The sequence below is a fragment of the Rhinoderma darwinii genome, chromosome 4 (genome assembly GCF_050947455.1).
Source record: "Rhinoderma darwinii isolate aRhiDar2 chromosome 4, aRhiDar2.hap1, whole genome shotgun sequence".
Taxonomy (NCBI): domain Eukaryota; kingdom Metazoa; phylum Chordata; class Amphibia; order Anura; family Rhinodermatidae; genus Rhinoderma; species Rhinoderma darwinii.
Window position 1 is genome coordinate 137019037 of NC_134690.1, and position 125615 is coordinate 137144651.

General features: G+C 42.8%; 1 protein-coding gene across 2 annotated transcripts; it reads left to right on the forward strand.

Moving 5' to 3' along the window:
- Window positions 1-645: 645 nt before the first annotated feature.
- Window positions 646-106950, forward strand: SAMD7 (sterile alpha motif domain containing 7). Of its 2 annotated transcripts, XM_075864041.1 has the most exons (8): window positions 646-721; window positions 10911-11037; window positions 37186-37316; window positions 37495-37576; window positions 47540-48204; window positions 50159-50280; window positions 90040-90150; window positions 106322-106950. In XM_075864041.1, the coding sequence occupies exons 1-8, from the start codon at window positions 646-648 to the stop codon at window positions 106589-106591; spliced, it is 1584 nt and encodes a 527-aa protein (XP_075720156.1). In that variant the 3' UTR covers window positions 106592-106950. The 2 variants fall into 2 exon arrangements, 1 of the variants encoding a protein (XP_075720156.1); XR_012883431.1 differs by lacking the exons at window positions 646-721; window positions 10911-11037; window positions 37186-37316; ... (2 more) ...; window positions 50159-50280; window positions 90040-90150 and adding an exon at window positions 105762-105958 and having other exon boundaries at window positions 106322-106410.
- The last annotated feature ends 18665 nt before the right edge of the window (window positions 106951-125615 follow it).

Sequence of the window (125615 nt, forward strand, 5' to 3'; positions counted from 1 at the left end):
TATTATAAATTAAATATTTAGTATAATGTTATATACGTTTTGTTAAATAGAAGAATTATTTGTGAATTATAAAGAAATTCTTAAATGTAGGCTAAGCTGATCTATTACTTTCAAAGTTTTGGGTGCAGCACTAGAGGAGCCTGAAGGCAAGAATGGTCTGTTGTAGGCAAGCAGGACAATAGCTGTTGGGCACACAAGGGTAACTCACTTAGTTGTACTTAGATATGTATTCTACAAAAATGTGTGCACTTGTGCATCAGAAGATTGTTGTAGGGTCCTATAGGTCCTTCTATGAACATTTACAGTAGGCCATGTTCAAATGCAGAACACATTTCCGTTGCAGAACTCGCTGACAAATCCACAACAAAATATTTTGTTGCATATTTTGTCATTGATTTCACCCTCTGCAATGGCAAGGGGTGACATCTGGAACAAGTCAAGTCAACACATGTGAATGAGGTTTTGTAAAAACCCACAGCAATTTACAATTTTGCTTGTATCACTTATATCAATTTGACACTTAGCTTCTTCCATCTTATACACTACAATGCAATTTAACTCTACAAGCGTAATATTTGGCCCACTTCTCATTACAATGCAGTTAATAGTGTTATTCATTCTCTTCTTATAGACATATTTGAAGAAATGTCGATGATCAGTGACCAGGCTAATTTGGAGGGGAAACATCTCTATCAGCTCACAGGCTGCATTCCCACAGCAGGTAAGCAATGTACTAATGCACTTTAAGAAGGATCTGTCAGCTCTGCAGACGTGTCTGTTTTAGTAAATGGTTGTATTCAACATAAAATTCTGGAGCACCTTTTCTTATAACTCTTTATTGTGCCATTCCTCTGGTAGTCCCCGTATGAATAAATGTTCAATTTTTTGTTACTATCCCTTTAGTCAGTAGATTGAGTCTGACACTGAATAAGAACTATCATTAATTTGTCAGATATGTTGGATTATGTACACTCTAAAAAGCTCCAGTGATGGAGGCAGTTCTCCTAATATGATGATTTTCAGTTCTAGACTCATTGCACCCATACATGCGATGTCTATGTTGGTCACATGGATTAAAGTGGTTGCCTCACGACAGACATTTATTGCAAATCCACAGGACGTGGAATATCCAAATAGGTTTGTGTATTCACACGTGCTAACTTGGGGTGGGTTCCAACTAGATCCACCATAGAAGTCCAATAAGCAAGAAAGGTCCAAGGCACCGCCAGCTACATTTTTTTGTGCTTTATTGTGGAGCACAAATGCACGTAACAGCTGTTATGGGCTTTTGTGCTACACAATAAAGCAATAAAAACATGATGTAGCTGGCAGTGCCTTGGACCTTCCTTGCTTATCAACAGGATATGCCATACATTTTTGATAGATGCGGGTCCCACCTCTGAGACTTGAAACTATCTCAAGAATGGGGGTATCTGCCATACCTGCATTGCTCCCCCGATTCCAGCACCGCTTATTTCATATTTGGAGATGCCTTCGTTCCTTTGCAATCTGCCTCCATTCCCCCACAATCATCTCGTTCATGTCCGTGGCTGATATGCTAAATTATGAATAAAGCTGGGAAGTCTTCACTGTCAAGTGCCAACGGGGCGTGAATCTAAGCAGCTCTGATAGTGAGGCTTAGGTTCATGTCCCGTTGACAACTGGGCAGTGGAGACCGCCCAGTTGTCAATTTATTCATAAATTAGCATATCAGCCGCCGACATAAACGAGCTGATTTTGGGGGAATGGAGGCAGATTGCAGAGGAACGAAGGCACCTACAAATATGAAATAAGCGGCGCTGGAATCGGGGGAGCAATGCAGGTATGGCAGCAGATTAACATTTCTTGGGACAAGACAGGTCCTCTTTAAGTATCTGGACATGTATGACCATTCTTAAAAACATTTCCACCCCTTATGACAGAAGATGAGATGGTTAAGCTTACTTTGATAAGCATTCTTTACAAGGCATCTGTTACTCTTGTATTTCTGTGCTTGACTAAAGGACGAAATGGTTGTCACTGTTGCCTGGCAGCATCCTAGATAAAATCGAATCAAAAGTAACACCTGCATAGAGTTTTTATTGTCTCCCTATGTTTGTTTAAATTCCCACAGGTACTCTGGTTTCCTCCCTTAAACCGGCCATACACACACGACAATGATCGACCGCAATGCTTCCGATCAATCGTCCATGGTATTGTTCATACGAACGATCCCTCCAGCAACAGTAGAGACTACACTGGAAGATCAGGGAGTCAGTTAAAAAAATAAAAATTAAGATTAAAGAGGCTCTGTCACCACATTATAAGTGCCCTATCTCCTATATAAGGAGATGGTCGCTGTAATGTAGGTGACAGCAGTGCTTTTTATTTAAAAAAACGATGTATATTTACCACTTTATTAGCAATTTTAGATTTATGCTAATGAGTTGCTTAATGCCCAAGTGGGCGTATTTTTACTTTAGACCAAGTGGGCGTTGTACAGGGGAGTGTACAATGCTGACCAATCAGCATCATGCACTCCTCTCCATTCATTTACTCAGAGCATAGGGATCCTGCTAGATCCTTATGTGCTGTCTTATACTAACACATTAACAATACTGAAGTGTTTAGACAGTGAATAGACATTCCACGGGATGTCTATTCACAATCTCTGCACTTTGTTACTCTGTCTGTGGTAGTTACAGCAGAGGAAGCGTAATCTTGCGAGATCTCGCTGTAAATTACAGGTTACAACGAGATCACGCTTCCTCTGCTGTAACCACCATAGAAACAGTAACGAAGTGCAGAGATTGTGAATAGACATCCCGTGGAATGTCTATTCACTGTCTAAACACTTCAGTATTGTTAATGTGTTAGTATAAGACAGCACATAGCAATCTAAAAGGATCCCTATGCACTGCCTAAATGAATGGAGAGGAGTCCATGATGCTGATTGGTCAGCGTCATACACTCCTCTGTACAACGCCCACTTGGTCTAAAGTAAAAATACGCCCACTTGGGCATTAAGCAACTCATTAGCATAAAACTAAAATCGCTAATAAAGTGGTGAAAATAGATTGTTTTATTAAATAAAAGCATTGCTGTCACCTACATTATAGCGCCCATCTCCTTATGTGGTGACAGAGCCTCTTTAAATCTCTGGGGCCGGCGCAAAGTGGCAAGTTCAAGCCAATTATGCCATACACATGTAGTTTCGGATTCCAACCTTGCCGATCACATTTTCGGCCGACAAAAGTTTGCTATCGCCCTTTGAGTTATTTTCTTAAATGATGGTCTGCCGAAATGGCCAAAATCAGCCATTTTTATTTTGCAGCTTTACCAAAATACTGACAGGTTTTATAAAATTGACCTTGGTGTGTCTGTGTGTGATTAGGTATTTTCTATTAGATAGTAATCATACAACACAATAAAGAACCAACCACTAGCTAAGAGTTAAATAATTCAATCATATAATATATATAAATTAGCCTTTATTCAATCCTATTAAAAGGTATATATTTCTTTAGGTCAATTTATTATAGGTAACGTGCTCTTAATTATATATTATCTTGGACTATCTGCTTACATCAATTCTTAGTATCTACCAGATACATAATCCCTCCTCAATGGATAAATTGCTGCAGAACACGGCAGATGATAAGCTGGGCTCATAGCCCTTAAGATCCTATTACACGGCCCGACAAGGGCAGTGTATACGAGCACCGAGACAGCCAGTTGATCAATCACTCATCCCCATACATTGTTATCATGTCGGCAGCGCATGCAGACTACAATAATATTTTATGCTGCCTAAACCATACAATCAGCCGATGAACGAGCTCGCTTTTCCCGCACTGCTAGTACGCTGTATATAAACTCTTACTTCACAAGCAGAAGTCTAACATGATTTTGTGATTTAAAATGTGCATTCACGTTCCAGCCTCCCCACATGTTTCAGTGCATACAGCAGCGTCTTCGGGGGACAGATGGTTAGTAAAAATATGTGTGATCATAGGAAAGTAGATTGTGAGCCCTATTGGGGTCAGGGACTGGTGTGATGACAATCTCTGTATGGTGCTGTGGAACATGTGGCCGCTAAATAATCAACAGGAAATAGTAGATGGAGGAGGCTAAATCGGGGACAACTACTTCTATAGCAAATATCATTTCAGTGCTTTGTTGAATGATGCCATGGCCTCAAATTGTATATATGAAAGAATTGCCCCTTATACATTGAATTGGACATCACCAATGTAAAAATTACCAAGGATTAAAATTGAATAAAGGTGGGACTTTACAAATGCTGACATTAGAAAATGCTTTTGTAATGGCGGGGTAGGGAGACAGACAGGTGAGCCCTAATCTATCCGCCACTCAGTCCCTGCCTACTTGCAACGGCCCGTCCTAAGCGATGGCGTACAACTGGGCGACGGTCCCTACGCTCACTAAGTGCACGACAGACAAACAGACAAGGGTACACAGAAGCCAAGGGAAATGGGGCTGTTGCCCACGGCAACCCCGTGAGCAACAAGAATAGTGAACGAGCCAAGTAAAACCAGGAGTGGACGAGGTACAAAACGCAGAGCAGGAGAATAGTCAGTCAAGCCAGGGTCAATATGAAGCAGAAGACAGCAGCAGCAAGGCCAGGGAACAGACTGGAAGAATCACAGGCAAAGGAGGAGCAGGAAGTGCAGGTATAAATAGACAGAGGGCAGGAGCTAGCTCCGTCTGGCCAGGCTGTGATAGGCTCTCCCACTCCTCAGCCTCCCAGGCTGATTGGTGGAAGAAGGGGTCACTCGACCAGACTTAGGAGCAGGTGCAGAGTGAGTAACCACGGGCGTCGACACAGAAGCTGTGCCTGGCAGATCCCTTACAGTACCCCCCCTTTTATGAGGGGCCACTGGACCCTTTCTAGGTCGACCTGGCTTATAGGGGAACCGAAGATGGAACCTCCTGAGCAATACTGCAGCGTGAACATCCCGGGCGGGTACCCAAGTCCTCTCCTCAGGCCCGTATCCTCTCCAACGGACCAGGTACTGGAGAGAGCCTTGGACCATCCTGCTGTCCACAATCTTGGCCAGCTCGAATTCTACCCCTTCAGGGGTGAGAACAGGGACTGGAGGTTTCCTTGAGGGAGCCAAGGACGGGGAGCAGCGTTTCAGGAGGGAGACATGAAACACGTCGTGTATTCAAAAAGATGGGGGTAACTTCAGTCGGAAGGAGAGAGGGTTAAGGACTTCAATGACCTTGTATGGCCCTATATATCTGGGAGCAAATTTTTGGGACGGGACTTTAAGGCGCAAATTTCTTGAAGACAGCCACACCAGATCCCCGACCGCAAACAAGGGGTTAGCAAAACATCTTCTATCTGTCTGGGTCTTTTGTATGCTCTGGGACACCTCTAGGTTCTTCTGAACCTGGGCCCAGACTATGCACAGTTCCCGATGAACGACATCTACCTCAGGATTGTTGAAACGGAGGAGAACCGTGGATTGAACCCAAAATGACAGAAAAAGGGGGAGACCCCTGACGAGTTACTGACCCAGTTATTAAGGGAAAATTCAGCGAGGGAAATGAAGGAGACCCAATCATATTGACAGTCAGAGATAATACACCTTAAATATTGTTCTAGAGACTGATTAGTCCTCTCAGTTTGGCCATTAGTTTCAGGATGGAAGGCCGAGGAGAAGGACAGATCAATCTCCAACTTTTTACTGAAGGCTCTCCAAAACAATGAAACAAATTGTACCCCTCTGTCAGAAACAATATTGACAGGAACCCCATGGAGACGCAGGATGTGTTTGACAAACAAGGTAGCTAACGTCTTAGCATTGGGTAGTTTCTTGAGGGGCACAAAGTGGCACATCTTACTGAAGCGGTCCACTACCACCCATACCACCGACTTGCCTTGAGATGGAGGCAGATCGGTGATAAAATCCATGGAGATATGGGTCCAAGGTCTCTGGGGAATGGGCAAAGAACATAGTAAGCCCGCTGGTCGGGACCTGGGAGTCTTGGACCTAGCACAAATTTCACAAGCGGCGACGTAGGCCTTAACGTCTTTAAGCAACTCAAGCCACCAATAGTCTCTGGCAATGAGGTGCTTGGTACCCAGGATGCCTGGATGGCCAGATAGTGCGGAGTCATGATTTTCCCTGAGTACCCTTAGCCGGAATTGCAGGGGAACAAACAGCTTGTTCTCAGGAAGGTTCCCAGGAGCTGAACCTTGATCAGCCGCAATTTCAGAGACTAAGTCAGAATCAACAGAGGAAATGATTATACCTGGGGGCAAAACACAAGCAGGATCTTCCTCCGAAGGAGGGCTGGCCATGAAGCTACGCGACAGTGCATCAGCCTTAATATTTTTAGACCCAGCCCTATAAGTGACCAAAAAGTTGAATCTAGTAAAAAATAACGCCCATCGAGCTTGTCTCGGGTTTAGCCTCCGGGCAGATTCTAGGAAAACCAGATTCTTGTGGTCGGTAAGGACCGTAACCTGGTGCCTAGCCCCCTCCAGGAAGTGGCGCCACTCTTCAAATGCCAATTAGATGGCTAAGAGTTCGTGGTTGCCAATGTCGTAGTTACTCTCAGTGGGTGAGAACTTCCTGGAGAAGTAGGCACAGGGACGGAGATGGGTGAGGGAACTGGTACCCTGGGACAAGACAGCACCCACTCCCACCTCGGAGGCGTCAACCTCCACGATAAATGGATCCATTTGGTTAGGCTGAATCAGCACTGGGGCCGAGATAAAGCACTTCTTAAGGATCTCAAAAGCCTGGACCGCCTCTGGAGGCCAATGGAGGAGATCAGCACCTTTGCGAGTGAGATCCGTAAGAGGCTTAGCGATGACCGAGAAGTTAGCAATAAATCTCCTGTAATAATTAGCAAACCCCAGGAAGCACTGTAACACCTTCAGGGAGGCAGGTTGGACCCATTCCGCCACAGCCTGCACCTTGGCAGGGTCCATGCGGAATTCATGAGGAGTGAGGATTTGACCCAAAAATTGTATCTCCTGCACCCCAAACACACATTTTTCGGTTATAGCAAACAGTTTCTTTTCCCGAAGGGCCTGGAGCACCTTCCTGACATGCTCAATGTGGGAGGACCAGTCCTTGGAAAACACTAGGATGTCATCAAGGTACACTACAAGAAATACCCCCAGGTAGTCTCTTAAATCTCATTTATGAAATTCTGGAAGACCGCGGGAGCATTACACAACCCAAAGGGCATGACGAGGTATTCGAAATGACCTTCGGGCGTGTTAAGCGCAGTCTTCCACTCATCCCCCTCTTTGATGCGGATAAGGTCATAAGCCCCCCGTAGATCAAACTTAGAGAACCATTGGGCCCCCTGAACCTGATTGAAGAGATCAGGAATCAAAGGAAGGGGATACTGGTTCCTTACAGTGACCGTATTCAAGTTTCGGTAATCAATGCACGGCCTAAGACCACCATCCTTCTCCCCTACGAAGAAGAAGTCAGCACCTACCGGTGCAGTTGAGGGGCGAATGTAACCCTTGGCCAGGCATTCCTGGATATACTCTCTCATGGCTTCACGTTCGGGACAAGAGAGATTAAATATCCTACCCTTAGGGAGCTTAGCTCCTGGTACCAAATCGATTGCACAATCGTATTCTCTATGAGGAGGTAACGCTTCAGAGGCCTTTTTAGAAAAACCATCAGTGAAATCCTGAATAAACTCATGTAGAGTGTTCGCCTCCTCAGGGAGAGAAATAAAATTAACAGAAAAACATGACGTCATGCATTCATTACCCCATTTGGTAAGATCCCCAGTATTCCAGTTAAACGTGGGATTATGCAACTGCAACCAGGGAAGGCCTAAAACCAAATCGGATGATAATCCCTGCATAACCAGTGCAGAGCACTGCTCCAAATGCATGGAGCCAACAAGGATGTTCAAAAACAGGGGTATGCTGTGTAAAATAACCATTAGCAAGAGGAGTGGAGTCGATACCCACTACCGGGACAGGTTTAGGCAAATCAATCAATGGCATAGCTAGAGACATAGCAAATTCCACAGACATAATATTAGCAGAAGACCCTGAATCCACGAAGGCACTGCCGGTAGCAGACCTACCACCAAAAGAGACCTGAAAGGGAAGCAAGATCTTATTAGGTTTCATATTTACGGGAAATACCTGTGCGCCCAAGTGACCTCCCCGATGATCACTTAGGCGCGGAAGTTCTTCTGGCTGCTTATTCTTACGCCTAGGACAGTTGTTCACTTGATGCTTGTCCTCCGCAAAGTAGAAGCAGAGACCATTCTTCCTGCGGAAGTCTCTACGTTGTTGGGGAGACACGGAGGCCCCGAGTTGCATTGGTTCATCCGAGTTTTCCGTGGAAGAACGAAGCAACGGAACTTCGGGAGCCATCATGGGGGAGCCAGAGGAGAAGGCACAAAAATTTTCAAGTCGTCGTTCCCTGAGACGTCGGTCAAGTCGTACCGCTAAAACCATAACCTGATCAAGAGAGTCAGAAGAGGGGTAGCTAACTAACAGGTCCTTCAGGGCGTTCGACAGACCCAATCTAAACTGGCACCTCAAGGCAGGGTCATTCCACCGAGAAGCTACAGACCACTTCCTAAAGTCCGAACAGTACTCCTCAACGGGTCTCTTACCCTGATGTAAGGTCACCAGCTGACTCTCAGCAAAGGCAGTCTTGTCAGTCTCGTCATATATGAGCCCGAGAGCAGGGAAAAAAAAGGTCAACAGAGGAAAGTTCAGGGGCGTCGGGAGCCAAGGAGAAGGCACATTCTTGGGGCCCGTCCTGGAGCCGGGACATAATTATACCCACTCGCTGGCTCTCGGAACCTGAGGAGTGGGGCTTTAGATGGAAATAGAGCCTACCACTCTCCCGAAAGGAGAAAAAAGTTTTCCGGTCCCCTGAGAACCGGTCAGGCAACTTGAGGTGGGGTTCAAGAGGTGAGGTGGGGGGCACTACCAGGGTAGCATCTTGCTGGTTGCCGCTCTGAGCCAGGGCTTGGACCTGTAGGGAGAGGCCCTGCATTTGCTGAGCCAGGGTCTCAAGGGGGTCCATAGTTGTGACAGGGACCAGGGTAGAAAAGGCATATGGGCCTGTAATTATGTAATGGCGGGGTAGGGAGACAGACAGGTGAGCCCTAATCTACCCGCCACTCAGTCCCTGCCTACTTGCAACGGCCCGTCCTAAGCGACGGCGTACAACTGGGCGACGGTCCCTACGCTCACTAAGTGAACGACAGACAAACAGACAAGGGTACACAGAAGCTAAGGGAAATGGGGCTTTTGCCCACGGCAACCCCGTGAGCAACAAGAATAGTGAACGAGCCGAGTAAAACCAGGAGTGGACGAGGTACAAAACGAAGAGCAGGGGAATAGTCAGTCAAGCCACGGTCAATATGAAGCAGAAGACAAGTAGTAACCAGCAGCAGCAAGGCCAGGAAACAGACTGGAAGAATCACAGGCAAAGGAGGAGCAGGAAGTGCAGGTATAAATAGACAAAGGGCGGGAGCTAGCTCCATCTGGCCAGGCTGTGATAGGCTCTCCCACTCCTCAGCCTCCCAGGCTGATTGGTGGAAGAAGGGGTCACTCGACCAGACTTAGGAGCAGGTGCAGAGTGAGTAACCACGGGCGTCGACACAGAAGCTGTGCCTCGCAGATCCCTTACAGCTTTTAAACACAATCTCAGTTCACAGAGCAAATAAAATACTAAATTCATGGGGATGCAATTGTTTATTGACTTGTAATGTAATATGAATTGTGTCCTCACTGTAGGAATACAGAACTTTAATTTAACACAGTAATAAAGTAAAACAATATTATAAATACTCCTAAAAAAAATAAGTTATTCCTTTTCGAGAATGATTTATACTCAATGATTGCTAAAAGCTATGGTAAAACCCCAGTATTATACTGTATAGCTGCAATATGTTTATGCAAACTGGTAAAAACATGATACTTGGGTTTGTGATGGGTGTTTATGACCAATAACCATAACCTACAGATGTCTACAAAAGAGAGAGAAGCTGCATATATAACAGCTGGTTGATGTCAAGATGCGCATCCGCCGTTCCCACACAGACGGCGTACACTATAGTGAATGGAACGACTCCCGTACGCATTCTCTATGGGGATGTATGCGCCGTATTCAATCTCTGTATGTGTCATTAATCGACACATACAGAGATGAAAAAAAAATGGCAGCCCCCATAGAGAAGTAAAAGAAATAAAAAATAAAAAAGTACAACACAAAAACACAAATAAATAAAATTTATTTTAATGACATAATAAAAGCAATAACATATAAAAAAATATTTTGTGACACCTTCGCTTTAAGACCAATGGATTCGTATTGACATGGCAGCTCTGTGGCCGACAGCCGTGCCGGCATCCTGTTTGGTGCAATTGTCAAATTGCTTGTAAATTGTGGTGCATTGCTGTGAGTAAACCCTGTTCAGCGGGCGGTCAACAAATTGCTTGTAAATGGTCGCGCATTGTTGTGGATATACTGCTGTTTAACAGCTGTTTTAACCGTAAAAAATGCACTGCCAGTAACAAGCAATTTGACAATCGTGCCGAACAGGGTACCGGCATGGCTGTCAGCCATGTTGCTGCCGCTTCAATGCTGCTTCGTGGGGCCTAATCCTTAAAAATAGGGAATATTAGGAAAGGGTACGGGGACAAAGTGTGTGGTTATATAATAGACACAAAAAAAATTACTTTTATTATATATAGTAAAACAAACCAAATGGTTTGGTAACCCTAAAAAGACAATTCAGAGCTGTATCTGAAACTGACAAATAGAAAGGGAAGATTAGGTGTGACTTTACATCTACTCCATTATGAACCATTGAGTATATAAATCATGTGACATTTTTATACACATAGTTTTAAATAATGTTTGCATTTTTTCCCCCTTTCACGCTCTATATAGAACTACGGCAAAAGCAAGAGATTATGATGAGAAATCAGATGATGTCTGTCAACCCTCAAGTCGTGGTGCCAATCCAGCAAAGGATGCCAGTTATTCCAACACAGTTTGACTCGAGACTGTTAGACAGGTGCCAGCTTTCATTTGTTTAGTGAGCTGCATATACTGAATATCTTTCTAAAGCTGGATTAATGCTGCAGAAATTCCAAGGATTAGGTTCTATAATTGATCAGAAGTACACATGTTACATGTTTAATAAATGCTAAAAGTGATATAAAGACTAAATGACGCATCTCTATAACTATATTAGTACCACACTGAACGCTGTCCATCAATCCAAAGAAAAGCGATCATCCTCCCTCACCCTTTGTCTATGGACATTTTATGAGCAAATATAAAAATAATTTTTATGCAGGTTAGTGAGTTGTCGCTTTTTCTTTTACGCTTTTCTTTGGATTGATGGATAGGTGGATACCTACCCTTCAGCTGAGCACCACTGTGACCTGTTATATAAACACCTCCCCCCCCTGGAGACATACCCGCTCCTAGGATAAAGTGAGGACTGTGAGTAGTACCGACCTATTGACTTTCTCTTGTTTTACACTGAAAGCTGTGCCCACATTAATTTAACTATAAACCTGATTGTACGGTGTAAGTCATATTCTTCAAAATGCACAACTTTTTAGAAGACATGATCCACCCAAAACAAAGAATAGAATCACTCTACTTTCTGTTTCCATCCACCACACACCATATCAGAACATGTCCCTTATAGTCTTGCATGAAAACATTATACTGTTATGGATAATTCATCGTCAAACATTTGCTCCAGATTCATGTATATTTATTTTCTTAAGAAAAGGGTTCACAGGGAAGTGACGTATGGATGTCACTTTGCATGTGATGGCAAATGCTCTTCTCCATACAATATGAGGGAGTTTATATAGTATTGTTAGGCTGGACGTTTACTACTTCAGCTACAATATTTTCTCTTGAGTTTTCAGAAACCAAAAATAAGATTACATTCACAATTTTTCTTGGCATTGCAATATTTTCTATCAATTCATTATCTAGGACTTATTTTATGTTAGTAGTCACCTCTCCTTTATCATCTTCTGTCTTCTGTGGAGGGTCCTCTGCTGTTTCCCTTAGGCTCTATTCACACGACAGGGTTAGGGTGTCGCCCAATGTAAACGGCCATTTTGCATCTGTTTCCGTTCCGGACCGTGTTTCCGTTTTTAATGGCCGATTGTGACCCGATTTGCATCCGTGCATCCACTGTCTATTTTAAAAACGGATGAATTTCAGTTGTCAATTTTTTTTGGTCCCAACCCACTAAACACCCACAGGAAGGTCACATCATCGCCCGGTCACCATTTTCTCTTGCTTTCAGAGCATAGAGAGCTTTGTCTGATCCCTCAGCTTCTTTGCATTGGTTTCTGGCTTTCTCTCTGCTATTTTTTCATTGCTACATGTCCTCACAATCATTGAACCGTGTACTGCAGCTTTGGCTGATTTCTCGGCAATTCGTACAGCAATCACAGATGTTGATGCCCTCTGTAGATAGTGCCACAGTGCCCCCTGTAGATAGTGCCACAGTGCCCTCTGTAGATAGTGCCACAGTGCCCCTGTAGATAGTGCCCCATAGCCCCCTTGTTAGTAGTGCCACACAGCCCCCTTGTAGGTAGTGCCATACAGCCCCCTTGTAGGTAGTGCCACACAGGCCCTTGTAGGTAGTGCCACACAGCCCCCTTGTAGGTAGTGCCACACAACCCCCTTGCAGGTAGTGCCACACAGCCCCCTGTAGGTAGTGCCATATAGCCCCATTGTAGGTAGTGCCGCACAGCCACCTTTTAGGTAGTACCCCTCAGTCCCCTTGTAGGTAGTGCCACACAGCCCCCTTGTAGGTAATGCCACACAGCCACCTGTTGGTAGTGCCACACAGCCCCCTGTAGGTAATTCCACACAGCCCCCTGTAGATAGTGCCACACAGCCCGCTGTAGGTAGTGCCACACAGCCCCCTGTAGGTAGCGCCATCGTAGTTTCTTGTAGGAGTGGAATCCCTCTGGCCGGGGATTCCGCTTCAGGTGTTGCCCCTGATGTCACTGTCCATATAAGGATAGTGACATTAGGGGCTTCTCTTGCACAGCAATCCCAGCCAGAGCATCGGCAACGCTCTGGCCAGAGATTCCGCCTCAGGAGTTGCCCCTGATGTCACTATCCATATATGGATAGTGACGTCAGGGGCTCTATCTAGGACCTACAGTGGCGCCATCTACATGGGGGTGCCATCTAAGGGAGGTGCTATCTACAAGGGGGCTGTGGCACTACATACAGCAAAACACGTCCTCCTCACATGCACTTCGCACTGTGAGCAGGATTAGGAGAAGGGAGCAAGCGGCAGAAAGCACAGCCGTCACTCGGATCACACGGCCCCATAGACTTCTATGGTAGCCGTGTGGCCATGGGAACGGTGCAAAATAGGGCATGTTTCATTTTTTGACGGCCCGGTTTACCTGTGTGAATAGCCCCATTTGGGATCTATTGTTTTTACTGTGTCGTTGGACGGACGTTAGATAATCGGCTGTCGCACGGCTGACTATCCCTGCTGTGTGAATAAGGCCTTAGTCACAATAAATCTTATCATCTTCTGTCTTCTGTGGAGGGGGTGTTGTCTTGAGTCTTCTGCTTTTTCCCTTAGTCAGAATAAGTGTCTTGTAAAGTTGTCAAGTCAACTCTTTTGTTATCCAGCAAATATTCTCTTACACACTGCAAAAACACATTAATACATTCTCTAAGCATTAGTTTGATATATTATCACCCTTTTTATAATATCAATAGCACACACACATGTGTATATATATATGTATATATATATATATCTATATATATATATAGATATAGATATATATAGATATACATCTATATCAATTCAAAAACTTGGCACTCAAGTTTAGTGGTGAAATGAATTTTTTTATTTTGCAATCCACTTATAAAGTATTATGAAAGTTTTCGGCCACAGTGGGCCTCCATCATGTAATTCTATATGAAACTGAATAGAAAGACACATTTAACATCATCTTTATTTCACATTGTACAGAAAAAAAAAATGAGTACAGCGTTATTCGAAACGACTATGCAATAATATGTACTAGGCAAAAAATAAGGTATAACGTCACCCTCGTGATATATTTTATTAATAAAGTTTTGTTAATAATAAATGTTATCGATCATATAATAGTATTAATTATGACATACAAACCCACTATTTCACATTTTAATAGCCAAAAAATTACAAATAGCTTGCTTGGTTATCATACAGTGTTAGAACAAACTAGTCCACATACTATGATCTATATCTAGAGTATCAATGTCATGGAGCTATAATCTGGGAGGATGCCCCAAATTATACTACAAGCAAGAAGCAAAGTCATTTTACCGTATTGCTCGGGAACGAAATGTAAGTAATAGATCTTCAAGACTCGGTACAACACTCGACTACGCAACCTCCGTTGCTCTAATAAATGGCGCCAAGTCAATCTGAATACAGCGTGCATTTAAAGAGGCTCTGTCACCACATTATAAGTGCCCAATCTCCTATATAAGGAGATCGGCGCTATAATGTAGGTGACAGTAATGTTTTTTATTTAGAAAACGATCTATTTTAAACCACTTTATGAGCGATTTTTAGCTTTATGCTAATGAGTTTCTTAATGCCCAAGTGGGCGTGTTTTACTTTAGACCAATCAGCGTCATGCACTTCTCTCCATTCATTTACACTGCACTAGCGATATAGTTATATCGCTATCTGCAGCCACATACACAAACACTAACAATACTGTAGTGTCCTGATAATGAATATACATCACTACCAGCCTGGACGTGATGTTTATTCAGAATCCTGACACTTCCGAATCTTTTCTGTGAGATTCCAGCAAGGCAAGCGTAATCTCGCGAGTTTACGATGTAACCTGTCATTTCAAACGAGATTACACTTGCCTTGCTGGAATCTCACAGAAAAAATTCAGAAGTGTCAGGATTCTGAATAAACATCACGTCCAGTCTAGTAGTGATGTATATTCATTATCAGGACACTACAGTAATGTTAGTGTTTGTGTATGTAGCTGCACATAACGATATAAGTATATCGCTAGTGCAGTGTAAATGAATGGAGAGAAGTGCATGACGCTGATTGGTCAGCATCATACATTCCTCTGTACAACGCCCACTTGGTCGAAATCGCTCATAAAGTGGTTTAAAATAGATAGTTTTTCTAAATAAAAAGCATTACTGTCACCTACATTACAGTGCCGATTTTCTTATATAGGAGATAGGGCACTTATAATGTGGTGACAGAGCCTCTTTAAGGATCTCTCACTCTTGACGTTGCTGACACGTAGCGTCATGACGTATACCTATCATGTGATCTTCCAGAGTGAGGCTTGGCTGTGTAACTACGATACCTATACCTGTTGGATCACATGATGTAAACCTAGTAAAAATGTCCATGAAAAATGACAATACGCTGGATGAGATAATTAGAAGTATTTGGCGTTCCTAACAATCCAGCAAGATGACGGGGACATCTTGCTGGATCTTTAGGAATTAAATCCTTAGCATGCCTGTCAGATATAAAGAAAGTCATATTATAGTTCAAATATTTTACTATATTAATAGAATATAGGATAGCGTCCAATAAATTTATTAAATTAAGAAATCTAGGAGTAAAACAATAGTCAGGAGCCGCAGCTCACAGCACAAAAATGATCCCACTCAAATGAAGCTATGTAGATCATACTCTCTATTTAAACCTTTAGGTTTCAACGACTGCATCGTATTAATCCAAAAGGCTTCTCTCAATTTTAGTTTCCTCCTATAATCGCCACCTTTCCTAGGAACTGACACTTGTTCCAAAACTTGGAACATCAATTGGGATACATTATAACCCAATTTCTGAGAATGATAGGGCAACGTTAGTATAAAATTTTTACATCTAATGGTCGACTTATGTTGCGAAATGCGGTCCCGTGTATGCTGGGAGGTCTCCCCAACCTACACGAGACCGCACGGACACTTCACAACATAGACAACATATGAAGAATAACACGTAAAATAGCCCTTAATGGGAAATTCTTTCCCTGATAATGGATGAAAGACCTTATCTCCTTTTGCGACATTGGTGCATTGTGCGCAATGTAAACATGGGAAAGTACCCATTTTCTTAGTTTTCAGAAATTGTTGACGAGAGACTACAGATTTTGAACCCTCATCTGCACGTACTAATTTGTCACGTAAATTCTGAGGACGGCGGAAACACAGTAAAAAAGGTTGTTTGAAAGCTTCTACTGTGGGGAAGCCCTTTCCTAAAATTGGCCAATGTTTGCGAATCATTTTGTGTATTTTGTAAGCAAAGGGATGAAAAGAGTGGAAAAAAGGTATCCTAGCATTGAGGTTGCATAGGAGAGCGTTGTACTGAGTCTTGAAGATCTACTACTTTCATTTAGTTCCCAAGCAATAGTATAATTTGGGGGCATCCTCCCAGATTATAGTTCCATGACATTGATGCTCTAGATATAGATCATACTATGTGGACTAGTTTGTTCTAAGACTGTATGATAACCAAGTAAGCTATTTGGAATTTTTGGCTATTAAAATTTGAAATAGTGAGTCTGTATGCCATAATTAATACTTTTTTTCACAAAAATAATTTCTTTACAATGTGACATAAAGATGATGTTAAATGTTTCTCTTTGTTCTGTTTCATATAGAATTATCTGATGAAGGCCTACTGTGGCCGAAAACGTTCATAATACTTTATAAGTGGGTTGCAAAATTAAAAAAAATATATTTCACCACTAAACTTGAGTGCCGAGTTCTTGAATTGATAATATTAACCCCTTAAGGACACAGCTTGTTTTAATCTGACATGTGTCACTCTAAGTGATAATAACTTTGGAATGCTTTTATTTTTTCAAGCGATTCTGATATTATTTTCTCGTGACACATTGTACTTTAAGTTAGTGGTAAAATTTGCAAAAATTTGCATTTTTCTAGATTTAAATTTATCAACTTGAAAACCAGATAGTAATACCACACACACAAAATAGTTACTAGTTAACATTTACCATATGTATACTTTATGTTGGCATTGTTTTTTGAACATTCTTCTTTTTTTCCAAAACTTTACAAGGCTTAGAACTTTAGCAGCAATCTCTCACATTTTCAAAAAAAATTCAAAAGGCTATTTTTTCAGGGACCAGTACAGTTCTGAAGTGGCTTTGAGGGCATTATATATTAACCCCTTAAGGACGCAGCCTTGTTTTAGCCTTAAGGCTCAGAGGCAATTTTTCAAATCTGACATATTTCACTTTATGTGGTAATAAAGTCGGAATGCTTAAACCTATCCAAGCGATTCTGAGATTGTTTTCTGGTGACACATTGGGCTTTATGTTAGTAGTAAAATTTGGACGATATATTCAGTGTTTATTGGGGAAAAATTGCAAAATGTAGAGAAAATTTATAAAAAATAGCATTTTTCAGAATTTAAATGCATCTGCTTGTAAAACAGACGGTTATACCACCCAAAATAGTTACTAGTTCACATTTCCCATATGTCTACTTTAGATTGGCATCGTTGTTTGAACATTCTTTTATTTTTCTTGGATGTTACAATGCTTAGAACATAAACAGCAATTTCTGATATTTTTAAGAAAATTTCAAAAGCCTTTTTTTTTAGGTACCTGTTCAGTTCCGAAGTGGCTTTGAGGGGCCTATGTATTAGAAACCCCCACAAAACACCCCATTTTGAAAACTAGATCCCTCAAAGTATTCAAAACAGCATTTAGAAAGTTTATTTAACCCTTCAGGCATTTCACAGAAATTAAAGCAAAGTAGAGGTGAAATTTGCAAATTTTATTTTTCTTGCTGAATTTCAATTGTATTCAATTTTTTTCTGTAACACAGAAGGTTTTACCAGAGAAACTTTACTAAATATGTATTGTCCAGATTCTGCAGTTTTTAGAAATGTCCCACATGTGTCTCTAGTGTGCTCGTGAACTCAAACACAAGCCCCAGAAGCAAAGAAGCACCTAGTGCACCTAGTGCATTTTGAGGCCTCTTTTTTATTAGAATATATTTTAGGCAGCATGCCAGGTTTGAAGAGGTGTTGAGGTGCCAAAACAATAGGAATCCCCCAAAAGTGACCCTATTTCTGAAACTACACCCCTCAAGGAATTCATTTATGGTTGTTGTTACCATTTTGATCCCACAGTTTTTACACAGCATGTATTTGAATTGGGCTGTGAAATTAAAAAAATGTAATTTTTTCCAATAAGATGTCATTTTTTATCAAAATTTCTTATTTTCGCAGGGAACAAAATACCCAATTTTGTTGCCCAACTTCTCCTGGAAAGTGTTGCCCTGGTACGATGCGTGTGGCCCCGCTTCCAGAAGTACTGGGTGCCCCCCCCTTCTTGGTCCCTAAAAATTAGTTTCTTGATAACCACCTCTTGAAATTCCAGGAAAGTTCTGTATGATGTGCACAGCCAGCTTCTTATACCACACCGCATGGCGCTGTAGGGCTTCAGGACTTGATCTGCCAAGTCCACCCCTCCCATGTACCTATTGTAGTCCAGGATGCAGTCTGGTTTGGGGGTCTCTGTACTGGTATCTCGTACAGGTACATGGGTACTGGTGTGGCATCTCTCTTGTCTTGTACTTGACACACAATATGTTACAGCTAGATTGTGCCCTGCTCTCATCCCTTCTGAGTGTTTGCCCAAGAGGAGTCTTAGGGAGGCCTCTCAGATTTCTTCTAGCAGTGCCGCATGCTGCAGGACTTCTGGAAGCGAGGCAGTTGAAGAGTGGGACGCTGGTATAAAAATTATCCAGGTAGAGGTGGTAACCCTGGTCCAGCAGTGGGTGCACCAAATCCCACACAATTTTTGCATTAACTCCCAGTAAGGGGGGGGGGCATTCTGGGGGCTGAGCACTGGTGTCCTTCCCTTCATATATCCTAAATTTGTAGGTATACCCTGATGCACTCGCACAGCTTATACATCTTCACGCCATACCTTGCCCTCTTACACGGCAGGTACTGGCGGAATTGAAGCCTTCCTTTAAAATGTACCAAGGACTCATCAATAGAAAAACACGTCTTGGTGGTGTATGCTTGGGAAAACCGGGCACTGAAACGGTCTAATAGGGGTCTCCGTTTATACATACGGTCAAAACTGGGGTATTGCCTCATTTTTATTTATTTTTTAGGTTCCAGTTCAGTTCTGAAGTTGCTTTGAGGAGCCTATATATTAGACACCCCTATGAAACACCCCTTTTTAGAAACTAGACCCCTCAAAGTATTCACAACAGCATTTAGAAAGTTTATGAACTCTTTAGGTGTTTCACAGGAATTTAGAGCAAAGTAGAGGTGAAATTTACATATTTATTTTTGTCAGAAAATCCATTTTATACCATTTTTTTCTATAACACAAAAGGTTTTACCAGAGAGACGCAACTTAATACTTATTGCCCAGATTCTGCAGTTTTGAGAAATATCCCACATGTGGCCCTAGTGCGGTTATGGGCTGAAGCACCGGCCTCTGAAGCAAAGGAGCACCCAGTGGATTTTGAGGCCTCTTTTTTATTAGGCACCATGTCCGGTTTGAAGAGGTCTTGTGGTGCCAAAACAGTAGAAACCCCCCAAAAGTGACCCTATTTTGGAAACTAGACCCCTTGAGGAATTCATTGTAGTTTTCTTGGGGTGCATGCGACTTTTTGATCAGTTTTTATTCTATTTTTAGGTGGCGTGGTGACTAAAAAACAGCAATTCTACTATTGTTTATTTATTCTATTTTTTTTACAGCGTTCACCGTGCGCTATAAATGACATATTCACTTTATTCTGCGGAGCGATACGATTACGGTGATACCAGATGTTTATAGTTTTTTTTATGTCTTATGGCGTTTGCACAATAAAATACGTTTTGTAAAAAATCATTCACTTTTTGTGTTACCTTATTCTAAGAGCCAGAACTTTTTTATTTTTCCATCAAGAAAGCCGTGCGAGGACTTATTTTTTGCGTAACGAATTGTAGTTTCAATCATTACCATTTAGGTAAATGCGACGTTTTGATCTCTTTTTATTCCATTTTTTGGGAGGTGAAGTGACCAAACAATTGTGATTGTGGTACGGTTTATTATTATTTTCTTTTACGGCGTTCACCGTGCGGGATAAATAACAAAATTATTTTGTCGTTCAGGCCGTTACGGACGCGGCGATACCAATTATGTATAGTTTATTTGTTTATTTATCTATTTTTATTAATAATAAAGGACTGATAAGAGAAAAAGGGGGATTTTTACTTTTATTACTTTTAAAACTTTTATTTTCTTATTTTTACACATCTTTTTTTAACTTTTTTTTTACTTTATTACTTTGTCCCACTAGGGGACTTGAGGGCAGGAGGCCCTGATCGCTATTCTAATACACTGCACTACGTGCGTAGTGCAGTGTATTAGAGCTGTCAGCTACTCACTGACAGCAAGCATAGTGGGTCCTGACTTCGTCAGGACCCACTAGGCTTCCGTCGATGGCATAGCCGGACGCCATTGTTTGGTGTCCGGTTGCCATAGTTACAATCGCCGGCCGCTATCGTGTAGCAGGCCGGCGATTGTAGCTTAACCCCTAAAAAGCCGTGATCCCTATTGAACGCGGCTTTTAAGGGGTTAATCAGCGGGGACACAGCGATCGGTCCCCGCTGTAGGAGCTGCGGCAGCTGCTGTACGAGACAGCAGCAGTCACAGCTCTTGTATGTGTCGGGAGGAGGCCGTTATTCCCGTGACGTGTTATTAGGTCATGGAGCGCTAACGATACAGCTACCATGACCTAATAGTACGTCCAGGAGTGGGAAGGGGTTAAAAAAAACATATAAAACACCCCATTTTAAAAACTGCACCCCTCAAAGTATTCGGAGCAGCATTTCGAAAGTTTCTTAACCATTTTGGTGTTTCACAGGAATTAAAGCAATGTGAAGGTGAAATTTACAAATTTATTTTTTTTTGCAGAAAATTTGTTTTAATTTTTAACACAGAAGCTTTTACCAGAAAAACACAACTCCATATTTATTGCCCAGATTCTGCAATTTTTAGAAATATCCCACCTGTGGCCCTAGTACACTACTGGCCTGAAGCATCGGCCTCAGAAGCAAAGGAAAACCTAGTGGATTTTGCAGCCTCCATTTTATTAGAATATATTTTAGGCACCATGTCAGGTTGAAGAGGTCTTGTGGTGCCAAAACAGTGGAAACCCCCCAAAAAGACATCATTTGGCAATCTACACTCCTGAAGGAATTTATCAAGGGGTATAGTGAGCATTTTAACCCAGCAGGTTTTTTGCTGAATTTAGTGGTATTAGGATGTAAAAATGAAAATCTAAAACTTCAATATTGACAAGGCATAAACGACAAAAAACACCACAACATTTGAAAAGCAATTTCTCCTGATTACGGCAATACCCCATATGTGGTAATAATCTGCTGTTTGGACCCATGGCAGGGCTCAGAAGGGAAGAAGCACCATTTGGCTTTTGGAACTCAAGTTTTGCTGGAATGGGTGCCATGTCGCATTTGCAAAGTCCCTGAGGCACCAAATCAGTAGAAACCACCCAAAAATGACCCCATTTGGGAAACTACACCCCTGAAGGTATTTTTTGAGGAGTAAAGTGAGCATTTTGACCTCACAGGTTTTTTGCTGAATTTAGTGTAATTAGGCCGTGAAAATTAAAATCTACTTTACTAAATGTAGATTTAGCTCAGATTCTTCCATTTTCACAATAGATAAAGGAGAAAAAAGTACCCTAACATTTGTAAATCAAACTCTTCTGAGCACGGCAATACCCCATATGTGGTGATAAACTGCTGTTTGGACCGACGGCAGGGCTTAGAAGGAAAGGAGAACCATTTGGCTTTTGGAGCTCAAAATTTGCTAAAATTTTCCAAATCAGTGGAAATCACCCAAAAGTAACCCCATTTGGGAAACTACACCCCTGAAGGAAATTATCGACGGGTAAAGAGAGCATTTTGACCCCACAGTTTTTTTGCTGAATTTAGTGGAATTATACTGTGAAATTTAAAATTACTTTTCTTCTGATAAAACATGGAAATTTTCAATTTTTACAAGGAATAAAGGATTAAAAGCATTTGAAAAGCAATTTCTCCCGATTACGGCAATACCCCATATGGGGTAATAAACTGCTGATTGGACACACAGAAGGGCTCAGAAAGGCAGGAGCGCTATTAGGCATGCAGATTTTGCTGGCTTGGTTTTTGGGCGCCATGTTGCATTTGCAAAACCCTAAGGTACCAGAGTACAGTGGTAGCCCCCAAGAAGTGACCCCATTTTAGAAACTACACCCCTCAAGGCATTTGTCATTTGCCTGGACATATGACAGGGCTCAGAAGTGAAGGGCACCATGCGCATTTGAGGTCTATTTTGGTGATTTTCACACCATTGGTCCACAATTTCAGGGCTCTGGGGTCAAATAGTAAAACAAACCCCCAAGTAATGACCCCTATTTTGGAAACTACACCACTTACGGCATTTTAAGGGGTGTAGTGAGCATTTTGACCCCAGAGGTGTTTTTTCATGAGAAATTAATGTGCAGCAGATGGTGCAAAGTAAAAATTGCAATTTTCCGCTGATATGCCATTTTAGTGCACAATATGTTGTACCCAGTTTGTGCCACCGAAGCCAAATACCTCAAAAAATTTTAAGCGGGTTCTCCCGGGTATGGCGATGCCATATATGTGGACATAAACTGCTGTTTGGGCACGCTGTGGGGTTCAGAAGTGAGGGAGCGGCATTTGGCTTTTGGAGCACAGATTTAGCTTGGTAGTAGTTCTGTTTGGGGTATTGCTGATATTTCAGTTTATAATGTGGGGGCATATGTAAACTGTGAGGGGTACATCAGGGTATAATAAGAGGGTATAATAATGTTGTAAATAAATAATAATCTGCAGATAGGTGGCCAGTGTTGCACTGATAAATGGTGCCCGATCTTATCCGCTTTTGGAACACTCTGCACCTTTTGTGTCGCTAGATTCTGAGAGGCAGAACTTTGTTATTTTTTCTCCACCGGAGCTATGTGAGGGCTTGTTTGTTGCGGAACAATCTGTAGTTTTCAATGGTACCATTTTGGGGTACACGCAATTTTCCGATCACATTTTATTCCATTTTTTGCCAATCAAGGTGCCCAAAAACCAGCAATTCTGACAGTGTTTTTTGTTCTTTTTTTTTTACGGCGTTTGCGACCGGGCCCCGAAGCCATGGGGGCCCACAGCCCCCCCCCCCCCGCACCACATCAATAAAAAGTTACTATAGTAACTCGGGCCGCGGGCCCCTGTTACTATAGTAACAGACTTTACTTACCTTCCTGGTTCCGGATCGCAGCGGAGGTCCTGACATCAAGCGCTGTGCGCATCGCATGACGTCACAGCGCTATGCGCCGCGCACAGCATCGAGACGACAGAACTACCGCCGCGGCTGCAGAGGAAGGTAAGATTAGCCTTGACTGGCGGGGTCCGACTCCCGGGACCCGCCAATCAGCTGTTTTATAGGGGCTGCAGCACTCGTACGAGAGCTGCTCCCCTTCATTCCGGTCACTTCATTCCGGTCACACTGTGAATCGGTGTCGGCGATTCACAGTGTGAGCGAGTAGTGAAATTAAGGGGAAGCAGCTCTCGTACGAGATTACTGTCTGCTGGACCCTGTATCTAAGCCTACGTTGTGGTAGGCTTAGATACAGGGTCCCACAGACAGTATCACACATGGGCCCTGTATCAAAGCCTAACACATGTGTTACTAATCGTTTTTCTTGTGTGTTTTCTTACAGGTTCGGTCGTTGGACTACGGCGGATTCCAGGACTACTTCGATGACGGCTTTTTTTTTTATTATCAATAAAATGGTTAATGAGGGTTGTGTGGGTTTTTTTTTTATTTCAATAAAATATTTTTTCTATGTCTTTGTGGTTTTTTTTAAACTATATTACTACCGCCTTAGTAATGGCTGATTGACAGTATCCATTGCTAAGGCGGGGCTTAGTGTTAGCCGGTGCAGAGGCTAACACTAACCCCCATTATTACCCCGGTACCCACCGCCACCAGTGGTGCTGGGAAGAGCCGGGTACGATCCAGTACCTGACCATCTGTAGTGATGGTCGGCCACTGGGGTGACCGCAGGTTGGTATTATTAGGAGGGGAAAGGCCAGATACAGTGGTCCTTCCCACCCTGGTAATGCTAGGCTGCTGCTGCTTTATTGTATCTGGCTGGTTATGAAAAATGGGGGGGACCCCACGTCATTTAAAAAAAAAAAATAATAATTGGAAAGAACGATGTGGGGTCCCCCCCAATTTTCATAACCAGCCAGATACAACACAGCAGCAGCAGGCAGCATTACCAGGGTGGTAGGGGCCACTGTTTTTGGCCTTCCCCAGTCTAATACTACCAGCCTGCGGCCACCCGGTGCCTGCCCGTCACTACAAATGGATGGGTACTGGTTCGTACCCGGCTCTTCCCAGCACCCCTGGTGGTGTTGGCCTCTGCATTAAGCCCCGCCTTAGTAATGGAGGTTGCCAATCAGCCAGCGGCCATTACTAAGGCGGTGATAATAAAGTTTAAAAAGATACAAGCACATAGAAAAAATATTTTATTGAAATAAAAAAACACAACCCTCATTAACCATTTTATTGAGAATAAAAAAACGCTGTCATTGAAATCCTCGTATCCGAAGTCCAACAACCGAACCTGTAAAAAACCACAAACACACAAAAATAATCAGTAACACATAAAGAAGCAAAATTATTATTCTTACCTTTCCTGGGTCCAGCGCTGGAGCCGCAATGTCAGCGAGCTGAGTCCTGTATCTAATCCAATCATGTGTGATACTGTCTGCTGAGCCACTGTATCTAATCCTATCATGTGTAATACTGTCTGCTGGGCCCTATATCTAATCCAATCATGTGTGATACTGTCTGCTGGGCCCTATATGTAATCCTATCATGTGTAATACTGTCTGCTGAGTCACTGTATCTAATCCTATCATGTGTGATACTGTCTGCTGGGCCCTATATCTAATCCAATCATGTGTGATACTGTCTGCTGGGCCCTATCTCTAATCCTGTCTGCTGAGCCGCTGTTAGGGATCTGCCAGGTACTACGTCTAGGTATACTCCTGGGATTAATCAATCCACACCTGAGGCCAGACCTCTTAGACTGACACCGGCTCCCACCAACCAGGGTGGCAGGCTCAGGAGTGGGAGAGCCTATCGCGGCCTGGTCAGTCAGAGTTAGCTCCGCCCCCTGTCCATTATTACCTGCCGTGTTCTCTTCCTCAGTACTTGTAATTCTTCTGGATTCCTGGCCCCACTGCTGCTTGCTCCAGCCTGTTTCTGCCGTGCTTCTGCCTTGCTGCAGTTCCCCTTAACCTGCTTCGCTTTGCCCCTGGCTTGCTTCCTTCTCCGTGCTCACGTTGGTATACTCCACTTCATCCTGGTCCTGACTACTCATTCACCGCTCCGTTTCCTCGCGGCGTTCCGTGGGCTACTGCCCCTTCCCTTGCGTGTTCCCTGTTTGTTCTCCCGTGCACTTAGACAGCGTAGGGACCGCCGCCCAGTTGTACCCCGTCGCCTAGGGCGGGTCGTTGCAAGTAGGCAGGGACAGGGCGGTGGGTAGATTAGGGCTCACTTTCCCTTCACCTCCTTCCTGCCATTACATAATTACAAGCCCATACCTAGTCTACCATTTCTCCTATGCTGACGCTATCATGGACCCCCTTGAGACCCTGACCCAGCAGATGCAGGGCCTCTCCCTACAGGTCCAGGCCCTGGCCCAAAGGGTCAACCAGGGTGACGCTGCCTTAGTAGTACCCCTCACCTCACCTCTAGAACCCGACCTCAAGTTACCTGACCGGTTCTCAGGGGACCGTAAGACGTTTCTCTCCTTCCGGGAGAGTTGCAGACTGTATTTCCGCCTAAAACCCCACTCCTCAGGTTCCGAGAACCAGCGGGTGGGTATCATCATATCCCGACTCCAGGAAGGGCCCCAAGAGTGGGCTTTCTCCTTGGCTCCTGACGCCCCTGAACTTTCCTCTGTTGATCGTTTTTTCTCTGCCCTCGGACTCATTTACGACGAGACTGACAGGACGGCTTTAGCCGAGAGTCAGCTGGTGACCTTACGTCAGGGTAGGAGACCAGTTGAGGAATACTGTTCTGATTTTAGAAAGTGGTGCGTAGCTTCTCGGTGGAACGATCCGGCCCTAAGGTGCCAGTTTAGGTTAGGATTATCTGACGCCCTCAAGGATCTGCTGGTTAGCTACCCCTCTTCTGACTCCCTTGACCAGGTTATGGCCCTAGCAGTACGACTTGACCGACGTCTCAGGGAACGTCAGCTTGAACGTTTCAATGTGCTCCCCTCTGACTTTTCTGCGATCCCCCCCGAGGTCCCGTCTCCTCGCCCCTCCACGGAGGACTCGGAGGTACCTATGCAACTCGGGGCCTCCATGTCCCCTCGACAACGTAGGGAGTTTCGCAGAATGAATGGTCTCTGCTTCTACTGTGGGGACGACAAGCATCTGCTGAACACCTGTCCCAGGCGCAAGAATAAAAAGCCGGAAAACTTCCGCGCCTAAGTGATCATCGGGGAGATCACTTGGGCGCACAGGTATTTCCCGTTAATGTGAAACGCAATAAAATTTTGCTTCCCTTTCAGGTCTCGTTTGCTGGCCGGTCTGCCATGGGCAGTGCTTTCGTGGATTCTGGCTCATCTGCTAATATCATGTCTGTGGAATTTGCTATGTCTCTAAAAATGCCTTTAATTGATTTACCTTATCCTATCCCTGTAGTAGGTATCGACTCAACTCCCCTTGCTAATGGTTATTTTACTCAGCATACTCCTGTTTTTGAACTCCTGGTTGGCTCCATGCATTTGGAGCAGTGCTCTGTACTGGTGATGCAGGGATTATCGTCTGATCTGGTATTAGGTCTTCCCTGGTTGCAGTTGCATAATCCCACGTTTGATTGGAATACTGGGGATCTCACCAAATGGGGTAGTGAATGTCTTATGTCATGTCTTTCTGTTAACTCTATTTCTCCCCGGGAGGAGGTAAACACGCTTCCTGAGTTTGTTCAGGACTTCGCCGATGTGTTTTCTAAGGAGGCCTCCGAGGTGTTGCCCCCCATAGAGATTACGATTGCGCCATCGATTTGGTGCCTGGTGCCAAGCTTCCTAAGGGTAGGATATTTAATCTTTCATGTCCTGAACGTGAAGCTATGAGGGTGTATATCCAAGAATGCCTGGCCAAGGGTTTCATTCGCCCCTCGACTTCTCCTGTAGGTGCTGGCTTCTTCTTCGTGGGGAAGAAGGATGGTGGTCTTAGGCCGTGCATTGATTATCGTAACCTGAATAAGGTCACCGTAAGGAACCAGTACCCACTTCCTTTGATTCCGGATCTTTTTAATCAGGTTCAGGGAGCCCAATGGTTTTCTAAGTTCGATCTACGGGGGGCATATAACCTTATCCGCATCAAAGAGGGGGATGAGTGGAAAACTGCGTTCAACACACCCGAGGGTCATTTCGAATACCTGGTCATGCCCTTTGGGTTGTGTAATGCCCCTGCTGTCTTCCAGAATTTTATTAATGAAATCCTGAGAGATTACCTGGGTAATTTTCTTGTTGTGTACCTTGATGACATACTGGTGTTTTCCAAGGACTGGTCCTCCCACGTGGAGCATGTCAGGAAGGTGCTCCAGGTCCTTCGGGAGAATAATCTGTTGCTAAGACTGAAAAATGTGTCTTTGGGGTACAGGAGATACCATTTTTAGGGCAAATCCTCACTCCTCATGAATTCCGCATGGACCCTGCCAAGGTTCAGGCTGTGGCGGAATGGGTCCAACCTGCCTCCCTTAAGGCGTTACAGTGTTTTTTAGGGTTCGCCAACTATTACAGGAGATTTATTGCCAACTTATCGGTCGTCGCTAAGCCTCTTACGGACCTTACTCGCAAGGGTGCTGATGTCCTCCATTGGCCCCCTGAGGCCGTCCAGGCCTTTGAGACCCTCAAGAAGTGCTTTATCTCGGCCCCCGTGCTGATTCAGCCCAACCAAGAGGAGCCATTTATTGTGGAGGTTGACGCATCAGAGGTGGGAGTGGGGGCCGTCTTGTCCCAGGGTACCAGCTCCCTCACCCATCTCCGCCCCTGTGCTTACTTCTCTAGGAAGTTTTCGCCCACGGAGAGTAACTATGACATAGGCAACTGCGAACTTCTAGCCATTAAATGGGCTTTTGAAGAGTGGCGGCACTTCCTGGAGGGGGCCAGACACCAGGTAACGGTCCTTACGGATCACAAGAATCTGGTTTTCCTAGAATCGGCCAGGAGGCTTAATCCTAGACAAGCTCGGTGGGCACTATTCTTTACCAGATTTAATTTCTTGGTTACCTATAGGGCTGGGTCCAAGAATATTAAGGCTGATGCTCTGTCACGTAGTTTCATGGCCAATCCTCCTTCCGAGAAGGATCCTGCTTGTATTTTACCCCCTGGTATAATCGTTTCTGCCACAGATTCTGATTTAGCTTCTGATATCGCGGCTGATCAGGGTTCAGCTCCCGGGAACGTCCCTGGGGACAAACTGTTTGTTCCCCTGCAATACCGGCTAAGGGTACTCAGGGAAAACCATGACCCCGCTCTATCTGGGCACCAAACACCTCATTACCAGAAACTATTGGTGGCCTGGGTTGCCTAAAGACGTTAGGGCTTACGTCGCCGCTTGTGAGGTTTGCGCCAGGTCCAAATCCCCTAAGTCCCGACCTGCGGGCCTACTACGTTCCTTGCCCATTCCCCAGAGACCTTGGACCCATATCTCCATGGATTTTATCACTGATTTGCCCCCATCTCAGGGCAAGTCGGTGGTGTGGGTGGTAGTAGACCGCTTCAGCAAGATGTGCCACTTTGTGCCCCTTAAGAAGCTACCTAACGCCAAGACGTTAGCTTCTTTGTTTGTGAAACACATCCTGCGTCTCCATGGGGCCCCAGTCAATATCGTTTCTGACAGAGGGGTACAATTTGTTTCCTTATTTTGGAGAGCTTTTTGTAAAAAGTTGGAGATTGATCTGTCCTTCTCCTCCGCCTTCCATCCCGAAACTAATGGCCAAACGGAAAGGACTAACCAATCCCTGGAACAATATTTAAGGTGTTTCATCTCTGACTGTCAATTCGATTGGGTCTCATTCCTTCCCCTTGCTGAATTTTCCCTGAATAACCGGGTCAGTAACTCGTCGGGGGTCTCCCCGTTTTTCTGTAATTTCGGGTTTAACCCAAGGTTCTCCTCCGTTTCCCCTGGTTGTTCCAATAATCCTGAGGTAGAGGATGTTCATCGGGAACTGTGCACAGTCTGGGCCCAGGTTCAGAAGAACCTAGAGGCGTCCCAGAGCGCACAAAAGATTCAGGCTGATAGTAGACGTTCTGCTAACCCCCGGTTTGTCGTCGGGGTTTGGTCTGGTTGTCGTCCAGGAACTTGCGCCTTAAGGTCCCGTCCAGGAAGTTTGCTCCCCGATTTATTGGACCTTATAAGATCATTGAAGTCCTCAACCCTGTATCCTTCCGTCTGGAGCTGCCCCCATCCTTTCGCATACATGACGTCTTCCATGCCTCCCTCCTTAAACGCTGCTCCCCATCCTGGTCCCCCTCGAGGAAACCTCCTGTTCCCGTTCTCACCCCTGAGGGGGTGGAATTCGAGGTGGCCAAGATTATGGACAGTAGGATGGTCCAGGGCTCCCTCCAGTACCTGGTCCATTGGAGAGGATACGGGCCGGAGGAGAGGACTTGGGTACCTGCTCGTGATGTTCACGCTGGGGTATTGATCAGGAGGTTCCACCTTCTCTTCCCTACTAAACCGGGTCCTCTTAGTAAGGGTCCGGTGGCCCCTCATAAAAGGAGGAGTACTGTTAGGGATCTGCCAGGTACTACGTCTAGGTATACTCCTGGGATTAATCAATCCACACCTGAGGCCAGACCTCTTAGACTGACACCGGCTCCCGCCAACCAGGGTGGCAGGCTCAGGAGTGGGAGAGCCTATCGCGGCCTGGTCAGTCGGAGTTAGCTTCGCCCCCTGTCCATTATTACCTGCCGTGTTCTCTTCCTCAGTGCTTGTAATTCTTCTGGATTCCTGGCCCCACTGCTGCTTGCTCCAGCCTGTTTCTGCCGTGCTTCTGCCTTGCTGCAGTTCCCCTTAACCTGCTTCGCTTTGCCCCTGGCTTGCTTCCTTCTCCGTGCTCACGTTGGTATACTCCACTTCATCCTGGTCCTGACTACTCATTCACCGCCCCGTTTCCTCGCGGCGTTCCGTGGGCTACTGCCCCTTCCCTTACGTGTTCCCTGTTTGTTCTCCCGTGCACTTAGACAGCGTAGGGACCGCCGCCCAGTTGTACCCCGTCGCCTAGGGTGGGTCGTTGCAAGTAGGCAGGGACAGGGCGGTGGGTAGATTAGGGCTCACTTTCCCTTCACCTCCTTCCTGCCATTACAGCCGCTGTATCTAATCCTATCATGTGTGATACTGTCTGCTCAGCCACTGTATCTAATCCTATCATGTGTGATACTGTCTGCTCAGCCACTGTATCTAATCCTATCATGTGTGATACTGTCTGCTCAGCCACTGCATCTAATCCTATCATGTGTGATACTGTCTGCTCAGCCACTGCATCTAATCCTATCATGTGTGATACTGTCTGCTCAGCCACTGTATCTAATCCTATCATGTGTGATACTGTCTGCTCAGCCATTGTATCTAATCCTATCATGTGTGATACTGTCTGCTCAGCCAATGTATCTAATCCTATCCATAGTTTATAGGGTCGTAGTGCTATAGATATGCTATGCTGTCTCCTATACACACATTTTTTTTTTGGGCGGACACATATGTATTGGGGCTATTTCCCCTGACATTTTAAGCTCTGAGGGTATGTTCACACGGCAGCGTCCGTTACGGCTGAAATTACGGGGCTGTTTTCAGGAGAAAACAGCTCCGGAATTTCAGACATAATGGCATGTGCAGGCATTTTTTGCTGCGTCCATTACGGACGTAATTGGAGCTGTTTTTCCATGGAGTTCATGGAAAACGGCTCCATTTACGTCTGAAGAAGTGACAGGCACTTCTTTGACGCGGGCGTCTTTTTTACGCGCCGCCTTTTGACAGCGGCGCGTAAAAAAAATGACCGTCGGCACAGAACATCGTAAAACCCATTCAAATGAACGGGCAGATGTTTGCCAACGCATTTGAGCCGCATTTTCGGACGTAATTTAATGCTAAAACGCCCGAATTACGTCCATAAATAGGGTGTGTGAACCCAGCCTTAGTGACGCCCCGGCTGCTAGTGCTGCATTGTTGGGTCACTTAGGAGACCCAGCGATGCAGCTGAAAGCTGCGGACCGTCGGCCATGAGGAGTTTGCGGGGGGGCCCAATAAGAACTTTTGCATCGGGGCCCATGAGCCTTTAGCTACGCCCCTGAGTCTGTGTATATATATTTACAGTCTTTCCTTCTGCCAGTTTACATGCCTTGATCAGGGCAAGCAACTCTGCACTGTGGGCAGAATGTATGCCAAGATCAAGGATTTCAAAGTACAAAACAGAGGTGTCATCTGTTACGGCAAAACCTGCAGCAAACCCTCCCTCTGGTTTTTGTTGTCTGAAACCATCCACATAGCGGGTCATTTCAGCATTTGGGATGGTCTCATCCAGCACAGGACTGGGTGAGTGTAGAAAAGTTCCACCACCTTCTCACAATCGTGCTCTGGATTCTGTCCATTCTCAGTAGTCTAGAGTGGTAAGAGGGTAGCAGGATTTAGTACCTTACACCTGGGTATGGTGATGTTAGATGGTGCTAGCAGGGAGATTTCATATTTGGTTAATCTGGCTGCAGAGAGGTGTCTGGTGGTTAGGCTGTGAAGGACTGCTTGTACAGCACGTGGAACCATAAGAAATAATTGATTTCCCATAATAATATCAGCTGTCTTTTCAACTAGGAGGGCTCCCACAGCTACTGATTTGACACATGCAGCTTCTGCTGAGATGACAAAATCAAGTTTGACACTAAAGTAGCCCACTGGTTTCTGTTTCCCTCCATACTTCTGAGTAAGCACCCCTGAAGCCTGTCCCACCTGTTCATGGCAAAACAGGTAGTATGGCTTGGTATAGTTTGGTAGTGCTAGTGAAGGGGCACTAAGTATGGCAGCTTTCAAATGATCTACAGCCTGTTTTTCCTCTGCAGACAACTCTATGTGACCAGCCTAAGTTATCAGAGCATAAAGGGGAGCAGAATGCTGAGACGTATTTGATAACCATTGTCTACAGTTCCCAAGAAGTCCCAAAAAGGCTCTGATTTGCTTGGCACTCGGTGGGTATGGTGCCCTCTGGATCACAGAGACTCTACCAGTAGTGATATGTTTATAGCCCTGCGAAATACAGTGGCCCAAGAAGGTAACTTTTTCGTGGCAAAACTGTAGCTTACTAGGAGATTCTTTGCATCCCTCAGCACTCAGGTAGGACAATAGAGAAGCAGTTGCGCTAATGCACAGCTCCCTTGTGGGGGCTGTTAGCAAGAGATCGTCAACATACTGCACATTAATGACCTCTGGTGGCAATTGCCACCTATCCAGGACCTATTTCATAATTTGACCAAATTCAGATGGTAAAGAAACCATTCCCTGTGGCAACCTTGTCCAAGCATACTGTTGTCCCTCAAAGGTTAAGACAAATAGATACTGTGAGTCTGGGTACAAAGGAACACAGAGGAACGATCAACTAGATCTATCACACTAAACCAGGAGGCATATGGTGGGATCTCTCCCTGAATATTGTGAGGATTTGGGACAAGTGGGGAGTCTTCATGGATAATTTTGTTTACTGCCTGTAGGTCATGGATCAAACGGAACTGGCCTTGTTTTCCAGGCCGAGCCACTGGATACATGGGCATATTTACCGGGGATGTTATGCGAACCAGGATGCCCTGATTCACAAAAGATTCAATTTGGTCTCTTGCAACATTAATTTGTTTCATAGTGAGGGGATATTGAGGGACTCTGGGTAAGTTAGCTCGAGGTCTAAGCTTGATGAGCTTGTTTTATCAGGCCCACTGGTCCTCCTTTTATACCCAAGATATCCTGGGGGACTTCTTCCATATCAGGAGGGATATCCTGCTCTGGAAGACTGCAGACCACCATCAGAGGAATCAGACTTTCCAGGGTGCTATGGTTCTCTGATCCCACCGATGAAGTCACAATAGGTCCATTCTCTGTGTACTGGATGTTAGCTTTCAAATTCATCAGTGCATCTCTCCCCAGCAAACTGCAGGGAACAGATTCACTAATGACAAAAGAAAGGGAGGTGCTAATTGGACCTATATTAACAGGGGTCGCTACAGTTTCCTTCAATGTAATGAGTTTACCCCCGAGTCCTACAGCATCTATAAACCTGGTAGTTTTTAAATTTGGGGCTTCCGATCTTTTGAGACTACTGCGGGCTGCTCCAGTGTCCTCCAGGCACTCCACTGTATAATAACACATTTCAGAGAGGGTCAAATGGACAAAGGCATCGCCCCCCTGCTCTCAGAGATAACTGGTAACACTGGAACCCTTCTTGTTGATTACTCTCCTATCTCCCTTCCTTGAGGCCCTGCAATCCCGTAAAAAGTGACCCATTTTCCCACAGTTGTAGCATCTGGATTTGCTACGATCCCATCTATTTCCTCCCCAGGTTTTACCCCCTTCTATCTGTCTCTCAGGTACATTTACCATCATTATCTTTTGAACTCTTTTTTTCCTGTAACTTTTGTATATTCCTCTGGATTGACCTAGCTAGGCTCATTAGTGTTGAGACTGATTTATCATGCCAATCGGCATGGGCAGAGATCAATTTATTATGAATATTCTTATTCAGTCCAGACACTAAGCTGGCAGTCAGCATGTTTTCCATTCCTTGGTCATCTAAATTCCCACCTGCCTCTTCTGCAACCTGTCTAAACCTTTCAAAATAATCCTCCACTGGTTCTTTAACCTTTTATTGAATATTAGTAACCCTTATTCAGGACTGTGGAGGAAAGACATCTACAATCTTGTTCTTGATCTCGGTGACATACTGTAATGCCATTTGAGGAGTGTATTCACGTTTTGATGGATTTTGTGGTAGGGTGAGCCTGGTGTAGATGGCTGGTGCATCTATTTGACCAGCTGTGGCCTTTATTATCTGCAACTGGTGTCACGGTCACAGGGTATGTGGACCCACTAGGCCGCTCCGCCGTAGCGGAGAGGCAGCTGACCTGGTGTCAGTCTATAAAAAAGTCTATAGCAGTTCGTAACACTCGGGTACCTGAACTAGTCCAGACAGTGGCTGTGGCTTAAGCACGGGACGTGGCAGAAGACACTGGACATGGCAGAAGACACTGCATGTGGCAGGTGCAGTAGGACACGACTCCAACACTAGTAGGCGCAGGAACAAGAACACAGCATGGGATACAGGAACAGGTAACAGGGCACGGGTAACAACTGGAACGGGAAACACTAAGGGACCATTTGCAAGACAGACTTGGGATATACTAACAATGCTCAGGCAAGGATCAGAAGGGCTGGGGCATTCTTATAGAGCAGGAAATCATGTGGGTTAATGATTATTGTTTTCATGTGCGCGCGCTGGCCCTTTAAGAGCGGGCACGAGCATGCTCACGCACCCTACGAGACACAGCGGACCATAGCGGAAGTGAGCGCTGGCGTCTCCTAGGAAGGAGATGGGGACCAGCGCTCACAGATCCAATGGCTGCGGGCGTCGGGAGGTGAGTAAACCCGACGGCCCGCGACCATGGATGCTACAACAGGTCCATCCAAGTAGGATTGTAACTCACTTCAATATTGTACAGTTCATTTACAAATTCATTTGGATTGTTCCGTGGTTTAGGGATTGATGAGGGGAATCCTCTAATTTCCCCACGGGACATGTTGAGTGATCCTTCTATCTATCTGGCCATTTGTACCCTGTATTAGTTGTTGCCTGACAGGGAAGGCTGAGGCCAGAGGTGACAGTTGTTCCTCAGTAAACCTGTCTACTTCCTTTTGGTTAATTTTAGGGATGATCAGGAGCTCCCCCTGTACTCCGCACAAAACTTTTCCCCTCCCTGGGGCAGATACTTCCTCTAATAGGGTGGGGGTAGAATGAGGAGACATAAATTAAGGGGCAGTGGCTCTGAACCGGGGCTCAATATACACTGGGGGTGGGGAGCAATATATAAGCGACAACTCTGCAGTGGGGTACACCTCAGCCGAACTAGTGGGCACTTGAAGTGGGCTTTTAATCTAGCCCCTGTGTCCATTGTAGTATCCTAGGTGCTCGAGTCAGGGACCTCTAGGTCCGCTGTGGTGGGTTCCACTAGAAACATTGTTACTTGTTCTATGTTGGAAATTAATTCTCCCTCTTCCTCATCTTCAGGCTGCTTATCTTCACCTGACTGACTAGTCCCTGTTCTAATGCCTACTGTGAATAAAACAGACCCAGCGGGCCAGTTCATATGTGCCTGTCTTTGGAATACCTGAATTCAATCCCCTAGTAAGCTTACACCATTTTAACAGGTGCCTGCTCACCCATGTGCCATACCTCATATTCATCTCCTCCTGTGAGGATGAGGAGACTGTGGACGTCCTCTACTCTGATTTGGTGATCGGCCAGATCCTCATTTGCCGTGACTGTTGCCCCAAGCCCTGATATGATGGAGGGGACTCACACCCTTCTCTCTCAGTTTTTATTTTCACTGACAAATCTCTATTGCTATTGGCTGTTAGGGAAAGTGCCACACTACGTATCCCCTACGTATCCGTATACACTCATTATACACTAAACACATCTTTCAACAGAATCAAATGACAAACAACAAAACAATAATCTCACAAAGGATCTGCCCTCTATATCATCTATGTCAAACAATCTAAGAAAGGTAATTTCTAAGCATTATGATTTTTCATGAGGGAGACAAGCCAGGTGTAGCTTCAGGACACGGGCCCTTGAATGTACCTAGATGCAGAACCAACACCAGCATGACACAAGGCTGTCAAGCAACAGGCCAAGAGGTGATCAGAGATCGGTTCGCTCTCATTCCCTGGGAATAGCCCTACACCCAATAGCAACAGTGGACTGAAGCTGAATTTAATCAACGATGTCCAAAGGCTGAGTGCAGGGGGTACCCAAAGGACCTGTACTGACAAACCAAGGTAGACCAGTACAGAAACTACACCCAAATACACTTAACCTTCAATTTTACTTTTGTCCTTTTGCTTCTCAGGCAGTGATTAATGACAATTTACTTGACAAACAAAGAAAAATAGAAAAAACACTCGTGCACTGCACTGCCCCACCATGCTTTCTCCGTAGAGGTGCATCTTGAGGCAGTTTCAATCACTCTGCCGTAAGGGCCTCTTTCACTCTGATGTGGCATGCACCAACATCCTCATTTATTCATTCACATACATATCAAAAAGAGGTTAGTACATTTAACAACTGTTTGAGGTTCTGGGGGACAGTAGGACAGAGAACAGAGGGACTGGACACTAAAGGAGGAGAGCGAATGAAAAAAAAGTTTCTCACCTGTTTGATGGCACCAGTTCGGTCTCCTGTCCTTGGTACCCGGGTTTCGGCACCATAATTGTGGCGGACAATTCAATGTCAAACATTTGCTCCATGTATATTTATTTTCTTAAGAAAAAGGTTCACAGAGAAGTGACGTATGGATGTGACTTTGCATGTGATGGCAAATGCTCTTCTCCATACAATATGAGGGAGTTTATATAGTATTCTTAGGCTGGACTTTTACTACATCAGCTACAATATTTTCTCTTGAGCTTGCACAAACCAAAAATAAGATTACATGTAGAATTTTTCTTCGCATTGCAATATTTTCTATCAATTCATTATCTAGGATTAATTTTATTTTAGTAGTCATCTCTCCTTTATCATCTTCTGTGAAAGGCGTTGTCTTGAGTCCTCTGCTTTTTCCCTTAGAATAAGAGTCTTGTAAATTTCTCAAGTCAACGCTTTTGTTATCCAGCAAAGATTCTCGTACACACAGCAAAAACCCATTAATACATTCTCTAAGCATCGATTTTATATTGAAGTAAAAATGGAAGTATAGAATATAAGACAAAATGGTGGAGTTAGTAAATTTCACATTTCAAAAACTAATGCTATTTTTTTCTTATTAGAGGAGAATTATTACCATCAAATGATCTAATTATTCCCAATGACACACGACAAATGCATTTGGCCTCACACTTTGGATCATCAGTTCCTGGTCATTCAAGTGTCATGTCCAACAGAGTTTTCTCTACCCCAGGTAATGCTATGATTACATTTAGAACGGATCTTCATCGCATATTCTTATTCTGCAATATACAGTATATCTATTGACTTAAACAATAGTATATTATCTTTTATTTCTGGAAAAAATAAATTATCATGATTGTTTGAATCTAATGAATATACTTTAAATAGCCTCTCTACTTTACCTATAGGTTACAGCAACTTCTTACACACGGAGCCTTTGGATTTTGTGGCTAGGAGACAGGAACTATTACAGAAACAAAATATGACCAGGTATATTAGAGGTTTCAGCAATGAAAAATATAATCCTTGAATATGCTAAGAAAAATGATACAATTTGTAAGTGTATTTGAAGCGTGTCTATTGTTAGAACTTTATTTTGCAAAAACTAGTAGCAAATGTGAATATATAAAACTTTGTAATATATCTTATCAGGGATGAGGGGCATTTTCATCATCTTCTAGCAGCCTTTTCCTTATTGCAGCCTCTCCATAAATGTTCAGAAAACCTCCTTAGCCACCATGCACACGGCCGTTTGCGGGTACGGCCGGTTGTTGGCTGCCGCCTGCACTTTCGAGCTGTGCTCCCATACAAAGTATGGGAGCACGGCCCGTAAAATGCAAAAGAACGGACATGTTCCATAATTTTCTGAACATTTCTACGGCACAGATGCCCATCCGTAGCAATACGGAAAGGTGTCCGCAGCCAATAGAACTGAATAGGTCCGTAATTGCAGACCGTATTACAGTCCGCAATTACGGACCTATTTTACGGTCGTGTGTATGGGGCCTTAGTCACAAAAAAAATCTATCCAGTATGAAACAGTAAATAGTATACAGGGAGAAGGGAGATGCAGCTCTCTCTGCATCAGTGTTTTAGTAAGACAGCATGAGGACAGGGGTGGGGGAGCAGCGGGGGAGGGGTTATCTGATTGGCTCAGAGGACACAGTACAGCTATTGCATCTTCAGAAAGAGCCGCCCTCTCAGCAAGCATGGCGAGAGAATATATGTATTTACAGAAACCAGATGAGGAAGACCCAACATATGCAGGTTACATTTCTGGCTACAATACATGTAATATATCTAATGTACATCTTAGGCTTCGTTAACATCTGCGTTGGGGTCCCATTCACACGTTCCGTATGAGCTTTCCATCAGAACGGGACCCTGAACAGACACAAACTGACACAAACGGAAACCAGAGGTTTCAGTTTCCATCATCATTGATTTTAATGGTGACGGATCCGGTGCCCATTGTTTCCGTTTGTCTCTGTTGTGCACCGGACCCGTTGTTTTGCCGGAAGCAATAGCGTAATCGACTACCTCTGGTTTGCATTTGTGTTAGTTTGTGTCTGTTCAGGGTCCCGTTCTGATGGAAAGCTCAGATGGAACGTCAGAACGGGACACCAATGCAGATGTGAACGAAGCCTAAAGCAGCAAAATGTTTTTTTATTTAGTCTAAAATATAGTTATGCTTTAAGTCTCCCAAAGGTTGAGAATATCTTTTTAAATGAGATCATCAGTTTACTGTAGAATCACCAGTATCCAGGGGTGGGATTAAAATTTTCAACAACAGATTCTCTGTTTTGCCGACAAAGACATACGCGTCAAATCCAGACCTCCATGACGACTCCTCCTGTCCACGACCCATTTCTGTGGAGTTTGCCACTCAAATGTCTTCGGCTGCTCCCTTTTTCAACATTTCCGAAACCTATAAACGAAGATAAAAAACCCATGGTGCCAAACACTACGCCCCTAAATATAATAGCACCATAAACTATGCCCCTGAATATAATCGTATAATAAACTGTTCCCCTGAATATAGTAGCACCATAAATTGTGCCCCTGAATATAATAGTACCATACACTGTGCCCATTAATAAAATTATGTCTAACACTGTAAAGTAAAGCACCACACACACACTGTAGATAGTGCCACTCAAAATGCCCCCTGTAGCTCGTGCCACTCATAGAGCCCCCTGTAGATAGTGCCCCATATAGAGCCATCTGTAGATAGTGGTCTCTATAGAGCCTCCTGTAGATAGTGCTCTCTATAGAGCCCCCTGTAGATAGTGCCCCCATAGTGTTCCATGTAAATAATTCCCCCATAAAGTACCCTGTATATAGTGCCCTTGTATATAGTGCTCCCTGTAGAGTCCCCAGTAGATAGTATCCCCTGTAGATATTGCCCCCTGTAGATAGTGCCCCTTGTAGATAGGGCCCCTTGTAGATAGTGCCCCCAGTAGTGTCCCCTGTAGATAGAGCCCCCTGTAGATAGTGCCCCCTGTAGAGTTCCCTGTAGATTGTGCCCCATGTAGAGTCCCCTGTAAATAGTGCACCCTGTAGAAAGTGTCCCTTGTAGATAGGGTTCCCTGTAGATAGTGTCACTTGTAGATAGGGCCACCTGTATGTAGGGCCCCCTGTAGAGTCCCCTGTAGATAGTGCCCCCTGTAGAGTCCCCTGTAGATAGTGCCCCCTGTAGAGTCCCCTGTAGATAGGGCCCCCTGCAGATAGGGCCCCCTGTAGAATCACCAGTATCCAGGGGTGGGATTAAAATTTTCAACAACAGATTCTCTGTTTTGCCGACAAAGACATACGCGTCAAATCCAGACCTCCATGACGACTCCTCCTGTCCACGACCCATTTCTGTGGAGTTTGCCACTCAAATGTCTTCGGCTGCTCCCTTTTTCAACATTTCCGAAACCTATAAACGAAGATAAAAAACCCATGGTGCCAAACACTACGCCCCTAAATATAATAGCACCATAAACTATGCCCCTGAATATAATCGTATAATAAACTGTTCCCCTGAATATAGTAGCACCATAAATTGTGCCCCTGAATATAATAGTACCATACACTGTGCCCATGAATAAAATTATGTCTAACACTGTAAAGTAAAGCACCACACACACACTGTAGATAGTGCCACTCAAAATGCCCCCTGTAGCTCGTGCCACTCATAGAGCCCCCTGTAGATAGTGCCCCATATAGAGCCATCTGTAGATAGTGGTCTCTATAGAGCCTCCTGTAGATAGTGCTCTCTATAGAGCCCCCTGTAGATAGTGCCCCCATAGTGTTCCATGTAAATAATTCCCCCATAAAGTACCCTGTATATAGTGCCCTTGTATATAGTGCTCCCTGTAGAGTCCCCAGTAGATAGTATCCCCTGTAGATATTGCCCCCTGTAGATAGTGCCCCTTGTAGATAGGGCCCCTTGTAGATAGTGCCCCCAGTAGTGTCCCCTGTAGATAGAGCCCCCTGTAGATAGTGCCCCCTGTAGAGTTCCCTGTAGATTGTGCCCCATGTAGAGTCCCCTGTAAATAGTGCACCCTGTAGAAAGTGTCCCTTGTAGATAGGGTTCCCTGTAGATAGTGTCACTTGTAGATAGGGCCACCTGTATGTAGGGCCCCCTGTAGAGTCCCCTGTAGATAGTGCCCCCTGTAGAGTCCCCTGTAGATAGTGCCCCCTGTAGAGTCCCCTGTAGATAGGGCCCCCTGCAGATAGGGCCCCCTGTAGATGGTACCCCCTGTAGAGTCTCATGTAGAGTAGAGTCCCCTGTAGATAGTGCCCCTTGTAGATAGGGCCCCCTGTACATAGGGCCCCATGTAGTAATCTATGGACAACAGATGGAGAGCTACATTATTATTGTATTTCATCACCTGCTCCAGGACGCCACCATTTTAGTGCTGATTGCTGCATTATCATTTCATTATAAGGACATGTTCAAACATGTCAGATTTGCAGTGGACAGGCCGCAGTGGAAATCCGCAGCAGCCTTTTCATTCTTTGGTTTCTATGGCTTTTTAGTTTACTTAGTGCAGACATTGCAGAAAACAACGGTGCGGAAAATAGCTGGCAGTGCGGAATTTACATTCCGCAGCATGCTCAGTCTGTTGCAAAGAAGCAGCAGATTTTCATTGTGTATTTCAGATTTTGCAATGCAAAGGCTGATACCTGAGGCAAGACCGCTGCGAAATCCGCCGTATCTGGATAAACCCTCACATATGCCAATTTTGCCGCTGATTTGTTGCGTAATTGCCACGAATTTAAGGCAAAATCTGCAGTGGTAAATTTCCACCACGTATGAACAATTCTTTAAAAAGTTTCCCACTGGCTTAGGTTTTTAGCCTATTCCACTCTTCTGCCATCATGCATGTTTATTTTTCTTAACCCCTTCAGGACCCAGCCTGTTTTGGCCTTCTGGACACAGACGATTTTTTTCAAATCTGACATGTGTTCCTTTATGTAGTAATAACTCCGAAATGCTTTTACCTATCCAAGCGATTTTGAGATTGTTTTCTCGTGGCATGTTGTACTTTATGTTAGTTAAAAAATTTGGTCAATAAATTTGGTATTTATTTCTGAAAAACACCAAAAATTAGCGAAAATGTGCAAAAATTAGAATTTTTCTAAATTTAAACGTAACTGCTTGTAAGGGCTTATTCAGACGAACGTATAATACGTCCGTGCTATGCATGTGATTTTAACGCGCGTCGCACGGACCTATGTTAGTCTATGGGGCCGTTCAGACTGTCAGTGATTTTCACGCTGCGTATGGCCGCTGCGTAAAAGTCACAACATGTCCTATCTTTGGCCGTTTTTCGCGCATTACGCACCCATTGAAGTAAATGGGTGCGTGAAAATTTTCACGCAGCACACGGAAGCACTTCCATGTGACGCGCGAGATTCACGTAACAACGGTATGAACTATGAATGAAAATAGAAAAGCACGACGTGTGTCGACATGACAGAGTGTCATAATGATGGCGGCTGCGCGAAAATCACGCAGTCACGCATCATATGCTGATGACACACGGCGCTTTTATGGTGCTTTTGCGCGCGCAAAACGCAGCGTTTTTTTCACCCGCAAAATGCACACGCTCGTGTGAATTCGGCCTAAGACAGATAGTAATACCACACAAAATAGTTACTAATTAACATTTCCCATATGTCTACTTTATATTTGCATCGTTTTTTGAACATCCTTTTATTTTTCTAGGACGTTACAAGACTTAGAACTTTAGCAGCAATTTCTCATATTTTAAAGAAAATTTCAAAAGGCCATTTTTTCAAGGACCAGTTCAGTTCTGAAGTGGCTTTGAGGGCCTTATATATTAGAAAGTCCCCATAAATCACCCATTTTGAAAACTGCACCCATCAAGGTATTAGAATCAGCATTCACAACATTCACAAAGTGTTTATACCCTTTAGGCGTTTCACAGGAATTAAAGCAAAGTAGAGGTCAAATTTTACTTTTTTTGCCAAAATTAATTTCTAATAAAAATTTTTTTGTAACACAGAGGGTTTTACCAGAGAAATGCAACTCAATATTTTACTGCCCAGATTCTGCAGTTTTTAGAAATATCCCACATGTGGTTCTGATGCGCAAATGGACTGAAACACCGGCCTCAGAAGCAAAGAAGCACCTAGTGGATTTTGGGCCTCCTTTTTGTTAGAATATACTTTAGGCACCTTGTCAGGTTTGAAGAGGTCTTGTGGTGCCAAAACAGTGGAAACACCCCAAAAGTTACCCCATTTTGGAAACTACACCTCTCAAGGAATTTATCTAAGGGTATAGTTAGCACTTTGACCCCACAGGTTTTTCACTAAATATATTGGAATTAGTCTGTAAAAATTATAGACATTTTTTATTTTTACAAGGAATAAAGGAAAAAAAGAATCACATCATTTGTAAAGCATTTTCTCCTGAATACGGCAATACCCCATATGTGGTAATAAACTGCTGATTGGTCCCATGGCAGCGCTCATAATGGAAGGAGCGCCATTTGGAGTTTGGGGCACGGATTTTGCAAGATTGGTTTTCGGTGCCATGTTGCGTTTGCAACACCCTGGAGGGACCAACACAGTGGAAACCCCCCAAAAGTGACACCATTTTGGAAACGACAGCCCTCAAGGAATTTTTCTAGGGGTATAGTTAGCATTTTGAGCACACAGGTTTTATTAGAATTAGGCCGCAAAAATGAACATCACAATTTTTTCCACTAAAATGTTGAATTTTCTCATTTTCACAAGGGATAAAGGAGAAAAAAAAAACAACAATTTTTGTAAAGCAATTTTTCCCGGGTACGGAAATAACCCACATGTGGTCATACATTTTTTCATTAGAAATGAATTAACCCTTTCAGGACTGATCAATTTTTTGCTTTCTTATTTTCGTTTTTTCACTCCCCGCCTTCCAAGAGCCATAACTGTTTTATTTTTCCATCAATAGAGTGGTCTGAGGGCTTATTTCTTGCGGGAGGAGTTGTAATTTCTATGGACACCATTTAAAGTACCATAAAATGTAGTGGGAAACTGAAAAAAAATTATTTGCGGGCTGAAATTGGAAAAATATCTTGGGGGTTTCGCCGTGAGGTAAAAATGAAAACTTTACTTTATTCTGCGGCTCAATACAATTACGGTGATACCAAATTTATATAGTTTTTTTTATATTTACTACATTTACAAAGAAAAATCTAATTGTTAAAATAAAAATTGTTTTGTTTCACCACATCCTGAGAGACGTAACTTTTTTATTTTTCGGTTGATTGAGCGGTGGGAGGTCTTATTTTTTGTGGGACGAGCTGTAGTTTTTATTGGTACTATTTTTTGCTACATAAAAAGTGATCAAAAAGTTGTATTACTTTTTTTTTTGAGAGCTAAGGTGACAAAAAAATTTGATTTTGGCAGTTTAAATTATTTACGTTTTTTATGGTCTTCACCGTGCGAGTTAAATAATGGTATATTGTAATAGTTCGGACTATTACGGACGTAGCGATACAAATTTTGTTTATTTTTTTACATTACTTTAGAAGAAAAATGGGAAAAGGTTTTCTTTTTTAACTTAACTTTTTTTTTTTCTCGCTACTAAAAACTTTAATTCTTCTACACATTTTATTAGTCCCCTTAGGAGACTTGAACAAGCGATCATTGAATCGTTGCTACAATATACTGCAATACTAATGTATTGCAGTATATTGTTATTTTTACAGGCTTCTGTAACAGCACGATCGCTGTTCCTGTCCATTAGTCCCGGGTGTCAGCTGTAATACACAGCTGACACCCGCAGCGCATGGAGCGGGCTCAGTACGTGAGCCCGCTCCATACATCAACCCCTGCAACAGGAAGTGCCATTTAGTCATAGTGCGCAAAGGGGTTAATGCACAGCGGATGGTTCAAAGTGAATAATGCAATTTTCCACTGATATGCCATTTTAGTGCATAATATGTTGTGCCCAGTTTGTGCCACTGAAGACAAATACCTCATAAAACGATAAGCGGGTTCTCCCGGGTATGGCGATGCCATATATGTGGACCTAAACTGCTGTTTGAGCACGCTGTAGGGGTCAGAAGGGAGGGAGCGCCATTTTGCTTTTGGAGCGCAAATTTTGCTTGGTAGTATTTTTTTTTTTGTTTGGAGTTTTACTGGTATTTCAGTTTATAATTTGGGGTCATATGTAATCTGTGCGGAGTACATCAGGGCATAATAAGAGGGTATAATAATGCGGTAAATAAATAATAATTCATAGATATGTGGCCGGTGTCGACCTGATAAATGGCGCCCGAACTTATCCGATTTTGGAACACTCTGCACATTTTGCATCGCCATGTTCTGAGAGACAGAACATCTTTATTTTTTCTCCACCGGAGCCGTGTGGGGGCTTATTTGTTGCGGGACAATCTGTAGCTTTCATTGGTACCATTTTGGGGTACATGCGATTTTTTGATCACTTTTTATTCCATATTTTTGCAAGCAAGGTGACCAAAAACCAGCAATTATGACAATCTTTTTTAGTTAATTTTTTAGCGGCGTTTACCGTGCGCTATAAATGACAATTTTACTTTATTTGCAGGTCGATACGATTACGGCGATACCATATGTATATAGGTTTCTTTATGTTTTGCAGCGTTTGTGCAATAAAATCACTTTTTTATAAAATAATTTATTTTCTATGTCACCATATTCTGAGAGCTATAACTTTTTTTATTTTTTAGTCAAAAAAGCTGTGTAAGTGCTTGTTTTTTGCGGGACGGGTTGTAGTTTTTATTGGTACTATTTTCGGGTACATGCGACTTTTTGATCACTTTTTATTCTCTATTTTGCGAGGGATGGTGACCAAAAAATAGCGATTCTCGTGTAGTTTTTTATTGATTTTTTTTGGGGTGTTCATCGTGCGGGAAAAATAACATTATAGTTTTATAGTTGGGGTCGTTACGAACGCGGTGATATCAGATATGTGTACTTTTTTTTAACGTGTTCATTTTTTTCCTATAATGAAAGTCTTATTATAGGAAAAAATTCATTTTTTGTTTATATAACTTATATTTTGACACTTTTTTTAAAACATTATTATTACCTTTTTTTTTACTTGTCCCACTAGGGGACATTTAGACTTGCAGCTTCGATCACTGCTAGAACACATTACACTACCTACGTAGTGTAATGTATTCTAACTGTCATTGTGACATGACAGTCACAGTGACAGGAAGCCTAGGAGGACCGGCCGGAGGCTGCTCCTCCGAGGCTTCCGTACATGGCAACCCGGAGGCCATTGTCTGGCCTCCGATTGCCACAACAATCATCGGCAGCCCCCACTTAGTGGGGGCCGCCGATGTGCTTCAAATTCCTTAAATGAGGCGTTCGCAATCGGTCGGCGCATTTATGGGGTTAATTGCCGAAATCATCGGCGATGATCCGCTGACCGGCAAGAGTGCCATTGTTGGGGACAGCTGACCTCCCGGTTCCCGGACACTGTCTGTTAAGACAGTGTGCGCCGGGAACCGCTCCGCAACTGTACGTCCTGGTGCGGGAAGAAAACCCTCTCCAGGAAGTACAGTTGCGGAAGTACGTTTTAGTCAATTGGCTTTACACACATATTTTAATTTAAGACATTAAAGCAAAAATCGTTCCTACATACAATGATTTTATAATTAGAAACTTAAAGGGGATGTCTCATCTCAACAAACCCTGTCTATATACCCTATTAGGGTATATGGACATCATAGGTCTTCTCTTTGTGACCCCCCGTCAATGAGCTAGAATGGAGAGCCAATATCAAGCAGTGCCTCTCTTTCTAGTAGATCCGATCCATCCATGGCCGCATGTAACACTATATTTCCCCTGGACGGCTGACGTCAATTTCCCTCAGCAAAATCAGCTATTGCCAAGAGCTGGACCCGCAGATATTATATTAAAGGGGTTGCGTTTGATGAGACAACCCCTCTTTTTTATTTTTACTAATCAAAATATATACTGAAACATAATTTTTTTTTAGTTCTTTTTATTTTCTGATTATTTATGTATATATACAGTACTTTGCAAAAGTTTTAGGCTGTTGTGGGAAAATGCTGCAAAGTAAGAATGCTTTCTAAAATAGAAGTGTTAATAGTTTTTTTTAATTAACAAAATGCAAAGTGAATGAACTGAAGAGAAATCTAAATCAAATCAATATTTGGTGTTACCACCCTTTCCCTTCAAAGCAGCATCAATTCTCCTAGGTACACTTGCACACCGTTTTTTAAGGAACTTGGCCGGGAGGTTGTTCCAAACATCTCGGAGAACTAATCACAGATCTTCTGTGGATGTAGGCTTCCTCAAATCCTTCTATCTCTTCATGTAATCCCAGACAGACTCGATGATGTTGAGATAAGGGCTCTGTGGGGGCCATTTCATCACTTCCAGGGCTCCTTGTTCTTAATGACATCGGCTGTATGTTTGGGGACGTCGTATTTATGTTTTATCTGGCAGTCATCTTGTCTGAGCTGCTGCAACATAAAACACTATGGGATAGTGTGGTGGGCATGCCATGTAACATGTGCCGAGAGGGGGAGGAGGAGAGCTATTCCCATCTGGTTGTCAATTATATAAATAAAAAAATGAGCAGCACTCAGTTGGTCAAATGAACAAGTGTATTTAATCCGGACATGCGACGTTTCAGCTTAAACACTTCTTAAACATAACTACGTATTGTCAACTATGTCATTCTGTATTATTTGCCTCCAGCTTTACAATAGAGGTGTAACCTTTCATTGTAACTATGCCTTTGATGATAATGAGATGGCTGCTGAGTGATATGGAACTTTTTTTATTTTATTTTTTTTTAAATTAAAAAAAGATGTTTAACATGAAAACTTGATTTAAAAAAATAGTAATTTAATTTTCTAATAATAGATTCCCTTTAATGACCACCTTTTTTCTTTACTTTAAATTGCTCCTATTTATTTTGCTGCTCAGGATGGACATGGAAATGAATGCAATGTATCACCAAAGAGAGATGGACAAGTCCCATAGGAAAGGTTTCGTTGATATGGATACACCATTTCTCTACCATGGGATGCCATCTAACCCAGTAGCCTTCAGAGGCAGGCAGATGTGTGCAGAAGGCCAGCTCCCTTCAGAATTGTTTGTCCATCGCAATGCCCTGGACATCCTTCATGGCAGCACAATACTAAAGACCAGTCCATATACTCCCATAAATAGCTTGCAAAGAGAAAGAGCACGCAGACCAGGCAGAAGAGCTGGCAATCAAAAAATTGCAGAAAGCAACATCAGTGTACCCAAAATCCCAGCAGAAAATAAACCCCAGTCTTCACCTTCTGCTACTGAAGAGGAAAAAGAGGAGAAAAAAGAAGAGGATACAGAGGCATTTAACAGATGTGACCAAGGAAAAGTAAATACAGATTCTGCAGCAGACAGGACTGCTATGGAAATCCAAGACAACCAGGAGAAGACAAGTAATCCGATTCCTTCCATGTCCAACAGAATCAGGGCTGGGGGTGACAAAGAACTCACTAATTCAGGGCCAACATTTGAGGACAGATATCTTTACCAGTCTCCAGTTCATCTTTCAACAAGTCCATTCAGTTTTCCAGTAACCATGAATCCTTCGCTTCTTCCAGGTGAGCACATCTCTTGTTCAATAACGTTTCCAATGTATCCAGTACTGTACTATAGGTACTGCATGTTTTTGTCATGGTACATCTTAGTTTTCATGCAAATAATACTTCTAGTCTTTAGAACTTACATTATTATTATTAATATAGACCTGCCATGCTCTGTACCTAACTACAATCAACAATGTACCTTCTGAAAAGACCATGCTCACCAAAGCTGTGAAGCTGAGGGATAGAGCTCGATACAACATAGATACAATAGCTTGCTTTGGAAGTAGGGCCAGCCACAGTGGATTGCAGTAACAAAACCTCTGTTACGCACTGTTCACACTGGCATCAAGTGTTCTGTTTCTGACAAATCCTTGACAGATATATTTTGAATGGATCAAAGCAGAAGCCTAACTGACCCTACTGACTTTAATGGGATCCGTCAAAGTTTCTGTTTGCCAAAAACAATGGAAATATGACAGACTCGAACCATACTGATGTTAACTAATGGCACATATATCCCATTAAAATCAATGGGGCTGTTCGTGGAAACTGATCTCTAAATTTGTCTTTAATGGGTCTCCCAATATAAAAATTAGTTATGCAGGGGATATTAGGGAGCCAACATGTAATGTGGAGAAAGAATAAATGAGAGTGTTGAGTAAAAACGCTTAAACCTGCAAGTTATATTTATCATACGGACACAAAGAGATGTATGGTGACTTCATGGAAAGTTGTACTACATAATATTCTATGAAAGCATGCTACATGATGCAAGACGATTGAATTTTCAGGTTTGCACTTAGCTTGTTGCCTCTCTGGGCAAACATTGGATGTTGCACTAGTGACTAGTTACCTTAGTAGAAAATAATAGGTCGGTTAGTTACATGCAACTCGGAAACACTTCAGGTAAAACCACAAGGCTGCTACAAAATATTGTTGTATGTTGTAATTTTGTAAGACTATCGTTTTTCACTGTGACAAAATAGCATAAACGTTTGGGGTTTATCAACTTTTACACTAGAATGTGCTTGCATAGAGGCAGCCAACTAGTATATAGTTTATACAGGCTCAGTCTACAATGAATGAGCAGGACTTTCTCACCACCATGTAACATTTCTTTCTTTGGTGTATATGTTGTTTTTTCCTTAAAGGGATATTCCCACCTTAGACATGTATGGCATATCTATAAGATTTGTTATAAATGCCTGATAGGTGAGGGACCCTGAATCAAAGCGACCATCAGCTGATGTTTTTACCATTAACGTCAATGAAGAGGTGGTCAGGCTTGAGGTAGGCTTTCTATTGAAGTATATGGGAGTTATGGAAGAGCTGAGCAAGCAGCATTTGGTGTGTTCCATAACTCCTGTAGACTTCAATGGAGAGAACTGTGTGCCCGATAGGTGAGGGTGCAAGAGGTGGGACCTTCACCTATCAGGCATTTATGGCATATGCTGTGGATATGCTATAAATGCTTTAGAGGGGAGTACCCCTTTTAAGCTAGCTTTACACATTAGATAAAAAGCATCCATCACTCAGCCAATCAGCCATACATTAGACCATTCATACGAATGATCACCCTAGAAACATGCCACACTGAACTGGCCATTCAGTCAATGTACCACTTTTTCAGGCAGTTACCTACCAATGTAAGAAAAAAAAAATGCTCAAAGTATCAAGTGATAGGAGGTGCTCGACTGTCGATGCTATATACATACAATTGTAGGCAATGAATGACCAAATATAAAATCAAATATAACTGACCACCTTTTACCACCAATGTCTGATGGTGCTAGCCGTCACAAATGATCACCATCTGATGTATATGACCAGCTTTGCTGTGTACTGTTATTGAGAATCAGTAAATGCTTTTCATACTTTTCAGGTAATGATCATTTCTATATTTTGTGTATGGAAAGGAAATTGTTAATTTTTTATTATACCTTTTATATGTTTTCTTGTGTTTTAAAAGGAGCACATAGCCTTTTCTTGAATAGAGAAGACATCCCCAATCTTCAGGATATACGTAAATGGTCTTCTCAGGATGTCTACAACTTTGTGTCCAGCCTGCCAGGCTGTTCTACTTATGCACAGGTGAATATTTTGGTATTTGTATCATCTGTTGCCTTTTCACAAGAGATGAGCTATTGTGTTGGTTGAAACAGACAGTGCTTGTTACTGAGATGGCAGCCTATAAAGCATAAGTAACTCATTACTGAGGTAGAACATTTACTAGTAAAACAAATTAAGATCATTAGGAAAAAATTGAAGACAAATTTGCTGTTCTCTTAAAATAACTGGGAATTACATCAAATGTCCTATAACAATAAATAGTGACCAGGGATCTGGAGAAAAACTTCTCACATATATTTCTCTCCTCTCTATGGTATATGAACTAATCAGCAGATCTCATTGCGGTCGCATGACACACTTCCCTTTGCTATTTTCTTTTATTTGCTATCCACATTACATAGAAATACAAAATAATACGACAGTCATATACACCGATCAGACATAACATTACAACAACCTGCCTAACATTATGCAGGTCCCCCTCAAGCTGCCAAAACTGCTCTGACCGTCGAGGCATGGATTCTTACAAGTCCTCTGAAGTTGTCCTGTGAAATCTGGCACCAAGACGTTAGCAGAAGATCCTTTAGTCCTTTAAGTTGCTTGGTGTGGCCCCCATGTATTGGATCTGTTTTCCAGCACATCTCACAGATGCTCGATCGGATTGATATCTGGGGAAGTTGAAGGCCAAGTAAACACCTTTCTGTCATGTTCCTCAAAGCATCTCTGAAAATTGGATGCACTATCCTGCTCATAGACACCACTGCCATTAGTGAATATTGTTGCCATGAAGGGGTGTACTTGGTCTGCAACAATGATTAGGTTGGTGGTATGTGTCGAAGTAACATTCACGTGAATGCCGTGACCCAAGGTTTCCAGTAGAACATTGCCCAGAGCATCACACTGCCTCAGCCAGCTTGTCTCTTTTTCCCATAGCGCATCCTGATATCATCTCTTTCTCAGGTAAGTGACACACATGCACCCAGCCATCCACATAATGTAAAAGAAAACGTGAATCAACAGACCAGGCCATCTTCTTCTATTGCTCCATGGTCCTGTTCGGTCACTCACGACCTCATTGCAGGCACTTTTACCGGTGGACAAGGGTCCGCAAGGGCACTCTGACTGGTCTGTGCTACGCTGCTCTGCACTGTGTGTTCTGACACCTTTCTATCAGAGCCAATATTAACTTATTCTGCAACTTGTGCTACAGTAGCTCAGGATTTTATTTTTACACACCAGTTTTAGAGGAAATAAGAGAAGAAACATTAAGAATTAAGAAGGGTATTGGTAGCAATGAACATAGGTCTGTGCCAGCTAGGGTCTGATGGGAAAGTATAACTAGCATGTGGTTTAGTGGAAGAGATAGAATAAAGTGTGTGAGTAGTAGATAGATTCTTTTGAAATACCCACAAACACAGGGGAGAGGAAGAAGTACCCACAAGGGAGTTGGGCAGCATTGCATATGGCTAAAGTAATGTATTTCAATGAACCCTCCACCTTTAGGTGCTTAGGTCATGAAAATGAATCAGATTTGTTGAAAGGAATTGTTGCATTGGGACCACCTAATCCTCTGGCCTTCACACACATATGGACCCTCTAGTTTCAGAACAGGAACAGTTTTGTTTATTGAGAATCAGAAGAGAAGAGTCTGAAAGCCTGTTTAAGTTATCTGATGTATGGTGTGGATGGTTGGTTGGTTGGTTGGTTGGTTGGTTAAATGCCTGGTATCCAGTAAAGAGATGGTTGATCACCAGTGAAACAAAGGGATAGGTAGTTATTTGGTCCCGTTTTCCTGAGATAATATTCCTAGGTGGATTGGGGGCCCCATTGCCTGTCTTGGACTGATAATATCTTCATGCCAGAGCTGTCCAGCTGGCAGGCAAGACATTAATCTAATCTGCAGAAGTCATTTAAGTACTCATGCTGGCTGTCGGTGATGTGGTAAGTTATATGCTCTACTTTTATCTATAGAAAGAAGTGCACATCTTACTGCAATTTCTTTGTTGGAGGGCCACTTCACTCTTGGGTTCATTTATTGTGTATCCACATCTACATACGTTTGCTTGTTCGCTGCCTATCTATATAATGTTCAGCCCTTCTGCCTTTATCTACCTGCTTCCCCTGCGTCCCAGAACTAAGCTAGGTTAGCTCTTTTAATCTAAAAGCAATAGCACTACGCAGGTATAACATACATAAAAGTCTAAGGCTACATTCACCCGAGCGTATCAGATTCAAATGCATCAAAAACGCGCGTAAATCTGGTCCGTGTGTGCTGCGTTATGCATCAGCGTGCTTTGTGAGAGGCATGCGTTTTTCACGCACTTGCAAAGCACATCTTATTTTGTCAAACTAAGTGATGCGCAAAGCATTGATGTGCATCCGTGTGCAGTGCGTGGTTTTCATGCACCCATCGACTTCAATGGGCGAGAATATAGGACCTGCAGTGAGTTACACGCAAAAGACACACGCTGCCTGAAAACTACTGCATGTGTGAATAGGCCCATTGAGATCAATGGGTCAGTGTGCTGTGCGTGTTTTTCACGCACAGCACATGGGCGTGTTTTAGGCTAGTCTGAATGAGCCCTAAGTTACTGAAAATATAGCAAATGGACTACACAAAAATGTAAAACAAGTCACACGAGAATTTAACAATACATGCAAACATACAATATATTCCATACATTTTATACCTCAAAAAGATGCCAGGAGCCTGTACTACGGGGGGCCGCACCGCCAAGCCTCTAACATTTATGGGCCGGGCGACATGGGCCCCCTCATGCCCAGGGGCGTCGCTAGCACCGGAGGGGGCCCAGTGTTAGCGACAGCCACCCCGTCTTGCAGTAACTGTACATGCGTCTATTGTACGCAGGTACAAATACATGCATTAGTGCTGAATGGCCGGGCATGTTCCGACCATTCAACGCCTTACAATGACGCTGATTGGCGGGGCAAATCAGCGCCTTTCAACAACGCTAGCATCGCGATGACGTCATCGCGCCGCTTCCGTGCTTGAAAAGCTCTCATTGACGGGACAAGTCATTCTGCACCGCCAATCAGCGCCTTTGAACGACGCGTCGTTCAGCTACAGCAGACCTGCTTAGAAGAGAGCAGATCTGCATTGCCACCCGATGGGATCATGTGAGTATGTAAAGTTTTATTTTTTTCTCTACTAAAACTCTGAGTGGCATTATCTACAGTGGGGGCTCTATCTACAGGGGGGGTCGTCTATATGTAAGGATGTGGGCCTCCGTATACAGGGGGGGTCTATATGGGGATCTGGGCCACTATATACAGGGGGGTCTATATGGGGATGTGGGGCACTATATACAGGGGGGTCTATATGGGGATGTGGGGCACTATGTACAGGGGGGTATATATGTGGGCCTCTATATACAGGGGGGGTCTATATGTGGGGATGTGGGGCACTATCTACAGGGGGGGTCTATATGTGGGGCACTATATACAGGGGGATCTATATGTGGGGCACTATCTACAGAGGGCTCTATATATGGGGATGTGGGGCACTATATACAGGGGGAGCTATATGTGGGGATGTGGGGAACTATATACAGGGGGAGCTATATGTGGGACACTATATACAGGGGGAGCTATATGTGAGGTACTATCTACAGACACAGTGTATTGTACTATTATAATCAGGGACACAGTGTATGGCGCCATTATATTTAGAGGTTTTGAGAATTTTAACTTTGTTTATAGGTGCAGAAATGTTTTAAAATTGAGAAGCTGAAGACATCTGAGCGGAAAACTGCAGAAATGGGTCATGGCCGGAAGAAGTCCATCATAGAGGTCTGGACCGGAGGGAGAAGAAAAGAACTAGAATCTGAGACGTCACCGGTGAGTCACTTAATGTAAATGTTTATACTGCCTATAGTCAGTAATGTAGTCACTGTGTAATCTGCAGCGAGATGGTGGGTGGTATGATTTTTTTTTTTAAACAGCATCTCCCAGCATATCCTTACCATTGTTCGGTCCATGCAGGGGTTGCACTAAATTGAGCTGTATTTGTTCTGGTGCTGCATTTATGTACCGAGCTTGGTTCTGGTGTTTTATATATGTACTGAGGTTTGTTCTAATGCTGTATATATACAGTATGTACTGAGCTTGGTTCTGGTGTTGTATTCATGTATGAGCTTGGATCTAGTGCTGTGTATATATATGTATGAATTTTGTTATGGTGCTGTATAAATGTCAAAGCTTGGTTCTAGTACTGTAGCTTGGTTGTGGTACAATATATATATATATATATATATATATACACTGCCTTCCAAATTATTATGCAAATGTTATTTTTCGTTGATTTTCCTAAATAGTCGATGCAAATGACAGTGAGTATAATCTTCAAGCCATCAACCGTTGGAGTATAATGCGAATTTTATTGAACAAATCTCCTAATGTAACAGGTTTTTTTTTAGAAGTAAAAAACTCAAAATGCACTGTTTCAAATTATTATGCACAACAGAGATCAAAATATTTTAAAGGTTGTAAAGAGAACTAAAATGGTAATTTGTTGAATTTGCAGCATCAGGAGGTCATATTTACAGAAATCAAAAGCTCTTTCAATCCAAAAAAAATTAACAGGCCAAGTTACATGTTAACATAGGACCCCTTCTTTGATATTACCTTCACAATTCTTGCATCCATTGAATTTGTGAGTATTTGGACAGTTTCTGCTTGAATATCTTTGCAGGATGTCAGAATAGCCTCCCAGAGCTTCTGTTTTGATGTGAACTGCCTCCCACCTCATAGATATTTTGCTTGAGGATGCTCCAAAGGTTCTCAATAGGGTTGAGGTCAGGGGAACATGGGGGCCACACCATGAGTTTCTCTCCTTTTATGCCCATAGCAGCCAATGACACCGAGGTATTCTTTGCAGCATGAGATGGTGCATTGTCATGCATGAAGATAATTTTTCTATGGAAGGCACAGTTCTTCTTTTTGTACCACGGAAGAAAGTGGTCAGTCATAAACGCTACGTTCTTTGCAGAGGTCATTTTTACACTATCAGGGACCCTAAAGGGGCCTACCAGCTCTGTCCCCATGATTCCAGTCCAAAACATGACTCCGCCACCTCCTTGCTGACGTTGCAGACTTGTTGGGACATGGTGGCCATTCACCAACCATCCACTACTCCATCCATCTGGACCATCCCGGGTTGCACGGCACTCATCAGTAAACAACACGGTTTGAAAATTAGTCTTCATGTATTTCTGAGCCCACTGCAACCATTTCTGCTTGTGAGCATTGTTTAGGGGTGGCCGAATAATAGCTTTATGCACACTTGCAAACCTCTGGAGGATCCTACACCTTGAGGTTCGCGGGACTCCAGAGGCACCAGCGGCTTCAAATACCTGTTTGCTGCTTTGCAATGGCATTTTAGCAGCTGCTCTCCTAATCCTATTAATTTGTCTGGCAGAAACCTTCCTCATTATGCCTTTATCTGAACGAACCCGTCTGTGCTCTGAATCAGCCACAAATCTTTTCACAGTACGATGATCACGCTTAAGTTCTTGAAATATCCAATGTTTTTATACCTTGTCCAAGGTATTGCACTATTTCACGCTTTTTGGCAGCAGAGAGATCCTTTTTCCTTCCCATATTGCTTGAAACCTGTGGCCGCCTTAATAATGTGGAACGTCCTTCTTAAGTAGTTTTTCTTTGATTGGGCACACCTGGCAAACTAATTATCACAGGTGTCTGAGATTGATTACAATGATCCAAAGAGCCCTAATACACAATACCATCCATGAGTTTAATTGAAAAACGAATAATTAAATGTTTGTGACACTTAAATCCAATGTGCATAATAATTTGGAACACGGTATATATATATATATATATATATATATATATATATATATATATGAGCTTGGTTGTGGTACTGTATATATGTATGAGCTCGGTTCTGGAGATGTAATTATATGATATATCTATAATAACAAAATTGCGGGGCAGATCGAATTAACCCCTTGAACCGCCACAATGCAGTAATACATGACCTGACAATATTTCCCCTGCATGTTTTTTCTCAGATGCAACAAAATCTTTAAAATCCACTTTTAAAACGGTGCACACTATATGCTAATTACTCATTAAAGGGTCATTGGGCGGTGCCGCTATCCTGAAGAGTCACATAGTCTTGCCTCCAAACCCAACTTTCCATGTTTGATTGACATCCCCTGGCTGATTCAATTTTCTCAGATGCGCCATTGCCTTGTGGCACTATAGACAAAGGGGGCTGCGTGGCACTATATACAAGGGGAGCTGTGTGGCACTGTACACATGGGGAGCTGTGTGGCACTATATACAAGGGGCCGTGGGGCACTACTAGGGGGGGGGCTGTGTGGCACTATTTACAAGGTGGAGGGCTGTGGCTCTATCTACAGGGGGCTGTGTGTGGCGCAAACTACAGGGGTCTGTGTGTGGCACTGTCTACTAGGGGGGGCTGTGCAGCACTATATACAAGGGAGGGGGGGCTGTGTGGCACTATATACAGTGGGAGCTGTATATCGCTATATACCAGGGGCACTGGCGTAGCTATAGGGGTCGCAGCGGTCGCAATTGCGACCAGGCCCCGAAGCCAGGGGGCCCACGGCCCCCCGCACCACATCAATAAAAAGTTACAATAGTAACTCGGGACGCGGGCCCCTGTTACTATAGTAACAGACTTTACTTACCTTCCTGGTTCCGGATCGCAGCGGAAGTCCTGACGTCACAGCGCTGTGCACAGCGCATGACGTCACAGCGCTGTGCGCCGCGCACAGCATCGAGACGACAGAACTACCGCCGCGGCTGAAGAGGAAGGTAAGATTAGCCCTGACTGGCGGGGTCCGACTCCCGGGACCCGCCAATCAGCTGTTTTGAAGGGGCCGCAGCAATCGTACGAGACCTGCTCCCCTTCATTCCGGTCACACTGTGAATCGGTGTCGGCGATTCACAGTGTGAGCGAGTAGTGAAATGAAGGGGAAGCAGCTCTCGTACGAGTTTTGTGGCCCCTTCAAAACAGCTGATTTGCGGGTCCCGGGAGACACATCAGCTATTGATGGCCTATCCTGTGGATAGGCCATCAATGTTTAGGGACTGCACAACCCCTAAGCCTACGATGTAGCAGGCTTAGGGGGCCCATGAGACAGGATCACAGATTGTGTGATCCTGTCTGATGGGCCCTGTATATAAGCCAATCACATGGTAGGTTTAGATACAGGGTCCAGCACACAGTAATCTTATACGGTATAAGATTACTGCCTGCTGGACCCTGTATCTAAGCCTACGTTGTGGTAGGCTTAGATACAGGGTCCCACAGACAGTATCACACATGGGCCCTGTATCTAAGCTTAACACATGTGTTACTAATCGTTTTTCTTGTGTGTTTTCTTACAGGTTCGGCTTTTTTTTTATTATCAATAAAATGGTTAATGAGGGTTGTGTGTTTTTTTTTTTATTTCAATAAAATATTTTTTCTATGTCTTTGTGTTTTTTTTAAACTATATTACTACCGCCTTAGTAATGGCCGCCGGCTGATTGACAGTATCCATTACTAAGGCGGGGCTTAGTGTTAGCCGGTGCAGAGGCAAACACTAACCCCCTTTATTACCACGGTACCCACCGCCACCAGGGGTGCTGGGAAGAGCCGGGTACCATCCAGTACCTGACCATCTGTAGTGATGGTCGGCCACTGGGGTGGCCGCAGGCTGGTATTATCAGGAGAGGAAAGGCCAGATACAGTGGCCCTTCCCGCCCTGGTAATGCTAGGCTGCTGCTGCTTTATTGTATCTGGCTGGTTATGAAAAATGGGGGGGACCCCACGTAATTTAAAAAAAAATAAAAAATTATTGGAAAGAACGATGTGGGGTCCCCCCCAATTTTCATAACCAGCCAGATACCACACAGCAGCAGCAGCAGGCAGCATTACCAGGGTGGTAGGGGCCACTGTTTTTGGCATTCCCCAGCCTAATACTACCAGCCTGCGGCCACCCCCAGTGCCTGCCCGTCACTACAGATGGTCGGGTACTGGTTCGTACCCGGCTCTTCCCAGTACTCCTGGTGGCGGTGGGTACCGGGGTAATAATGGGGGTTAGTGTAGCCTCTGCACCGGCTAACATTAAGCCTCGCCTTAGTAATGGAGGTTGTCAATCAGCCAGCGGCCATTACTAAGGCGGTGATAATAAAGTTTAAAAAGATACAAGCACATAGAAAAAATATTTTATTGAAATAAAAAAACACAACCCTTATTAATCATTTTATTGAGAATAAAAAAAACGCCATCATTGAAGTCCTCGAATCCGAAGTCCAACAACCGAACCTGTAAAAAAACACAAACACACAAAAATAATCAGTAACACATAAAGAAGCAAAATTATTATTCTTACCTATCCTGGGTCCAGCGCTGGAGCCGCAATGTCAGCGAGCTGAGTCCTGTATCTAATCCAATCATGTGTGATACTGTCTGCTGAGCTGTGTATCTAATCCAATCATGTGTGATACTGTCTGCTGGGCCCTGTATCTAATGGTATCTTGTGTGATACTGTCTGCTGGGCCCTATATCTAATCCGAGCATGTGTGATACTGTCTGCTGATCCACTGTATCTAATCCTATCATGTGTGATACTGTCTGCTGGGCCCTATATCTAATCCGATCATGTGTGATACTGTCTGCTGAGCCACTGTATCTAATCCTATCATGTGTGGTACTGTCTGCTGAGCCACTGTATCTAATCCTATCATGTGTGATACTGCCTTCTGAGCCACTGTATCTAATCCTATCATGTGTGATACTGTCTGCTGAGCCACTGTATCTAATCCTATCATGTGTGATACTGCCTTCTGAGCCACTGTATCTAATCCTATCATGTGTGATACTGTCTGCTGAGCCACTGTATCTAATCCTATCCATAGTTTATAGGGTCGTAGTGCTATAGATATGCTATGCTGTCTCATATACACACTTTTTTTTGGGCGGACACATATGTATTGGGGCTATTTCTCCTGACATTTTAAGCCCTGAGGGTATGTTCACACGGCAGCGTCCGTTACGGCTGAAATTACGGTGCTGTTTTCAGGAGAAAATAGCACCGTAATGGCATGTGCAGGCGTCTTTCGCTGCGTCCATTACGGACGTAATTGGAGCTGTTTTTCTATGGAGTCCATGGAAAACGGCTCCATTTACGTCTGAAGAAGTGACATGCACTTCTTTGACGCGGGTGTCTTTTTTACGCGCCACCTTTTGACAGCGGCGCGTAAAAAAAAATGACCGTCGGCACAGAACATCGTAAGACCCATTCAAATGAATGGGCAGGTGTTTGCCAACGCTTTTGAGCTGCATTTTTGGACGTAATTCAATGCTAAAACGCCCGAATTACGTCCATAAATAGGGTGTGTGAACCCAGCCTTAGTGACGCCCCCGGCTGCTAGTGCTGCATTGTTGGGTCACTTAGGAGACCCAGCGATGCAGCTGAAAGCTGCGGATCGTCGGCCCAGTAAGAATTTTTGCATCGGGGCCCATGAGCCTTTAGCTACGCCCCTGGAAGGCACATTACATGTTACCAAAACATGTAGATTTCAATGTTGCTTTAAAGAGTAGTCCCAGTGTCCAGCTACTTTATATTAATTCTGAGAGCAGAATCACCAGGCTGAATTTAGTCATGAGCATTTCTGTCTGTGAATCAGCAATCTGCTTCCCTCAGCTCACAATCTGGTGGCGTACAAGATGTACTTCCAGCATTAGTTAATATGTCTAAGAGACTTCATTGACCACAGAGGACTACATCTGCTGAATACTGTCTAACAAGCAGCTATTATATATTCCACAGGTGCCATTTATTCTTACACACACAACAGAAAGTAGCACTTCTCAATCTGAATCTGAAGCTATGGAGGCATTATACTGTATGGGGCCGCTATGGGGGCATTATACTTTATGGGGGGCATTATATTGTGTGGGGGCAGCTATGAGGGGCATTATACTGTATGGGGCTGCTATGGGGGAATTATACTGTATGGGGCTGCTATGGGGCATTATACTGTATGGGGGAATTTATGAGGGGCATTATACTGTATGGGGTCTGCTATGGAGGGCATTATACTGTATTGGGGCATTATACTGTGTGCGGGGTAGATATGGGAGCATTATAGTGTGTGGGGGGCAGCTACGGGGAGCATTATACTGTATAGGGGCAGTTATGGGGAGCATTATACTGTATGGGGGCAGTTACAGGGAGCATTATACTGTATGGGAGCAGCTACGGGGAGCATTATACTGTATGGGGCAGCTACGGGGGCATTATACTGTGTGGGGGCGGCTATAGGGGGAAGTATACTGGGGGGGGCTGTTGGGCAAGGCGGCTGGCCATAGGCGTGGCAGGGGTCTTGTGGTGTTGGGGAAGGGTAGGGGGGGGGGCCAAGCTGAATTCTTGCACCAGGGCCCATGAGCCTTTAGCTACGCCCCTGGATATGGAAAAGTGTTTGATGTGTAAAGAAAAAATTAATATTAAAAATATTATAATACAAGACTAAATAAATCAGAAAAATCTAAATGACTTTTAGGTAGCAGAGGGTAAAAACAGTTACAAGAATGGTATAAAGACAGAAAAAACAACTGAAACATACAGACGATATTGAGGCTGGGTTCACACTACCTATTTTCAGGCGTAAACGAGGCATATTATGCCTCGATTTACGCCTGAAAATAAGGCTACAATACGTCGGCAAACATCTGGCCATTCATTTGAATGGGTTTGCCGACGTACTGTGCAGACGACCTGTAATTTACGCGTCGTCGTTTGACAGTTGTCAAACGACGACGCATAAATTGACTGCCTCGGCAAAGAAGTGCAGGGCACTTCTTTGCAACGTAATTTGAGCCGTTCTTCATTGAAGTCAATGAAGAGCAGCTCAAGATTTACGAGCGTCACAGACGCCTCGCATAATGCGAGGAGTAGCTTTTACGTCTGAAACGAGGCAGCTGTTTTCTCCTAAAAACAGTCTGTCTTTTCAGGCGTAAAACACACTTATCGTGTGCACATACCCGGAAAGTAATGTTGACAGTAATCTAGAAAGTCTAAAAATAAGGACAATGCTGTTTTGCTGTCCTGGAGCGCCACTTTTTTTTGCCATACAGGAAGAAGAAGTCACATGTGAGCAGGAGCTAATTGTCACTATAATGAATGCATTGTAATTGATACAGTCATGAGAGCACTTTAGCTTGCTTTTATGGGTACCCGTGGACACTACCAGATAGAAATCGTCTGTCTGAAGTCTCTAACATCATGTCCTCTTTCTATCTATGTTAGGAAACGTCCATCCCTTTAACCCCTTAACGACATCCAATGTACTAGTACGTTGTTGTCTTTAAGGACTTAACGCAACACAACGTACTGATACGTTGTGTTGCTGATGTGGGCTCAGACGCTGAGCCCGCAACCAGTGTCAGGTGTATATTACAGCACTCAAAAGCGACCGCTGCATCTATGATGTTTCCTAGCAGATCGGAACCCCGCAATGCCAATCGCAGGGTACCGATGGCTGTTCTGGCCTCCTGTCTCCTGTCTGCCAAGTACGGAAGCCTGCTAGGTCCCGCCCAGAAGCGGGGCCTAAAAGTCTTCTGGACGCAAGAGAAAGATGGCGCAGGCTCAGAAGTTGAGCCTGTGACATCTGCCGCCGGTGTCAGTTGAGCTGACACCATGCTGTAACGTCAGGGAACGCACCTAGTTCCAACCATAAACCCCGTAGATGCCGCGATCAAAAGTGTTATGGTTTGTAGCGATTGGCATCGACACGATGTGATCGTGAGGATGAAAATCGTTACTATGGCAACATGATGCCTAACAATGGCCTCCTGGTCTGCCACATAGATAGACTATTAGGCCCCATCCAGAGACGGGACCTAACAGGCTTGCTGTCAGTGAATGACTGACAGCTCTAATGCATGCACTACGTGGGTAGTGAAATACATTAGAGTAAAGATCAGAGGTGCAGAGTCAAGTCCCCTAGTGGGACAAAAAAAAGTAGAAAAAAGTTAATAAAAAAGTTGAATAAAAGTGTAAAAATAATTTCAAGTTAATAGAAGCAAACACTGCCTTTTTTCCTATAATAAGTCTTTTATTATAGAAAAAAAATGAAACCGTTAAAAAAGTACACATATTTGGTATCGCCGCTTCTATAATGACCCAAACTATAAAACTATAATGTTTTTTTTTCCACAAGGTAAACACCACAAAAAAATGAATAAAAATTAATGCCAGAATCGCTATTTTTTTTATCACCATCCCAAAACACTGAACACTGTAAAAAAAAAGAATAAAAACCTTTGTCAGACTTGATGATTTTTGGTCACCTTGCTTGCCAAAAAAATGGAATAAAAAGTGATCAAAAAATTGCGTGTACACCAAAATGGTACCAATGAAAACTACAGATTGTCCCGCAACAAATAAGCCCTCACACAGCTCTGCTGAAGAAAAAACAAAAAAGTTCTGGCTCTCGGAATATGTCAATACAAACTGTGCAGATAGTTCCAAAAGCAGATAGGATTGGGCACTATTCATCAGAGCGACACTGGCCTCACATCTGCGGATTAATATTTATTTACTGCATTATTATACCCTCTTATTATACCCTAATGTACCCCTCACAGATTACATATGACCCCAAATTATAAACTGAAATATCAGCGAGAACCCAAACAGAACTACTACCAAGCAAAATCTGTGCTCCAAATGCCAAATGGCGCTCCCTCCCTTCTGAACCCTACAGCGTGCTGAAACAGCAGTTTACGTCCACATATATGGCATCGCCATGCCTGGGAGAACCCGTTTAACATTTAATTAAGTATTTGTCTTCGGTGGCACAAACTGGGCACAACATATTGTGCACTAAAATGGCATATCAGTGGAAAATTGCAATTTTCACTTTGCACCATCTGCTGCGCGCTAATTTCTAATAAAAAAAAACACCTGTGGAGTCAAAGTGCTCAGTACACCCCTTAAAATTCCTTAAGGGATGTAGTTTCCAAAATGGTTGTCACTACTTGGGGGTTTGTTTTACTATTTGACCTCAGAGCCCTGCAATTGTTGGCCAATGCTGTGAAAATCACCAAAATATACCTCAAATGCGCAATGTGCTCTTCAGTTCTGAGCTCTGTCATATGTCCAGGCAAATGATAATTGCCTTGAGGGGTGAAGTTTCCAAAATGGGGTCACTTCTTTGGGGCTTCCACTATACTCTGGTACCTCAGCGTTTTGAAATGCAACATGGTGCCCAGAAAACAAAGCCAGCAAAATCTGCATGCCAAATAGTGCTCCTGACTTTCTGAGCCCTGTGTCCAAACAGCAGTTTATGTCCCCCCATATGGGGTATTGCCGTAATCAGAAGAAAATGCTTTTCAAATGTTGGTGCACTTTATCTCCTTTATTCCTTGTAAAAATTGAAAATTTGCAAATTTTGCCAGAAAATGTGCAAATTTTTTTAAATTTCACAGCATAATGCAACTAAATTCAGCAAAAAGCCAGTGGGGTCAAAATGCTCACCATACCCCTTGATAATGTCCCTTAGGGGTGTCGTTTCTCAAATGGGGTCACTTTTGGGGGGTTTCCATTGATTTGGTCCGGCAGGGGTTTTGCAAATGCGACATGGCACCCAAAAACCATTCCAGTAAAATCTGCATGCCAGGTAGCACTCCTGCCTTTCTGAGCCCTGCCATGTATCCAAACAGTAGTTTATTACCACATATGGGGTATTTCAGTACTCGGGAGAGAGTGCTTTACAAATGTTGGGGTGCTTTTTCTCCTTTAACCCTTGTAGAATTTAAAAATGTCAACATTTTAGTGGAAAAAATGCTGATATTCATTATCAAGGCCTAATTCCACAAAAAACCTGTGGCATCTAAATGCTCACTATACCCTTCGATAATTCCTTGAGGGCTTTAGTTTCCCAAATGAGGTCACTTTTGGGGGGTTTCCACTGTTTTGGTCCCTCAGGGGCTTTGCAAATGCGACATGGCTCCCGAAAACCATTTCAGCAAAACCTGAGCTACGAAAGCCAAATGGTGCTTCTTCCCTTCTGAGCCCTGCTGTGGTTCCAAACAGCAGTTTGTTACCACATATGGGATATTGCTGTAATCGGGAGAAATTGCTTTAAAAATGTTGGGGTGATTTTTCTCCCTTTTTCCTTGTAAAAATTTAAAATTTCCACGTTTTATCAGAAAAAAATAAATTTTCAATTTCACAGCATAATTCCACTAACTTCAGTAAAAACACTGTGGGGTCAAAATGCTTACTATACACCTCGATAAATTCCTTCAGGTGTGTAGTTTCCCAAATGGGGTAACTTTTGTGTGGTTTCCACTGATTTGGTCCTGCAGGGGCTTTGCAAATGTGACACCCGAAAACCATTCCAGTAAAACTTGAGCTCCAAAAGCCAAATGGTGCTTCTTCCTTTCTGAGCCGTGCCGTGGGTACCAACAGCAGTTTATCACCACATATGGGGTATTGCCTTTAATCGGGAGAAATTGCATTTCAAATGTTCGGGTGGTTTTTCTCCTTTATGCCTTGTAAATATTGAAAATTTCTACATTTTATTGGAAAAAATTTAGATTTTCATTTTTACATCCTAATTCCACTAAATTCAGCAAAAAAACCTGTGGGGTTAAAATGCTCACTATACATAGTTACATAGTTACATAGTTACATAGTTACATAGTTAGTACGGCTGAAAAAAGACACATGTCCATCAAGTTCAACCAAGGGAAGGGAAAAGGGAAGGAAAAATTTCTACACATAGGAGCTAATATTTTTTTGTTCTAGGAAATTATCTAACCCTTTTTTAAAGCCATCTACTGTCCCTGCTGTGACCAGCTCCTGCGGTAGGCTATTCCATAAATTCACCGTTCTTACTGTAAAGAAGCCTTGTCGCCTCTGCAGCTTGAACCTTTTTTTCTCCAGACGGAGGGAGTGCCCCCTTGTTTTTTGAGCGGGTTTTACAAGGAACAGGATATCACCATATTTTTTGTATGTGCCATTAATATATTTATATAAGTTAATCATGTCCCCCCTTAGTCGTCTTTTTTCAAGGCTAAATAGGTTTAATTCTTTCAATCTTTCCTCATAACTCAAATTCTCCATGCCCCTTATTAGCTTCGTTGCTCTTCTTTGTATTTTTTCAAACTCCAGGGCATCCTTTCTATGAACTGGAGCCCAGAACTGAACTGCATATTCTAGATGAGGCCTCACTAATGCTTTGTAAAGTGGCATTATTACATCCCTGTCCCGCGAGTCCATGCCTCTTTTAATACACGACAATATCCTGCTGGCCTTTGAAGCAGCTGATTGACACTGCATGCTGTTATTGAGTTTATGATTTACAAGTACACCCAGATCCTTCTCAACAAGTGAATCCGCCAGTGTAGCGCCCCCTAGGACATATGATGCATGCAGGTTGTTGGTACCCAGATGCATAACTTTACATTTATCTACATTAAACTTCATTTGCCAAGTGGACGCCCAAACACTTAGTTTGTTTAAATCTGCCTGTAATTCATGAACATCTTCCATAGTCTGAACTATATTACATAGCTTGGTGTCATCTGCAAAAATAGAAATAGTGCTATTAATCCCTTCCTCTATATCATTAATAAATAAGTAGAATAATAGTGGTCCCAGCACTGAACCCTGGGGTACACCACTTATAACCGGTGACCATTCAGAGAAGGAATCATTGACCACAACTCTCTGGATACGGTCCTTGAGCCAATTCTCAATCCAATTACAAACTATATTTTCTAAACCTATAGTCCTTAACCCCTTCCCGCTCCTTGACGTACTATTACGTCATGGCAGCTGTATCGTTCGCGCTCCATGCCGTAATAGTACGTCTCGGGAGTAACGGCCGTTTCGGCCGTCCTCCCGACACATACAGGAGCTGTGACGCTGCTGTCTTGTTCAGCAGCTGTCACAGCTCCTACAGCGGGGACCGATCGCTGTGTCCCCGCTGATTAACCCCTTAAAAGCCGCGTTCTATAGAGATCGCGGCTTTTTAGGGGTTAAGCTGCCATCGCCGGCCTGCTACGCGATAGCGGCCGGCGATGGTGACTATGGCAACCGGACACCAAACAATGGCGTCCGGCTATGCCATAGACGGAAGCCTAGTGGGTCCTGACAACGTCAGGACCCACTATGCTTGCTGTCAGTGAGTAGCTGACAGTTCTAATACACTGCACTACGCATGTAGTGCAGTGTATTAGAATAGCGATCAGGGCCTCCTGCCCTCATGTCCCCTAGTGGGACAAAGTAATAAAGTAAAAAAAAAGTTAAAAAAAGATGTGTAAAAATAAGAAAATAAAAGTTTTAAAAGTAATAAAAGTAAAAGTCCCACTTTTTCCCTTATCCGGCCTTTATTATTAATAAAAATATATAAACAAACAAATAAACTATACATAATTGGTATCGCCGCGTCCGTAACGGCCTGAACTACAAAAATATTTTGTTATTTATCCCGCACGGTGAACGCCGTAAAAAAAAATATTAATAAACCGTACCACAATCACAATTGTTTGGTCACTTCACCTCCCAAAAAATGGAATAAAAAGAGATCAAAAAGTCGCATGTACCGAAAAATGGTACTGATGGAAAATACAGTTCGTTACGCAAAAAATAAGTCCTCGCACGGCTTTATTGATTGAAAAATAAAAACGTTATGGCTCTTAGAATAAGGTAACACAAAAAGTGAATGATTGTTTACAAAACGTACTTTATTGTGCAAACGCCATAAGACATAAAAAAAAACTATAAACATCTGGTATCGCCGTGATCGTATCGCCCCGCAGAATAAAGTTAATATATCATTTATAGCGCACGGTGAACGCTGTAAAAAAAAAAGTATACAAAAACAATAGTACAATTGCTGTTTTTTAGGCACCACGCCACCTAAAAATGGAATAAAAACTGATCAAAAAGCCGCATGCACCCCATGAAAACTACAATGGATTCCTCAAGGGGTCTAGTTTCCAAATTGGGGTCACTTTTGGGGGGTTTCCAATGTTTTGGCACCACAAGACCTCTTCAAACCGGACATGGTGCCTAATAAAAAAGAGGGCTCAAAATCCGCTAGGTTCTCCTTTGCTTCGGAGGCCGGTGCTTCAGTCCATTACCGCCCGAGGGCCACATGTGGGATATTTCTCTAAACTGCAGAATCTGGGCAATAAGTATTGAGTTGCGTTTCTCTGATAAATCCTTTTGTGTTATAAAAAAAATGGTATAAAAAGAGTAAATGTCACCTCTACTTTGCTCTAAATTTCTGTGAAACACCTAAAGGGTTCATAAACTTTCTAAATGCTGTTGTGAATACTTTGAGGGGTCTAGTTTCTAAAATGGGGTGTTTGATAGGGGTTTCTAATATATGGGCCCCTCAAAGCAACTTCAGAAATGAACTGGAACCTAAAAAAATAAATAAATGAGGCAATACTTCGCTTCTTACATTATACTGATAATGAGCCGTGCCCACTCCGAGATGACCCCAGTTTTGACCGTTTGTATAAACGGAGACCCCTATTAGACCGTTTCAGTGCCCGGTTTTCCCAAGCATACACCCCCGAGAAGTGTTTTTCTATTGATGAGTCCCTGGTACATTTTAAAGGGAGGGTTCAATTCCGCCAGTACCTGCCAGGTAAGAGGGCAAGGTATGGCGTGAAGATGTATAAGCTGCGAGAGTGCATCAGGGTATACCTACAGGTTTAGGATATATGAAGGAAAGGCCACCCCCAAACCAGACTGCATCCTGGACTACAATAGGTACATGGGAGGGATGGACTTGTCAAATCAAGTCCTGAAGCCCTACAGCGCCATGCGGTGAGGTATAAGAAGCTGGCCGGGCACATCATACAGATGGCTTTGTACAATGCGTATGTGCTACGTCGATGTGCAGGCCAGAGGGGAACTTTCCTGGAATTTCAAGATCTAATCTTTAGGGACCAGGAAGGGGGGGCGCATCGTACCAGGGCAACACTTTCCAGGAGAAGGTCCCCAAACCGGTGGAAAGGGAAAGAGTCAAAAGAGGTGCAGAGTCTGCTATAAGAGGGGGATAAGGAAGAACACAATATACCAATGTGACACGTGTCCCGAAAAACCAGGGCTCTGTATAAAAGATTGTTTTAAAATGTATCATACATCCCTTGATTTTCAATTTACCCTGATGCACTCCGCACAGCTTACCCCCCTCATCTTTCCCTTCTGAGCCCTGCCGTATGCCCAGGCAGCTGATAACAGCCACATGTAGGGTATTGTCGTACCCAGGAGAACCCACATTACAATTTAAGGGGTGTATATCTCCGGTGGCGCATGCTGGGCACACTATATTGGACACTGAAATGGCATATACATATATAAAATTGCAAATCTCACACTGCACCATCTGCTGCGCATTATCTTTTACACAGTACCTGTGGGGTCAAAATGCTCACTACACCTCTAGATGAATGTCTTAAGGGGTGTAGTTTTTAAAATGGGGTCACTTCTCGGGGGTTTCAACTGTACTGGTACCTCAGGGGCTTCTGCACACATGACTTAGCACCAGAAAAGCTCCAGTAGGCCAAATGGTGGTCCTTTCCTTCTGAGCCCTCCCATGGGCCCAAAGGGCAGTTTATCACCACAAATGGGGTATTGCCGCACTAAGGACAAATTGGGCAACAAAATGGGGTATGTTGTTCCTTGTGAAAATAAGAAATTTTGATCAAAAATGACATCTTATTGGAAAAAATATCATTTTTTTCATTTCACAGCCCAATTCAAATAGGTGCTGTGAAAAAACTGTGCGGTCAAAATGATAACAAAAACCATAAATGAATTCCTTGAGGGGTGTAGTTTCCAAAATGGGGTCACTTCTGGTGGGTTTCCATTGCTTTGATACCTCTGGGGCTCTGCAAATGCAACATGGCACCCGAAAACCAATCCAGCAAAATCTGGACTCCAACAAACACATAGCGCTCCTTTCCGTCTGAGCCCTCCCATGGGCCCAAACGGCAGTTTATCACCACAAATGGGGTATTGCCGCACGAAGGACAAATTGGGCAACAAAATGGGGTATGTTGTTCCCTGTGAAAATAAGAAATTTTGATCAAAAATGACATCTTATTGGAAAAAATATAATTTTTTTCATTTCACAGCCCAATTCAAATAGGTGCTGTGAAAAACCTGTGCGGTCAAAATGATAACAAAAACCATAAATGAATTCCTTGAGGGGTGTAGTTTCCAAAATGGGGTCACTTCTGGTGGGTTTCCATTGCTTTGATACCTCTGGGGCTCTGCAAATGCGACATGGCACCCGAAAACCAATCCAGCAAAATCTGGACTCCAACAAACACATAGCGCTCCTTTCCTTCTGAGCCCTCCCATGGGCCCAAACGGCAGTTTATCACCACAAATGGGGTATTGCCGCACTAAGGACAAATTGGGCAACAAAATGGGGTATGTTGTTCCCTGTGAAAATAAGAAAATTTGATCAAAAATGACATTTTATTGGAAAAAATATCATTTTTTTCATTTCACAGCCCAATTCAAATAGGTGCTGTGAAAAAACTGTGCGGTCAAAATGATAACAAAAACCATAAATGAATTCCTTGAGGGGTGTAATTTCCAAAATGGGGTCACTTCTGGTGGGTTTCCATTGTTTTGATACCTCAACGCCTCTTCAAACCTGGCATGCTGCCTAAAATATATTCTAATAAAAAAGAGGCCTCAAAATGCACTAGGTGCTTCTTTGCTTCTAGGGCTTGTGTTTTAGTCCACGAGCGCAGTAGGGCCACATGTGGGACATTTCTAAAAACTGCAGAATCTGGACAATACATATTTAGTAGTGTTTCTCTGGTAAAACCTTCTCTGTTACTAAAAAAAAATTGAATAAAATTGAAATTCAGCAGAAAAAATGAAATTTGCAAATTTAATTTCCACTTTGCTTTAATTCCTGTGAAATGCCTGAAGGGTTAAAAAACTTTCTATATGCTGTTTTGAATACTTTGAGGGGTCTAGTTTTTAAAATGGGGTGTTTTATGGGGGTTTCTAACACATAGTCCCCTCAAATCCACTTCAGAACTGAACTGGCACCTTCAAAAAAAGGCTTTTGAAATTTTCTTAAGAATATGAGAAATTGCTGTTTATGTTCTAAGCCTTGTAACGTCCAAGAAAAATAAAAGAATGTTCAAAAAACGATGCCAATCAAAAGTAGACATATGGGAAATGTGAACTAGTAACTATTTTGGGTGGTATAACCGTCTGTTTTTCAAGCAGATGCATTTAAATTCTGAAAAATGCTATTTTTTGTAAATTTTCTCTAAATTTTGCAATTTTTCACAAATAAAGACTGAATATATCGACCAAATTTTACCACGAACATGAAGCCCAAAGTGTCACGAGAAAACAATCTCAGAATCGCTTGGATAGGTTTAAGCATTCCGACGTTATTACCACATAAAGTGAAATATGTCAGATTTGAAAAATGGGCTCTGAGCCTTAAGGCCCAAACTAGGCTGCGTCCTTAAGGGGTTAATTTACCCATTAGGCGTCTATGGGGGACAGTGTCAAATGCCTTTGCAAAGTCCAAAAACACTAAATCCACAGCGGCCCCTCTGTCTAGACTTCTGCTCACCTCTTCATAAAAACAGATTAGGTTAGTTTGACAACTTCTGTCCTTAGTAAAACCGTGCTGGCTGTCACTTATAATGCTATTTATTGTCACATAATCCTGTATATAGTCCCTCAATAGCCCCTCAAACATTTTCCCCACGATGGATGTTAAGCTTACTGGTCTATAATTACCCGGGGAAGACCTAGAGCCCTTTTTGAAAATAGGCACCACATTTGCCCTGCGCCAGTCCCTTGGCACTATACCAGTCACTAGAGATTCTCTGAATATTATGAAAAGGGGGACAGAAATAACTGAAGTAAGCTCTTTAAGAATTCTAGGGTGTAACCCATCTGGTCCCGGGGCCTTGTGCACATTTATTTTATTTAATTTAGCTTGGACCATCTCTACATTCATCCAATTCAGTATATCAACTGATATATTAACAGCACTGGCACCGGCTACATCAGCTGCTCTTTCTTCTGTTGTATATACAGAGCTAAAGAACCCATTTAGTAACTCTGCCTTCTCTTGATCCCCTGTGATCAACTCCCCATTACCATTATCTAGGGGTCCTACATGTTCAGACCTTGGCTTTTTTGCATTTATATGCTTGAAGAATTTTTTAGGATTTGTTTTACTATCCTTGGCCACCTGCCTTTCATTTTGTATTTTTGCTAATTTTATTACATTTTTACAGATTTTATTAAGCTCTTTATATTTTACAAAGGCTACAGCTGTACCCTCAGATTTGTATTTTTTAAATGCCCTTTTTTTGTCATGTATTGCCCCTTTCACAGAAGGTGTAAGCCATGTGGGGTTTAATTTGAGTCGTTTATACTTATTACCTGTAGGAATAAATTTTGCACTATAATAACTCAAAGTAGATTTGAAAATCTACCATTTATCATTTGTTCCATTATTTGACATTAGTTCTTCCCAGTCTATATCCTGAATTGCAGCCCTCATCCTGGGGAAATTGGCTTTCTTAAAATTAAATGTTTTTGCCCTCCCAGCCTGCGTTTGTTTTTTACAGTATAGGTAAAATGTAACTATATTGTGATCACTCTTACCGAGGTTTTCACGAACATTGACATTCCCAACAAGATCTGCATTATTAGAAATGACCAGATCCAACAGAGCTTCACCTCTAGTCGGGTCTTCCACAAACTGGCCCATAAAATTTTCCTGCAACAGGTTGAGGAAATGTCTCCCCTTTGCAGTTGAAGCCGAACCATGACACCAATTAATATCCCGGAAATTAAAATATCCCATTATCACTACAGTACCCGCCTGTGCAGCCCGCTCCATCTGTTTATATATCTGACCTTCGATCTCCTCAGTTATATTGGGGGGTCTATAGATTACACCAAAAGTAATTTTTTCAGTGTTTACCTCCCTTTCTAGTTCCACCCACAAGGTTTCAACCTCCTCACAGTCTTCACCCACTATTGTCTCTTTCACACTCGCCTTCATATCACTTCTCACATACAGACATACACCACCACCTTTCCTATTTGTCCTGTCTTTACGAAAAAGTGTAAAACCCTGTAGATTTACAGCCCAGTCATGTGAAGAGTCCAGCCATGTTTCAGCAACACCAACTATATCTATATTTTCTTCCAGTATCAAGGCCTCCAGCTCCCCCATTTTGCTTGCTAGACTTCTGGCATTTGTGAACATACACTTTAACTTGCCTGTCAGTTTTTCACTTTTATTATCAGAAATGTGATTTGACATTAATCGGTCCTTTTTATTTACACTGATGTTTTGTAACGAAAGGATCTCCTTATCTTGTTGTCTAGTCCTCTCCCCACATTCTGTTTCTCCCCCCACCAATATAGTCTGACCCCTCTCTAACCTGGCTACCCCTTTTTTTTCTACATTGACCTCCCTCCTCAGCCCTAGTTTAAATACTCCGCCACCCCAGCTAGAATTCTCTCCCCCAGCACAGCGGACCCCCTTCCATTTAGGTGCAAATCATCTGCAGAATACAGTTTGTACCCCAATGAAAAGTCAGCCCAGTGCTCTAGGAACCCAAATCCTTCTCCTCTACACCAAGACTTCAGCCATGCATTTAACTCCCTAAGCTCCCGCTGTCTTTCCTGTGATGCGCATGGCACAGGCAGTATTCCTGAGAATACAACCTTGGAGGTCCTTCCCTTCAGCTTGTAGCCTAGTTCTTTAAAATTATTCTTAAGGCTCCTCCACCTACCATTTATTCTGTCGTTGGTACCGACATGGACCACGACAGCTGGATCATCACCAGCCCCTCCCAGCAATTTGTCCACCCGTTCCACCACATGCCGAACCCTGGCACCAGGGAGACAGCAAACCATTCGGTTGAGGTGGTCTTGGCGACAAATAATTCTATCCGTCTTCCTGATTATAGAATCCCCTACGACTATCAATTGTCTTGGCTTATCTGCATTACCATCCCGCCGACTACTAGCTGGGCTGTTCTCCCGGCTGTTAGGGAGATCAGTATCCACTAGGGCTGCCATTTCTGAGACTGACACCCTTGCATCATCACCCAACTTGGCAATTTTGCCTGGAATGTCAGAAACCGGATCGGCCTTCCTTGTCTTTGACCCCTTTCTACTGCCCCTAACTACATTAACCCAGCTACTTACCTGATCCTGCTCACCCATGTCTTCACCCTCCAGTTGTAACCCACTAACTGCATGCTCTGTGAGCAGCAAGCTCCGTTCAAAATTGTCTATCCTCCTCAGTGTTGCATTCTGCTCCTCCAGATCTCTAATACGAGCTTCCAGGTGAACAATATGCTCACATCTGCCACAGAGATATTCACCCTGGAACTCCGGCTCCAGTCGTGCATACATATGGCAAACTGTGCACTGAAGAAAACCTCCAATCTTGCTGTCCATTATCCCCGTTACAAAAAAAACAGCGAACAGGTGTTAATCAAAAAGATAAAGAAGTAGAAGAGCACTTACTTGGGCTTTAACTCCTCTTTTGAACTCCGGTTTTTGGAACTCCACTTAATATACAAACCACTTGCTATTCAAGCCACAGAGCAGGCTCTACAGAGTAGTGAGGCCTGATTTATACCACCTGGTAGCAACTAACCCCTCCCCCTTACTCAGCTACTCAGGAAACTGCAAAGGAAAAATGGTTACAAATTATGTCACTTTTGCAAACTTTGTAGCAAGCAAGCAATCAATACATATATCACATACAATGGCCCCCCACTTTGTCACACACAACACAGTAAATCAATCCGGTTTTTGGAACTCCACTTAATATACAAACCACTTGCTATTCAAGCCACAGAGCAGGCTCTACAGAGTAGTGAGGCCTGATTTATACCACCTGGTAGCAGCTAACCCCTCCCCCTTACTCAGCTACTCAGGAAACTGCAAAGGAAAAATGGTTACAAATTATGTCACTTTTGCAAACTTTGTAGCAAGCAAGCAATCAATACATATATCACATACAATGGCCCCCCACTTTGTCACACACAACACAGTAAATCAATCCAGTTTTTGGAACTCCACTTAATATACAAACCACTTGCTATTCAAGCCACAGAGCAGGCTCTACAGAGTAGTGAGGCCTGATTTATACCACCTGGTAGCAGCTAACCCCTCCCCCTTACTCAGCTACTCAGGAAACTGCAAAGGAAAAATGGTTACAAATTATGTCACTTTTGCAAACTTTGTAGCAAGCAAGCAATCAATACATATATCACATACAATGGCCCCCCACTTTGTCACACACAACACAGTAAATCAATCCGGTTTTTGGAACTCCACTTAATATACAAACCACTTGCTATTCAAGCCACAGAGCTTCCTTGAGGGGTGTAGTTTGCCAAATGGTGTCTTTTTGGGGGCGGTTTCCACTGTTTTGGCACCACAAGACCTCTTCAAACCTGACAAACATATATTATAATAAAAAGGAGGCCCAAAATCCTCTAGGTGCTTTTTTGGTCTTGAGGCCTGTGTTTCAGTCCGTTAGCACACTAGGGCCACATGTGTAATATTTCTAAAAACTGCAGAATCTGGGCAATAAATATGGAGTTGCGTTTCTCTGGTAAAAAAATTAATTAATACAGATTTTCTGACAAAAAAAAGAAATTTGTAAATTTCACCTCTACTTCGCTTTAATTCCTGTTAAACACCTAATGTCAGGGGCCCCCCAGGCTATTGCCTGGGGGACACGTGGTCGCACGGCCCCCCATAAGTTATTAATAAAATATGTTTTTTGCTTGGTATGTTTTTCTCTCCCCCTTTCCCTCTTTTCTCCATTTGTTATTTTATATTAGAATGGTACTTACCATCGTGGTGTCCCCCGGGTAAGCTGTGCTGGTGGCACGAGCTGGTTTCCAGATGTTTCTGTCTCTGGGCAGTTTGGAGTTGGTCCCAGCTGATTGGACCTAGGTCAGCTGTGCAATTGCATGAGCAGGTTCTGGCAGATTCTATCTCCAGGCAGTTTTGTGGAAGGCCAGCTGATTGGTCATTGATAAAATCCTAAAGGCGGGAAAATTGGACATAAAAGGAGCAGTTCATCGTGGTCAAGCAGCCAGTTTTTGAAGATTGGACCGTCGCCATGGATGTCCTGCTGATGGAGCTGATCAGAAGAGCGGAGTCGGAAGGAGGAGAAAACTGGCTGGGGCAATGCCTAGCAGCAGCGCCGTCGAGGGAGGTCGAGGGAAGAAGCGAACTTACTGGGCTGGAAGACGACATAGAGGAAGCAGTGTCTCCTGCTGGGTCGTCGCTCGAGGTGCCGTCATCAGCTGCAGCCAAGAGGAGGAAGTCTGCAGCAGAGTCATCACTGAGGGTGGAGCGCAGTTCCGGACGTTCGCTCCAGGTGCCGGAGCTTGAGAGGAGGCGGCCGACCGTGTCATCAAAGAAGGTGGCGCACAGTGCCGGAAGTGCGCAGCAAGTGCCGGCGCCATTGGCTAACCCGCTGGCCAGAAGTTTAGTCAGAGAACGGGAGACAACAGGTTGGTCGGGTATCCCCTCCTGCTCCAAGGATGGTGTGGAGGACACAGCGGAAGCGCCGGCCTCACTGGTTTTAGAGGCGGCGCAGGACTTTTCTTCAGAGCTGCAACCGAGGAAGAGGAGCCGGAAGACTAGGGTGGCTTATTCCCCACCCCCGCCAGTATCAAGGAGAAGAAGAGGTCCCAGGAGTCAACTTTCCTGTCAGCAAGTTTCCCCAGGATCTACAGGCACGCAGCAGGAGGTAGCAGAAGTGGTGCACGACCCAGGACAGGTGGAACAGAGTGGTGAGATGTCAGCTACCCCTTATCTGTCCCACCCCATCCCCCCTCCCCTCAATTCTAATGTAATGTTTGATATTTTAAAATTATTAGCTGATTTGGTCAGTAAGTCGGCTGTTCCTGCTAGTTCCCCCGCTGATGTATGGAAGCATAGTAGTCAGCATTTACAGAATGCTGGTTTTAGTAATATTCCTGTTTTAGAGAAAGGAATTGGTGTTTCGGAAACTTGTTGTAAGGAAGTGATGTCTTGCGATATTTCGCCATTAGGTTTTTATTTACAGCCAGCAATTAAGGAGCGTATTTGGAGGAACGAGTTTATAGATTTATTTTCTTTATTACCATCTGCGAAGGAGACTCTTGTCAAGCAGGATGGTAAGTCTGATAAAGATGAGGATAAAAAACGTTCTCCTCCTAAGTCTTTCTTTAACTGGCTACAGGCGTTCTGTATCTATGCTTCAGTTTTAGGGGAAAAGTCTTTCATTAATTCTAGTAATTTATTTCAGCATGTAGACATTATTCTTGAGGCTTACCGCCAGTTTGGTGGTTTAGCATGGTACAATTATGATGAAATGTTTCGCCAGAAGATGGCAGTGTACCCTTCATTAAAATGGGGCACTAAGGATGTTGGTTTGTGGCTTAGTTTAATGCTTCCACAAAGGTCAGTGCCCAAGCAGCAGCCTAGTTCTCAGAATACGTTGAGGAAAGGAGTTTGCTTTGCTTATAATGAAGCTCAGTGTAAATGGTTGAACAATTGTCGGTATAAACATGAATGTTCCTTTTGTGGGGGTTCGCACCCAATGTGTCGCTGTTTTAAAAGAGCAAACCAGTCTCAACCCCCTAGTTCCAAAGAACAGTTATCCAAAAGCATGGACGCCAGTGAAATTAATAAGAATGGCGCCTTGGCTAGAAATGTTCCCAGACAGGGAGAAAGCTAATTTAATTTTTAACGGTTTTAAGTTTGGTTTTGATATCCCTTCTTTCAAAGGATCTGGTTGTTGCTGGGTGGATAATTTGACATCCATCCAGCAGCATAAGGATATTGTGCATCAGAAAATCCTGAAAGAGCTTGAAACTGGCAGGATCGCTGGTCCTTTTATACATCCGCCGTTTACAAACTTTAGACTTTCACCTTTAGGAATTGTCCCTAAGAAGGAATCGAATTCATTCCGTTTAATACATCACCTTTCTTACCCGTTTAAGGCTTCATTAAACGATGATGCTGACAAGTCTAAAGCGACAGTACACTATGCTTCGTTTGATCAGGCTGTCTCTTTATTGAGACAGTTTGGTCAAAATGCTTTTTTAGCAAAAGCTGATATCAAATCAGCTTTCCGTTTACTACCAGTTAACCCTGCAGGTTTCAACTCTCTAGGTTTTCAATTTGAAGGTGATTATTTTTATGACAAATGTTTACCAATGGGTTTTTCTTTATCTTGTTTCTATTTTGAGGCATTTTCATCCTTTTTACATTGGGTAGTGCAGAAGCAAATTCCGGATGGAGGTGTTCTGCACTATCTTGATGACTTTTTGTTTATAGGTGATGCTAGTTCTGAGTTATGTTATTCCTTATTGTTAAAATTTGTCGAGTTTATGAAATTTTTTGGTGTTCCGTTAGCTGAAGAGAAGACGGTGTTTCCATGTAGGTCATTAGAATTTTTAGGTATTAGAATAGATTCTGAGAGAATGGAATTTAGTTTACCAGAGGAAAAATTGTTAAAGTTAAGGGTTTCTTTAGTCAGTATGTTAGCTAGGAAGAAATGTTCATTACGTGATATGCAGTCACTGTTAGGTTTGTTGAGCTTTGCCTCTAGAGTTATTCCTATGGGAAGAGTTTTTTCAAAGCGACTGTATTTTTCAACAAGGGGTCTTAAGTCACCTAGGTCCCATATTAGGTTAACGGTTCAGCTAAAAGAAGATTTAGCTGTATGGCTAGAATTTTTATCTAAATTTAATGGACGCAGTTGCTGGCAGTTTAATTTTGAGGATTCTGACTCTTTGTCTTTATTTACGGATGCAGCCGGTAGTATGGGCTACGGGGCATTCTTTAATGGTCAATGGTCGGCTGAGTTATGGCCCAGTGCTTGGCGTGTAAGCAAAGTTACTTCAAATATTGTCTTATTGGAATTATTTCCGGTTTTGGTAGCCATAGTTGTATGGGGTCATTATTTTAAGAATAGGAGAATTTTGTTGTTTACGGATAACAAAGGTGTGGTCTTTGCAATTAACACATTATCTTCAAAATGTGAATTAGTAGTTAAGATATTAAGACATTTAACTTTATGTTGTCTGAAGTTGAACATCTGGTTGAAAGCTAGCTATATAGAAGGAAAAAAGAATGATATAGCAGATTCATTATCTCGTTGTCAGTGGCGGAGGTTCAGAACGATGGCACCAGAAGCGGAGCTTTGTGGAATTCCGTGTCCTCCTCATTTATGGAATCTGATTTGGGACTAATCTATGTTAATATTCAGAGATCCTTGGCTCCAAGAACATGGGCTGATTATTCAGCTGCTTGGAAGGAGTGGGTTAATTTCTGTGTTAATGAGAACTGTAATTTCTTTCATAATGAGGTAGGTCTAGTTTTAAAATTTGTATGTAGCCTGATTAGTAGGAGGCTGTCATTTGCCTCCATTTCTAAGTCTCTGGCAGGCATCTCTTTCTTTCTTAAATTAAACAGTTGTCCGGCTATTTCTTCGCTCTTCCCAGTTAAGCAGCTTTTGAAAGGTTACCATAGGTCAGCTCCGGTTGTGGAAAGAAGAAGGCCTATTTCATTAGATTTGTTGTTAAAATTATTCAATGTGTTACATTTAGTTTGTTTTAGTAATTTTGAAGTGTGTTTGTTTAGAACAGCATTTGTGTTAATGTTCTTTGCAGCCTTGAGAATAAGCGAACTGGTGGCAGGGAGTAAAGTTTCAGTCCCGGGCCTTTCATTTCAGGATGTTAGTTGCAAAATTGACCATGTTTTGTTATTGTTAAAAAAATCTAAGACAGATCAATTAGGAAAAGGTCGTTTGGTTAGAATTAATCAGTTTTCGGGTTCTGTTCTTTGCCCAGTTTCTAATGTTAAACATTGGTTGTCAATCAGGCCGAGTCTTGGGGTTGCTTTCCTGATTCATCAGAATGGGGATCAGCTGTCCAGATTTCAGTTTAACTCTGTTTTGAAGAAATGTTTGAAGTCCCTGAAGTTGGAGCATTTAAAAATATCCTCCCATTCGTTTAGAATAGGTGCAGCTACGGAAGCTGCACAGTTAGGAATTGATGAAGGGATTATAAAAAGAATTGGTAGGTGGGAGTCTAATAGATTTAAACTTTATATTCGACCAGACTTGTTAGTAGTGTAATTATATATCCACAGGTAAGCGTTTGGTTGTTTGGATCCTTGGCCACTCTTTTATATTTTGGGCACAGAAGAGAGCCGCGAGAAGGTCCTATACAGAAAATTTGTCTATGGATCCGCTAGTTTTTTCAGTTTTTTGGCATGGGGTAAGGGGTTTGCAATGGAAAAACGTGTTTTTGTTAGTTAAATCACTGAGTTCTTATTGGCCGGATCCAAATTTAATTATCATCCATGCTGGAGGCAATGACCTAGGTAAAGAAAAGACTTTGGACTTACTTTGGGAAATGAGAAGGGATATAGCCTTGATAAAATGTATTTTCCCTGACGCTACTATTTCCTTTTCAGAGATTATTCCAAGACTGCTATGGTCCTCTGGAAATTATAAGTTTTATAAGGAGCAGTTCATCGTGGTCAAGCAGCCAGTTTTTGAAGATTGGACCGTCGCCCACCCTCCCGCCCTATTGTTCTTAAATTCCTTCACGTCACGTTGTTTGTTAGAGGGGTTTGTCACCCAGCTAATGCTGGGCGGACTTGGTTTTTATTGGTCAAAATATTTATATTTTATTATTTATTCGATTATTTATGGTTATTCTCTTCGAATTATTTTATCTTAGGTTACCCTTAATAAACACCGTGGCCATTTTTATCCAAAGAAACTGTTGTCATGTTTTATTTCATTTTGATTGAGTATTGTGGGGTTTGTGCTACCATGTCTCTATCTCAGTATGTGGTACTACCATAACTCCTATGCAGTACGCCTGCTGTCTTGAGGTTATCTTTGACTCAGATCTTTCCTTTACTCCACACATTTATATGCTTCTGTCACCTGCACCTTAAAAACATCTCCAGAATCTGTCCTTTTCTTACTCAAGAAAAACTCTCATTGTTGTGCTGATTCACTCTTGTTTTGACTGCTGTAACTCATTACTAATTGGTCTTCTCCACACTAAACTCTCCCCTCTCCAATCTATCTACTCTTTTTTTGTGAGATTCTGGCAAGTGAAACCAAATCTCGTTTAGCTCCGTGATCTTGCGAGATTTCGTATCCGTTGCTGGAATCTCACAAAAAAGGGTCAGAAGTGTCAGGATTCTGAGTACACATGACGTCCAGGCTGGATTTCATGTGTATTCATTATCAGGACACTGTAGTAATGTTAGGGTTTGTGTATGAGGCTGCACATAGTGATATAACTATATCGCTAGTGCAGTGTAAATGAATGGAGAGGAGTGCATGATGCCGATTGGTCACCGTCATGCACTCCTCTGTACATTGCCCACTTGGTCGAAAGTAAAAGTACGCCCACTTGGGCATTAAGAAAGCTCATTAGCATAAACCAAAATCGCTCCTAACGTTGTGAAAAAAGATCGTTTTTTTTAAATAAAAAGCATTACTGTCACCTACATTACAGCGCCGATCTCCTTATGTAGGAGATAGGGCACTTATAATGTGGTGACAGAGCCTCTTTAATGCAGCAGCCAGGCTGATCTTTCTGACAAACCACTACAACAATGTCTCTACCCTGTGCCAGTCACTCCATTGGTTGCCCATTCCCTTCAGAATAAAATTTAAACATTTTACTCTCACTCACAAAGCTCTCCACAGTGCTGCACCTCCTTACATCTCCCTCATCTCAGTCTACCACCCTACACATGTGCTACATTCTGCCAACGACCTTATATTAGCGTCTTCCATTATCCGAACCTCACTCGCCCGTTTCCATGTTTTTTCTCTTGCTGCACCAGTCCTCTGGAACGCGCTACCCCGGACAATCAGATTAGTTCCCAGCATTCACAATTTTATTTGCGCCCTGAAATACATCCTATAACATTGCCTAATCTGACTCCTTTCCTTTGCTCCCTTATTGCATTAGTCATCTTAACCTTACCCCTTCATTCAGCAGTATCCCCCACACTCCTTGCACCCTAATAGACTTCATGTCTGTCATACACAGATACTGGCTGGTGACCAGCTCATGCAGCTTTATGTGTACGCTATGTTTATAAAAGATGGCTGGACCATTGTACTTAACATGCGCTTTTTACATTTTGTGTCTCCCCTATTTCCTCATCGATTGTAAGCTCTTGTGGGCAGGGTCCTCACTCGTCTTGTTTGAATTATAAATTAGTCACTATGAAAAGTCTGATATTGTCTGTACATGTTCCCTCTGAATTGTAAAGTCCTGCGAAGTATTGGTGCTATATAAATACAATTTTATTGGTAATAAAAATAATATTGGTAGGGGCGTGGCTGGACGAGCTGGAGAGCAGACGTGATTAAGGAGTGCTCTCCATAGGCCTAAGCTCTACAGGGACAGACCGGCGAATTCAAGGGGAAAACCCGATCCAAAAAGACCCTGAGAGGCACCCAGTCACAAGGGGGATCGGACACCCCGATTTCTATTTTTTTTCCAGCCGCTCTGTTGCGGCGATTCGGGGTCGGAGGGAGCCGCGATGCCGCCATTCCTGGACGCACCTGCACTGTATGCAGTGTGCAGCCCTGAACGGCTCGACAGGCGAGTGGAGAGGATGATGTCCCTGGGGACCGGAGAGCCAGCAGCACGGCTCCTTCTTGATCAGGCAAGTACCGGTGGACGCGAGAGGCCGGGAGGACACTTACCTTCTGCTGCTAGAATCACATGCCAGGCCCAAGATGGCGGCGGCCGAGACCGGAGCGTTGAGGAGGGAGTGGAGGAAGAAGATGTGGAGGTGAGACGTGCAGCTGCAGACCCTACTTCTGGACTGGATCCTAACGAGGGCCTAGGATCAGATGATCCTGTCACAGTGCCGGGGCAGCTGTTTAAGTAGACGCCCGCTCAGACTCATGGAGAGTCATGTGATGTGGAGGGTGATGTGGCTGAGTCCTCCTCAGAGGATGAGGGGATGCCTCCGGTGACATGCCTGCCGCAGAGGTCTAGAAGAGTTGTTGGAGGGATACCCTCCACATTATCCCCTGGCAGAGAGAGCCTGATGGGAGACCTGCCACCTCCGGAACTTGCAGCCCAGACGCTCCGCGGCCATCCGGAGCTGCAGGCCTTACTGGCACTTCTCCCTTCCAAAAGGGACATGGACTTGTTGGCAGCCGACCTGAAAGTGGCCTGGTGCCGCGATCTACAAGTTGTGCAATCCGAGGTGTCTACCTTACGATCTAAAGTGGGGAAACTGGAATCATGGCAGGAGTCTATGTCTGCATCTATCCAACAGCTTAAGGATGCGCAGGGTGTTTCCGCCTCAGAGCAGCGCCAACTTCAAGGGCAGTTGAGTGACCTGGAAAACAGGAACAGACGGAACAACATACGCCTGAGAGGTTTACCGGAAGCGACACGAACCGCAGATCTAATTCCAACATTGACAGGTATCTTTAACACCTTGCTTAATCGCCCAGTGGATACTCATATTGAGATCGATAGAGCACACAGGGCCTTGCGGCCGAAGAGCGCTTATTCTGCAAGACCACGCGATGTCATCTGTTGTATCCATTATTATGGCTTAAAGGAGAAGGTTATTCAGAAGGTGAGACTGAAAAACGAGATCGACTTCAATGGAGCAAAGTTACTTCTGTTTCCAGAGTTAGCAAGACGTACGCTGCGGCAGCGTGCGTTGATGCAACCTTTGTTATCCGTTTTACAACAACGTGGGATACCGTATAGATGGGGATTTCCCTTCGCCCTACATGTGCGAGCGGAGGACCAGGCTGTCTCACACGCTGATCTCCTAGGATTTCTGAGGGCCCTAGGTTTGCCTGTCATTTCCTTGCCGGACTGGGAGGCTTTCCAAGTGGACATTTTACCGGGGCCAAGTGCTACACCCTTTGGGTTGCCCAGATCTGGAAGGAGGGTGAGTTCCAGATCACCGTTGCCGCAGAGACCGAGGTGGAGACACAGAGCTTCCCCATCAGGGCATCGGGAGCGTTAATTACGTATGCTTTGCTCTTAATCCCATTATGTTGCAGGTACTCGTCAAGAAGGGGACTCTCTAGATTTTCAGACCCGTGAGTTTGTAATATAATAACTTGCCGATCCATGTTGGGATTGTGTAGGGATACTGTTTGTGTGCAATTCTGTCCTTTTCTTTGATAGAAAGTGAAGGTCTGACGGGGGCGTTTTTCATAGGCACTTTTGCTCCCCCGTAACTGGTTAAAGTCAGAATAATATAGGTCTGTTCCTGTTCCTTTTTCAGAAAGAGGTGATAACATAGGCTGAGGAGTGTAGGCCGATACACGTTCTTCCTGTTATAGGTAGAGTTTTACTGTTTGACAGTAGTCTTCCTTGTCCCCTACATAGGAATATCGCTGAGAATTGGTCGGTTCTCTTCAGTAATTCAGGTGCTTAGTGGCACAACATAGTAGATTTGTCTTGACAGGATGCTTTTCTTGGCATTAGATTTCTATCCTTTTTTTTTCTTTTATTATTTCATTCTATTTATGCTGTTCTATAAAAATGCAGTGTACACATGGCGTGTTTGGGGTATAATTTATGTCGTTGAAATGTTGATGGGCACGGCGGCGACGGCTGTGAATCTATTTTATTTTGAGGCTAGTGACATCATGAATCTCCTTGCGTTCATGGATAATGGCTGATTTCACTCTCTCATCCATGAATGTGAAGGGATTTAATGTTCCGGAGAAGAGGTCGCAGAACTTGTATTCCTCGCACAAGCAGAGGACCCAGGTACTTTGTTTACAAGAAACCCATTTTCAGACGGATCATGTTCCAATAATTAAAAATAAATATTACCCGGTAGGTTATCATTGTAGTAATCCGAATGGTAAGACTAGAGGGGTTTCTATATTCCTGCATAAATCCTTTCAGGGTAGGGTGGTAGATTCCTTTTCGGACTCTGAGGCACGGTTTATTTTTCTGAAATGTGAATTGGGTGATCGCACCGTCACGATAGCCAATATCTATGCTCCTAACACTAACCACTAACCTTTTTTCCTTAAAATGTTAGATGATCTGGGATCTTTCTCGTCGGGCACGCCTATACTATGTGGGGATTTCAATTTGGCCATTAACTCTTTGATAGATACGTCCTCCGGGCGGACTTCCTTGGCATATAATAAGTTGAATAAATTGAGGAAGAGGCTCAGAGATATGCAACTTTGTGATGCGTGGCGTTTAGCTCATCCGGATGATAGAGATTTCACCTTTTATTCCTTCGCCCATAACTCATATAGCAGGATAGACTATATCCTGGTTCACCATAGCTTACTATCTTTTGTGGTGGATACTTCCATAGGCAATGTGTTTCTCTCTGACCACGCTTTGGTGTCTTGTGTATTGCGCTTTTCACCGTAGAGGCACAGAGAATTTACCTGGCGACTCAACGTATCTTTGCTGAAGGATTCCTTGTGCATGCTAGAGCTGAAAAGGACAGTGGAGAATTTCCATGAGGATTATGTTCGGAATGCAACTGCTCCGGCGGTGAAATGGGAAGCTCTCAAATGTGTTCTTAGGGGGGTCCTTATCAGGCATGGATGTCGCCTTAAGAGGGAGCGGGGTGCGCAGCTTAATGCGCTTCTAGCCCAGTTGCAGTCTCTAGAATCCCAACATAAACAGACGTTGCAAGAACGTACACTTAGGGAACTTACTAGAACACGCCATGACATTCAACTTCTGTTGGACAAGAATAGCACTCGGCTCCGTCAGGTTTGCTCCCGCTATTATTATGAGTGGGGTAATAAGGCGGGGAGGGCATTGGCGAGAGCAATGTGTGATCGTGGGGCTCTTCCTTTTATACCCTCTATAAGAACCGAGTCGGGGGAGCTGGCGTACAAGACGGAGGATATAGCATCGTCCTTTTGTGCGTACTACTCCTCACTTTATAACCTGCCCTCTCCAACTTCAGCTAATATTCCTCCGAGACGCTGCCCTCTCTATCGGCATATATTAGGGAAACAGCGTTGCCAAGGTTGTCCCGAGATGAGGCTCTGAGTCTAAATTTGCTGTTCACTAAAGAGGAAATAGTGCAGGTTATTAAAACTTTACCAGCCGGGAAGAGTCCGGGGCCAGATTGGTACACGGCGGGTTTCTACAAGTCATTGGCGGAGGAATTGGTACCGTCATTACAGGAGTCGTTTAATTCAATATCAGACCATGCTAGATTCCCTGATTCATTTTTGCAGGCACATATCATGGTCATACCAAAGGAAGGGTAGGGATCTGCAACACTGTGCGAACTATAGGCCGATCTCTCTCATCAACACGGACGCTAAGATGTATGCTAAGCTGATAGCAAATAGACTGGCTGGGTTCCTGGGATCGCTGATTTACCCGGATAAAGTGGGTTTTGTCCCAAGGCGCGAAGCCAGAGATAATACGCTTAAGACCTTCTCCCTGATTCATCATGTGAAGGAGAGTAACATTCCATGTATGCTCTTATCGCTGGATGCGGAGAAGGCCTTTGATCGGGTGGATTGGGGGTTCCTGGAGGCGGCTTTGAGTCAGATGGGAGTGGGCCAGTTAATGCTGACGCGTATATTGCCCCTGTATAATAGTCCCCAGGCGAGAATTAGGATTAATGGTTCTCTATCTGCTCCGTTTAGGATTGGGAATGGCTGCCCACTTTCACCCCTGTTATTCGCGGTGGTTATGGAACATCTCTTGGTGGCGGTGAGGAACAATAATGACATAAGGGGTGTTCAGGTAGGAGATATGCAATTTAAGGTATCTGCGTTTGCAGATGATTTACTATTCTATATTACACAATCACACCTATCGTTACCGCCCCTAATGAAATCCATACGAACGTATAGTTATTTTAGTAATTTTAAGATGAATATCTCTAAGAGCGAGCCATGAACATCTCATTGCCGGCTTCTGAAACTCATCGGGTGCGTAGTAATTATTTTTTCTCATGGAAGACGGGCTCTCTGAAGTATCTAGGGGTGGGGATACCTGTTGATCTTGCAGATTCCTACTCTCTCAATTTCCTGCCTATTCTCCAAGCACTTAAAGCTGATTTGGCCAAGTGGGATGCCAAGGATTTTTCTTGGTTGGGAAGAATAAGTGCTGTAAAAATGAACGTCCTGCCTCAATTGATGTATCTCTTTCAGACTGTTCCGTGTGTACTCCCTAGGCAGTTTTTTCTTCAGTTAAATAAGGCCCTGAACAGGTTTATTTGGTGAGGTAGACCACCTAGAATTGCGAAAGCTACTCTTTCTAAGAGTAAGCGGTGTGGGAGATTGGGACTGCCTAACTGTCTGGCCTATTACTTTGCGGCAGTGAGTGTTCGAGTATTGGACTGGTTCCACCATGCGAACTCTAAGCTATGGGTGAGGCTGGAGGACTTTTTGGCACTGGTTCCCCTTACTGCACTTCCGTGGCTTCAGTTGAGGTACTATACAGCTAGAGGCAATGCTCTGCTCCCTTTGGTAGAGGGACAAGTGGTACTCACATATAAACGTTTCCGGGCTTTAGCGATAGTGATACCTTCTGATGGTCCGCTGGTGGCGATATCCCATAATGTGGATTTTCCCCCTGGGATGCATCCCAATTTCTTAGCCTACGCATCCAGACCTTCGCCTCTGACTTTTCGGTCTTTTGAGGCACTGGTCCCGGAGATGGAGAGATCAATGGTTAGACGGTGGGATTTTTTGCAGATGCAGCATTTCTACACTGATAATAAGACAAGAACGTGTCTGCATAGAGACCTGACACCGCTGGAGCAGTTATGTGTTGCTTCATCCCCCCAGTTAAAACTATATCCGTCATTTACAATTTTTTGCAGGATTTAAGTAATGACACACCTCCATCCTTTGTGAAGGGGTGGGAGAGGGAGCTTACTTCGCCCCCGTCGACGGCTGACTGGTCGAAAGCCTTTGCCCTGTGCCATAAATTCTCTATCTCTTGTAAAGCCCAAGAAACTAATTATAAGATATTATCTAGGTGGTATAGGATTCCAGCATTGCTTCATTCCTTTTATCTAGCGGTACCTGATGAATGTTGGCGGTGTAGCAGGGCGGGTGGAACTATGTTACACATCTGGTGGGGATGCCCGTTAATCAACACATTCTGCTCTACAGTAGTGGACCTGATACACAAGATCACAGGTCGGGTGCTTCCCAATGCTCCGGAGGTGTTGCTTCTCTCCATGCTCCCCGGAGCGGTCAAGAGATACACGAAAACCCTGATTAGTTTCCTGCTGATCGCAGCTCGCACTGTTATCTCATGGCTATAGAAGACCAGTAGCGTGCCAACGATTACTGAATGGTTTCAGGGGATACTGCATCTGCAGAGGATGGAGGAGGCAACACAGTCCCAACACACGAATTCAGGGACTGCGAGGTTGGTCTGGCAGGCATGGAGGGAGTTCTGTGAGTCAGAGGATTATTTGCTGTATGCATAGGTCCCACGGGGGGGGGGGGAGGATAGGTTTCCCGGCAGTTTGAGTGAGAAGTCCGCTAGCTGAAAGCAGAGGGAGTACATGCCCTGTATTGAGAGGGCCATGGCTGGGCTGGAGGGGGGGGGGTGATTTTATTGGTCAGATCCGTCAGACGTTCTTTGGGTTCTCTTGACCTGCTTACATATTTTATCCTCTCTCTGATGCAGGTTGTAAATATAAGTTCACTGAGATGCGTAATGTTTCTGATTCCGATCACCGTGGTGCGCATTGTACTGAATGTACTGTCAGTATTGCTTATTTTGTATTGACATGTATTCCTGATATCCATGTATCTTGTCTATAATATTACCTTCTCTTCTGCTGGTCCAGAAGACGGCTGCATTGTGTTTTGGAACGTTATATGCATAATACCTTGTTTTGTTTTTTTTGTCTTCTTACTTTATATTGCTATATATATATATATATATATATATATATATATATATATATATATATATATATATATACACTACCGTTCAAAAGTTTAGGGTGACTTAGGAATGTCCTTATTTTTGCAAGAAAAGCACAGTTTTTTTCAATGAAGATAACATTAAATTAATCAGAAATGCACTCTATACATTGTTAATGTGCTAAATGACTATTCTAGCTGCAAACATCTGGTTTTTAATGCAATATCTACATAGGTGTATAGAGGCCCATTTCCAGCAACCATCATTCCAGTGTTCTAATGGTACATTGTGTTTGCTAACTGTGTTAGAAGGCTAATGGATGATTAGAAAACACTTGAAAATCCTTGTACAATTATGTTAGCACCGCTGTAAACAGTTTTGCTGTTTAGAGGAGCTATAAAACTGACCTTCCTTTGAGCTAGTTGAGAATCTGGAGCATTACATTTGTGCGTTCGATTAAACTCTCAAAATGGCTAGAAAAAGAGAGCTTTCATGTGAAACTCGACAGTCTATTCTTGTTCTTAGAAATGAAGGCTATTCCATGCGAGAAATTGCCAAGAAACTGAAGATTTCCTACAACGGTGTGTACTACTCCCTTCAGAGGACAGCACAAACAGGTTCTAACCAGAGTAGAAAGAGAAGTGGGAGGCCCCGCTGCACAACTGAGCAACAAGACAAGTACATTAGAGTCTCTAGTTTGAGAAATAGACGCCTCACAGGTCCTCAACTGGCAGCTTCATTAAATAGTACCCGCAAAACGCCAATGTCAACGTCTACAGTGAAGAGGCGACTCCGGGATGCTGGCCTTCAGGGCAGAATGGCAAAGAAAAAGCCATATCTGAGACTGGCTAATAAAAGGAAAAGATTAATATGGGCGAAAGCACACAGACATTGGACAGAGGAAGATTGGAAAAAAGTGTTATGGACAGACGAATGGAAGTTTGAGGTGTTTGGATCACACAGAAGAACATTTGTGAGACGCAGAACAACTGAAAAGATGCTGGAAGAATGCTTGACGCCATCTGTCAAGCATGGTGGAGGTAATGTGATGGTCTGGGGTTACTTTGGTGCTGGTAAAGTGGGAGATTTGTACAAGGTAAAGGGGATTTTGAATAAGGAAGGCTATCACTCCATTTTGCAACGCCATGCCATACCCTGTGGACAGCGCTTGATTGGAGCCAATTTCATCCTACAACAGGACAATGACCCAAAGCACACCTCCAAATTATGCAAGAACTATTTAGGGAAGAAGCAGGCAGCTGGTATTCTATCTGTAATGGAGTGGCCAGCGCAGTCACCAGATCTCAACCCCATAGAGCTGTTGTGGGAGCAGCTTGACCGTATGGTACGCAAGAAGTGCCCCTCAAGCCAATCCAACTTGTGGGAGGGCCTTCTGGAAGCATGGGGTGAAATTTCTCCCGATTACCTCAGCAAATTAACAGCTAGAATGCCAAAGGTCTGCAATGATGTAATTGCAGCAAATGGAGCATTCTTTGACGAAAGCAAAGTTTGAAGGAGAAAATTATTATTTCAAATAAAAATCATTATTTCTAACCTTGTCAATGTCTTAACTATATTTTCTAGTCATTTTGCAACTCATTTGATAAATAAAAGTGTTTCATGGAAAACACAAAATTGTCTGGGTGACCCCAAACTTTTGAACGGTAGTGTATATATGATGTTTGCGTATATTTTATGTTTTGCTGTATAAAAATTCAGATGAAAATAAAAATAAAAGAATGTTGCAAAAAATAAATAAATTATATTGCTAAGCTTTACCGTTCTAGGTTTTCAAAGACCATGACATTGATGGACTGACCCTCCCTTTACTGACTGAGGATCATCTCTTGGATACAATGGGACTGAAGCTTGGACCTGCACTCAAAATTCGAGCACAGGTAAATGTTAAGAGATATTCATGATGTAAATCTCAAGTGTTTATCTGTTGGCTCATAATAATGTAATAACAATTATGTATACAGAATTTGAAGGAAATATTATTATGGTTATTATCAATAGCACGGTTGCTCTGTGGTAAGCACTTTTGCTTTGCAGCACTGGAGTCCTGGTTTAGAATCTGACCAAGGGCGACGTCTGCATGGGGATTGTATGTTCTCCCTGTGTACATGTGGGTTTCCTCCGGGTTCTCGAAAGCATACTATTAAGCTAATTGACTTGAAATTGGCCCTAGAGTGTGTCTGTGATAGAGGAAATATTTTTGAGAGCCCATTTGGTAGAAGCTCTGATGTAAGTCTTTTGTTGATCTCTGTAAAGCGCTGCAGAATATATATATATATATATATATATATATATATATATATATATATATATATATATATATATATATATATATACACTGTGTATATATGTCACGAGTGGTACGTGGACCCACTGGGCCGTACCGCCTAGATGGTATGGCAGCTAGCCAACAGGACACAGATCACAGTCTATAGTTCATATAGGTGTACCTGTGGTAGCTCAGACAGTAGCAGGACAGGCTCAGCTGGGACTAGGCAGCAGGCGGGCGCCAGGCGTGGTGAAGCAGGACAGGCGTGGTACTCAGCGCAGCACGGCCCCAACACGATACGGCACTTCACCAGGATAGCACGGGATACAGGTTACAGGTAGCAGGAACAGGAAACACTGGGAACTGGAAAACACTTAGGAGACCATTTGCATAGACAGACTAGGGTAACGACGACAAGGCTCAGGCATTGCAGGGAGGGGCACAGCCCTTCTTATAGTCCAGGGTGCTCTGGGAGCAATCAGCTCAATCTCCCACCTGTGTGCCCTTTGGCTCTTTAAGTCTGGACTGAGCTCGCGAGCGCACCCTGGTGGTCACTGTGGAACAGGACGGCCGCATATGCAGACATTTGGAGAGAAGGGTGTCGACCGGATGGAAGGAGCGACCACGGACGTTACAGTATATATATATATATATATATATATATATATACATATTTATATAGAGTATATACATATATATATATATATATATATATATATACAGTGTATATATATATATATATATATATATATATATATTCCGCCACAATATGGATTAACTAACTTCCAAAATAATGATTATTCATAATTCATTTGCTTACCACCCTGTGGTCTGGCCATACTGCAGTAACTACAAAAGATCCAGCTACTGTCATGTATTTTCCACTTACTCAGTCAGCCATGTACATTCGTCATTTAGAACTTGTTGGCTATAATCAGAAAAAAATGAGTGGGAAGAATTATACTCAAAACAGGAATGTGGTAGTCACTCATATACATATGATATTCAAAGTAAAGATAGAGGACCAGCTGTTTGATGTTTAGTTTCACTGTATGGCATGTGAGGATAAGTGACCTTAGACTGAAGACCAGCCTTCTTCCTGTATTTAATGATTCTCTGTTTGGTGATTGGTATGCTTGAGAAAGGCTTTTTAAGCCAAACTTTTGCAGAACCGGAAGTGTATGACACTGATTGGTCACTGATTGGTCAGCGTCATACACTCCTCTGTACAGCGCCCAGTTGGTAAAAAGTAAAAACACGCCCAGTTGTCTATTAAGAAACTAATTAGCATAAATCTAAAATTGCTCATAACTTGATCAAAAATGATAGTTTTTCAAGATAAAAACCACTCTTGTTATCTACATTACAGCACTTATAATCTGGTGACAGAGCCTCTTTAACTTCGGGAATGAACAGAGGAAGTGGCCTTCTTTTCTTATTGGCATACTTCTTCATGCAATTCATCATCTGCAAGATCGAAGACTTGGTTTGCTGCCAGATCTAAAGAAAACTCCCATAAGAAATATTGGCTGCAGGAACTTGGGATGAAGCAGGTACAGGAAAAGGGACATGCGGATGTTGGCTGTACACAATAAAACATGGAGAGGAAGCAGTAGATTCACTTGTGTAATTATTATAAGAGAACTCGGCCCATGGAAGAAGATGTACCCAGTTGTCGTGTTGAGCAGCTACGAAACGGTGGAGATAATTTTCAAGTATTTGGTTACATCTTTCAACTTGGCCATTGGATTGCGGGTGGTATGCGGACGAGAAGTCCAGTCTCACATCCAGAAGCTTGCACAGGTCAGACATGATGTGGAGGGACAATCCATTCAGACAGAAAACACGCTGAACAAACAAACTTGCAAGGCGAAGATCTGAGGGGAGGCCAGACAGAGGAACAAAATGTGCTATTTTGTAAAAACGGTCCACAATGACCCAAACAGTGGTTAATTCATCAGAAAAAAAAAGATCTGTAATAAAATCCATGGCAATGTGTTGTCAAGGATAGTTCGGCACCGGCATGCGTTGGAGCAGTATTTGGTTAATTCTTTCAACTTGGCCGTTGGATTGTGGTTGGTATGCGGACAAGAAGTCCAGTCTCACATCCAGAAGCTTGCACAGGGCTCCCCAGAATTTGTAGGTGAATTGTACGCCCCGGTCAGACATGATGTGGAGGGACAATCCGTTCAGAGAGAAAACATGCTGAACAAACAAACTTGCAAGGCGAAGAGCTGAGGGAGGCCAGACAGAGGAACAAAATGTGCTATTTTGTAAAAACGGTCCACAATAACTCAAACAGTGGTTAATTCATCATAAAAAAGAAGATCTGTAATGAAATCCATGGCAATGTGTTGTCAAGGATAGTTCGGCACCGGCATGCGTTGGAGCAGTATTTGGTTAATTCTTTCAACTTGGCCGTTGGATTGCAGTTGGTATGCGGACAAGACGTCCAGTCTCACATCCAGAAGCTTGCACAGGGCTCCCCAGAATTTGTAGGTGACTTGCACGCCCCAGTCAGACATGATGTGGAGGGGCAATCCGTTCAGACAAAAAAACATGCTGAACAAACAAACTTGCAAGGCGAGGAGCTTAGGGGAAGCCAGACAGAGGAACAAAATGTGCTATTTTGTAAAAATGGTCCACAATAACCCAAACAGTGGTTAATTCATCAGAAAGAGGAATATCTGTAAAGAAATCCATGGCAATGTGTTGCCAAGGATATTTCGGCACCGGCAAGGGTTGGAGCAGACATGCAGGCTTGGAGTGAGTATTTTTATTTTGAGCACACTTGGTACAAGATGAGACTTAGTCCGTGACATCTTTGGGTAACGTAGGCCACCAGTAGTGGTGAGAGATAAAGTCCAGAGTCTCGAGGAATGTCTTTAATCTGCGGAGAGTTAACAGGAATAATACTAGAAGGGTCAATAATATGCTGAAAATCCTCTTCAGCGTCATTTGTCTCAAATTAATGAGTGCATCAGCATTGACATTTTTATCTGCAGGATGGAAATGGAGTCGGAATTTGAATCTGGCAAATAAAAGTGACCAACTGGCTTGACCATGGTGCAGGCTTTGTGCAGACTGTAAGTAAGTGAGATTCTTGCATCTGGGTAGATGATAATTGGATGAGCAGACCTTCCAGCAAATGCCTCAACTCTACTAAGGCTAACTTGATTGAAAGTAGCTCCCCTCTTCTAAGGCTAACTTGATTGCAAGTAGCTCACGGTCCCCAATGGAATAGTTCCTTTCTGCGGCAGTGAAGAGTTTTGAGAAGAAGTCACAGGAGACCGTACCCTTGGGGTTTCCTTGAAACAGAAGTGTTCCAGCACCAATGGAAGAATCATCAACCTCCAACAAAAACTGCCGAGAAACATCAGAATGGTGTAGAACGCAGGCAGAAGTGAAGGCCCTCTTGAGATTAGTGAATGCCGACTCTGCTTCAGGGGTCCAGACTTTAGCGTTCAAGCCCTTATTTGGTGAGAGCAGAGATAGGGGCAGTAAGCGAAGAGAAGTTTGAGATGAACTGACAATAGAAATTTGTGAAGACTAAAAATCTTTGTATGGCACGGAGACCTAGAGAACGGCCACTCTAAGACGGATTTAACTTTTTTTCGGATCCATCTGGAGTCTACGATCTGAAATTATATAGTCCAGAAAGGGCAAGGATTTTCTTTCGAATACACACCTTTCTAATTTGGCGTAGAGGTTATTCCCCCTTAACCGCGACAGGATTTGGCGAACATGCTTTAGGTGGGTAGTCAGATCGGGTGAGTAGATCAAGATGTCGTCCAGATACACCACCACAGAGACATACAGTAGATTCTGGAATATGTCGTTCACGAATTCCTGGAACACAGCTGGAGCGTTACATAATCCAAAGGGCATCACAAGATATTCGTAGTGACTGTCTCTGGTGTTGAATGCGGTTTTCCAATTGTCAACTTTGTTCATACGGATCAAGTTATAAGCCCCGCGTAGATCCAGCTTTGTGAAAATCTTGGCCCCACGAATATAATCTATACAAGGCCGGAGGGATCCATCCCTTTTCTCAACAAAGAAGAAACTTGCTCTGGAAGGAGAAGTTGACTTTCTAATGAATCCCCTCTCAAGGTTCTCCTTGACGAATGCCAACATGGCCTGGGTCTCGGGCAGAGAGAGAGGATGTACCCGTCCTCGAGGAGGTGAAGTCCCGGGGATCAAGCTGACTGGACAATCGTAAGGATGATGTGGAGGCAGAGTCTAGGCCTCCTTCTTGCTAAACACATCAGCATAACAGGCATACTGTGGAGGCAGACCAGGATGCAACCGAGGTACAATAGGTCGGACAGGATGACTCTGGGACAGACAATTATGTAGACACCACGGTCCCCACTGGAGAATTTCCCCAGAGTACCAGTCAAGGATCGGAGCATGTTTACGAAGCCAGGAGAACCCAGCAGAATTGGGTTAATAGCCTCTGGAAGAACATAGAAGACTATCTGTTTAGTGTGAAGAGCTCCCACTTGTAAATTTAATGGTTTTGTAGTGGGGATAATTGCATCCGGCACCAGATGTCTATTCACTGAAGCCACTGCTAGGGCATTCTTTTGTGGTGTCGTAGGCAAATGGAGACAATCCACTAAGTCTTGATGTCTAAAGTTTCGGCTGCTCCCGAATCCAAATAAGCGGGAACCGGATGAGATGTTCCACCTGTGCAGATCAGGACTGTAGTTGAAAGTCTAGAAGAGAATATTGCAGAGGGCATAGATTCACCTAGGGTAGTCTCTCCTATCAACCCTAGGTGCTGGAATTTCCAGGCTTCTGAGGACACCGACGCATGTAATGACCCATTCGTCCACAGTACATGCAGATATTAGTGGCACACAGCATCCGACTGGCCCACCGGAGAATCTCCCTGCCCCGCTGCTTACTCTTGTAGGCAGGGCTGGCGATAGGGGGAGCAAACAGGGCAATTGCCCATGGCCCCCATCCTCTCAGGGCCCCCTCCCCGACTATAGCAGCCATAATGGCTGCAACGGGGCCTGTGGCGTTAGGGGGCCCATGCCGTCCGGCACATAACATTTATGGGCCGGGCAACATGGGCCCCCTCATGTCCGGTGGCATTGCTAGCACCTGAGGGGTCCCCGGTGCTAGCGACTGCCACATTCAATTGTATCTGTGTCCTTAGGAAGCAGATTCAATTGAATAGTATAGGCTGCAGGGAACATAAGGTGTCTGTGTGTGGTTTAGAAAAGCGAAAAGCAAAAGACGTTTCTGTTGCAAATTCTGCAGAGGCGATTCGTAGTCGGGAGAAGGCGTCAGGACAATCTGGGCTGAATAAAGAAGAAAAGGAGTGAGCGACTCCAATTTGAGAAGGCATCACCGGTGAGTCAATGGATTTCACTCTATTCAATTAAAGGAGTTTCCCCATCTTAGACATTTATGGCATATCCACAGGAAATGGCAACCTATATCAAGAACTGACCTCAGAATCCAGGCGGACACCAGTGGAGAGAGGATCGCTCTTGTGCGCAGCTCCCTTTATTCTATTGTATTTTATTTTATTCAGGTTCATTGTATGTACCTTTCAGTCTACTTGCCTATCCTTTCAGGGTGTTAGGATGGTTGAGCAGTCTATGGCGTCAGATGTTTTGTCTTCAATCTAGGAGTCATTGTCAGGACAAAGTAAAATAACCATGTCATCCTTATGGACACAAGTTTAATATAAATATAGAGAAATCAGTCTTTCAGTCATCACACTTATTATCGATTATTGATGTTTTTTATAGAAAAAATGTCTTGTATATTCAGGGTGATTGCATTTACCTTTCAGTCTGCTTGCCTAACACTCTAGGGTGTCAGGATGGCCAAGTGGTCCAAGGCACCAGACTCAATATTAAAATTCTTCCCTCGTCGGGTGTTCTGGTCTCTGAATGGAGGCGAGTGTTAAAATCCCACCTATAGATAAGGTCGGACTTCTCACCTCCTGGAAAAAATTCTGACTCCAGTTGCACACTATTGTGAGACTGGGGTCACTTGATCTTGGCAGCAGTCAATCCACTGCCGTGATCCCCGATGGCATATCGGGAAGCAGCTGCCTAAAGGGGGTTTTACACTGGACGATTATCAGGCAGAAGAGCGTTCATAGAACGCTCGTTGCCGATAATTGCACTGTGTACACAGGGGAACGATAAACAGATGAACGAGAAAATGCTCGATCAGCAGATGAACAAAAAACGCTCGATCAGCAGATGAACGAGCAAACGCGTGATCATCTGCTGGTCATATAGTTTTAAAAAAGTTAATTATTATCGTTGTCGGCAGTACATCTCCCTGTGTAAACAGAGAGACGGTCTACAGACATGATAATAAGGGGACGAGTGATCGGACTAACGACTACTTAGATCAGGTGTTTTCACTTTTGAGTTTATTGTGAAAATTGTTTAGATATCATTTAAAACCACATAAACTCCTGTGTGACAGGAGAAAACGAGCACCAATCAACGATGTCTCATTGATCGGCGTCGCTGCACTGGCCGCTTATCGGCCAGTGTGAAAGGGCCTTAACCCACTAGGTAAATATAAGTGTGTTGGCCTTATACCTGGACAAGGGAACTTTGTCTAATTCATAGAGATAAGCATAGATAAGCCAGGCTTGTCGGTCACACAATAAATTTTATATATTTGTCCTTAAAGGAACCTACTAAAACATATTATTTAGATGCTTTCCAGTGGAATTAGACCTAGTGAGAGATAAAGTAGATTACTTCTTATGTATGGTTTAAACTCTTCAGATGTATATGGATTACATGGCCAGTTTAAGAACTAATAATAGCAACCTCCTTATTAATTTTACACAGCTTTTGAAAAGTCTAGGCCTAAAACAAATTGACGTTAAATTCTTGGGACCATGAAAGCTGCAGTTATTGATATTGACAAATTAAAATCTCATGATTTGTGTGTGTACATTCTTCTAAAGCTACTCTGAAGAGCATTTCTTTAAATGCCATCCACCATGAATCAAACTCTAGCAGGCGTGAACAAGAAGGCATTTCTTTCTATGACGGTCAGCTTTTATGTCACCCAGAAGAGCCAATGAACTTAGAGTTGAATGAAGTCAAACAGTTGAGAAATTGACTTGTACTTCATTAAGTTCTTTTAAAAGCTTGAAATTCTCTAAAAAGAAAACAAAGTACATATAATGAAGTTTGTTTATCTCACGAGCTTAGATCAGGTGTTTTCACTTGTGAGTTTATTGTGGAAATTGTTTAGATATCATTTAACCCCTTCAGGACTGAGCCTGTTTTGGCCTTCAGGACGAAGCTGAATTTTCAAATCGGACATGTGTCACTTTATGTGGTAATAACTCCGGAATGCTTTTGCCTATCCAAGTGATTCTGAGATTGTTTTCTCGAGACATATTGTACTTTATGTTAGGGGAAAAATTTGGTCGATAAATTCAATATTTATTTGTAAAAAACACCAAGATTTAGAGAAAATTAGCAAAAATTTGCATTTTTCTAAATTTTAAATGCATCTACTTGTAAAACAGATAGTAATACCACACAAAATAGTTACTAGATTATATTTCCCATATGTCTACTTTATATTTGCATCGTTTTTTGAACATTCTTTTATTTTTCTAGGACGTTACAAGGCTTAGAACTTTAGCAGCAATTTCTCATATTTTCAAGAAAATTTCAAAAGCCTATTTTTTCAGGGACCAGTTCAGTTCTGAAGTGGCTTTGAGGGCCTTATATATTAGAAAGTCCCCATAAATCACCCCATTTTGAAAACTTCACCCATCAAGGTATTAGAATCAGCATTCACAACATTCACAAAGTGTTTATACCCTTTAGGCGTTTCACAGGAATTAAAGCAAAGTAGAGGTCAAATTTACAAATTTCATTTTTTTTTTTCGAAAATTAATTTGTAATAAATGTTTGCTGTACCACAGAAGGTTTTACCCAAGAAATGCAACTCAATATTTATTGCCCAGATTCTGCAGTTTTTAGAAATATCCCACATGTGGTCCTAGTGCGGTAATGGACTGAAACACAGGCCTCAGAAGCAAAGGAGCACCTAGTGGATTTTGGGGCCTCCTTTTTTTAGAATATATTTTAGGCACCATGTCAGGTTTGAATAGGTCTTGTGGTACCAAAACAGTAAAGACCCGCCAAAAGTGACCCCATTTTGGAAACTATACCCCTCAAGGAATTTATCTATGGGTATAGATAGCATTTTGAACCCACAGTTTTTTTGCTAAATTTATTTGAATCTACTTTTTTTTGTGAAAAAACGTAAAAATTGTAACTTTTTACATGGAATAAAGTAGAAAAAACACCCCAACATATGTAAAGCAATTTCTTACGATTATAGCAATACCCCATATGTGTTAATAAACTGCTGTTTGGACCCACAGCAGGCCTCAGAAGGGAAGGAGCACCATTTGGATTTTGGATTTCTGATTTTGCTGGAATAGTTTTCAGTGCCGTGTCACGTTTGCAATGCACTGGAGGGATGAAAACCGTGGAAACCCCCTAATAGTGACCCCATTTTGGAAACTACACCCCTCAAGGAATTTTTCTAGGGGTAAAGTTAGCATTTTGACCACACAGTTGTTTTGCTGAATTCATTGGAATTAGTCTGTAAAGGTAAAAATCGACTTTTTTTCTGTAAGAACTTAGAAATTTTTAATTTTTACAAGGAATAAAGGAGAAAAAGCACCCCAACATTTGTAAAACAATTTCTCCTGATTACGTAAATAACCCATATGTGGTAATAAACTGCTGTTTGGACCCACACCGGGGCTTAGAAGGGAAGGGGCACCATTTGGCTTTTGGAGCTCAAATTTAGCTGGAATAGTTTTTGGGTGTCATGTCGAATTTGCAAAGCCCCTGAGAGACCGAAACAGTGGAAGCCCCCCAAAACTAACCCCATTTGGGAAACTACACCACTTAAGGAATCTATCTAGGGTTATAGTGAGCATTTAGGCCCCACACGTCTTTTGCAGAATTTATTAGAATTAGGCCGTGAAAATTAATATCAACATTATTTCCACTAAAATGTTGAATTTTTTCAATTTCACAAAGGATAAAGGAGAAAATGCACCCCAACATTTGTGAAGCAATTTCTCCCGAGTACGGCAATACCCCACATGTGGTCATAAATGTTTTTTCATTGGAAAATAATTAACCCTTTCCGGACTGATCCATGTTTTGCTTTTCTTTTTCATTTTTCCTCCCCGCTTTCCGAGAGCCACAACTTCTTTATTTTTCCGTCAATCGAGTGGTGTGAGGGCTTATTTTTTGCGGGACGAGCTGTAGTTTTTATTGGTACCATTTTTTGGTACATAAGACTTTTTGAGCACTTTTTATTAAATTTTTTGGTAGAGTGAAGGTGACCAAAAAACTGCGATTTTGCCATTTAAAATTCTTTATTTTTCACGGCGTTCACCATGCGAGTTCAATAATGGTATATTGTAATAGCTTGGACTTTTACGGACGCAGCGATACCAATTTTGTATATATTTTTTTATTTTTTACATTACTTTAGAGAAAAAATATGAAAAGGGTTTCTTTTTGGACTTTAAATATTTATTTCATTTTTTCCACTAATAACTATTTACTTTGTTTTTACATATTTTATTAGTCCCCATAGGAGACTTGAACCAGCAATCGTTAGATCACTGGTAGAATACACTGCAATACTAATGTATTGCAGTATGTTGTGATTTTTACAGGCTCCTGTAACAGCGCGATCGCTGTTTCTGTCCGTTAGTCCCGGGTATCAGCTGTAATACACAGCTGACACCCACAGCGTATGGCACGGGCTCAGCGCATGAGACGCTCCATATATCACCCCCACACACCACGACATGCTATTAAGTCATGGTGCGCGAAGGGTTTAATGCACAGCCGATGGTGGAAAGTGAAAATTACAATTTTCCACTGATGTGCCATTTTAGTGCACTATATGTTGTGCCCAGTTTGTGCCACAAATACCACAAATAAAATATTAACCGGGTTCTCCCGGTTATGGCGATGCCATATCGGTGGACGTAAACGGCTGTTTGGGCACGCTGTAGGGATCGGAAGGGAGGGACGCCATTTGGCTTTTGGAACGCAGATTTTACTTGGTAGTAGCTCTGGCGTTTTGCTGGTATTTCAGTTTATAATGTGGGGGCAAATGTAGACTGGGCAGAGTACATCAGGGGCATAATAAGAGGGTATAATAATGGGGTAAATAAATAATAATCTGCAGATATGTGGCCAGTATTGCACTTATATTATAAATGGCGCCCAATCTTATCCGATTTTGGAACGCTCTGCACATTTTGCATCGCCATAATCTGGGAGCCAGAACTTTTTTTAATTTTTTCACCACCGGAGCTGCGTGAAGGCTTATTTGTTGCGGGACAATCTGTAAATTTCATTGGTACCATTTTGGGGTACATGCGATTTTGTTGATCACTTTTTATTCCAAAGCCAGGTGACCAAAAACCATCAATTCTGACAATGATTTTTATTTATTTATTTATTTATTTATTTTTTACAGCGTTCACCCTGGGCTATAAATGACCATTATATTTTATTCTGCGGGTCGGTACGATTACGGTGATACCATATGTGTATAGGTTTTTTTATGTTTTGCAGCGTTTGCGCAATAAAATAACTTATTTAGAAAATAATTTTTTTGTGTCACCGTATTCCGAGAGCCATAAGTTTTTATTTTTCAGTCAAAAAAGCTGTGTAAGGGCTTGTTTTTTGCGGGACGGGTTGTAGTTTGTATCGGTACAATTTTGGCGTACATGCGACTTTTTGATCACTTTTTATTGTATATTTTGTGAGGGGTGGTGACCAAAAAATAGTGATTCTCGCTTTGTTTTTCATTTATTTTTTTTGCGGTGTTCACCGTGCGGGAAAAATAATATTATAGTTTTATAGTTGGGGTCGTTACGAACGCGGTGATACCAAATATGTGTACTTTTTTTTTACGTGTTCATTTTTTTTCCTATAATAAAAGACTTATTATAGGAAAAAAAGCAGTTCATGTTTATGTCACTTATAACTTTTATTTTTACACTTTTTTTAAAACATTTTTATTCTTTTTTTTACTTTTTTCACTTGTCCCACTAGGGGACACTTAGACTTGCAGCTCTGATCGCTGCTGGAATACATTACACTACACACGTAGTGTAATGCATTCCAACTGTCATTGTGACGTAACAGTCACACTGACAGGAAGCCTACGACGACCACTCTCCGGGTGGTCCTCATAGGCTTCTGTACATGGCAACCCGGAAGCCATTGTCTGGCGTCCGGTTGCCATGGGTACGATCGCCAGCCCCCGTGATTTCACATGGGGGCTGCCGATCGGCGCTAAACACCTTAATTGCGGCGTTCAAATCGAACGCCGCAATTAAGGGGTTAACTGCCGAAATCAGCGGCGATAGGCCGCTGATCGGCAACGGGGAATGCAGGGCAGACACCCTGCACAGTTAACCGCTGCTGCGGTGTAGCACCGCGCGGCGGTTAACTGTTAAAGCACAGACGTAACTGCACGTCAAGGTGCGCGAACTTACTGCACACATTGACGTGCAGTTACGTCAAGGTGCGGGAAGGGGTTAAAACCACATCAACTTCTTGTTTATTCAGGTTGATTGCATGTACTTTTCAGTTTTCTTGCCTATCTTTTCAGGGTGTTAGGATGGTCGAGGACGGTCAGCTTTTATGTCACCCAGAAGAGCCAATGATGTTAGAGTTGAATAAAGTCAAACAGTTGCGAAATCGACTTGTAATTCATTAAGTTCTTTTAAAATCTTGAAATTCTCTAAAAAAAAAACCTATATAAAGTACATATATATAGTGAAGTTTGTTTATCTCACGAGCTTAGATCAGATGTTTTCTCTTGTGAGTTTATTGTGGAAATTGTTTAGATATTTAAAATCACATAAACTGCTTGTTTATTCAGGTTGATCTACTTGCCTATCTTTTCAGGGTGTTAGGATGGTCGAGCAATTTATGGAGCCAGACTTTTTGTCTTCTATCTAGGTGATATTGTCAGGACAAAGTAAAATGGCAATGTCCTCCTTATGGACACAAGTTTAATATAAATATACAGAAATCAGTCTTTCAGTTATCACACTTATTGTGGATTATTGATGTTTTTTATAGACAAAATGTCTTGTTTATTCAGGGTGATTGCATGTACCTTTCAGTCTGCTCACCTAACGCTCCAGGGTTTCAGGATAGCCGAGCGGTCCAAGGCGCCAGATTCAATATGAAAATTCTTCCTTCCCTCGTTAGGTGTTGTGGTCTCTGAATGGAGGCGAGGGTTCAAATCCCACTTCTGACAAAAATTGTATTCAATAGATAAGGTCAGTCTTCTCACCTCCTGAAAAAAATTCTGACTCCAGTTGTGCACTATTGTGAGACTGGGGTCACCTAATCTTGGCAGCAGTCAATCCACTGCGATGAGCCCTGATGGCATATCGGGAACCAGCTGCCTAACTTACTAGGTAAATGTAAGTTTGTTGGCCTTATACCTCTTGCTCGGCAGTCACTGGTCTATGGTACCTTGATGGCAGGCTGGTGCCGGATTACTGGTAGCTGGCTTGTGCTGGATTTTCGGAAGCTGGCTTGTGCTGGATTCTCGGAAGCTGAACTAGACACGGACACTGGACTTGTTACGGACACAGGACTCGTCACGGACACTGGGCATGGATACTGGAGTCATCACGGACACTGGGCACGGATACTGGAGTTGTCACGGACACTGGAGTTGTCACAGACACTGGACACGGATCCTGGAGTCGTCGCGGACACTGGAGTCATCACGGGCACTGGACACGGATGCTGGACTCGTCACGGACAATGAACACGGATACAGGTTACAAGGAACTGGATACTGGACCTTTGTTGACTAACTCTGGGTAGAAATAACATTGCTCAGGCACTGTGGAAGTGGGCAGAGTTCCTTAAATGGTCCAGGATGTGCTGGGATAGGCTGGGGGCAATATTCCTGGTGCCCTATGGGCATAGGCCAAGAGCGGAGGAGAGAGCAGAGCGCGCCGGCGTCCCTGGGCAGGGATAAACAAGCTGGTGGCCACTGGGGTGAGTGAGACACGGGGCTGCCGGCGCTACACTGCCCATCTAGATATGCTATGTATGATAGTCACTCAACATGTGTTACGTGTGTAGGAGACTTTGATAATTTAGGAATAGTGGAATACAATATTCTTCCATTTCACGCAACAAAAGAACTTTGGGACTCTATTTCCAGTATATTTTTTTATTTTAGGGGTAGATTTTTTAATGAAAAAGCCTCCCTAGGTAAGATTACTCAGGTAGCTTAACTAAAAAATTGGTTATATCAGTACAAGGTGTTCATTGAAGGTTCAACATGATGCTCTATAGACCAAGAAAACCTCCAGTCAGTCTGGAATACATTGGATACATAGGCTATTACCATGGGCAGTATCTTTGCACAATAATACAACCATAAGCTTTTAATCCTGGCGACCACAACTGTAGCCTAACTAAACATTAATCCTGGGCCATGATCAAGTCACTTCTCTCTTGTCCAGATTAATTTAGGTTGATCCAGGTAAATGTTTGCTTCAGAAAAACACATTACATTAAATAAAGGTTACTCTGTAAAAAAAACAAAAAAGGTTATTTAGAGTGAAGCCTGTGCACATCACTAGTGGTAGTTGTGGTAATGTAAAGGGCATGGAGAAGAAAAAGAGAAAACCCAATGGACCAAAGAAGGCTGACAGCAGAAAATAGAATAGAGGAGAATTACAAAGAAAAATGTGCCACAATTCTGTCTCAATTTGCGCCAAAAAACATTCCTTCTGCTACATTTTTTATGAGTTTTAGACACTTTTGACACCTCCACTCTCTCCAGCACCCCAGAGAATTCTCACATCCTCAGACCCGATTTGAACAGCTTTGTGTCTCTACAGTAGTGGTGCGACATTGTCAAGAATTGTGGCAGATTCTGAGTCCAGTGGCTGAAACAATCAGGCAGCAGAGTGCAAACAGGTACGGTAAACAGATAAACTGCAATAGGTAGTTACGTGAGGCAGAGACGTGGTCACGAAACAGTCCAAGTTCGGTACACATATAAACAGCAATTGTAAGTAACGTGTGGCAGAGAGGAACTAGACCATAAGCAGAAAGCTCAATAGTCTAGTTGTTAGGAAACGTCCATCACTTTTAGGTTGTCTTAACTACTTGCCAATCTTCTGAGTCTCCCTGGTTTGAGATGCAGAGCCAATCTTATCTCTCTGTCTGCAATTTATCAGGGATATGGATGGAGTATTTGAGTCTGTTCCGATTTCTCATTGTTGCTTGTGATTTTCTTGTGAATGCATGTGTCTGATCAAGCTCCAGGTTACACCCTAAATCATCTTGACTGTTTGGACTCTTTAAACTGGACTTTGGCTTTGTCTTTGGATTTACCCTCTTCTCACTGATTTGGATACTCTGCTCACGGCTGGTTTTGACCTCTGCAACTCCTGGTATTCTTCTGTTTTGCAATTTGGACTTTTAGTCTCTGCTGGTTTGAACTCTGCATGTTGACCCCCCCCCCCCCTCTGGCTCATTTGATTAACCGTTCTGGTATTGCTTGCAAGTGCATCTCCTGTCTAACACCTTATTCTGCAAAAGCATCCTGGGTTCTATGCAGCCAAATCCAACCTGCCTTGCGCCGGGCTCTGGTGAAGACCATAGAGTAGCCTTAGGCTCTGCTGACCAGAGTAGTGATGGACTTGAGGTAGCTGATTTACTTGTACGCTTGATCCAGACAGTCTCCAGCTGCCTTTGGGGAATTGCTTGTATAGCAATTCCATAAACTATCACTCTAGGGAATTGCTGAAGTATTGATTCCTTGACACTAGCAAGTCTAAAAAAGTGGTAACTTCAAGGTTCAGGGTTATATAGGAGCCACAATGGTGAGGCCAATCAAGGAAATGGATCCAGAGAGGCAGAAGCGAAGAGATGGTAGACATTAAATCCAGCTCTGGAGCTGTCCACAGCACCAGTGACTCAACGGGAAGAGCTAGTGCCTAGGACACAGGAGTCTCTGGGTTCAGAGACAGATATGCTCTCTCTCAAATTTACGAAATTCTTATTTCACCCGCTGATGCTCCCTTCCCATCGTACATTATTAACTGGTAAAGGGATTTACAAACATACTTTACACCTGAACGATGCAACAGGCTCTTCCTATTTGCACATGTGTCCATCTCTAGCAGGACACAAGTATTGCGTTTAAGCTCCTGTGTCATACATGCAAGCTTTACCCGTTTGGCTAGTGATCGGCTTCTGTGGTTACGTGGATGTATGGCATTTCATCACTGCAGGACAAGTCAACAAAGACCAGCAGTGGACATCGAAGCATTGACATTGGAGCAGCAAAGGATTTAACAGGTGAGTATTGTTTCTTTTTTTATTTTATAAAATTTCAAGCAGCCTATTTAATTTCTTAGAGTCTCAGACAATCCCTTTAAAGCTCCGATTATAAGTTCCAAAATGCCCTAATTTTTAGTGATTTAGTGAAGGTTTACTTGAAATTAGAGCGTTTTAGTCTTGTCATCTTTAATATGAAAAGTATAATTTGTGTGTGAGCATTGTGAATTCGAATGAATATTTTACAGTGAATCCTGATCATTTTTCTGAATCTTTTCACGTGGTTTCTCCTACATCTATTATGTATAGTATATCTCCATTCTGTAGTTTGATCTATATTCATATCTGCCACAAAGTTATTTTAATATGATTTCCTCTTCTTAGATCTGCTGCCGTCTGGGTAACATATTTCATGTGACAAGCTTGCCATTGCCTGGTCCTGTGTCATCGGCCGCTCCAGTGCCTTCAGAACAAGCACCTGAAGTGATATCACCTACTACATGCAGTAATAGTAACACAACTGCACCCAGTCCATGTGCTCATGATTCTGACACTTTAAGAGCTACAGATGTATCAACAATTGAAATTAAAGAAAATCCGTGTGATTTGTCATCTGTACAAACTGATTTTCCGGTGAATTTGCTAAAAGTCTGAATACCGTACGGTTAGCCTTTACAGCAGCCATAGAATTTTCATATAGAAGTCCTTGTCTTTAAAGGGAACCTGTCACCAGCATTTCACCTATTGAAGTCTACTCACCCCTCAATGGCCGCTGCTGTTAAAAGTTCATTGCCATTCTCCCCCCTCCTAAACTCTTCCTCCGACCGTAAATACCAGTCTGCAAGTAAATTTTGCGCCTTTTATGGTAATAATCCGGTGTCCCTTTGTGCGCCAACACCAGAAGACGACATCAATAGGCAAGCGCGAGATTTTGTGTGTGCTGGGGGGAGGGAAGGAGCTGTCACTCAAAAGTAAGTAGGCGAGGTTAACTCTGAGAGGCTTGAGGAATTAATGAGGCTCTGTCACCACATTATAAGTGCCGTATCTCCTACATAAGGAGATCGGCACTATAATGTAGGTGACAGCAGTACTTTTTATTTAATAAAACGATCTGTTTTCACCACTTTATTAGTGATTTTAGATTTATGCTAATGAGTTGCTTAATGCCCAAGTGGGCGTATTTTTACTTTAGACCAAGTGGGCATTGTACAGAGGAGTGTATGACGCTGACCAATCAGCGTCATGCACTCCTATCCATTCATTTAGGCAGCGCATAGGGATCCTTTTAGATCGCTATGTGCTGTCTTAGGCCTGATTTACACGAGCGTGTGCGTTTTGAGCTCGCAAAAAACGCAGCATTTTCCGTGCGCAAAAGGCACTTAACAGCTGCATGTGTCAGCTGTGTATGATGCGCAGCCGCGTGATTTTCGCGCAGCCGCCATCATTATGACACTCCGTTTGGATGTTTGTAAACAGAAAAGCACATTCAGAGCTTGACAGCTGTTGCGCGATTCACGCAGTTCGCACGGAAGTGCTTCCGTGCGGCATTCGTGGTTTTCACGCACCCATTGACTTCAATGGGTGCGTGATGCGCGAAAAACGGCGAAATCTAGAACATGTCATGAGTTTTACGCAGCGGACTCACGCTGTGCAAAACTCACGCACTGTCTGCACTACCCCATAGCCTAATATAGGTGCGTACGACACGCGTGAACAGCACGCGCGTCGCACGCGCGTATATTACGCTCGTGTAAATTATGCCTTATACTAACACATTAACAATACTGAAGTGTTTAGACATTGAATAGACATTCCACGGGATGTCTATTCACAATCTCTGCACTTCGTTACTGTTTTTGTGGTAGTTACAGCAGAGCAAAGCGTAATCTCGCTGTAACCTGTCATTTACCGCGTAATCTCGCGGGATTACGCTTTGCTCTGCTGTAACTACCACAAAAACAGTAACGAAGTGGCGAGATTGTGAATAGACATCCCGTGCAATGTCTATTCACTGTCTAAACACTTCAGTATTGTTAATGTGTTAGTATAAGACAGCACATAGCGATCTAAAAGGATCCCTATGCGCTGCCTAAATGAATGGAGAGGAGTGCATGACGCTGATTGGTCAGTGTCATACACTCCTCTCTACAACGCCCACTTGGTCTAAAGTAAAAATACGCCCACTTGGGCATTAAGCCACTCATTAGCATAAATCTAAAATCGCTAATAAAGTGGTGAAAATAGATAGTTTTATTAAATAAAAAGCATTACTGTCACCTACATTATAGCGCCGATCTCCTTATGTAGGAGATAGGGCACTTATAATGTGGTGACAGAGCCTCTTTAAGATATGACTCTTTTCAAACAAAGATATGACTCTTTTATGCTCATTAGCATACAGCAAAGGAACACTAAAGAACTGAATACTAAAGGTACAGAGCCGACTTAGAAGATAATTATAGGTTATATAGAAATGATTTTTCACCCACTATCACCAGGTATTGCTGGTTTAATAGATAAAATGCTGGTGACAGTTTCCCTTTAAGAAGATACATGTGGCACTTTAGAATGTTTTCAATAGCATACATTACTATAGAGCTATGAACATAAGATATATTTTGAACATCTTTATTCTCTGAAAATGAGTCTATGGCAATTGTACATGTAGATTTTATTCAAAGACAATGTTCTACTATAACTTCCACCATCTGACACTGCAAAGGCTGTTCTAAATTATAAAATACAGCTGCAATAGTAGGAGCATGTGTTGCTGCAGTAGGAAAAGTATAGCCTGTTTATTTGGGTTATCCCAGCTGTAAGATCACGGTCATCTTGCAACCCAGTGTTGATCTTAGACGATCGCATGGTGGCATGTTAAGTAGACCAGGCCTAAAACTAAGAGCGAACTAAGCTCCAACCTAACACATACCAAGATTTGCAAAAACATGTCCATAATTCTATTAGACCACACACCTTTCTAAGCAAGCATTAACCTCTTCCCTTCCAGGGTCTGCCCCTACACAATTTGCCATAGACAAGAGTTTTTTTTTAATCTTTGCAAAATATATTACTTTGCATTTTATGTTATAGTATTTTGTTACATAGTGTTGTAAGATCCAGAGTGAAGTTGAATAAATGAGTTGCCTGTTATGCTTACTACTTATTAAACGCCATAGCTTAGAGCTACAGTGTTTTACTCTAGTTGATGTGTTTTTTAAACACACGCTGTAACATGTCTGTTCAGTATTTAAAGTATTGTATTTCATAGACTGACCTGCTTAGCCAATTCCTTTCCCTGGTAACTAGGTCTACATGACTATAAAATTGTCCATTTTAAAATTACTTTTAAAACATAGGACTTCATGTCTAAATACTGGTGCAGACAAAAAATGGAGACGTTGCCAATCAACCAGATCATATCTTAAATGATCTATCATGCACGGGTAATTGAATCTGCAATCTGATTGGCTGGTACAGGAAACTGATAGTTTTTGTACATGTGGCCCACATGCTATGCATTACTTAGCTCCAGTAAAGCTTTAAAATTATAGTATTCAACTTGGTTTCTTTTTTATGAGATGATTGTTTTACTCTTATTTCTGCAATTGTATGGAAATTGTTGTGATACCAGCTATGAAATAGCATATTTGACACATTTTTTACAATTAAAAATCAAAAGGAATTTTGTGAATTTGAATCCCTGCTGTATAGTGTTTGGATTGGTGTACAAAAATTTTAATGAGACTGGGATTAAAAAATGTGATAACTGGGTTTCAATTACACAACTAAACTCAGATCTAAATGTTTAATGACAGGTAAGTTAAATTCCACCTCTTGAGTCCCTTCCAATCTTTATTGTGTTGTATATGGTTGTCCATTATTACAAAGCCACTTAACCTCCATTGAACGAGCTTCCGCACAATATATAATTTTGAATTTTGTAAATGAGAAATTAAAGCTTCCAACATAACAAGAAGTTATCCAAAAACATAGTAAAAAATTATTTCACTAGACCACATATTTGTCCTAACAACATTACTTGTGCCTGTTTGCATTCATTCTAAATTTGTCTTTACAATCTAAATGGACAATCGGAGGATGCCATGTGTCCTCCACCTAACATCTAGATGAGACAGGCTCAGCATTAGGTGGAGAGACGTTCTCTATAATCAGGAGGGCTTGAAAAAAAAATTCTGGGGATCAAGGGCAACAAGTGGGCTGCAACATTTCTAAGCACCATATGTTACCATATAAGAAACTGTTAGAACTACACATTAGCTTATAATAATATACGATTGCTAACCCCTAAGGAAGCTAGACACTAGCAATGAAATGTGTGGGACATCTATGATGAGGAGTAGAGATGAGCGAACTTTTCAAAAGTTCGGTTCGGCTAGTTCGCCGAATTTCACAAAAAATTTCGATTCGGACCGAACTAGTTCGGACCGAACCTGTCACTTACGTGCGCCGAGCATGCTACTGTCTCGGGTGCTGATAGAGTTAATGGGCTGCACTAACTCTTTCAGCAACCTTGACAGTACATGCTCGGCGCGCGGAAAATACAATTTAAATGTAATAAAAAAATAAAAATTATACGTTCGTACTTACTTTCCTCCTGTCCGGCCTCCAGCGATGACGTTTCATCCCTTTCGCCGCTGCAGCCAATCACAGGCTGTAGTGGCGGTCACGCACGTCAGGATGACGCTTCATCCCACGTGACCGCCTCTGCAGCCAATCACAGGCTGCAGCGGCGACATGGATGAAACGTCATCGCTGGAGGCCGGACAGGAGGAAAGTAAGTATGAACGTATTATTATTTTTTGGGGCATGTATGTTTGTTTGCATGTATGTATGTATGTATGTTGTCATGTATGTATGTATATATCTGCATGTATGTTTGCATGTATGTTGGCATGTATGTATATATGTGTATGTATATTTGCATGTATATATTTGCATGTATGTTTGCATGTATGTATGTTTGCATGAATGTATGTTTGTATGTATGTATGTATGTTTGCATGAATGTATGTTTGCATGAATGTATGTTTGCATGTATGTATGTTGTCATGTATGTATGTTGTCATGTATGTATGTTGTCATGTATGCATGTATGTTGTCATGTATGTATGTATATATGTGCATGTATGTTTGTATGTATATTTGCATGTATATATTTGCATGTATGTTTGCATGTGTGTATGTTTGCATGTATGTATGTATGTTGGCATGTATGTATATATGTGCATGTATATTTGCATGTATATATTTGCATGTATGTTTGCATGAATGTATGTATGTATGTTTGCATGAATGTATGTATGTATGTATGTATGTTTGCATTTTATGTATGTTTGCATGTATGTATGTATGTATGTTTGCATGTATGTATGTATGTTTGCATGTATGTATGTATGTATGTCGTCATGTATGTATATATGTGCATGTTTGTATGTATATTTGCATGTATATATTTGCATGTATGTATGTTTGCATTTATGTATGTTTGCATGAATGTATATTTGCATGTATGTATGTATGTTGTCATGTATGTTGGCATGTATGTATACATGTTTGTATGTATGTATGTTTGCATGTATGTATGTATGTTGGCATGTATGTATATATGTGCATGTATATTTGCATGTATATATTTGCATGTATGTTTGCATGAATGTATGTATGTATGTTTGCATGAATGTATGTATGTATGTATGTATGTTTGCATTTTATGTATGTTTGCATGTATGTATGTATGTATGTTTGCATGTATGTATGTATGTTTGCATGTATGTATGTATGTATGTCGTCATGTATGTATATATGTGCATGTTTGTATGTATATTTGCATGTATATATTTGCATGTATGTATGTTTGCATTTATGTATGTTTGCATGAATGTATATTTGCATGTATGTATGTATGTTGTCATGTATGTTGGCATGTATGTATACATGTTTGTATGTATGTATGTTTGCATGTATGTATGTATGTTGTCATGTATGTTTGCATGTTTTTATTTTTGCATGTATGTTTGCATGTATGTTTATATATATGTGCATGTATGTAATTATGTTTGCATGTATTTATGTTTGCATGTATATTTGTGCATGTTTGTATATATGTATGTATGTATCTTTGCATGTTTGTATCTATGGTTTCATGTGTGTGTGTATGCATGTATGTATGATAGTTTGCATGTATGTATGTGTGTATGTTTGTATATATGTATGTATGTATGTATGTATGTATGTTTGTTTGTATATATGTCTGTATGGCCATGTATGATACTGTCTGCTGGCGCCCTGTATCTAAGTCAACTTCGCGGCAGGCTTCTATACATGGTATAACAGTCAGTATCACACATTAAACTGAATCTAAGCCTACGACATGTTTTATTTCATTTATTTATTTTTTTACAGGTTTGGTGTTTGGACTACGTCGGTTTCGAGGACTACTTCGATGACGTTTTTTTTTTCTACAATAAAATGGTTAATGAGGGTTGTGTTGGGGGTGCTTTAGTTCAATAAAATATTTTATCTATATCTTTGTCTTTTTCTTTTCAAATTTTATTACTACCACTTTAGTAATGGCCGCTGTCTGAGTGACAACATCCATTACTAAGGCGAGGCTTAGTGTTAGCCGGTGCAGAGGCTAACACTAACCACCATTATTACCCCGGTACCCACCACCACCAGGGGTGCCGGGAAGAGCCAGGTACGATCCAGTACCCGACCATCTGTTGTGATGGTCGGGCTCTGGGGCGGCCGCAGGCTGGTATTATGAGGCTGGGAAGGGCCAAAAACAGTGGACCTTCCCACCCTTGTAATGCTAGGCTGCTGCTGCTGTGTTGTATCTGGCTGGTTATAAAAGTGGGGGGGACCCCCACGTCATTTTTTTTTTATTATTTATTTATTTTTATTTTTTTTTTAAAAAAGACATGGGGTTCCACCCAATTTATCATAACCAGCCACATACAACACAGTGTTATTAGCCTGGGAATGGACAAAACCAGTGGCCCTTCCCACCCATGTAATGCCAGACTGCTGCGGCCTTGTATATGGCTGGTTATTAAAAATGTGGGGGACCCAACGTCTATTGTTAAATTTGTTAAATTCAAAAAAAAAAAACCACGTGGGGTCCCCCCCATTTTTATAACCAGCCCGATACAACACAGCAGCAGCAGCCTAGCATTACAAGGGTGGGAAGGTCCACTGTTTTTGGCCCTTCCCAGCCTCATAATACCAGCCTACGGCCGCCCCAGTACTCGACCATCACAACAAATGGTCGGGTACTGGATCGTACCAAGCTCTTCCCGGCACCCCTGGTGGTGGTGGGTACCGGGGTAATAATGGGTGGTTAGTGCTAGCCTCTGCACCGGCTAACACTAAGTACCGCCTTAATAATGGACGCTGTCAATCAGCCAACTGCCATTATCTAGGCACTAATAAAGTTTAAAAAAAAACACAAAGACAATTCTTTTTTATTGAAATAAGAAATCCCCAACAAAACCCTCGTTAACCATTTTATTAAAATTTGAAAAAAAACGTAGATCTACGCAGTAGTCCAACGAATCGAAGATGTAGTCCAATCGGTACATCAAAATCTGCAACAACATAAAAAAACAGTTATCAATGTGAACAATAACAATACTTCTACTCACCTACACACATATACACGCACACACACACAAACAACCATACACAAACACACACATATACACAAACACATATACACACATATAAACAAACACACCCATATATACACAAACACACACACATAAACACACACCCATATACACAAACACACACACACAAACATCTACACACAAACATATATACAAATACACCCATATATATACACAAACACACCCATATATACACAAACACACACATAAACACACCCATATACACACATATACACAAACACACACATATACAAAAACACACACACACAAACATCTACACACAAACATATACACATACACCCATATATACACACACATATATATACACAAACATGCCCATATATACACAAACACACATAAACACAAACACACATATAAAAACAAAAACAGACAAAGACACATACCCAAACACACACACTGTTTCTTTTAAATGCTGCTGGGGAACCCGCTCGATCCACTATATAAGGCTGCGCTATAGTGCAGCATTTAAAAGAAACCGGATCCTGACCTGTCCATAGAGTTTAAGGCAGCACAGAGTATTTCAGGAGATGAGCGTGCAGATTCAGTGCTGCTGTGAACTCTGCTCTTACCATTACGTAGCTCTCAGTCTGTTACCTCTCCTCCACTCCTGTCCTCAAGAACACCTTCACATGATTGGCAAGTCACCACGTAATGGTAAGAGCAGAGTTCACAGCAGCACAGAGTATTTCAGGAGATGAGCGTGCGGATCTTGTGCGGGGTGGTGACTTGCCAATCATGTGAAGGTGTTATTGAGGACAGGAGTGGAGGAGAGGTAACAGACTGAGAGCTACGTAATGGTAAGAGCAGAGTTCACAGCAGCACTGAATCTGCACGCTCATCTCCTGAAATACTCTGTGCTGCCTTAATCTCTGTGGACAGGTCAGGATCCTGTTTCTTTTAAATGCTGCACTGTAGCGCAGCCTTATATAGTGGATCGAGCGGGTTCCCTAGCAGCATTTAAAAGAAACAGGATCCTGACCTGTCCACAGAGTTTAAGGCAGCACAGAGTATTTCAGGAGAGGAGCACGGCCGGCCACAGGCAGCCGGTCGTTTTTCCAAGCCGTGCTCCCATTATGCACACGACCGTAAAAACACCCGTTATTGCGGGTCGTAATTACGACCCGCAATAACGGGCTCATAGACTTCTGTTACCCACGGGTACCTTCCCGTTTTCTCACGGGAAGGTGCCCGTGCCGTTAAAAAAATAGAACATGTTCTATTTTTCTATTTTACGGGCCGTGCTGCTATAAAATTTAGGGTATGTTCACACGACAGCGTCCGTAACGGCTGAAATTACGGGGATGTTTCCGCCTGAAAACATCCCCGTAATTTCAGCCGTAACGGCATGTGCAGGCGCTTGAACGGCGCGTCCATTACGGACGTAATTGGCGCTGCTATTCATTGGAGTCAATGAATAACGGCTCCAATTACGGCCAAAGAAGTGACAGGTCACTTCTTTGACGCGGGCGTCTATTTACGCGCCGTCATTTGACAGCGGCGCGTAAATATACGCCTCGTGTGAACAGACAAACGTCTGCCCATTGCTTTCAATGGGCAGATGTTTGTCAGCGCTATCAAGGCGCTATTTTCGGGCGTAATTCGGGGCAAAAAATCCCGAATTACATCCGTAATTAGTGCGTGTGAACACAGGGTATGTTCACACACACTAATTACGGACGTAATTCGGGCGTTTTTGCCCCCGAATTACGTCCAAAAATAGCGCCTCGATAGCGCTGACAAACATCTGCCCATTTACGCGCCGCTGTCAAATGACGGCGCGTAAATAGACACCCGCGTCAAAGAAGTGACCTGTCACTTCTTTGGCCGTAATTGGAGCCGTTATTCATTGACTCCAATGAATAGCAGCGCCAATTAGGTCCGTAATGGACGCGGCGTTCAAGCGCCTGCATATGCCGTAACGGCTGAAATTACGGGGATGTTTTCAGGCGGAAACATCCCCGTAATTTCAGCTGTAACGGACGCTGTCGTGTGAACATACCCTTATAATGACAGCACGGCTCGTAAAAGCGTCCGGCTGCCCGTGGCCGGCCGTGCTCGTAATTACGAGTCGTAATTACGAGCACGACCCGTAAAATAAAAAAATAGAACATGTTCTATCTTTTTAACGGCACGGGCACCTTCCCGTGAGAAAACGGGAAGGTACCCATGGCTAACAGAAGTCTATGGGCCCGCTATTTTGGGTCGTAATTACGACCCTTAATAACGGGTGTTTTTACGGTCGTGTGCATGAGGCCCCGTAATGACGGGTGGCTACATGTGTGCACCCGTCATTACGGCAGCGTTGCTAGGCGACGTCAGTAAATAGTCACTCTTCAGGGTGCTGAAAGAGTTAACTGATCGGCAGTAACTGTTTCAGCACCCTGGACAGTGACTACCGATCACAATATAGAGTACCTGTAAAAAAAAAAAGACGTTCATACTTACCGGGAACTCCCTGCTTCCTCCAGTCCGGTCTCCTGGCCGTTGCCTTGGTGACGCGTCCCTCGCGACATCTTGCCCGACATTCCTTGATGACGATGCAGCCCATGTGAGCGCTGCAGCCAATCACGGGCTGCAGAGGCCTCTGCAGCCAATCACGGGCTGCAGAGGCCTCTGCAGCCAATCACAGGCTGCAGAGGCCTCTGCAGCCAATCACAGGCTGCTGCGTCAGAAAAGAAGGTCGGACTGGAGGAAGAAGAGGGACTCGTCCGCAAGACAACGACCAGGTACGTATGAAATGCTTTTTATTTTATTTTTAATCAGCAGCCTCTTTTCTCTATCAGTGATTGATAGAGACAAGTGGCTGCCGATTTGTATAATATTTTTGACCGGGTTCGGTCAAAACGGGTTCGGCCGAACCCGGTGAAGTTCGGATTCGCTGCGAACCGAACTTTTCCGGAAGTTCGGACCGAAACCGGGTTCGGTTGTCCCGGTTCGCTCATCTCTAATGAGGAGGATGGTCTGATAATACTCATTTTCTTATTTCGTTTTTCCGTCCCCTTTATTGATATATTAACAATACTAAGCACAACTAAGTAGGTTATTAAAGAGATTTATTTTTTCTTCAGTAACAAATAAATCCGTATTGAATTTTTATATATACCTTTTGTTATACTTCGTTATAGATTAACTAGTGGTAGAAACTTTCACATCATGTTATGTTTTCTATACTTCAGCCCTCGTGTTCCATGGAACATGGTCAAGGGTTGTGGGGAAGATTGGCAAGCGCTGTCACTTCTACAGCCGGGATGGTAACTGATCTCAACCAGCTCATAGGCAATTTGCGTGGAGGTGAGCAAAGCAGTCAACAGATCTTGGCTAGAATATAGCACCGGTTGCTTTTCTGCCCCCACACAAAGCTTCTTTGAGGTAAGAATTCCACAGGATTTAATTTTTTTTTAGGACTTATGGTACCCATGGTAAAAATATTGGGAATCACTGACGTATTTATAAAAAAAATTGTGCAGAATTCAAGAAAATGTTTTATCCATTAGGATTCACTTATGAATTAATATTGGATTTATTTAATATATATTTCATTGTTCATAACATTTTTTCTGAATTCCTGTCTTTCTTTATTACAGTGACTGTCTTGCATTGTAGGTTTGATTTTAATATATAAATGTTTTATTTTTGTGGAATAAAGTATATATTTGACATTATTGTTGTTTATTGATTATTGAATGGAATTATAGGATATATTCGGGGACATTTACTGCTAATGGGGTACCACACGAATGGTGCACCAGTCTCTATCCATAGCATTGTGGCACAGATTCATCAACGCCCTGTAAATACACTGATAAATTTGCTCATTGTCTTTTTTGATGTTCATTCTCATCCTGAAGCAAACCGTTAATTATAAGGCTAATATGGCGGCTGATATCAAATGCTGGTGTACACGTGTCTTGCATATGTATTACACACAAAAAAGCCTTTGTTAATTATACATCAACCACTGACGATACTTCTAATGTAGTAACAGATAGAGTCCAAAGGGAGAATTAAGAGGGAGAATGAAAGTTTGAGGGACAGACTAAGGAATCTCGCCTCACCTTCTGTGAGTTACAAATCTGCTGGGGGAGGGGTCGGAGGTGAATGAATTGGAGCATGTCTGTAACCAAATGAACAGTAGAGTGTAATTATTCCTCTCCCACCTCTTTACGTGATACCATCTGAATGTCTGTATACAAGTAGTGAAGCAGACAGAAGGAATCACTCACACAATCAATTGTTTTCAGAGCCTAATGGCAACACTGAGGGCATTTTTTAGTTACTTCACAAGTATTCCTTTTAAATGAGTGGCTTTTAAATTGCAATTCCCTTCCATCTCAGTAAATATAGCTATAAGACTGGATACACACATGCAGTTTTTGGTGCAGTTTAAAGGGAATGTGTCGCTAGAATTTTTTTTATTTTTTTTTAGTTAAACAATTAGTATATACATGATTACACATTGTTCTAATTTTTGCACAAGTCAGGAAATATTATAAATTAGATTCTAATTTATAACATTTCCATGTGCTGGTCACTAGAGGGAGCAATTCCCAAAATTGCAGCATTGGCATGTGGTAAAGCAACCTCATTGCTTTATGCCGCAAAATTGGAGAAGACACACTCGCTCTAGTGTGCTCAAACAATCCCCCTCCTTTATCCTGGCTAGTGCCAGGAGAAAAGAGGGGGTTGAATGTTCAAACCTCCTACACTGTGTGCCGCCATTTTTTGAGCGAATGCACAGTGTAGTAGGCTTACACACAAGCATAACTTACCTGCTCCTGCCGACGCTCCCTCCACTCCGTCCGCTTCTAGTCCTTGCTTCTGAACATATGTCAGGAAGCCGCGACCGGAAGTAGTCATCTTATGTCCGGCCGCGGCTTCTGGTCCACATGAAAATGGCGCCGGATGTCGCTCGGCCGAACACCTTCCTTTTGGACTGTGTGGGAGCAGCGCATGCGCCGTTCCCACACAGACGGCGTACACTATAGTTAATGGAATGGCTCCCGTTCGCATTCTCTATGGGGATGTATGTGCCGTATTCCATCTCTGTATGTGTCGTTAATCGACACATACAGAGATGGAAAAAAAATGGCAGCCGCCGTAGTGAAGTAAAAGTAAGAAAAAAGAAAAAAGTAAAACACAAAAACACAAATAAATTACATTTATTTTAATAACACACTAAAAGCAAATTTATATAAAAAAAATAAATTTCGCGACACCTGTCCTTTCAGGTGCAGGTTTTTATGCAGGTTTTTGGGCCAAAAAAAATGAAGAGCTAAAATAGCAATGAATGTTAGTGAATGTGGTCGCACTGAGATCCAGTGGGTTTGGATTTCTGCCAACTGTCATGACACAACACAACCACATTCACTATCATTGGTAGTGAACAATAGTGCGTAGTTGAAACACACATTATGTCAGAATGTCGTATAAATTTTCATTGTAGAATGATTAAAGGTGTCGTTCAACAAAAATGATAAATGTGTGATTGCTGTGAGACCGACTGATGGGATCCCCAGGGATCAGTAGAACGAGGGTCGCGTGTCGCCATTTAAATGGAGACATGGACGTGCGTGCATACCACTACTCCATTCATTCTTTATGAGAAATAGTTGAGTATCTGCATCGACAGCTCTGTTGGGAGCGTCCATCACAGATTCTGTCATATTTTCTGGACAGAATAGTGCAGCATGCAGTGCTAATTTATCCGGCAAAATGACGAAAACTATGACGAAACTCAACCAACCTCATTAAAGTCAATGGGTTCAGCCGGGCGCCAGTGGTTTCCGTCATGCGATGGATCCAGCATTTGGTTTTCTACATTTTCTGTTCCTTTGAAAGAACAAAAAAACTATAAAGCGAGCACAGATGTGAACAGAGCCTACATCAATGGGGTCTGTCTGGGTGCCGCTGGTATAAGCTGTGCGATGGATCCGGCACTGCTTCCTGGCTTCCATCATAAACAGAAGTCATGGCGCAGAGGTGAACAGAGCCTACACAGTTTTCTTTTGTAAGATGAAGAAAATTATAGCGTGAAGATGAGGTGAATAGTTTTAAAGTTATTTATTACCTCATTCAGCCTTCACTTCATTACCGGTGGTTTTTCCCCCCTTCATTACCGAGCCTATTTTGGCCGAATTTTTTTTGTTATTGCATCGCCACAAAAGCCTCAACCTTTACCATCGATGAAGCATTATCTGGGTTTTTTTTTTTTTTTGCATGATGACTTTCCGTAGTCTACGGAAAACTACGCTATTGCTTCCGGCAAAACGATGGGTCCGGTGCACAACAGAGAAATGGAAACCATGGGCACCAGATCCGTCACCATTGAAATCAATGGTGATGGAAATGGATCCTCTGGTTTCCATCTGTGTCATCTTGTGTCTGTTCAGGGTCCCGTTCTGACGGAAAGCTCAGATGGAACATCAGAACGGGACCCCAACGCATATGTGAATGAGGCCTTACAAGGGTGGTTACAATTGCAGTGATACCATATATGTGTAATTTATTTTAATTTTTTTAACACCTATTGAAAATATTACTTTTAATGGATAAAAATAGTTTTATTTTTATTTACTTTTATGTTTTTGTAATAATCTTTATTTTACTCAATTTTTTTTATTTAGTCCCACTAGGAGATATCACAATGCGATCTACTAATCACTTTCATAATATATGGTACACTCAGTAAACTGAAGCATTATTGCCTGTCAGGGTATGTTCACACAGCCAAATTTCAGACGTATATGAGGCGTATTATGCCTCGTTTTACGTCTGAAAATACGGCTCCAATACGTCGGCAAACATCTGCCCATTCATTTGAATGGGTTTGCCGACGTACTGTGCAGACGACCTGTTATTTACGCGTCGTCGTTTGACAGCTGTCAAACGACGACGCGTAAAAATACAGCCTCGTCAAAAGAAGTGCAGGACACTTCTTTGGACGTTTTTGGAGCTGTTTTCTCATAGACTCCAATGAAAACAGCTCCAAAAACGGACGTAAAAAATGCCACGAAAACGGCGCGAAAAACGCCGCGAAAAATGCGAGTTGGTAAAAAAACGTCTGAAAAGCAGGGTCTGTTTTCCCTTGAAAACAGCTCTGGATTTTCAGACGTTTTTGTTGACTACGTGTGAACATACCCTCAGTGATAACAGGAAATCTATTAGACCATGTTTCTGGCATGGCCTAAAAGGCATATAGTTATGCAGGCCTGGGGCCGTTATTATGCACCCCAGCTGCCTTTTTAACCAAAAAGCACCCCACAATTGCATCGTGGGGTGCTGATGGGGTGACAGAGGGAGCCCCCTCCCTCTGTCTAATCCACTAGATGTTGCGGACGCTACTGACCATGGTATCTAGGGGTTTAATGAAGTATCAGTACTCCAGGGTCTTCCCTGTGACCACTGCTGTATAGTATACATATAGCTGTATAGTAGTAACTTTGGTCACAGGGATCTGCAGCGCCACTCAGCACTGGCAGACAGTTAATGCGGCCACTGTTTAAAAATGGTGGCTCACAGTTAACTGCCTACCGCTGCAATGTATAAAGTTGTTCAGCAGGAGGCAACTGGTTAAGTAACATTCGAGAGAGAGGAAATTATCAACTTCAGCACAACAATAATCGAAATATAAAAATATAAACTTTATTACACATTAGACATAACAGAGTAAAACAGATGAGTCACAATGAAAAAAAGGCGTCAGCCATTGCTAGACCATGATTGTTACATTAATTATCATGAAAATACGTTATATGCAAATGTAGGATTTTATGGATACGTACATACCAGAGAATCTCAGAAGGTTACTGCCAAACAGTCTACAGAGTCTATCACAATAATTGATATAAGTAAATTCAGAAGTGCTAAAGTTATGATAGTTGTTATGTAGTATTTGTATTAAGTGCACAGAAAGAAAGTCAATAATTGCTATACTTAGAGGCTGGTAAGTGGTAAGGCTGCCAGATGAAATATAGCAGATGCGTATCAAAAAGTAATTACCTACCCAAGGTCATGGTTGCACATAGGAGACGCCCACACCCGACGCGCGTTTCGGCAAATGCCTTCGTCTGGGGGTGGCTACATCCTGGCGGGACCCCCACATATATACCCTCTCACACATGTGCTGCATATCACAGAAAACACCGGACTGGGCGGAAGGAGGATGGCGGCGTCAGATGGGGGTACAAAGATGGAAGCCGCCCCACTTCCGGTGGCCGCGTCATCAGGGAGGATGTGGGACGGCGATGACTGACAACGCCTCCCACATGCTACCCTGGCATTAGACAGCGGACGGAAGGTGCGTCGACCACTCCCCCCCAATCAGCGCTCCCACCCACCGCAGAGTCCAATGTCCGTAAGTGCAGCATATTGGAGAGGAGGCAAGTGTCTGATATATGACAAATATGGAGAGCTGAGCGGACATGTATCAGTATTAATAAATGTATATGTGTAGAGCAGTGTGATCAATATGGGAAAGGGTTTTGTTAAACACGGGATGTAAAAACATGTGCAGGGATATGTCAATACTGCACGCAAGAAGAATATTAAAAGATCTATTTAATAAAAACACAACAAGTGCAATTTAGGAACTGATATCGAAGTGAATCAATAATGATGAATGTGATAAGGGAACAAAATTAAAAAAAGGAAGAAAAAAAAAAAGGGGAGGAAGATGGTCCGTATATAAGCTAGAAAAAATTAATTAATAAATAAATTAGGGGACCGATGTATGTGATGTGACAAGACAACAAGAAAGGAAGTGTGGTCACCTGACCACCAAGGAAGTTTCCAATAGGGAAATGGTGTAAGGTATAAAAATACATTTTAATAAATAAAATAAAAAGCAATAAATGATGAAAATGTATATAAATGTACGTAACTAGACATACATTGATATTACTAAAGAAATATCAAATATAAGAATTGTTGGTGAAAAACAAATCTATACAAAATATATATCAATCAAGGACATAAATAAATGTGATAACACAAATATATAATAAATAACAATAACAAGCAAAACAGAAAACCCACCAAGATCATATAAAAGGATAATAAATAGATATAAATATCAACCCATACATATATACACTGACAAAATTTATAGGAATAATAAATAATAAAGAATAAGAATGAAGCACACATATACACGGAATGTCCAATTTCTTCTTGTATTCTTTCAGTTTAGGTCCGCTCGTTAACTCTTTAATATGTTGCCTATCCTAGATATGAAAAGATAAAAAAGAGGGTAGTCAACCACATGTAAAATTACCGAATGTGAATCGGTTAAAAAACCAGGACCCACTTGGAGTCAATGGTTATAGAAACGGAGCGAAACTCAAAGATTCATTTAGACCGTATGGGTGCATTGTCCCGAGGGTCCATATCCACCGGGTCTCGCATTGTGCCAATTTTTGTTTCACAGCACCACCCCTCATGCCTGTTATAATATGGTCTATCCCTCTCACCTTCAATTTAGATGAATCGCACGAGTGGTGTAACTTAAAATGACGGGCCACTGGTTTCAAATCGTCCAAATTATCCACTCCTGTCGCTCGCCTGATATCTGCCATATGTTCCCTTACTCGGGTCTTCAGTTCCCTAGAGGTGAGTCCAACGTAAATTTTAGGACAAGGGCATGTCGCATAGTACACCACTGCTTTTGTGGTGCAAGATATTGAGTGAGTGATGTTAAATGTTTTGGTACCTAAAGCGTTTGTAAATGTAGATACCTTCTCTATATTGGGACATGCGACACAGTGTCCACAGGGATTACAACCCCATTTCGGGCCTTTGGTCCCAAAGGGATATTTCGTCCTAATAGGTTCATAATGGCTCCTCACCAAATGATCCCTCAGATTTTTTGATCGTCTAGCCGTAATACTCGGGTGTTTGGTGATAAATCTCTCCAGTGTGGGATCTGTTAATAAAATTGGCCAATAAAGTTTAAATATCTCCCTCATTTGTGCCCACCTTGAATGGTAGCCCGTTATGAACCGTACCTGTGTTTGTGTCTCTGTCTTTTTCTTTGGGAAAAGTAGATCGTCTCTAGTGGTATATTTCGCCCAATGGTAGGCCTTTTTAATAGACCTCATGCTATATCCGCGGTTGAGGAAACGTGTTTTTAAATCCTCTGCCTGTTCCTCGAACAGTTTGTCCGATGAACAGATTCTCTTAATCCGCAAAAATTGTCCAATAGGAGCTGCCTGGATGGTCTGTGGGGGATGAGAGGAAGAAGAATGTAAAAGTGCATTGACTGATGTCTCCTTGCGAAAAACATCGCTTTGAAGAAAGCCATGTGTATCAACAAAAAGTTTGATGTCAAGAAATTCTATTTGTTTAGAATGATATTTGTAGGTGAATTTCAAATTTAGCGTATTTGCATTGAGGTATGTCATGAACATGTCTAACTCGTCATGTGTGCCCTTCCAGATGACCAGGGTGTCATCAATGTAACGGGCCCATAAGAGGACCCGGTCCATTGAGTCATCCCGGTCATCCGAGAAGAGGTCCCTCGCCCCCAGAAACCAATTCAGCAAAATCTGAGCTGCAAAATCCAAATGGTGCTCCGTCCCTTCTGAGCCCTGCCGTGGGTCCAAACAGCAGTTTATTACCACATAATGGGGTATTTCCGTAATCAGGAGAAATTGCTTTACAAATTTTGAGGTGCTTTTTCTCCTTTATTCCTTATAAAAATTAGAAAATTCTGTGTTTTTTCCAAAAAAAAGTCTTTTTTCATCTTCACAGACTAATTCCAATAAATTCAGCAAAAAACCTGTGGGGTCAAAATGATAACTATACCACTAGAAAAATTCCTTGAGGGGTATAGTTTCCAAAATGGGGTCACTTTTGGGGGGATTCCACTGTTTAGGTCCCTCCAGGGCGTTGCAAACGTGACACGGCACTGAAAACCATTCCAGTAAAATCAGTTTATTGTCTTTGTTAAATATAGGTTGGAGATCAGCAGCAATTTTCCTCAAGATGTTCATTTGGGGGTTGTATATGACCACTAGGGGAACCCTGCTGTTGTCTTCCTTCTTTTTGTACTCCAGAAGATTGCTCCTTGGAATTCTTGATCAGATCTACAGAGCAACAAGAATTCCAAGGAGCAATCTTCTGGAGTACAAAAAGAAGGAAGACAACAGCAGGGTTCCCCTAGTGGTCATATAAACTGAAGGAAATATTCCCAGATTTACCACTCCTTGCCTACAAACAGCCACCAAACCTAAGGAATCTCCTGGTCAGAAGTGCCCTCTCACCACCATCAGAGACTGGCACTTTTCCTTGCAACAGTAGAAAATGCAAGACCTGTACCAACATCTTGTCATCAAACACCATCCAGATACCAAACACGCAGCAGGACAATAAAATTACTGGCACGTTCTCCTGCACATCCTCCAATGTAGTGTTCATGATCCTGTGTACAAGGTGCATCAATAAAGGAATCTACATTGGAGAAACAATACAAAAACTACAAACCAGGATGAATCTTCACAGACATACAATAAAACAGGAGGTGGATACACCCGTGGGAAAACACTTCTCTGGACCAGACCACAGTTTGGCAGATCTAAAGGTACTCATTCTGAAGGGTCATTTTAAAAACAACAGAGAAAGAAAAATTTGGGAATTCAAGATGATGATAAAATTCCAGTCATTGACACAAGGCCTCAATCTAACACCAGGATTTATGAGCCACTACATGGACACACGTCACGTCCCCCATCAGACTGACTCCAGATGCCTTAACTCCTAAGTCATCACCCCTATAACCTCAGTTTTATTGCCCCGGCTTATCTTAATGATGTATCACCTCATGTACTATTTGTCTTTGTGTAACATCTAAATGTTGTGCTTTTTTCTAAGTCATTCATTTGTAAACTGCCTGAAGAAGGGGCCTCTGTGCTCTGAAAGCTTGCATATAGAACTTTTATGGTTAGCCAATAAAGGTATCATACCTATTATACTTT

What these genes read in the sequence shown, in the direction of transcription:
- SAMD7 (XM_075864041.1), top strand. Translation starts at nt 646, where the DNA reads ATGTCGATGATCAGTGACCAGGCTAATTTGGAGGGGAAACATCTCTAT. An exon ending in GACTCGAGACTGTTAGACAG is followed by an intron (nt 11,038 to 37,185) that starts GTGCCAGCTTTC and finishes TTTTCTTATTAG; the next exon opens with AGGAGAATTATTACCATCAA. An exon ending in CAGAAACAAAATATGACCAG is followed by an intron (nt 37,577 to 47,539) that starts GTATATTAGAGG and finishes TTTGCTGCTCAG; the next exon opens with GATGGACATGGAAATGAATG.